At 40.9% G+C, this 140,790-nt stretch overlaps 10 protein-coding genes across 16 annotated transcripts; 7 read left to right on the forward strand and 3 right to left on the reverse strand.

Moving 5' to 3' along the window:
* Positions 1-15,857: 15,857 nt before the first annotated feature.
* LOC129379421 (transmembrane protein 272-like) lies at positions 15,858-16,811 on the forward strand. Its single transcript, XM_055060195.1, has 3 exons — positions 15,858-15,894; positions 15,962-16,150; positions 16,600-16,811. The coding sequence occupies exons 1-3, from the start codon at positions 15,858-15,860 to the stop codon at positions 16,809-16,811; spliced, it is 438 nt and encodes a 145-aa protein (XP_054916170.1).
* Positions 16,812-19,031: 2,220 nt separating this feature from the next.
* On the forward strand, positions 19,032-20,974 carry LOC129379484 (transmembrane protein 272-like). 2 transcript variants are annotated; one of them, XM_055060286.1, is made up of 5 exons: positions 19,032-19,194; positions 19,579-19,671; positions 20,109-20,159; positions 20,248-20,502; positions 20,604-20,974. In XM_055060286.1, exons 1-5 carry the CDS (start codon positions 19,188-19,190, stop codon positions 20,813-20,815), a joined length of 618 nt encoding a protein of 205 aa, XP_054916261.1. In that variant the 5' UTR covers positions 19,032-19,187; the 3' UTR covers positions 20,816-20,974. The 2 variants fall into 2 exon arrangements, with proteins under 2 accessions (XP_054916261.1, XP_054916262.1); XM_055060287.1 differs by having other exon boundaries at positions 20,248-20,451.
* A 347-nt stretch (positions 20,975-21,321) lies between these two features.
* On the forward strand, positions 21,322-23,360 carry zgc:103586. The gene is made up of 5 exons (XM_055060348.1): positions 21,322-21,427; positions 21,539-21,655; positions 22,007-22,118; positions 22,197-22,254; positions 22,841-23,360. Exons 1-5 carry the CDS (start codon positions 21,421-21,423, stop codon positions 22,952-22,954), a joined length of 408 nt encoding a protein of 135 aa, XP_054916323.1. The 5' UTR covers positions 21,322-21,420; the 3' UTR covers positions 22,955-23,360.
* A 410-nt stretch (positions 23,361-23,770) lies between these two features.
* Positions 23,771-27,184, forward strand: fis1 (fission, mitochondrial 1). Its single transcript, XM_055060349.1, has 5 exons — positions 23,771-23,878; positions 24,296-24,428; positions 24,577-24,653; positions 26,369-26,474; positions 26,551-27,184. The coding sequence occupies exons 1-5, from the start codon at positions 23,834-23,836 to the stop codon at positions 26,652-26,654; spliced, it is 465 nt and encodes a 154-aa protein (XP_054916324.1). The 5' UTR covers positions 23,771-23,833; the 3' UTR covers positions 26,655-27,184.
* Positions 27,185-33,877: 6,693 nt separating this feature from the next.
* cldn15a (claudin 15a) lies at positions 33,878-37,616 on the forward strand. Its single transcript, XM_055060380.1, has 5 exons — positions 33,878-34,516; positions 34,751-34,915; positions 35,144-35,225; positions 35,312-35,419; positions 36,933-37,616. Exons 1-5 carry the CDS (start codon positions 34,300-34,302, stop codon positions 37,027-37,029), a joined length of 669 nt encoding a protein of 222 aa, XP_054916355.1. The 5' UTR covers positions 33,878-34,299; the 3' UTR covers positions 37,030-37,616.
* A 536-nt stretch (positions 37,617-38,152) lies between these two features.
* Positions 38,153-45,441, forward strand: dnajc3b (DnaJ (Hsp40) homolog, subfamily C, member 3b). The gene is made up of 12 exons (XM_055060310.1): positions 38,153-38,599; positions 40,009-40,119; positions 40,300-40,424; positions 40,507-40,581; positions 41,259-41,402; positions 41,603-41,784; positions 41,901-42,020; positions 42,350-42,455; positions 42,557-42,677; positions 42,890-43,022; positions 43,142-43,290; positions 44,279-45,441. Exons 1-12 carry the CDS (start codon positions 38,512-38,514, stop codon positions 44,422-44,424), a joined length of 1,500 nt encoding a protein of 499 aa, XP_054916285.1. The 5' UTR covers positions 38,153-38,511; the 3' UTR covers positions 44,425-45,441.
* Positions 45,442-45,519: 78 nt separating this feature from the next.
* naa38 (N-alpha-acetyltransferase 38, NatC auxiliary subunit) lies at positions 45,520-47,682 on the reverse strand. Its single transcript, XM_055060311.1, has 3 exons — positions 47,587-47,682; positions 46,560-46,734; positions 45,520-46,095 (listed from the first exon to the last, which is right to left on the reverse strand). The coding sequence occupies exons 1-3, from the start codon at positions 47,614-47,616 to the stop codon at positions 45,971-45,973; spliced, it is 330 nt and encodes a 109-aa protein (XP_054916286.1). The 5' UTR covers positions 47,617-47,682; the 3' UTR covers positions 45,520-45,970.
* Positions 47,683-53,353: 5,671 nt separating this feature from the next.
* On the forward strand, positions 53,354-107,120 carry chd3 (chromodomain helicase DNA binding protein 3). 6 transcript variants are annotated; one of them, XM_055060172.1, is made up of 40 exons: positions 53,354-53,815; positions 56,726-56,853; positions 56,945-57,133; positions 57,233-57,357; positions 58,885-59,123; positions 59,299-59,432; positions 59,562-59,691; positions 61,237-61,412; positions 62,595-62,864; positions 62,945-63,148; positions 64,421-64,644; positions 64,727-64,858; positions 65,058-65,157; positions 65,925-66,116; positions 66,195-66,392; positions 66,484-66,621; positions 67,352-67,473; positions 67,579-67,752; positions 68,186-68,327; positions 68,820-68,951; positions 69,114-69,231; positions 69,674-69,798; positions 69,884-70,115; positions 70,448-70,632; positions 72,896-73,073; positions 73,350-73,415; positions 73,766-73,851; positions 74,619-74,752; positions 74,861-75,005; positions 76,379-76,541; positions 76,644-76,801; positions 78,030-78,222; positions 78,313-78,423; positions 78,501-78,629; positions 79,397-79,505; positions 80,449-80,581; positions 88,706-88,901; positions 91,011-91,174; positions 91,443-91,569; positions 97,049-97,698. In XM_055060172.1, the coding sequence occupies exons 1-40, from the start codon at positions 53,644-53,646 to the stop codon at positions 97,315-97,317; spliced, it is 6,342 nt and encodes a 2,113-aa protein (XP_054916147.1). In that variant the 5' UTR covers positions 53,354-53,643; the 3' UTR covers positions 97,318-97,698. The 6 variants fall into 6 exon arrangements, with proteins under 6 accessions (XP_054916147.1, XP_054916143.1, XP_054916144.1 ...); XM_055060168.1 differs by having other exon boundaries at positions 53,355-53,815; positions 73,329-73,415; positions 78,498-78,629; XM_055060169.1 differs by having other exon boundaries at positions 53,362-53,815; positions 57,230-57,357; positions 73,329-73,415.
* A 999-nt stretch (positions 107,121-108,119) lies between these two features.
* On the reverse strand, positions 108,120-119,189 carry tnfsf12 (TNF superfamily member 12). Its single transcript, XM_055060186.1, has 6 exons — positions 118,608-119,189; positions 115,459-115,537; positions 113,653-113,709; positions 113,477-113,500; positions 113,245-113,372; positions 108,120-111,142 (listed from the first exon to the last, which is right to left on the reverse strand). Exons 1-6 carry the CDS (start codon positions 118,779-118,781, stop codon positions 110,882-110,884), a joined length of 723 nt encoding a protein of 240 aa, XP_054916161.1. The 5' UTR covers positions 118,782-119,189; the 3' UTR covers positions 108,120-110,881.
* Positions 119,190-122,341: 3,152 nt separating this feature from the next.
* Positions 122,342-129,880, reverse strand: LOC129379414 (thialysine N-epsilon-acetyltransferase-like). The gene is made up of 6 exons (XM_055060188.1): positions 129,568-129,880; positions 129,311-129,362; positions 128,521-128,604; positions 127,363-127,464; positions 127,239-127,279; positions 122,342-127,152 (listed from the first exon to the last, which is right to left on the reverse strand). Exons 1-6 carry the CDS (start codon positions 129,628-129,630, stop codon positions 126,985-126,987), a joined length of 510 nt encoding a protein of 169 aa, XP_054916163.1. The 5' UTR covers positions 129,631-129,880; the 3' UTR covers positions 122,342-126,984.
* Positions 129,881-140,790: the final 10,910 nt, after the last annotated feature.

The raw sequence follows: 140,790 nt of genomic DNA on the forward strand, positions 1-140,790 counted from the left end.
TAATATTGATGTTTCATGGCAAATAGTAAAAGTTTTACACTAAGTCACGCCCACATGCTTTGATGTTAACTACAACTGAGATCTAAATGCAGTGCAACTTTAACGTTATCGTAAAGTGAGTTAGGAAAATGGTAAAGGTTAAAATGTACCAGTTTAATAAACCGTACTGTTCAGTAATAAACCAAGGGCAATGCACATTAATAGAGCACAGTTAACTTTCAGCACATTAGAACAATAGCACAGACTGAATCCCATCCATTAATTAGGTATTAATCACAGGAAGTGCTGCAACTAAATATTACAACCCCAATGGATCGGTAATAAGATACTTAGCATTTTCTCAGAGCTCTTTCAAACGACCATTTAAACAGCTTCTATACATAACAATAAACAAGTCTGAATGTATGAAACTGGATGTATCACACACACTATTCAGTTTATTGAATTAGAAAAGCGCTTCGTTAGCATTAAAAACGTTGCAGAGCTCAGGCATTGGGTTAGAATCGTCCTCAGAATAACTGTTCCAAACATGACGGCTTCCAGAACCAGCAATAAGGAATAAATTACTCACCGCACCGCGAGTTATGAGTTTTTAAACTAATGCAATGGGCTCTTTGCACCTGCCGCGCTGACGTCACAACTGCATACCCAAATGCGGCTCTCTTTTTTCCGCTTTCAGTTACTATGACTGCTATAAAAGACAAAGTCGTACTTAAGACACTAATAAAACAATATGCACTTTGTTTAAGTTTTCATGGATTTCCAAGCGATTCTGAATTAAGACAGCTTGTAAATATTCATCGCCACCAGTTAAAGCTACCAGTTAAAGCTAACGCCGCACAACACAGTTTGCAGCCTTCACTTCACTCCGGATCAGCTTCTTCAGCCTGAAGACGAAGGTAAAAGAGCCGTCCTGTGTTATTTACATTGAATCGCTTCTGTATTCACCCTGAAAGAGCGAGTGTTTGGGAACGAGAGAGCAGAGCTGGACAGCCGAGCCACTGATCAGCATAACACCGCTATAAACACCGTCCTAATGAGCCCTTCACAACAAGCATGCAAAAGTAATAAAACGAAATAACAGAAAACTTAAGCAAACACGGCCATATTTTTCTAAAAGTAATTAATCTGAACCTGAACAGTCAGCTGAACTAGAACTCAGATACAAGAGCTGCTCTATTGTTGAGCTCTGAGCTCGTTGTGCTTCGTCAGGATTCTGAAGCAAAAAGTGAACTGTAATCTGTCCCCCCACCGCGTTTATTATCGTTAACAAAAAACACACGTAATATGCTTGAACATAAGGCACAAACATTGTCCGTTAGAATCGCTGAGAAATGTTTAGATAATTAAATAGCAGATTTTTACAAGAAAAATGTCAGAGAATAATGCCTGCTAGCACAAGCTAAAGCTAAAGTTAGCCACAAAGTTTAAAGAAAGTAAAACTCACCTTCATATCTGTGAATGTATAACGAGGCGAACATCTTAAAACCTTTCTTCGGCTTACTTGTTGGGGCTTCGGATCGACGTACATTATTAATTGTTACCTTGGAAAAACATTTCAGCCGTTTTTCCCGAACGCGGAAGCTGAGGTGCAGAGAGGCTATAAAACTGCTCCAACTCCGGTCAAACAGAGCGTTCTTTCTCACGAGCTTGTTTCGGATTTGCAGCTCCAAAACCCAAGCAAAATGTTGAGCGTAGTCCGGTTCTGTCGCTCCAAAATGTACAGTCCACAGCAGAACACACCGAACCTCGACCATGAACGGCCGCCGGCCGACTGCCAGTAGTACAGTACGTATTAGCAAAGCTACAGTACAGTGCAGTCCATCACAACCAATCAAATTGCTTAAATGTGATTTTACACTTGACTGACCAGTAAGGCAGAGACGACTGGAATTGATGCATTTACTTGCGGTAGTAAATAACAGTTATTAAAAAAACGCTACCAACAAAGATTATCTGAGGGCTTACATATAACATTTCAGGTTAAATGTAACAGCTTTCCTTTTGGAAATCTCACGGCAGACGCGCTCGCAATGTTTTCATGGCCATCCGCCGTCGATCTGTTTGTCATTGGTGGAGTAACACTGACCCCTGCTCGCGCAATACTGGTATTGTTCTTCATCCTGTTTGTCTGCTGTTTCATTCGTGGAGTAAGACTGACCCCTGCTGGCGGAATACTGATATTGTTCGTCATCCTGTTTATCCGCTGTTTCATTCGTGGAGTAAGACTGACCCCAAGGGGCGAATTACTGAAATGGTTTATAAACAGTTTTGCTAAATTACGTTTTCTTTTATTTCTAGCCAAAATTAATTAATATTTGTACTCTCACCCACAAAATAAACTTATATATATAAAAAAACTTATAATACTGTATATTTAAATAATTAATAACATAACATAACCTGTATTTCATGGGCTGCTGTTTTCTAGGGGGCGCTATAGAAAAATTAGGCCACGCCCTACAAATATTGTGATGGATTTCTGTCGGCGAGTGGATGAGGATCCATCCTTGTGAATTTGGAGCAGCTGGGCCCAAAAATGTGGAATTGAGAGCCAAACGTATGGCAATGGCGTTACAGGTCACTTCGCCACGTCGCCACGCCCACCTGCTCTATCATAGCTGGTCGGGGTTGGAATCCTCAATACACCAACATGTCTTCTGTGTCTGGGCACAGTTTCATGTTGATGAGGTCAAAGGGGTCAGATAGCGACCATTGACAGTAAAACTTGACACTTCCTATTCTCAGGGGGCGTGGCCTAAGTGATGTCATCATTCAACCATAGGGTATTGTAGAAGACCCGATGATGATGAATCACAGAAACTTTGGTGCCTCTGTAAGTTTCTGTGTAGGAGATATAGCAGTTTATGTTTTTACGGCGAGTAGGTGAACTTTGACCCCTGCTAAGCCCCCTTCAGCATACTCAAAAACTCACCGTTTAGATAACTTTAGATGAGACATGCCTTATGAACAGACTGACTGAGTTTGAAGCCGATCAATCGAAATCCCCAGGAGGAGATAGATCAAATATGAAGGCTGTAAACGGCAAAAATGGGGTCAAAAACCGAACTTGAATCCAAAATGGCCGACTTCCTGTGGGGTTTAGACCATGGCTCCAAGAGACTTTTTTGTAAGTCCTGACAAGGTACACATGTGTACAAAGTTTTTTGTAGGTTAAAGCATGGCTTGGGGCTGATCATTTAAAGTTTTCTAGGGGGCGCTATAGAGAAATTAGGCCACGCCCACTAAATATTGTGATGGATTCTTGTCGGGGAGTAGATGAGGATCCATCGTTGTGAATTTGGAGCAGCTGGGACCGAAAATGTGGAATTTAGAGCCAAACGTATGGCGATGGCGTTAGAGGTCACTTCGCCACGCCGCCACGCCCACCTCCTCCATCGTAGCTGGTCGGGGTTGGAATCCTCAATACACCAACATGTTTTCTGTGTCTGGGCACAGTTTCATGTTGATGAGGTCAAAGGGGTCAGATAGCAACCCTTCACAGTAAAACATTACACTTCCTGTTCTCAGGGGGTGTGGCCTAAGTGATGTCATCATTCGACCATAGGGTATTGTAGGAGACCCGATGATGATCAACAACAGTAATTTTGGTGCCTCTGTGAGTTTCTGTGTAGGAAATATAACAGTTTATTTTTTACGGCGAGTAGGTGAACTTTGACCCCTGCTAACCCCCCTTCAGCATACTCAAAAACTCACCGTTTAGATAACTTTAGATGAGACATGCCTTATGAACAGACTGACCGAGTTTGAAGCCGATCAATCAAAATCCCTAGGAGGAGATAGATCAAATATGAAGGCTGTAAACGGCAAAAATGGGCTCAAAATCCGAACTTCTATCCAAAATGGCCGACTTCCTGTGATACTTGCACTATGACATTAATTGTGAATTTTGAGCGTCTTGGGGAGCTCTACAAGTGTACCAAATTTCATGTCTCTAGGATAAAGTAAGTGAATAGCAAAGGGTCCTTTGAAAATTTCAAGGTGGCGCTCTTGAGCCGTTTCTTGTGCGATTTTTGCAATGACCTTAAAATACAAAATTTTGAAACTCCCTTTATGCGTCCGCCAAGTTTGGTGAGTTTTTGAATATGATAAAGCCCTCAAAAAGCCAATTCATTTGGGTGGAAGAATAATAAGAATTAAAGCTGCAAGCAGCCTCGAACGGCCCTCGCAGCCAAGCGCCGCTCCGGCCTATTGCCACCGCGGGGTACGAGCAACCGCCGCCTCACGCCAGCCACCACAGAAGCTCTCACGCAGTTTTCAGCGCCTCCGCCCGCACCGCGGAAGCTGTTGCTCAGTTTCCATCAACGCTGCGCACGTGCTAAGACAGAAGTTGTTGCGCAGTTTCCGCGCCCGTCCACCAGGCGGTACGCATCTATGCGTTCGGCGGCTATCCTTCAAGATGCAAAAAAATGTGGTATAGATTCATTGGTTTAGCGAGGAAATACAGCTGGCGGATTAATGTAGGGGCGCAGTGGAGTCAAAATACATTTCAATGCTGTTTTGCTCTTTAGAGGTCAACAAAGGTCATACGTTTTCAATTTGGCGCCAGTCCGATGATCCACGTGTCATTTAGAGCCGATCATATGCACGTGGCGAAGTAATGCATTTCGTCATTTCTACACCCCAATGCGGTTCGGTCAGCAGCCAACATTCAAAGAGTTCATCATGTTATCGTTTTAGTCAGTATTCACATGATGAAACCCATATAAATTATAGAATAACAGTAAAACATACAGCAGAAAAAACATGTGACTGCCTCTTAAAAGTGGGCGGGGCTACAGTGAGGTCATCAAGTGACCATGGAAATGTGTTCAGGCTGTTCTCTAGAAAGACAGAGGAAGTGTGATGCAGCTGTGATCGTGCATTTGGAAGTCATTTAATGTTGATGTTTCATGGTAAATAGTGAAAGTTTTACACTAAGCCACACCCACATGCTTGATGTTAACTACAACTGAGATCTAAATGCAGTGCAACTTTAACGTTATCGTGAGTCAAAATGGTGAAGGTTTAAGATGCATCAGTTTAATAAACCGCACTGTTCAGTAATAAACCAAGGGCAATGCACATTAACAGAGCACAGATAACTTTCAGCACATTAGAACAATAGCACAGGCTGAATCCCACCCATTAATTAGGTATTAATCACAGGAAGTGCTGCAACTAAATATTACAACCCCATTGGATCGGTAAAAAGATACTTAGCATTTTCTCAGAGCTCTTTTAAACGACATTTTAAACATCTTCTATACATAATAACAAACAACTCTGAATGTATGAAACTGGATGTATCAAACACACTATTCAGTTTATTGAATTAGTAAAGCGCTTCGTTAGCATTAAAAACGTTGCAGGCCTCAGGCATTGGGTTAGCATCCTCCTCAGAATAACTGTTCCAAACATGACGGCTTCCAGAACCAGCAGGAAGGAATAAATTACTCACCGCACCGCGAGTTACGACTGTTTAAAAGAACAGCAATGGGCTCTTTGCACCTGCCGCGCTGACGTCACAACTGTATACCCGAATGCGGCTCTTTTTTCCACTTTCAGAAACTATGACTGCTATAAAAGACAAAGTCGTACTTAAGACACAAATAAAACAATACTATGTACTTTGTTTAAGTTTTCATGGATTTCCAAGCCATCCTCAATTAAGACAGCTTGTAAATATTCGTTGCTACAAGTTAAAGCTACCACTTGAAGCTAACGCCGTACACACCGCTCTAAACACCGTCTTAATGAGCCCTTCACAACAAGCATGCAAAAGTAATAAAACGAAATAACACAGAAATCTTAAGCAACACGGCCATATTTTTCTAAAAGTAATAACTCTGAATCTGAACAGTCAGCTGAACTAGAACTCCCATACCAGAGTAAACTCTGTGCTCGTTTTTCTTCGTCATACTTCAAGCAAAAAGTCTTAACTGTAATCTGCCCCCCCACCCCCTCTCCAGTTAACAATAAACACACGTAATATGCTTGAAAATAAGGCACAAACAGTGTCCGTTAGAATGGCTGAGAAATCTTTAGATAATTAAATAGCAGATTTTTACTAGAAAGCTAGCAGGCTTGTGCTAGCAGTTTAAAGAAATAAAACTCACCTTCATATCTGTGAATGTATAACGAGGCGAACATCTTAAAACCTTTCTTTGCCTTACTTGTTGGGGTTTCGGATCGATGTACATTATTAATTGTTACCTTGGAAAAACATTTCAGCCGTGTTTCCCGAACGTGTAAGCTGAGGTGCAAAGAGCCCATTAAACTTCTCCAACTCCGGTCCAACAGAGCCTTCTTGCTCCAAAGCGTGGTTCGTATTTGCAACTCCAAAATCCAAGGAAAATGTTGAGCGTAATCCAGTTCTGTCGCTCCAAAAAGCAAGCAAAATGTTCAGGAAAACTTTGCAGCTCCAGCTGTCGCCAGCTGACTGTTATTACGTAGCGTCGATCTGTTTTCTCATTGATGGAGTACCACTGCCTCCTGCTGTCGCAATACTGGTATTGCACTAGCAGTACCAGTATTCTCCACAAGGTGCCAGTGGTACTCCATCAACACTGACCCCAGTGTGTTCTTACTTCGCTGTCATAAGTTTTGCTGAATGACTTTGTTTCAGCAAAAATGAATGAATGTTTGTACTTTAACCCACAAAATAAACTTATATATATATAAAAAGTTATAATAATGTATATTTAAATAATTAATAACAACATAACCTATGGGCTGCTGTTTTCTAGGTGGCGCTATAGAGAAATTAGGCCACGCCCTACAAATATTGTGATGGATTCCAGTCGGGGAGTGGATAAATATTCATCCTTGTGAGTTTGCAGCAGCTGAGCCCGAAAATGTGGTATTGAGAGCCAAACGTATGGCGATGGCGTTACAGGTAACTTCGCCACGCCGCCATGCCCACCTGCTCTATCGTAGCTGGTCGGGGTTGGAATCCTCAATACACCAACATGTCTTCGGTGTCTGGGCACAGTTTCATGTTGATGAGGTCAAAGGGGTCGGATAGCGAACGTTCACAGTAAAACATTACACTTCCTGTTCTCAGGGGGCGTGGCCTAAGTGATGTCATCATTCGACCATAGGGTAATGTAGGAGACCCGATGATGATCAATCACAGAAACTTTGGTGCCTCTGTGAGTTTCTGTGTAGGAGATATAGCAGTTTATGTTTTTATGGCGAGTAGGTGAACTTTGACCCCTGCTAACCCCCCTTCAGCATACTCAAAAACTCACCGTTTAGATAACTTTAGATGAGACATGCCTTATGAACAGACTGACTGAGTTTGAAGCCGATCAATCGAAATCCCTAGGAGGAGATAGATCAAATACAAAGGCTGTAAACTGCAAAAATGGGGTCAAAAACCGAACTTGAATCCAAAATGGCTGACTTCCTGTGGGGTTTAGACCATGGCTCCAAGAGACTTTTTTGTACGTCCTGACAAGGTACACATGTGTACAAAGTTTCGTATTTGTAGGTTAAAGCATGGCTTGGGGCTGATCATTTAAAGTTTTCTAGGGGGCGCTATAGAGAAATTAGGCTACGCCCACCAAATATTGTGATGGATTCCTGTTGGTGAGTGGATGAGGGTCCATCCTTATGAGTTTGCAGCAGCTGGGCCCGAAAATGTGGAATTGAGAGCCAAACGTATGGCGATGGCGTTACAGGTGACTTCGCCACGCCACCACGCCCACCTGCTCCATCGAAGCTGGTCGGGGTTAGAATCCTTAATACACCAACATGTCTTCTGTGTCTGGGCACAGTTTCATGTTGATGAGGTCAAAGGGGTCAGATAGCGACAGTTCACAGTAAAACATTACACTTCCTGTTCTCAGGGGGCGTGGCCTAAGTGATGTCATCATTCGACCATAGGGTATTGTAGAAGACCCGATGATGATCAATCACAGAAACTTTGATGCTTCTGTGAGTTTCAGTGTAAGAGATATAGCAGTTTATTTTTTTATGGCGAGTAGGTGAACTTTGACCCCTGCTAACCCCCTTCAGCATACTCAAAAACTCACCGTTTAGATAACTTTATGGGACATGCCTTATGAACAGACTGACCGAGTTTGAAGTCGATCAATCAAAATCCCTAGGAGGAGATAGATCAAATACAAAGGCTGTAAACGGCAAAAATTGGCAAAAATGGGGTCAAAATGGGAACTTCAATCAAAAATGGCTGACTTCCTGTGATACTTGCACTATGACATTAATTGTAAATTTTGAGCGTCTTGGGGAGCTCTACAAGTGTACCAAATTTCATGTGTCTACGATAAAGTAAGTGAATAGCAGAGGGTAAAAAAGGGTGTTTTTCCAATTTCTAGGTGGCGCCGTAGAGACATTTCTGTTGCAATTTTTGCTACGACTTTAAAATACGTAAATTTTAAACAGGCTTAAGGCCTCCGCCAAGTTTGGTGAGTTTTTGAATATGATAAAGCCCCCAAAAAGCCAATTCATTTGGGTGGAAGAATAATAATAATTAAAGCTGCAAGCAGCCTCGAACGGCCCTCGCAGCCAAGCGCCCGCTCTGGCCTATTGCCACCGCGGGGTACGAGCAACCGCCGCCTCACGCCAGCCACCACAGAAGCTCTCACGCAGTTTTCAGCGCCTCCCCCGCACCGCGGAAGCTGTTGCTCAGTTTCCATCAACGCTGCGCACGTGCTAAGACAGAAGTTGTTGCGCAGTTTCCGCGCCCGTCCACCAGGCGGTACGCATCTATGCGTTCGGCGGCTATCCTTCAAGATGCAAAAAATGTGGTATAGATTCATTGGTTTAGCGAGGAAATATAGCTGGCGGATTAATGTAGGGGCGCAGTGGAGTCAAAATACATTTCAATGCTGTTTTGCTCTTTAGAGGTCAACAAAGGTCATACGTTTTCAATTTGGCGCCAGTCCAATGATCCACGTGTCATTTAGAGCCGATCATATGCACGTGGCGAAGTAATGCATTTCGTCATTTCTACACCCCAATGCTGTTCGGTCAGCAGCCAGCATTCATAGAGTTCATCATGTTATCGTTTTTAGTCAGTATTCACATGATGAAATCCATATAAATTATAGAATAACAGTAAAACATACAGCAGAAAAAACATGTGACTGCCTCTTAAAAGTGGGCGGGGCTACAGTGAGGTCATCAAGTGACCATGGAAATGTGTTCAGGGCTGTTCTCTAGAAAGACAGAGGAAGTGTGATGCAGCTGTGATCTTGCATTTGGAAGTCATTTAATGTTGATGTTTCATGGTAAATAGTGAAAGTTTTACACTAAGCCACGCCCACATGCTTGATGTTAACTACAACTGAGATCTAAATGCAGTGCAACTTTAACGTTATCGTGAAATGAGTCAGGAAAATGGTGAAGGTTAAGATGTATCAGTTTAATAAACCGCACTGTTCAGTAATAAACAAAGGGCAATGCACAATAACAGAGCACAGTTAACTTTCAGCACTTTAGAACAATAGCACAGACTGAATCCCATCCATTAATTAGGTATTAATCACAGGAAGTGCTGCAACTAAATATTACAACCCCAATGGATCTGTAAAAAGATACTTAGCATTTTCTCAGAGCTCTTTCAAACGACATTTTAAACATCTTCTATACATAATAACAAACAACTCTGAATGTATGAAACTGGATGTATCAAACACACTATTCAGTTTATTGAATTAGTCAAGCGCTTCGTTAGCATTAAAAACGTTGCAGGCTTCAGGCATTGGGTTAGCATCCTCCTCAGAATAACTGTTCCAAACATGACGGCTTCCAGAACCAGCAGGAAGGAATAAATTACTCACCGCACCGCGAGTTACGACTGTTTAAACGAACAGCAATGGGCTCTTTGCACCTGCCGCGCTGACGTCACAACTGTATACCCGAATGCGGCTCTTTTTTCCACTTTCAGAAACTATGACTGCTATAAAAGACAAAGTCGTACTTAAGACACAAATAAAACAATACTATGTACTTTATTTAAGTTTTCATGGATTTCCAAGCCATCCTCAATTAAGACAGCTTGTAAATATTCGTTGCTACAAGTTAAAGCTACCTCTTGAAGCTAACGCCGTACACACCGCTCTAAACACCGTCTTAATGAGCTATTCACAACAAGCATGCAAAAGTAATAAAACGAAATAACACAGAAATCTTAAGCAACACGGCCATATTATTCTAAAAGTAATAACTCTGAATCTGAACAGTCAGCTGAACTAGAACTCCGATACCAGAGTAAGCTCTGTGCTCGTTTTTCTTCGTCATACTTCAAGCAAAAAGTCTGAACTGTAATCTGCCCCCCCACCCCCTCCCCGCTGCTTTATTGTCGTTAACAATAAACACACGTAATATGCTTGAAAATAAGGCACAAACAGTGTCCGTTAGAATGGCTGAGAAATCTTTAGATAATTAAATAGCAGATTTTTACTAGAAAGCTAGCAGGCTTGTCCTAGCAGTTTAAAGAAAATAAAACTCACCTTCATATCTGTGAATGTATAACGAGGCGAACATCTTAAACCTTTCTTTGCCTTACTTGTTGGGGTTTCGGATCGATGTACATTATTAATTGTTACCTTGGAAAAACATTTCAGCCGTGTTTCCCGAACGTGTAAGCTGAGGTGCAAAGAGCCCATTAAACTTCTCCAACTCCGGTCCAACAGAGCCTTCTTGCTCCAAAGCGTGGTTCGTATTTGCAACTCCAAAATCCAAGCAAAATGTTGAGCATAGTCCAGTTCTGTGGCTCCAAAAAGCAAGCAAAATGTTCAGGAAAACTTTGCAGCTCCAGCTGTCGCCGGCTGACTGTTATTACGTAGCGTCGATCTGTTTTCTCATTGATGGAGTACCACTGCCTCCTGCTGTCGCAATACTGGTATTGCACTAGCAGTACCAGTATTTCTCCACAAGGTGCCAGTGGTACTCCATCAACACTGACCCCAGTGTGTTCTTACTTCGCTGTGTCATAAGTTTTGCTGAATGACTTTGTTTGTATTATTTCTAGCAAAAATGAATGAATGTTTGTACTTTAACCCACAAAATAAACTTATATATATATAAAAAGTTATAATAATGTATATTTAAATAATTAATAACAACATAACCTATGGGCTGCTGTTTTCTAGGGGGCGATATAGAGAAATTAGGCCACGCCCTACAAATATTGTGATGGATTCCAGTCGGGGAGTGGATAAATATTCATCCTTGTGAGTTTGCAGCAGCTGAGCCCGAAAATGTGGTATTGAGAGCCAAACGTATGGCGATGGCGTTACAGGTAACTTCGCCACGCCGCCATGCCCACCTGCTCTATCGTAGCTGGTCGGGGTTGGATTCCTCAATATACCAACATGTCTTCGGTGTCTGGGCACAGTTTCATGTTGATGAGGTCAAAGGGGTCGGATAGCGAACGTTGACAGTAAAACATTACACTTCCTGTTCTCAGGGGGCGTGGCCTAAGTGATGTCATCATTCGACCATAGGGTAATGTAGGAGACCCGATGATGATCAATCACAGAAACTTTGGTGCGTCTGTGAGTTTCTGTGTAGGAGATATAGCAGTTTATGTTTTTATGGCGAGTAGGTGAACTTTGACCCCTGCTAACCCCCCTTCAGCATACTCAAAAACTCACCGTTTAGATAACTTTAGATGAGACATGCCTTATGAACAGACTGACCGAGTTTGAAGCCGATCAATCGAAATCCCTAGGAGGAGATAGATCAAATATGAAGGCTGTAAACGGCAAAAATGGGGTCAAAACCGAACTTGAATCCAAAATGGCTGACTTCCTGTGGGGTTTAGACCATGGCTCCAAGAGACTTTTTTGTACGTCCTGACAAGGTACACATGTGTACAAAGTTTCGTATTTGTAGGTTAAAGCATGGCTTGGGGCTGATCATTTAAAGTTTTCTAGGGGGCGCTATAGAGAAATTAGGCTACGCCCACCAAATATTGTAATGGATTCCTGTTGGGGAGTCGATGAGGATCCATCCTTATGAGTTTGCAGCAGCTGGGCCCGAAAATGTGGAATTGAGAGCCAAACGTATGGCGATGGCGTTACAGGTCACTTCGCCACGCCACCACGCCCACCTGCTCCATCGAAGCTGGTCGGGGTTGGAATCCTCAACACACCAACATGTTTTCTGTGTCTGGGCACAGTTTCATGTTGATGAGGTCAAAGGGGTCAGATAGCGAACGTTCACAGTAAAACATTACACTTCCTGTTCTCAGGGGGCGTGGCCTAAGTGATGTCATCATTCGACCATAGGGTATTGTAGGACACCCCATGATGATCAATCACAGAAACTTTGATGCTTCTGTGAGTTTCTGTGTAAGAGATATAGCAGTTTATTTTTTTATGGCGAGTAGGTGAACTTTGACCCCTGCTAACCCCCCTTCAGCATTCTCAAAAACTCACCGTTTAGATAACTTTAGATGGGACATGCCTTATGAACAGACTGATGGAGTTTGAAGTCGATCAATCAAAATCCCTAGGAGGAGATAGATCAAATACAAAGGCTGTAAACGGCAAAAATCGGCAAAATGGGGTCAAAATGGGAACTTCAATCAAAAATGGCTGACTTCCTGTGATACTTGCACTATGACATTAATTGTAAATTTTGAGCATCTTGGGGAGTTCTACAAGTGTACCAAATTTCATGTGTCTACGATAAAGTAAGTGAATAGCAGAGGGTAAAAAAGGGTGTTTTTCCAATTTCTAGGTGGCGCTGTAGAGACATTTCTGTTGCAATTTTTGCTACGACTTTAAAATACGTAAATTTTAAACAGGCTTAAGGCCTCCGCCAAGTTTGGTGAGTTTTTGAATATGATAAAGCCCCCAAAAAGCCAATTCATTTGGGTGGAAGAATAATAATAATAATAATAATAAACAATAGGAAAACAATAGGCCTTCGCAGCGCTTAGCTGCTCGGGCCTAATAATAATAATAAACAATAGGAAAACAATAGGCCTTCGCAGCGCTTAGCTGCTCGGGCCTAATAAGAAACAGTAGGAAAACAATAGGCCTTCGCAGCGCTTAGCTGCTCGGGCCTAATAATAAACAATAGGAAAACAATAGGCCTTCGCAGCGCTTAGCTGCTCGGGCCTAATAAGAAACAGTAGGAAAACAATAGGCCTTCGCAGCGCTTAGCTGCTCGGGCCTAATAATAATAATAATAATAATAAACAGTAGGAAAACAATAGGCCTTCGCAGCGCTTAGCTGCTCGGGCCTAATAAGAAACAGTAGGAAAACAATAGGCCTTCGCAGCGCTTAGCTGCTCGGGCCTAATAAACAGTACAGAAACAATAGGCCTTCGCAGCGCTTAGCTGCTCGGGCCTAATAAACAGTACAGAAACAATAGGCCTTCGCAGCGCTTAGCTGCTCGGGCCTAAAAACAAGCTTTTCAATAAAGAAATGTAAAATATTTCCTTAATGAAGACTTTGGATGGATGCAAACATGTAGTCAGGAAAGCAACAAGGTGATCATTACTGATTTAAAACTTTAAAGGACTTTAAAGGAAGTTGTTAATTGTTGATCAGTGGTTCTGTTGATGTGCTGCTCTAGAAATCAGCTCTATAGTCTGCAGCCACTTATATGATCTTGTGCTATTTTTGCTCTTCAAAAAAGTCAAATCTTCAGCTCTTTTGGGCTATATCACATATTTATGGCTTTTATACCTTTTTAGGATATTAAACTTTTTCTAAATGATACATTTTCCAATAAACATACGTGGAGAATTCGATAGCTTTAGGCCATTTAATGTTTAAAAATTACTTTGTCAGACAAACCAAAATATTAAGTTTTGTGAAAATGTTGGCACTTTAGAGCCCAAAATGAAAATAACTCTTATAAATAACACAATTTCAAAATAACAAAATCAGAAAAAAGACAAAAAAAAAAAAAAATAATCCAAATCAATTTATTTCAATATCAAACTTATGAAACTTGTAACCAAAACTGCAGGCTTATGCCTGTCTGGAGATTTTTTTGGGGTGAAGACATTTTACTCAGGTAAGAACAAGAATCATAAAGTCACTCAAGTAAAAGTAAAAAAATAATACAGCGCAGTAGACATACTCTTTGCACATTTCCCCCCCAAAAGTTTCTGAAGTAAATGTAACTGGTTTCAACCCGACTGCTACTTTCGAAGTGAGAAGCAGTGGCTCCAGGTCCAGAGGAAGCTTTGGCCTCTTGTATCTCTGATATAGAACAGTAAAGCCAACCCCCATATAACTTTAGAAGCTAAGCTGGTCTCTCAATAAATCTCTATTTGCTAATCAGGATGTGTCTGATCTGTGTGAGGCATTTATTTATTCCCCGACCAAAGAAGGCAGTGCCTCCCTTTCCCCCATTGAGGACCATTGCCTTAGACTTGAAGTTGGTGCCAGTATCTACCAGAGACCCTCAATGTAACTAGTTATTATGTCTACAGAGATTTTGAACAGAATTGTCAGAGCTCAAAAGTCACTGAGAATCAATCTCTTATTACCGTAATGCCAGGATGGTGAACCAAACCAAACAGCTTTTTGTTAAGGCCTCAAAGCAGCGAGGTATAACAATACAGTCTATTTGTTTACTTCTTAACGGATGACGTCTGTTCAAATGTTAAACGTCTGTAAAGTTTTCAGTAAATTCTTTTACTTTTACTTTCGCTTTTTTTCCACTTTCATTGTTTGCCAGCCTATCGAAAGCGAAATAAAACCAAAAAACAAACAAACAAAAAAAAAACAGCTGGTGGAGGAAATCCCCATTTATTCTTAACAGCTTTTATGCGAATAACGTAAATCATCTGATCCGTCTGACTCAGAGGAAGGACGTGTTGTCGGAGCAAATGGCAGGTAAGGGAAATATTCAAACATATCGAACAGATATTTAGCCAGGAGGAATCCTGACAGAGGAACCATTCCTTCAGGACTGAGCATGGCCATAGTGGGGTGTTTGATGTGTAAATGTTTCTGAGATAAGGTAAAACTGAGATCTATAGAGAGAGTATTACCGTAGTTTCTGCATTGTTGTGCTGTTTATCGTGTTTCACTTTATTCTGTGTCAGAATGTTGCATTATACTCAAGTACCTGGAAGAAAAATGCAAGTCATGCTATTTAATAAAATCAGGACCCCCTTACAACTGTAAATACGTCCATCCTTAGCGCCATCTAGAGGCCATCCGGTGACAGTAACTGTTGGAACCGCGTGGAGGCTTCAGCTGGTCCGTCCACCACCAACACCTCCAAGACTGTCAGGTGAGCAGAGCATCACAATTTATGAGCCAAGGCTTCATAGACTGTATATATATTCCTATATACATACGTATTTATATATATATAGGAATTCATAAACCCCTTTATGAATTCTGCTTTCATAAGGGGGATTTTTTGGAAACAATTTTCCATTTCTAGTAACCTCCAGTAACCTCTGCATACTCAAAACAATCTGACTATGAACACAAATGAAGCTGCTTTCACTTCACGGAAGGGAGTGCATCCGAAAAAGGTTGAAAATTAGTTTTATTTGACCAAGAAGCCTGTTTAAAAGGCAATTTAACTCAGTTGAAAAACAAGAATGATGTTCACACTCAGAAATGGCACGTTTAAAGTCATTTCTACCTTCCTCGATCTGTGTTTGCATTACTGCCATCAAACTATCCATAGTGACCAGCTTTTTGCATTTCTTGCTGGTATTTTGACAACTCCAAATACGCAAATATTATTCCAGTTCAACAGAAATACCTTATCCAAATTTTTAGATTGCTTGTTCCCATACTTATTTTTCCATTATTTCTGTTATTAACACTATCGTTATAGTTTTATTTCCAACTAAGTGGAAATTAATGTTCTGCCTCTTACAGTTACAGCTGCAGTGATGCAGGTCGTCTTCACCGTGACTCGAGTGACCATCGGTTGGTAAACTCCTTCAGCAGCGTTCAATCTTGACAGTCACTTTCTGAACTCACCATCTGCCCACAGGTCTTGTGTATTTCCAGGACTGTCCTCAGCAGCCGAACATCCCTAAATATCTTTTGGGGATAGCTCTGTTCCCCCTGCTGGCTGCACTTATGACGAAAGATGCTGCCCGACCACAAGAGCATCCCAGTTGCCTCAAGGCCTCTTTGCAGTGCTTCCTGTGCCTGTTCATGTTTGTTTGGCTCATATTAGGTACTGAGAAAAACCATAGAAATGTTTCTTAAACACTTTAGAGTTTGTTTTGCTCTGGGCTGTCATGACACGTTGAGGTCTGGTTGAATGTGGAGTTCCTCAGGGAGCCATATCACCTCCGTCCTGTTCTTATATCGCATGTTGCCCCTTGGAGTCGTTCTGTAGTGAACATCAGATTTAATTTTATGTCTGTACAAATGGCATGCAAATACATCTGGGATTAAAAATGAGTTCTGAAATAAACAAATCAAATTTGTAGTACTTGCTCACTGTGTAGAACATGATCCATCTAATACTATTTGTTTTCTACTTTTGTTTTTGGGGGTTTGGTTTTTTTTTTACTATTCTGGTCCACCTTGTCTGATTTACAAAGGTGTTGTGTGGATTCAATAAACCTGACATGTTACTGGATCTAACGTTCTGGTTTTGTTTCATGTACCCACCTCCAGGTGCCGTGTGGGTTTTCGCCGTCTACCAGCCAAACTACGACCCCTCCGCCGCTGATGGCCTGTACTGTAACAAAACGCTGTACACGTTTGCTTTCTGGAACGCCGTACTGGAGACTTTTGGGTTTGTCGTCATCCTGGCTAAACTCTGCAAAGGACTGGTGTGTTATGTGAACTTGAGTCCAGTGGACGCAGATTTTTACAGGAATGTCTGAGGTTCTGTTAGACCACCTGCAAAGAAACTGGAAAATGTCATTGATATATATATATATATAAAGAAAGAAAGAGTCTAAAATATGCTTAAGTAAAAATGGTTGTATTCAACATCTCAATAAAACTGCAGGCTCAGAGAACATTGTTTTGGTTTTACTTTCTATTTTAATGCCGTCTAAGGTGTTGAAGATACCTCTTCTTTTTATTCGCAAACTGGCTCGTCAAGCTACAAAAATGTTCTTGCTTTTAGTCTTTTGTGATGATCATATCCATCCATCCATCCATCCATCCATCCATCCATCCATCCATCCATCCATCCATCCATCCATCCATCCATCCATCCATCCATCCATCCATCCATCCATCCATCCATCCATCCATCCATCCATCCATCCATCCATCCATCCATCTCTGTCTTGCAACTGATACAATAAGTGATAATTCGTGTTATTACACGAGGCACACTATCCTCTATTAAAATGTTAAGTCATATTCAATATTTTGAATTATTTTAATATTAAATGTTTTCTTCCAAATCATGGCCCTGTTAACTCAAAATCTGTGTGAAATTTTTCTACTGTACAGATGGAGCACACTCATCTTTGTTACATTTGGCCCCTTCTTTATTTTTTAACTAATTTTATATTTTAAAAATATTTTTTTAAAATGTTCATAGAACATGTTACCTCGGATGATCATCACATTTGTTACCTGTAATGTTCAATTGCATAAAATTCTAGGATCTATTTCACTACGTATTCACTTCTTACCTGAAATATGTTAAATTCTGTACAACAAATATTCACTTAAAGTGTGATCTATTTTATAACATTTACCTTTATGTTTTTTACTCTCAAATGTTTAATTGCACATTCAATATTTAAAGTTGGACTCTTGTTTACATTAAATGTTTACTACAAAATGTCTGATTAAATAATTGTTTACTTTAATCACATGAAATGCTAATTTAAAAATATAATCTTTCATTACATATATGTTTATTACCTGAAATATTTTAGATATCAAATTTTTACCTAAAATATGATTAATTTCATCACCTGTTTACCTGCAACTTGAAATGCTTGACTCAAACGTTTCATGAATGTTTACCATATTAAATTATGAAATGAGAGAAAACACACACTTCCACATATTTCAACACAAAATTGTTCGTATTCCTCTTCAGAGTGTGCAGCCTTGCTGAGCTCCTCTGCTGGGGTTTCCTCCTCGGCCTCTTGCTCCTCCTCTGTGTTTTATAATGAAAACACAGTCTCTGTAACTTGCTCCCCCACTTGTTGATCCAACATGGTCTTGCTGCATCGCATCTTTAATTGACGCATGTCGGTTCGATGTTGTGGCGTTTACCTCGCAGTGACCCAGATTCAGCGCTGGAACCTAGTCTGGATTGAGCTAATCCATTTCATACGTCGATTTAGACGTATGAAATGGATTTACATATCGAAACACACATCAGTATTAGTACTGTGAATTTGATGACACCAGTAAAATAGTTTACTTCACAATATTGGAATAAACTCGATGTCCACTGACAAAACTTGGACTATGCTGCATAAAAAATATAAGCCTGGCCTAAACAAGGTAGATCCACTTAAATGAACTCAGCATAACTGAACATGAGTAATCCTGACAAAATCATAGCAAAACATTATGACACAACACCTTCAAAGTGAATTTAGCCATTAACAATGCGTGGAGCAAACTTGTAGATGTCTTGGGATGTTGGACAATGTAATATCAGGACGTCTCACCCAGGACATTCGTCTCCTAGCTTCTGATCCAGATCCGACTCTTTGAATGTTCTTACTACAAATGTGTCTAAATCTAATATAGGCCCTTGTTTCAGTAAAGATTAATGCTGTATGCTTTGCTCAGGTAAAGTGACTCAAATCACTTTAGCAATCAGTTCAAACATGTGGGAGTGTTTCTGGAGACACATATACTAGTTTTCAGAGTATATGTGCCATAAAATATCAAGTAAAACTAAATATTTGTCTACATTCATTTCATGTGGACTATAAAGTTTTAGGTCTGTATGTTTTGTGGAGGAAAATTGTTTTACTAAAAGTGTAAATGAGCTTCCGTACGGTAGCTATTGGCTTTTTAGGAAAGACATCTGAGTAAATATTCAACCTCTCAATAAAACTGCAGGCTCAGAGAGCATTGTTTTGGTTTTACTTTCTATTTTAATGCCGTCTAAGGTGTTGAAGATACCTCTTCTTTTTATTCCCAAACTGGCTCGTCAAGCTACACTAAACAAACACAAGCAGCTCATCGAAGAATTCCCCTTTGGTACTTGACGGGAATCAAGTACCAACTTAAACTTTCTGATTTGGAGAAAGGAAGTCCTCTCCATGTAAATGGCAGGTAAGTGGATCATTTTACAGTTTCGTAAAAATATGTCGTAATGTGAGGCCGGGCAGAAGAAATGCATCTGTAATGGGAGTGGTATTTGGTACAAGCATAGATTAGTAATGTTGTAGTTGTTAGCTTGTACTGTTAAAAATGACACAAGATAGAAATCCAACAATGAACATGTTTGCATAGCTGTCCTGTGCCTAAATGTCAATTATTTTTACACTGGATTCCCACCCAGTTACTAGAATCACTAGAATTGAGTAGCATAGAAAAAAAGCTTAGCTTCACGCTTTATTTATTTGGGTAGAGACAGTGTTCTCTGTACACTTTTTTGATCATTTTTAATTCAACTGAACATTAGTACGAAAAAAAAAACCAACACCTGTTGTTTAGCTCCATCTGCAGGCCGTCCAGTGACAGTGACCGTTGGATCCGTTTGGAAGCTTCAGTTGAACCCGTCACCGCCAACACCCATCAGCCTGACAGGTGATCAATAATCAATTATCAATCCAACCTCCCCAGGGTAGTTCACTACAGCAGCTGCACATTTACACGTCTCTTTTTAAAACAGTAAGCTTGTGACACTGTGTAGTTTCTGTATCCATCAATCAATGTTCAGAGGATACTCATCAATGCAGAGTCCCGGTGGGTGGGGCGCTCCAGTGAACCACCGGGTCTCCAGTGGGTAGTAGATGGTTGTACCTCAGACAGGCGGCCAGTCTGTCATTTGATCTCCACAAAAATCCAAACCTTAAAACTATCATTAACAGAGAAAACCCATCTGCTGACTTAAGTTACACTACTGTCAATATCAACACACTGAACTCATAAACTCTTTTAGTCACAACGTCTTAAGTAGAGCTTATATGGGTGCGTCCTTTCCACAGCTAACTGTGAACCATTCCTTTTTTTGATGATTGCAGTCGGAGCTGTAATCACCTGGACTTGCCTCACTGTGGCTCGAGTGACCTTTGGTTGGTAAACTCCTTTTTTTCTTTTTCCAGCAACATTTTGTCTTGCTGTCTTTGAACAATACATCCTGAACTCGCCATCTGTCGACAGGCGTTGTGTATTTCAGAGACTGCCCTCAGCAGCCGAACATTCCCAACTATCTGCTGGGGTTGGCTTTGATTCCCCTGCTCATGATTCCCTTTGTGACTCTGCCCTGTGAGAGCTACGCCGCTCAGCCAAGAGAACCTCCCAGGGGTTTCAGAGCGTGCGTGCAGGGTGTTATTGGCCTGTTTATCTTCGTGTGGTCTCTGTTAGGTGAGGAGGGAAGAATTGGTGAAAATCCTACCAAATATTGGATCCAAGCAGGTCTTTGTGATTGTGTTGTTGTTCCTCTTAATTACACTGTGCAGGTTTATTTATGAATGAACAAAAAAACTGTCAGTGTTTGTCTCCTGTGTGCTCTCTAGGTGATGTGTGGGTTTTCTCGGTCTATCAACCAAACTACGACCCCTCTGCTGCTGACGGCCTTTACTGTAATAAAACCCTGTACACGTTTGCCTTCTGGAACGCCGTATTTGAGACGTTTGGATTTGGAGTCCTCCTGGCCAAGTTCTGCAAAGGAATGCTGTGCTATGTGCATCTGAGTCCAGTAGACAGAGATTTTTACAGGAATGTCTGAAGTATTGAAAGTATAGTGTACGGTTTTATTTATGTAAAAAAAATAAAATAAAAAGAATCTGGTGACATCGTGTTTTGTATCTGAGAAACTAACATATTTTATCAGCTCTTGATTGTCTATTCAGTAATATAAACATGAATAAAACAAGGTTTTAATGAACTAAGAGGGTGACAAGTACTTGGTGAGAACAAAAGTAGATTACATCGATTTCCAAATAAGTTTGCCAACATGGATAAATGTCACAAATATACACACTGAACACAAATAAAACTGCAAATGTGAGGCTCCCAAATTGGATTTCACAAAGAGTCCGTGGGAGGATTTGATTGTTCCATTGCCAGTCAAAGATGTTTCTACTGAAAAACGTTTCCCGAGGGTAGAACCACCGCTACTGCTTTGGGAACGAGTCCCCCATCTGATCCTATCAGAAACATGCGCTGATCAGCCAATCAGGTGGAAGGCAGCGCAGCCGTGCACATGAAAACCAGCTCAGGTCAGCAACCCAGAAAAAAAAATCTCTAAAACATTAACAGTTCATTCGTCCGTCACGTGGTAGTTCAGTCCAGAACAGTCCATCTAACAAAGTGAGAGACCAATCTGCCACTATGACAGGTACGTCCATCGAGTCTCACCTCTTTAAAAAAAACTTTCTGATTGGCCACGTGGCTCTCTTTAGGTGCAGTATTTGTTTCGTTAAAGGTTAATTCCGTATTTTCCGCTCAGAGAAAGTGACAGAGCTGGTCTCAAAGTGCCTGCAGGCCCGGGACCTGGCTTACTGTCCCTACAGCCGCTTCCCTGTCGGTGCTGCCCTCTTAACAGCAGATGGCGCCATTGTCACAGGTAAGAAGCAAACAGGTGACTCCAGCGGAAAATCGCGCGAATGTAGTGTTCAACCGGCTCTTATGTGGTTATAATAAATTAAATTAAATGAATCACTTGGGCAACAAGAGAGTGGTAAAGTTTGACTGGTGGGGAAAAATTGGCAGATTTGCATTTATACACTAAAAGAAAACTGTTTTTTTCATTATATAAATACAGAAATAACTTTCAGCTTATTTGTACAAATCAGTTCAAATAAACTTAAACTCCAACTGCAGTTTAGTTTATAAAAATCAAACTGGCTCAGGGTAGGTGGGTAGAAATTATGCAGCACTTTAAATAAAACAGCTCTACATGTTTTGTTGTTCCCAGGTTGTAACGTGGAGAACGCCTCCTACGGTCTGACCGTGTGTGCCGAGAGGACGGCCGTCCAGAGGGCTGTAGCTGAGGGACATAGGCGGTTCACCGCCATCGCTGTAACATGGTGAGACACTCAGAACTTCATGCCGGTCAAAATTCAAACAATTGACTCGGTCATTGATTCGTCTGTCTTTCCACCCAGTGATATCAAAGACCGTTTTGTTGGACCGTGTGGAGCATGCAGACAGGTTCTCATGGAGGTGAGGTCATCCTGAGAGCTGTTCTGTGTTTTCATATGTTCTACACAGTTTAAATATCTGCTTGATAGTAGAAGGTGCTTAGAAAAGTTCAATTATTCAAAGGGTCGTGGAGATGATTTGTGAGACAGAATTCACTGGAAATGAGGAAAAAATGTCTCCTTGTTTCGTAAAAGATGCTTATTTTTATTTTTTGTTTGTTTGTTTTATCGTTTCTGGTATTTTTTCCACTAAAATAAAAGATACATTTTTCTTTTCTACTCATCTTTGTGTGGATAAAATAATTTTGGGATGACCTGAACTTCATCAGTGACCCAAAAGTTACGCATTTTTTTGTATTCTGACTCTCATATGTAACGTTGACAATATAGCCGCATGTAATGCTTAACTTATTAGACTTGAAGACGTTTCAGATCAAATAGTGAAACTTCAGAGGGAGTTTGATGTGTCAGAGCACCAGAGGACAATCTGTTCTGATAAGATTCGGGAAATAGTTCCTGAGTCAGTCAGAAATTAAATCGCCCTGTTAATAACGGTGATATCAGTTCTTCTTACGTTGCTGTTTCTCTCCTGTTCTTCCTCCCCACAGTTTGGATCGAACTGGACTGTGTATTTGACGAAGCCGGATGGAACTTACAAAGAAACCGAGCTTCGTGAACTGCTGCCTTTAGCATTTTCCCCTGAACACCTTGCAAAGAACTGAAAATGCTTCCACTGCACCTCTGGATGGCCTTAGGCTCGCTGATTTTATTCTGACTAACCTAGAAAAAACAGTAAATATGAAAGCCTGCTGTAGACCTACTATAAACATGTAACCATGCAGTTGATGTAAGTCTATTGTAGTAAAAACAAAAGAAAAGAAAAAACAACTCTATATCAAATTAGAAGAAAGAAATCAGCAATATCATATAAAATTAATATCAAATATTAACATTATATAATATGCATAACAATGATAATAATAATGTAGAATAACTTAAACAGTGATAAGAACAACAATAATTTGTTAGTAGCTTAACGTACAATAAAAAATTATTATTACTCTATGATTGTTGTTGATGTTGTTATTGTTGTTGTGGTAGTCTCATTAAACGGCTATCTTCTTTTGCTCTTCATTTTGTTTCCATCAGCAGGACAAACATATTTGTCTGTCAGAGGCATAATAAGGAGCAGGAAAGAAATTGTCCTCATCGAATAACAAATTACAAAGATGAACTTACATTAAGTAACTTGAACCAAAATGTTTTTTATTGCCATTTTTGTCGTCAAACCCTTTCATTGTGGTGACCATTTCTAAGAAGCCCCTCTGGTGGCACAGAAGAAGAATAAAATAAATAATGGGTACGACTTAATAACTCGTTTCAACGACTTAGTTAATATGTGGCCACGATTTATTTTATTTTTTTTCATTCATTCATTCATTCATCTATCTCTCACCTCGTGAATGTGACATTTATGTAGAAAGAGTTGGGAGCTGAACGAAGTAGGGAAGAAAGTTCTACGGGGCGAAAACGAAAACATTACGTCAGCGTTGTTGTGTCACGTGATTGCACGTGGGCGTGTCGTCGCTGTTTCCGGAAACATGGAGGCTGTTCTGAGTGATGTTGTCGCTCCTGAGGACCTCAAAGTAAGTTTTACATTATTAACCCTCTTACCTCGTCACACAGCGAACGGAGAGGCCAATTAGTAACCGGCACAGATGTCCTCTTGCCTTCACTTGTCTCGGTAAAAGCGGACATTGTGGGAAAACAGCCCACGTCGACACGTCTGTCGCGTCACGTAGCATGCTAATGCTAATGTCCAACGTTGTGGGTTGACGCTAATAATCTAACTCACGTTAATAACCTGCACCCGGTGCCAACAGTAGTTTTCATTTATATGTGGTCACGTGAAAATTTCATTGATGTAAATGTTTCACAACAGACGCTAAAAGTCGATGCTTTTTACTGACATGTTGAGTGAAACAGAGCGGCTCCTGTTAGATGGATTTGGCATTTTAAGCTCTTTTCGTGAAAACTAATTTGTGTTTTTTTTTGTGCTCCAGAAATTTGAGAAGAAATACCACAACGAGCAGCTCAAGGGATCCGTTTCCAAGGAAACCAAGTTTGAGTATGCTTGGTGTTTAATCAGGAGTAAATACACGGATGATATTAAGAAGGGAGTGTTGCTCCTAGAGGGTAAATAAGTGTTCATTATTTCAATTATTCATGTTATTTTCCTTTGTTTCTTTTAAGCAAACCTGTAGGAAATCAGTCACATTCTTTCTGTGGACCGCTTTAGCACACATGTATGTTTTTTTGTTGTTGTTTTTTTTTTGTCTTGCAGAACTTGTTCACAAGTCGTCAAAGGACGACTCACGGGACTTTCTCTTCTACCTTGCAGTGGCCAACTACAGGCTCAAAGTCAGTCATCTTTCCAAATACGATACGAATCTTGTGTTTTCTTTCAGAACGTGCTCAAAATACTCTCTTCTGTGTGAATGGTCTGAGCTTAACAGGTGTGGTTTCTCCTACCCTCACCTCACTATTTATGAACAGGCTTACTTCTGTTTAGATATATGCAATATCACCATCGCATATTGGGTCATTTCTCTTAGTATTTCAATATTTAATGAACACGTTGGTTTTTTTTAATCGTATGTCGCTGTTAGTGGACTTTGTATTCTCTTTCTATTGCCTGTCGTTCAAACCAAAACAACTCTGAATGACAACATGTAATTTACTGAAGTCATAAATCCACACTTTCTTGTAGCCAAATGTTTGTAAATTATAGAAAATGGATTAGCTAATTTAAGTCACCGATTACAAAATTGTCAAACTGGAAACCACACACTTGGCAGGCATAAAGTAGATTAAAAATGCAAAGTATGAATAAGGTGAAAAAGTAAAGAGAAGCAAGAAAAAGAGAAATGTTTGAATGTTTAATGAATGACTTCATTACCCATAACTCTTAGTCTCTTCCCTTGATACAAACGCAGACGTGTAACTGAGTCACTTCCAGAACAATAAGGCCGTGTCTGCTGATTCAAGCATTGTTACCGGTGATGCAACTAGATGTCACTGTGAGTCTGGAAAGTTAATACTTTGAGATTTTCTTGTGGCATCAGTACATTTAAAATTAAACTATTTTTATATGTATATTTAACCATTATATTTTCACTTTTCCTATTGATTGTTTCAGATTCAGTCACAGATCCATTCTTTTTTGTGTGACTGAGATGAAACGTTACTTCAATTCAAAAATTTTTTTCTTTTCCAGCTGATGATAACCCTTAAGAATTTTGACTTTTGCAATTTCAAATATTTTCACAAATTATTGTAGACTTTCTGTTATGTCTAATTTTCTCAACTTGTATTCCTCACTCATGTTTGGTTAAATTTCTAAACCAAATTTCAGAGGTTTCACCTCAGTTTTGAAGGCGTCAAGGAACGTCTGGTGCAACATTTTATCATTTTGTCATTTCAGTGCCTTCATATCAGTCTGCTTTCTCCATCCTGCAGTCTGTTTAGATGTGTGTCTGAAATCACTGTCCATATTTGAATTTGAGTTTCATCCATCTGGTTGCTGAATTGAAGTAAAATTGGAACAATTCTGAGATGGTCTTAATTTATTTTATCCACTCTGTAAAATGCACAGTGGCTACAAAACATATCCTGAGCATGATGCTGCCTCTCCCTGACTGTAGGTCCAGTGAAGTGCTCACATTCGGTCAAATGTGTGCACGTTCTCCTCTTGTCTTTAGCAATATACATATTAGAGTTTTGGGGAAGATCAGCTGTGGTTTTGTTGAGAAAAGAGGAAAATGTGCAGAGAAAATAATGAGATTGTTTGGTTTTTCAGACAGCTTGTTCTCAGAGTATCTAATATCTGTTTGTGGGGGGGTACCTCACCTGCATTCTGGTACGGCAGTGTGCCTGTCTCTGCTCTGTCCTCTGAAGATAACTAATCAGGGCTTTATGGTCTGCAGGTCAGAATGATCTCTCTCTCTCTGCTTTTAAGCTGTAATCTCTCCAACTATGTGCCTCGTTCACCTCACGTCTGATATACAGCTACTTTGATCGTGGTAGATTTGATTTGTTTTCATAATTTTAGGTGACTTCTCTGTTCTCCCGCCCAGGAATATGAAAAGGCCTTGAAGTACATCCGGACTCTGCTGAGGAACGAGCCAGGGAACAAGCAGGCTCTGGAGCTGGAGAAGCTCATCGACAAGGCTTTGAAGAAAGGTAAGCGCGCAGAGAAACAACGTTCTGAAAACGCTTTCATGAATCCACACTCTCACGCCCGCTTGTCGTTGTCCAGACGGCTTGGTCGGCATGGCGATAGTCGGCGGAATCGGACTGGGCGTGGCCGGCTTGGCGGGTCTGATCGGCTTGGCGGTATCGAAGGGAGCAGCGAAATCCTAACCTGGATGAGAAATGTGTTCTGGACTCGTGCGCTGACCTCCATTGAGAAAAAACAAAACAATAACCAAGTGCTAAAAAGAGGTTGGTTTGAAGTTGAATTTGTGCTGCGACACATTTACAGCACACGATGGTTGGAAAAAAAAAAAGTTTCATACTTTAACAAGGTTGAAAATTACATTTTCTTCTGTTCACATATTAAAGCATGTCAGTTTCTAGCTACTTTCCTTACTTTAATTGAAAGAGTTGCCATTTGCTTTCTGTATGTACTTCTAAGACTGTACAGGCTTGTTTCATTGTTTATGGATAAAGGAAAGTGTTACTGTTGCTGCGTAACATGAAGAGAGACTAGCTTAATGTCTGCAGAGAAGTCCAGCTGAAAGCAGCGAACATTTAATTCAGACATGCTCTTTTTTTGTTTGTTGAGAATAAGAACTTATAGAATTTACACATTTACTCGTGTTAAAAGCTTTCTTGACATTTACTATATTTAATTATTTTACATCTTGGTAAATAAAATGACTACAACAATATTTATGTCACTGTTTTTTGTTGGGTTTTTTTTTTTACTGCAAATTATAAAGACTGATAAATTGAGTTTTAAGACTTGGGGCGACAAAATATTGGTGAAATGGTGAAATTGAACCTTTTTATTGAAATCATCAGTATTTCTTTTTTTTGTGATATTGTAACTGCAGGCTGATTGTGTTTTGGCTTTTATAACAAAGCAGAGCAGCAAAGAACCCTGACAGATGTTCAATCTATTCCTGTGTTAAAGATTTACTTGTTTCAATCTCCATTATGTAAAAATCACAATAATAAAAAAAACTGTTCTCCAGTGTTTCAACATTTAAGCAACAATTGAAGAAAATGCAATTATAAGAACATTTCAAGTTTAGTTGGGTTAAGATTAAAATCTAGATGCTGAATTAACCAAACTATAGTAAATATTCCTTCAAATAATTTAAATATTCTTTAGTGACTGCTGACCAGAGTCAAGGTTTATGGAAACATTATTGTGTCAAAACTTCTTTCAAATATATATATATATATATATATATTTTCAAATAGTTTGTGCTGGTCGAGTCATAATTCACAACAAGCAAAAGTTTCTTACTTTTGATATGTTACATAAAACAACCCGTGTGGAAGAGCAGTAACTTCAACATTTCTGCATGCTCCTAATTTGTACAGCGCCCTCTACAGTTATTGGCACATTATTGCACCACAAATCTGAAGTGTGAAGATTGATCAGCAAAGCTGCTGAAAATTGAAACAAAAATGTTTTCAAAACAGCTCATGAGATTTAATAAAGACATAATGGTTGAGCTGCAGAACCAAATTCGTCAGATCACACTGCGTTAAATAAATTAAATATATTTCAGTTCATTTAAAAAAATTTTTTTTTTAAACTTTTTCTCAGTGGCACCTTCCGTTTCTCCACCAACAATGATCTTGGAAACCAGAATCTGCTGCAAACCTCGATTTCAAAAAGCTGCGTAAAAGGATATTACACATTAACTGGACATGAAATTGGCCTGTAATCCAAATGTGCTGCTCCATTGTGTTGGTGCGTCGGTGTGAAAACAATAAAGTGCTGTTGCACTGGATTACACAATAACCTTAATTACAGCGTGATGGGGGCATGCACATTGATCCGGGTTGGATTTCTACATGTCGATTACACATTAATATCCTGCAGCACTCAAAGATGAACGTTGGCCCGGTAACTCAGACTCACTGGAGCGGATCTGAATTAGCACTGCTCTGATGAATCATTGAGGGTAAAAATGCGTTTTCAGCCCCAGTTTTCCTCTCGTATTTTCCTGTTTCTCTCTCTTTTTCCGTCAAACAGATCACTTTCCCTGACAGGTCTGGAGAGTTTCGGTGTCGTCGGGCGGGTTAATGAGTTACCCCCTTCTGAAGCTGATAACGGCACACACAGCTGACAGCCTTCCTGTTGAATCTTTCTGGAGTTTGAGGCATGTCTGACAGAACGTCCGAGAACCCGGGCAGGGTGTTCATATCCAAACCCGTCTCAGTGAGGCCCTTGAATGCTTCCGGCGGTGTCCGACCGCCTCCCATTTTTTAATTAGGCCAATAAAAGACGTCAATTAGGCTGGAGCTGCGATGGACTTCAGCCTCATTGTGAGTCTAATGGCTGACATTTCGGCGCAATTAATGAGCAGCAGCGGGTTCAAGGTAACTGGAAAATTTTCCGCCCTTCAAAACAGAACAAAGTACCAAGAGCAGGCGCCTGAACTTACGCAAAGTTCAGGTATTTCGTAAATAACAACTCCTCTCATTTACATAACTCGGCTAAAATCGTATTTTCTCACATTAGTTTTCGCAAACATTTTCCAGAGTCATTCACGATTCCTTTAGTAAGGAAGCATGAAAGTCCTTTAAAGATCCATTCTGATGGCGACCAAGAGGCCACATTTTGCTGCTGTTTTTAAACTTCAAAAATCCCACTAATGTCCTCCATGCAAGCTTTTTTGGGGTCAGTCCCAGATGTTTCAGACTTTTTTACAAACATTGCTCTGACAGTAGACAGGAGTTATTTCAGTAAGTAGCCATTTCCTGCTCCAGATCAGCACAGCTCTGCCTTTCCCGTCTCCCCCATTGTGAAGAGTTTTGAATGGGATTTCTTCTTAAAAATTTGATTTAAAAAATAAATAAATAAATTATTGTCAAAAAACTGCAATCTAATAGTCATATCTAAATGAGAGAAGCGTAATGAGTGAAAATCCTGTTCAAAAGAAACAGGCCTGCTGTGTTTCAGTCTGAATGGTAAAGCCTCAACCAACTATGGTGCAAAATAAAAGCAAGAGGATTAAAGAGAATCATTAAATTAACTAGAAACAATTGAATTATGGTCAGCAGAAGCCATTCGAGACGTCGCTGAACGTTTTCTACAAGACAGACAAAAAGACATTTCATCTCATATTTACAGAAAAAGACAGATCATCCCATTCAATAAATTAAAATTTTATTGAAGTAAAGGTTCACGTACTTCAGGAATTTAATTCACTAAATGAAACAGTGAAACACATTTTCAAGCAGTTTCTTTTGCGTGTAAATTCCTGCTAATCGCCAATGTAAACATGACATAAGTTTGAAAGATTTGACTGAAGTTGTCACCAGGAAGTGGCCTTGACTTCCTGCACGCCTCCAGAGCGAATATCATCCAGGCAGCTTTCTCTCGCCTCAGAGATGTGATATACAATCTGTGGAGATGTGGTTCTTATCAGTGGAGAAGCTTCCAGATTTATGTGTTTTACAATAAGTCAGAGATATCATTGAGGAAAAGCTTTTAATAACCAAAACTGAAATGTATTATCTGTGGTTTTATTTATCAAGCTCCCTCTCCTGTGAAACCAGCTGCTTTTGCTCATCATATAGATCAGATGATAGACCAGCCCGCTTAAATACTTAATATTAAGACTTCTAGAAAATTTGTTTCTATAATAAATTTGTTTGATGTTGTTTAAATCAATCGGGGTCAAGTACAGCGTCTGGAAAGTGTCCATCAACTCCAATCCACATTTTGTGGGAGTGGTTGGTCAGAACTGACAATTGCCTGACAGCGGCCTGTCAATTATTGTTGTGTTTTGAATGTTGCTTGAATCTGATTGGTGGAGAGAATGTAGACTCTTTTCTGCTTTGTTTTTTTTTTTTTTTAAATTGGATCCTCCCACTAAAATGAATTGCTTGACATGACACATATAATCTGCCACATCCAAAACTTCTAATGTTTTTATTTTCGATGTTCCTCCACGGCTCCGGTCTATGTCGAATGTTTCGTTGACTTTTAAACATTATGCGTCATTAAAGAAAAGGGATTCTCAAAATGTTTTTCCAGAAAGGTGGTGCAATAATTATTAAGCAGTTCAGAGAAGACTCTGTTTAAACATTTATCTGTGCGCTCTTCCATGATGCGCCTCACCATCGCATGTTCATCCCATGTCCCTTTGCGTGGCCTGTTCCTGGAAAGCCAATTAAAAAACACACAGCCTTTCCAGGTATCACTTCGCAAGTCACATAAAGTATTGTTTTTTCAAAGGTAAAGCCTCAGTGAAATCTGCATTCAAACTTATAAACCCGCAGCAGCGAGTCATGGAGTCGGAGGAGTTGTAAAACACGCTTCGCAAACAGTTTGGTTGTAAAACGGGCCGTTTATGGTGGAGCAGGACCCACATTTTAGAGCGGCTCAGGAGTCGGTGACATGGTGAGGTTGTTTTATTTGTTTGGTTTCAACAAGGATGTACATTTCTAAGTTTGACATGTTGATCAGGATGCAGAGCTACAAGTAATCCCCCATCATTTATACCTGTGACATTCTCCATTGCATTGGTAGGTGTGTTGTTTACTTGCCAGTTTCATACGAAGCCACAGCTTTGTCTTTGTACTCTGAAGCATTATCTTTATCTTTCTCACCTTTCGTCACACTTCCACCACAGCCTCAGTGCATTGTTAATGTGGCTTTATTGCGATGGACCAACATTAAGTAATGCACGATCAGAACGAGGAAGCCAAAGGACAAATGGTTGCCTCGATGTTCCGGTTTGTGCCACCGGCTCTCAAGTTTATGTAGGTCTGGACTTTGACTAGGTCATTCCAAAGCAGCAACATGTTTTGATCTAAAAACGTGACGGCTGTTCGTTAAGGCTCTTTTTTCCTGTTGAGAGGTGAAATCTAATCTCAAATCTTATGTTTGAAAACCTCCATTGTGTGAGGATTTGAGTTTTTCTTCGTGTTTATTTTAGGTTTCTGTGTCTATTGAGTCTCCATGTTGTCCTCTCTACCCCTTGATTGTTCCCAGCTGTGGGAACAATGTAGGGGGGGGGACAGCCCGCCCAGCCTGGTTGGGTTGTTTTTTGTTTTTTTCTGTGGACTCTTGCCCTCCGTCCAGCTCCCCTCTGCCTGCCCTGGTTGGGTTGTATTTTTCGTTTTTTTCTTACATAAGTTCTTCTGACTGTTTCTGCATTCCAGCGATTTCTAAAAGTGACTAAAATGGATGTGAATAATTTCACTATTTAATTTGTAGGCTATAATTTGTACATTTGTATTCAACTTTTAGTTAAGACTTTGGAAAAAACTTATTTTTAAAATACATTCAAAGGCAGTAAATATGTTTCATGCCCAAATGTGAGGGAAAGCTAAAACATCAAGCAAAAAACAAAAAAAAGTATCCATAGAGCAAATCCAGAAAACTCTTGAAACCCATTTGTTTATGAATGCATCTTGAATCTTGAACATCCTGTCAATTTTAAACACAGCTCCAACATTAAGGATCAGTTATACAGAGCCATGTTAATTTGATTGTAAGATTGTTTTCTTCTTTCATAAAAAAAATATATAATAATTAAAAACTGTGTTTTGTGCTTTCCTGTGTTTTCTTAAATTTTGAAATTGGATTGATGGTCTGAAACACAAACATGCAAAATGTTGGGAAATCAAGAAACACTATTCCACGCCACTGTAAATAAATATTAACATCTTTTCACACTGATCTAATTTGGAAGCATACAGATAAAAGCTATTTTGATATGATTTGATTTTGTGACAGGAGAGAATTACTGTGGAGGTAATGTGTACCTCATGACCCAGAGTCCAAATCTTTCTGAAATAGAAACACACACGTGGATGTAGCTTAAAATTGAGTATTTAAACTTTATAAGTAACTATATGTTGCGTCTCTTCTATTTTTTTCTAATAATCTGGAGTTATTTTATTTTAGTTTCAGTATAAACCTTTTATTTTGTGAAACAAACACTATGAAAATCCATATTTAGGGTGCAAATATGGATGGAATTGGAGAAAATATTATGCTTTTAATTTTTGTGTTTTTAAAAACATTTATCACAAAATTTTAATGGAAATTTTTTAAAAAAGAAGAAAAAAAAACACTCCACAAAATTACTTTAACTCAGATGACTGAGGTAAAGTGATTTTAGAGACCTGTGTGTGTTCCTGGCTCTGTGTGTTTTATCTACTCTTTGTTATTCTCTTTTATCTTCTACCTTTTTATTCGGTCCTTGGATTCCCAGAACCTCTTGTCCTGAGCAGGAACGATAATTATCAGACATTTCTAGGAATGGTCAGTTGTTTGATGTTTTTCTTTTTTTAACCACATTGCATTTGTGACTTCAAACATGCTCTGGAGATTTCTAAAAAAAAAATTCTTCCCTGAAATTTGTCCTGGAAAAAGCAAAGCTCCAGTTTATTGTTGGCCTATTTCTAGATCTTTATTGTTGACCTTTAAACAGATGAATTTCCCCCTTTATAAATCTTCTCCCTTCTACCAGATTGACAGCTCAATCTGGTAGAAGGCTAAGATTTATCTACTATTATCAGCTGGGCCAACTTAAAGCATTCAGAGGATTTGTCAGCGCTGACCCAGCGGCCCTCACTGGGGGTTATTAATGAGGTCCAACAAACACAGAAACTTTGAGATAAACTGGAGAACTGTGAACCTTTTGTCTCTGCATGGCTGCTTGTTAACCCTTGAGATTAATCCAGTGCAATGCTGACATTTTCGCCCTGCATTCTGTTTTTTTTTTTTTTTTGGGAGAGATCGTCTCGAATAACCAAGAAAACAGAGTTCAAATCATCAGTTCAAGTTATTAGAGCCAAATAAGTGATAACATTGTTTTAGATCAATAGAGAAATAGTTTACCGTTACATCGCTGGTCCACTGCTATGCGTCCTTAAGGGACGACACAGAATGGCCCCGGACAATGGCTTTTGATTCCTTTTAGCTCCCAGATAAGCTACGCCCAAATGACAGCGTTCCCCTGTGATGCAATTTCCTTACGCGTACATGTGTGCGTGGGTGCATGCGAGCATCAACCGGCTAACAGAGACAGAGGAAAAACACAGAATCATTTATCCATAACAACATTGTTCCAAAGAGCTAGGCGTGACACTTGGTGAACGTGTGTTCATGTCCCGTGGCCTTCAGATGTTCGACTCAAAACAATAAAACCTTCTACCGCAGCTCATCGTGAAACTTGCGTTCGGCCACATTCAGACTCAATAACTGGGATCCTACATGAAGAGAAACCCTCAGCATGTCAACTTCTGATTGTTGGTTCAAATAAATTCTTTGACAAAGTTGTTCAAAATTCTGACCATGTCTTTGAAAAATTGATAATTAATAATCTAAATGTGATGCGTAAAAGTTTTTGAGGCATACGTGAAAAAGCATTAAGGACGACTGATGACCATTGGACCTTGAGAGTGAGCCGATAAACACCTGTTCAGTTTCAGTGTAAAAATAAAAAAAGCAGCTAGTGTGTATGTGGGTGTGCATGTCGGTGTGTGCGTAGGTGTGTGTGCGTGTGTGTGTGTGCGTGTGTGTGTGTGTGTGTGGGACAGAGGGAGAGAGTGAGAATGAGGGTGGTGGGAGGAGAAACTGCCAGTCATATAAATGATTATACATATCTGAGGATCCAGGCACATTTCACAGAGGTCATCGTCAACTCAAAGGAGGGTCTCGCTTCCGGAGCTAATTTCTTTCCAAATTAACTGAAAAGAGAGAGAGAAGGAGAGAGAGAGAGAGAGAGAAAAAAAAACAGACTTGGATCTGGGTATTCTATTATTTTCTTTTTGATTATCTGAGAGTTGGACTGAAGAAACGGTCATGGATCCAATTGTGGAAGTCGTGGCTTTGATTCTGGGGTTCATCGGATGGGTGATGGTCGGGGTCGCGCTGCCGAATCGTTACTGGAAGGTGTCCACCGTGGACGGGAGCGTCATCACCACCTCCACCATCTACGAAAACCTGTGGATGTCCTGCGCCACGGATTCAACCGGGGTCCACAACTGCAGGGAGTTCCCGTCGCTGCTTGCTTTGAATGGTGGGTTTTAAAAAAAAGGATGTGACAACTTTATATATAAATATATATTTACTCTACCAACTCAAATTACCAGTGACTTTACCTTGAAGGATCTATAAAAAAGAGTTTATATAATGAGATGTGGAGGTTAAATGATAAGAAGATTTTATAGGCCTGAGGAGACAGTAAACTTTCCTCCGCCGCCACAGATAAGGGCTTTAATTTGCACTTTTTTTTCCTGGTTTATTCCTCCAGGTTATATCCAGGCCTCCCGTGCCCTGATGATTGCATCCATACTGTTGGGCACCTTCGGCCTGGTGGGGGGCCTGGTCGGGATCCAGTGTTCTAAAGCGGGGGGAGAAAACTATGTTCTTAAAGGGAGGATTGCAGGCACCGCCGGGGTTCTCTTCATCTTGCAAGGTAAGGAAACAGATTCAAGAACGTCCGTCTGGGAGCCTTGCTGATATTTACGACTTGCTGATCCACTGCTCTATAAAAAGATAAAGAAACTTCTCTAAAGGGACAATAAATCAAGCCATGGTTTTATTGCGCATTTAAATCATTCCTCCATAAAGTTTTCACTGGGTTCTTTAAAGAACCGGGCTAAATGGACTGGCAGCTTTCTAGCATTTTTATTTCTATCAAAAGGTCTTTGCACCATGGTCTCGGTGTCGTGGTACGCCTTCAACATCACCCAGGACTTCTTTGACCCCTTCCATCCGGGAACCAAGTAAGATGCCAGCAGCAAAGCTGCTCAAAGTTGCACAGCAGAGCTTTAGGTAAGACGTCAGCTGACCGCTTGTCTCTCCGCACCAGGTATGAAATAGGAGAAGGACTTTACATCGGCTGGTGCTCGGCCGTGCTCGCCATCGCCGGAGGAGTCTGTCTCTCCTGCTCCTGCAAAGCGGGCACAAAGGAAAAATAGTGAGTTCCCATCCATGCTGTGTTTGATATTCAGAGAGCTGCAAAAAGGTGTCTGCCGAATGGACAGTTACAGTTTGACGAGGCCACGTTGTTGATTAACTACAATTAATCAAAGTCTTTAGTATGCCGCACACTGAGAGGCGTGGTTGGGATGGCGGTGAACCGGCTGAAACATAAATACTCCCAAGAGTAAAAACAAAAATGAGATTCAATTAGAGCTACTGGAAACGCTGCGGACTGATTTTGTCTTGAGGTGGAAACACCAGGAGGAGGTCAGGGGTCAGCAACTTGTTTGGTCCAGTCGGGATCAATTTGTAACACTGATTCCATCGGAGCTGCAAATCCTCCTTGACCCTTAAGAAAAAGATCATTAATCTGCCTCTAAAAAAAAAAAAAATTTAAATGTGTTTACTGTTAATAAAAAAAAACCTACACTTTTTATACTAGAACAAAGCTAAATAAATCACGTAGATTTCATCTGAGTGACTTTAAAGGACTTGCCAAAAAACATTTATTTTGACCATTTGTGCCACCTGCAAGGGAAGTTTTACACAAATTATTGAATCAGACACATAGACTGATTAATTTAGCATTTAATGTAACCTCGTTACATTAAACAAGAGGGATAATTTCTTTATAATTTTTGATAAAGTTTGTGAGGTGGAAAAAGAGCCAAGTAGCTCTCGACTCCTGGTTTAGGCGAAAAATGAAGATTCCAGCATGCACTTGGTTTTAAACAGTTCGACTTTAGCGCCACCTAGTGTCGCAATAAAAACAGAGCGACAGCCAGCGTGTATGCATCGCATATAATAAAGTATTTACAAAAACAGCAGCAATGTTTTAGTGTAACCTTAGAAGGCTCACTTTATCAGCATATTGTTATAAATACATTAAAAAGCAGAAATGTTGTCCTAACGTATGAAAAAAATCAACCCTAGGTGGAAAAAACATTGTATTTTACGCTGACTTTTGAATCCAGTTGATGAACTATCTTGTTCACCAACAAGATAGTTAAACAACTAAAGTTTGAAAAATTGTATGTGAATGGAGAGAAGGGAAGTTTGAGCATAGTGCCGCGCACCGTGTTTGCAGAAAACCAGACAGCACATCAGGTCAAAGCCTTATGCAAAGTGTTAGGCACGGTGGTGGAAGAGTGATGACACGGGACATGATGCCAATCTTAGAGTCACTCATGAAATCCACTGTATACCAACCCGTATTTGGAGCTATATATGAGGCAATCCAAAGTTTGGCATTTTGGATTTCTTTCTGGTAAATGAACAATAAATTAGTTTATGTTTGTATTTCCATGAACTTTTATTTTGAAACCCAGAGAAGACCGACTCTTTTACAAGTTAATGCATCAACATATAACATAAAAACTGAGAGTGAACCTTTTTGACGCGACTGTCTCTGATATCAAAAGAGAGAACCAGTGTGTAAATGTATTTTTCTTCCAGTGCATTACTCTCAACTTTCAACTGGGTTTTTTGTTGTTGTTATTGTTTTGCAGTCCCTTGCATTATCATGACAGAGGAACAGCGTACTCTGGAGCTGCACCAAGCAGAAGCGCCGCAACCAGCACTTACGGACGAAACGCTTATGTCTGAGCAAGATGGCGTTTTTCTCAATTTTTATTCTTGTACATAAATCGTTCTGTTATTTTTTTTATTTTTTACTCTTTCTGCTGGTCTTGTTGTCTGTGGCTGTGAACTAGCACCATTTGCTTACTGTTGGAAGGAACTGTAATGTATATAGTCACAATTTCTGATGAATCTCTTGTATAAATCATTACCAAGGCCGATGATATAAACACTGTACAGAGCTGTTTTGCTTTTCTCTCTGCCACAACACAGACTGAGTCGTTTTACCATTTCTGTTTGTGTTTCACTGATGAAATCAACATGTGGGCATTTACCAAAACGATAAATCATGCTGTGATCTTCATAAACAAGGGCAGATATTTATGCGGTCAAAATAGAAATGATTCAGGTTTTATTTGTGTTGTTTTGTACAGTTTTGTAATGTACTGTTAGGAGAGGGTGGAGAACAATTGTTTTGTTTCAATTGTATTTTTTTTTTACTATTGAAGACAATAAAATACGTGTAAAAATGAAAACTGGAGTTTTATTTGATGTTTTTGTAATCACAAAATGTTGCAATTCTAATACTTTTAAAATAAAAATATTTTCCCGTATACTTCCCATCATTGGGATCTGTCCTTAATGCCAAATGTACCAATTCCTGCTTTGATCCAAGCTCACCTGACCTCTGACCTCTTTCTCAGAGAATTTATGGAGTATTGTTAAGAGAATGAAATGAAACACCAAACCAATGGCCTCTTCGGCAGAACACTGCATTCATTCAGTACTTATGTAAAAGGAGCCCTAACCAAGTATTAGTCAGTACTTCCACACACTTTGACAGTAGTTGGACATTTCTGTATTAAATGTCCTTTGTTGGCTGGGTTTTGAAATGCTGAGATAAGTTAACTTTATTTAAATGTATTCAAATTGACCTGTAAGGACACTGGATATTGGGAAAGGGTCATTTTTTCCCATCACTGTCAGGCAGACGTAAGTTTTGTAGGGCGACAGCTCCTCCAGCAGCGGCTTGAGACATACTAGGAGTGCCACCAGTGTTAAAATAGGCTGTCCAATCAGAGCAGCCCACGTCTACAGACGAACCCGGATGGAAGCCATGTGGACCAATCAGAACAATGTGGGCCAGAAAGGGAAAGCGAAGCCGAGAGCAGTCTGAAAGGTGTCGCTTGCAAACTCCACAGAGTGTCAGTGGTTTGATTTCACCGTCCTCTGGTTAGAAGGACGTCATTCACTTGCGAGTAAAGTCTTGTGGCTGTCGGTTGGAGCTGCTGTCAAACGTCTGTCTTCGGCTCAGGAACCTTCCAGAGGCTCTCCTCTGTTCCGCCCGGAGGAGTGTGGGGGACGGGACCGTAAATACACCTCAGGAGCAGTTCCTCGGTTCTGTCAGAACGGGCTCAGTCGTTCTCAATGAGCCAGAGGAGCAGCTTGAGCCCCAGCTGAGCCGCGAAGTCTGTCTGTCCCGGCGTCCCGGTGTGAGCAGACCCAGACATGGAGCGGTGTTGGCGGACAGGAGGAGCCAGCGGGCTGCTATGCTCCCTGTCTCTGCTCTGTGTCCTCTTGGACATCCAGCTGGACGGTAAGACCGCTGTTAGAGCTACAAACAGGTGGATTACTAATAAAAATACAAACACACTGACAGATACAAACACGGTAGGTTTATGTGGGCTTCAGTCTGATTGGCGCATGACAAAGTCAAGTCCCCAAAGTCCACGTCTCTTCCGCAGAGGGACGTTTCGTCCTGACGCTGGAAGACGCTTCCCAATGTTCAGAGGCTTTTAAAAATAATTTTACCACCTGACAGTTGTATTGTGTTGCATCAGATGAAACGTTAGCAGCTCATATTGTGGCAGAGACTCTTTGTCCGGCGGCCGCAAACGCAACAGAGCCTTAAAACGAAACCAAACGACTAAAAAACACAAGGAAATGAAAACCTAACTAATGCGTAACAAGATAAACAGAACTTAAAATAAATGTTTCTAGGATATGATTTGTTGCATAAGCTGATCTAATGATGTATTTTCTCTTTAGCTTTTAATTCAAAACCACAGTTTCTACCAAAAGAACCTGCAGCTCATTATTATGTCTCTTTTGATTCTTTCACTTATTATTTAACAAACAACTGGAATTACTCAGGATCTGTAAAATAAAACACTTTTTGTATTTGAATTAAGGAAAAATCAGTTTGTCTTTATTTTCACAAATTCCCTAAATATTTTGGGTAGAATGAGGATAAAAAATAAACCTCATTCTATAGGCACACTTGTATCAAAATATACCAAGATTATTTTTAGAAAGTTACAATTTGAAAATTGCATGAATTTTCCCTATAGTTCAAAGTTTTCCTTGATGATGTAACAGAGAAAGTGCCTTAGTGGTTAGTAACCAGACTGTGTAGTGCTGCACACTGCCGGTCAGCTGTGTGCAAAGAAGGCTACTGCATGTTTTTCTAACTTACAAGTAAGACACATTTGGATGTTGGATAATAAATCTGTTCATAAAAAAAAAACAAACAAAGAAGTTATGGTTTGAAAACTAAAAAAACACCATCTATTGCTCTTGTTAAGCAAATGCTTTAAATTTAATAGGCGTCTGTAATAACTTTGGTTTAAGTCTGTGTGAAAATAATCACGTTATTTTTACTGCAATAACTGATGGATTGTATAATTTTAGAAATACGTGTTTTGTTTCCGTTTTCAAATACAAGCGGTTGGATCAATAGATTTTTTTTGTATTAAAATTTGGAAATACTGTGAAATGTTTTTCTATTTTGCTAGAAAGTTTACATTTCCAGTTTCAGTTAAGTTATTTGCACCTGGACTGGGAGCCGTGCTGGCTCAACAGGTGGCACTTAGTCACTTAGTCATCAGAGAAGTGTGAGAACAGGTGAAAATCCTCGAAACCAACATATAAAGCGACAACACAAGCAGCCTTCATCTGATTGGCTGTGGTACCAAGTGGGATTTTAAGCTCCGTTTTGTGTTACAGGTGTCCTGGGCGCGAGTCACGCCGAGATAGAGCACCACTTGGAGATGGGTCGCAAACTCCTGGCGGCCGGTCAGCTCGCTGAAGCCTTGTCCCACTACCACTCAGCTGTGGGTAAGGTTATCCCAACACTTTCCCACATTCATCCCTGCATCTGCTTTCTTTTGACCTTGTTTTCTAATGCGAGGTACAAAATCACACGTACAAACTTTTTTTTTTGTGGTTTGAATCTGGCATGACTTTCTAGTCTCACATTTGACCCTGCTGTAAATTAGTTCCCCTGATGTTTTCCAGAGGGAGACTCTGAGAACTACCTGACCTACTATAAGAGGGCTGCTGTGTTCCTGGCCATGGGAAGATCTAAGTCCGCTCTGCCCGATCTGACCCGGGCCATCCAGCTGAAGCCCGATTTCTTGCCAGTAAGTCGTTAATGGACCTCACCGAAGAATTTTAAAATGCCGTTGCACTGTTCTTTCTCCCACCGTCTGACTTCTGCCTCAGGCCCGTTTGCAGCGAGGAAACATCCTGCTGAAGCAGGGCAGCAGTCAAGAGGCCAGGGAGGACTTTAGAATGGTGGTATGTTTAATATTTATGCTCCTATATGGTTCATTTTTAAAAGTAAAAAAGAAAATGTTTCCAGAAACTTATTTCATTTAATCATCTTTTAAGAAAAACATTTAATTTTAAGGGGTGGGGAAAAAACAGTTACTTAATTGGGTGGAATGCTAAAGCTTAAGTTTGACCAAGAATCTAGAAATAAATGGTACGTACACTTTTATTTGGTGCCAGGAATTAGTGAAAATGTTGCACCTATTTTATGCATTTCTGCTATTTAAATCACAAATTGTGGATTCCGCAAATAACTTGCATTACTTTGAACAATATTCTCACTAGGACTGAAACGATTAACCAGATCAGTCGCGATAATTCGATTATAGAAGCAATCATAAACTAATTTGGTAATTGATTAATCGACCCAACCATTTGCTGAAACAACACACTCGGATGGAATTTAAATTGTTTCCTTTTTTATACCGATTAATGGTCAGAATATTTGATTCACTAAAATAATCATCTGTTACCTCCCTACTTCTCTCAAACGTTGGCAAAACAGGAACTCGCATAGCTCAGCTAATGATATTTAGCTTCAATTTGACTTTTTCGGTCAATGTTTATACTAAAACACAACATATTGAATAGTACACTGTGGGAAAATGGAATCCCATTGTAGTTGTTTTTTTTCTTTCCCCCAGCTGCAGCGCTCTGCAGACCACAAAGAAGCCCAGGAGCAGCTGATGAAAGTCAGCGATCTGGAAGACTTCCAGGAAGAAGCCCAATCTGCGTACCACCAGGGCGACTACAGCGGCACCATCAGCGCGTTGGACAGGGTCATAGAGGTACGTTGGACTGCATCGTTCGTCGAACTTCATTGTACGTTGGCGCCAATTCTTGGCAGTGGAAGTCCACATAGAAACAGGCAGCAGTAGCTCCATCAACATCTTTGTCTTTTGAAGAAAAAGAAAAATAGGATTTGAAGTCCTTCAGGTGTTGCGTTTCTTGCTTTTGTCAAAATTGCTAATGTCGGTTTCTGTCTCAGATCTCTCCCTGGGATCCAGAGTCGAGGGAGCTTCGTGCAGATTGTTACTTGCGAATGGGGGATCCTCAGAAAGCCATCCAGGATCTGACTCCCGCAGCCCGGCTTCGCAACGACAACCGCGCAGCCTTCCTGAAGCTCAGCAGGCTGCTGTACAACCTGGGAGAGCATCACGACTCCCTCAAGTGAGCGCTGTGCCGTCTGCCATGCAAACGGAGCAATTTCCTTTTTTTTGGGCTTCTGATAATTCGTTTGGCCTTCCTGTTCCTTCATTCCCATCTGTCGCTTTGATTCTCTCCAGCCACATTAGGGAATGTCTGAAGCTCGACCAGGACGACAAGGAGTGTTTCAGCCACTACAAGCAGGTGAAGAAGCTCAGCAAGCAGCTGGATTCTGCAGAGGAGCTGATCCAGGGGGAAAGGTCAGTGCCTTCGCGATTCCTTTAAAACATTTATGAAACACTATCAACCCTTTGTGGAATATTTAAAAGCTGAAGATTCACACTTGCTTAGAGATTTTCATCTGAGATTTCACGCATTCTTTAAAAGTCTGGAATTTGCTCATGACGTTTTCCAGAACTGGATTTGTGGATACAAGTAAAATTGAGTTTGACAAAAAAATTTTTCCTTCTTCCATTTCCCAAAAGAGGAGAATCTAACTCATAATATCGATTAACCAATATTATTCAGACAGGTTAAGGAAGCAACTGAACTAATATCAGCTCAAGTTCTCTATCTTCTCCACAATCAGGTTTCAAGAAGCGATTGAGAAATATGAATCGGCGATGAAGACGGAGCCGAACATCGCTTTCTACACCAACCTGGCAAAAGAGAGGATCTGCTTCTGTCTTGTGAAGGTGAGAAAGAAAATGCCTCCACACATTTAGGATTGTAATAACTTGAGAGACGGCCAGTTTTTTTTCTCGGTTTTGTCTCAAATTTCTTGTCGCTGTTGTAGCTCCAGCTTGCACCTGAAGCCATAGACGTCTGCTCAGAGGCTCACCAGAGAGACCCTCGAAATGCCAACATCCTCAAAGACCGAGCAGAGGCCTACATCCTCAACCAGGACTACGAGAAAGGTAAACAAGATAACGGCACTGCTGCAGTGGGATGATTCATTTGACTTCATCCACTGTTTCATCTAAAAGAACCTCAAGTGACATCCGGTTCTAGTCAAGCAGGATAATTTCTGCTTGTTCTGTTATTGGTGGAAAACTGCAGCTTTATTTACTGAACCCACTTTGTTTTGTTTTACCTCAGATTAATCTTTTTGTCTTATTTTTAATTTTAGCCGTTGAAGACTACCAGGAGGCGAGGGAGTTCGACGGCGACAGCAGCGCCATCAGAGAGGGTCTGGAACGAGCGCAGAAGCTGCTCAAACTCTCTCGGAAAAGAGATTACTACAAGATCCTGGGAGTTGGCAGGTGACGCTTCCATCTGGATCCGTTCTGCAGTTTTATCCAGCTCTTTTCTTTTCTTGCAATCAAAATTGACTGTACAACTCTTGTAATAAAAACAAACCATCTGTGCTTCCCGTCCTCAGGAACGCTAATAAGCAGGAGATCATCAAGGCGTACAGGAAGTTGGCACAGCAGTGGCACCCTGACAACTTCCAGTCCGAAGCCGACAAGAAAGAGGCGGAGAAGAAGTTTATCGACATCGCCTCGGCTAAAGAAGTCCTTACCGACCCAGGTCAGGAACCCATTTTACACACTCATCACTTGTGTGCGTGTGTGTGTGGTAGTAACAGGAAGCAGCTTGAAATAAGGAGGGAAAAACAGAAACAATCGAGCTAATCCGGTTTCCTTTAAACACTGTACACGGCTTTGTGAAGCAACAATTCGTTTTGTTGTTAATTACATAGCAACAAAAGACAGAGGAGGCTGACTAGTGAAATCCACAGTGAGGAAGGATCTCTAACTGCTGGTTTAATGTCGACACTTGAATCCAGCCGTTCTGTCAAGATCTTCCCTAACAAACGTCTGAGGCCTTCAGAGAACAGCCGGGTTTTACCGAGGTGAATGAACAGCATCAGGCCCAGTTGAGAAGAAGCAGAGAGTTTTTAAAATGATCCTCTTTGTCCACTCTCACTCAACTCCCATCTGTTTTGCAAAGAAAAACGGGCAAAAAACTTACATCTCCACATATGCAAAAAAGAAAACAAATGTCACCTTGAGAAAATTTCCTTCTGTGATTTTACAACTGTGTATTAGGGCCAAACGATAAGAAGTTTTGTTTATATAGTCAGAACTCTGTTAGAGTGAAGATCCAGTTTTACCAGAAGAAAGGTCTGAAAATAAAAAAGTTACTTTAATGAGGAATAAAAGCTAGAATAAATTTTTTTTATTTAGATTTTTTGTGTTGAAATACTCATGAAGTTAAACTTCATTCTCCTAATTCTACGACTTTAAAATGGTAATATTAAGACTTTATTTTCATTTTATTTCAACTGTATCCCTGCAACATCGACTATTTTCTCCAAAAATCCAATCTTCAAAAGCCAAAATGTCATTAGATGATAAAATTGATTTCTTGCGCAGTCCTAAGTTGAGGTGAATATAGTGCAAGCCACACTTTTCAGATTATTTTTTTGGGTGGGGGTGATTAAAAGTCTAGTTTATTTTTCTACTTCTCACTTCTTCTCAGGACTCTTCCTAACTTCATTATGATGTCTTTCCAGAAATGAGGCAGAAGTTCGACGCAGGCGAGGATCCCCTGGACCCGGAGACGCAGCAGGGCGGCGGCGGCGGACAGAGGGCCTGGCCGTTCCACTTTAACCCCTTCGAGTCCGGTGGCAACTTCCACTTCAAGTTCGAGTACAACTAGAGAGCAGGACTCTAGGCAGACGTGTTGTCGGATATTTCACTGGATTTGTACATCAGCCTGGACGCTGTTTATTCAGACATAAACTTGTGTTGTTTTTTCAAAAAGGAACCACAAGAGAACTTAGCTGTGGTTAAAGAAAGTGAAGGCTTTAAAAAAAAAAAAAAAAAAACTCGAATTTTTTTTTGTTGTTTTTTTAAGAAACTGAAAGGTGCTGGGTGAAAGCTGTGGATGTTTCTGCTTCTCTCTCTGTCTTGGTGCCAACCTTTGAACCAGGTGGTGGCGGAGGATGAACGTCAATGTGCCGCTTTTTATTCTGGCTTGCAGTATTCTTCATAGGAATCCCAGCTTTACTAACTCCAGCCAATAATCTTGACTGCAGAAGCATCTCTACACCCGAGAATCAAGACGTTTTGCTAGCTTCTGGAATCAACAGCTTTTCGTTGAGCTCTTGGATTGCGTTTCTCTTTGCCTTTCTGCTTTTTTTCAGTTTTTTTTTATTTATTTTTTTGTGGAGATTTTACGCTCTTTATTTGAGGGAAAAATAACACTCCACAGCCTTTCTTGAAATGTTACTGGTTTGTTTTAGCCTTTCATAGAGAATGCATCTTCAGTGACTGAGAGCCTCATTTATAAAATAGCTGCTGTACAGCTAAAGCTTGAATTTCAGTATCTTAACCAGATTATTTGGATAATATTTATCTAAAACATATAACTAAATTGTTGCAGGAATTGTTTGTATTTAAGGCTCTGGTGTTGCAGCCACAAAAAACGTACTTAGTAGTTTTGCCTTTTTTTTTCTTTTTTTGCACAAACTTAAGTTATTTTCTTACCGACATCTTGAAGACAGAGTGACTGTAACTGCTTATTTTGTGAACCAAAATGTGACGGAGCTCTTTGTATTTAAAGAAAAGAAGGAACATTTTTATTTTTAAGGTTTCTGGTTGTGGCATAACTTTCTCTTCCTGCTGCCAAATTGACTCGGTGGACATGCTGACGTGCATTAAAGGATGAAAACCATCCAGTCTGAACTCGTGATTCCTCCTGCTTTTGGGTACAATTTAGATCTCTGTGGCAAATAAATTTTTGCTCAACCGGTGATTTGCAGACAAACTCAATTTTAGAGCATTTTTTACTTCATACAGCAAAAGTTTGAGCATTATATTTAATCTTTTTTTTTTGCCACTTTCTGCAGAGCTTCTACATTTTTGCATTTCACAAACTGCAGCATTTAGGATCAGAAACAAAAGATCTAATAGATCAATTTACTTTAAAAACACTAACATACATACATAAACTTGAATCCGTATATTTACATGAAACATGTCAGAAACGCGTTCGCCCTGCTTGCTTCTAACGGGTTTCATTCATTCTCAGGGGAAATGGATAAATCCAGAGCGCTGGCACGGAGGTTCCGCTTCAGCCCCAAAAACAGTTAAAACTCTTCCAAGAACAGTCCGATCTTTTCTTTTCCAGACACAGGCCTCGACAGGAAACAGTCACATGAATGTCGAGCAAAGAAAAACAAAAGAAATGGGACAGCTCTTCGTCAGTGGTTGGCTCCAAACCCATCTGCGTCCTCCAGGCTGTCGGCCTCCACTTCGATGGATACCACGTGGTGACCAGGGATCATGGCCAGGCCCAGGACTCTGGGTTCACCCTGGGAGAAAGTGTCTAAAGGCAGAAAACACATATGAAACCAGGACTCGGTTCCATCAAAGCAGGAAAAACTGCAACAATTTTATATTAAAATTCAATTGTTTTGTGTGAAGTTGATCTTTAACTTTTGCAGTTTGCTTTGGGATTTTGAGATTTTTCTGTGTCAAACTTAAACTTCTAAATATGGACCCCTGTTTTACATGAATAGTAGCTCTTCGGAGTGTAAATAACTGTTGAAAGACTAAAAAAAAAATCAGCTTTTTTTTGGATGGGAGAACACAACTGAATGCTGCACAGTATAAAAGTCAAAATAACTGAAGGCTAATTATGTAAAAAAAAAAAAGAATAAATAAAATTCCAGCTACCTTATTAATATTTTATGTCATCATTTCCTATTTCTACATTTTGAAGCAAACTTGTGAATATGAGATGAGGAAATGTGAAGTTGAAACTCAAACATTAAACATTAGCGTCCCTACCTGAGGATTTGAGGAACTCCTGAGCCGAGCCCAGGATCACATTGCAGTCCCGATCCGTGCAGAGGAAGAGACCCACCAGTGTCCGTCCGTCTGTCATGCGGATCCTCATGTTCTTGTTTAGGAGCCCCTCAAGTTTCTGTCTGGCCTGGGAAGAGGAGGACACTTCAGGCTGCTCCTGGAGAAGAGGAGACAAAGGAAGAACTGATTCTGTGTGACATCATTTGAATCCATACAGATGTTCATTTCCCCCTACAGTGATTAAGACAATACAAACCATTTGTATCTCCTCACTGTGACATATCTTGTAACAACAAATCAAAAATAAACAATGCTATCCCATTATTATAAGATACTATTCGCAACGACAGCACCGCAGGATCATAAAGTAATCATTCGATGATATCTACTAGTTATGAATACGGCAAAAAATATATGACACTAATGCATAATTATGACATACTATCATGTTTTTAATTTATTACTTAATTGTGAGACACAGGGTTGTAATTATGGGACCCTTTGTCAGTGGTGCAAGGAAGTTTCCCAAAATTATTAGATAGTTAAGTGGAAAATACACAATACTAGCTCTTCTTTGAGACACTATTACATTCATAATAGTTGATCATAAGTATGGCTTATCATTTATGGTGTACAAAATGTATTTCTTCCATTACAGTGTCAGAAAAGGGCTTTAAACTAAGTTCATAATTAACACAAACAAATTATATATCTTCAGTGTTTACATTCAGCAGGAACATCTCACGATCAGAAATACTTTACATGAATTATTGTAACACTTGGTATATTTTGCTGCTGGACAATTTCAATAAATCTAAACATTAAAAAATATATATATAACTGAGAACACGTAAGCTAACCTGTTAGCCACAAGCTAACATTTAGCTTCACTTCAAGCCCTTATAAAGCTGCATTTATTTAATATAGAAGCTTTAGTCTCTCATTTTACACACCAGCATCAGAAAATAAAACTGTTGAATATTAAAGAAAATGTTCTAGCTATACATACATGTGCCGAAGGACCATTTTCCTCAATCATTGTGTCCGATTTTCCTTACGCTGTTGCTCAGGGAGCAAGTCTGGGGGCGGACAAGCGGAACCGGAAATCGTAGCAGTGTTTAGCTTTTTTTTTTTTCAGATTAAGAGTTTACAAATTCGGTTTTTATGACCGTGTGGTGAGCAATAAAACCTTCAAAAACAAACCCCCCCCCCCCCAAAAAAAAGAAACAAAAATCAAATATGTATCAATTCCACACTTTTCCAGACTCTTAAAGCAAATAGCTTTCAGGTATTTTCTTTAAGAGCAAATACCTGAAAGCAAATAGCTCATTTTAGTATAGGCTACCTGCTAAAAATGAGTTATGATGACAATCAGATTGTTATTTATTCTGTTTGTTTGCACTCGGAATATGCAAACAACTGAACTCATGGTCACACCTGGCTGTTTGACAGGAAATGAAGCTTTGTGAGGAGAGCTGTCAGCTGAAACAACAACATGGATTTACTTTAGGATTAACTCACAGGGAAGTCAAACAAAATCATCACTGTCATTCAGACAGGAAAAACAAGAGGGCTCACAGGGGGAAGTCATTTCCTGTCGTTTCTTAATCACAATTGTATACATAATTCAAAAAGTTTGATACTGAAGTTCAGTTCTTTCAATTAAAAATACATTTGGTTATATACAAACCAAATATATATATATATATATATATATATATATATATATATATATATATATATATATATATATATATATATATATATATATAAGGAGCCACAGCTAAATACCTCCAACGAATAAGGCAAGTCCTGAGAAGCCAGCTCAATGGCAAGAACAAAATCCGTGCGATAAACAGCTATGCCCTGCCAGTAATCAGATACCCTGCTGGAATAATTAGCTGGCCAAAGGAGGAGATAAAAGCCACAGATATTAAGACTAGAAAGCTACTAACCATGCATGGAGGGTTCCACCCCAAATCCAGCACCCTGAGACTGTACACGAGCCGCAAGGACGGAGGCAGAGGACTAGTGAGTGTGAGAACCACTGTCCAGGACGAAACAACTAAGATCCATAAATACATCAGGGACAAAGCCTCAACAGACAATGTGCTCAGTGAATGTCTCAGACAACAGGGAACGGAGGTTGAAGTGCCAGAGATACCATCATGGGAGGACAAGCCGTTACATGGGATGTACCACCAGCAAATAACCCAAGTGGCTGATATCAGTAAATCCTACCAATGACTGGAAAAAGCTGGACTCAAGGACAGCACAGAGGCCCTCATCCTGGCCGCCCAGGAACAGGCCCTAAACACCAGAGCAATAGAGGCCCAGATCTACCACACCAGACAAGACCCAAGGTGTAGGTTGTGCAAGGAGGCCCCTGAGACAGTCCAGCACATCACAGCAGGGTGCAAGATACTGGCAGGGAAAGCGTACATGGAGCGACATAACCAAGTGGCAGGCATAGTGTACAAAATCAGGGCTATTGATTTATTAAAGCAAATCTCTTAGATTTCTTTACAAAAACAAAACGGTATGATGAATATCCCTGTTCCAGAGATTCCTGTAGGGGGCGCACTAATGCAACTAACGCCAGTCAACAATGCTGTGGACCCATATTGAAACATATTGAGTCAGAATGGAGATGGACAAGTTTGTTTTTAAAACCCCGGACATTTTTTTCAGAGTACTAGGCTAAATCAAATCAAATCAAATCAAATTTTATTTGTATAGCACATTTCAGCAATAAGGCATTTCAAAGTGCCTTACATTATAACAAACAATCACAGGCTAAAAACAAAAAACACTGTGGATGTACAAATAATACAAATAAACAACCTTTATTAAAGTTAGACCACTAAGCCTAGAAGTCCTCACTGCAGGAAAATCCTGATTGCACAGTTTGATTCTGCACTGTTTGCACAACAAAAGCTGACAAGTAGAGGTTTCGTTTAAATATCATAGTGTTGCTAAAATGAGTTATGATGACAATCAGATTATTTATTTGGTTTCGAAAAAATATTCCTTAAGTTTAAAGCCATTTCGATCCATAAACATTGCTTTCTCGCAGAAAAATACCATTTACCAGTAACCTCAGTGACATGAAATAAACAAAAGCAAAAATCACTTTGACAAACATCACAAATATCAGTTTGTTTGGAAGTCTTTTTGTATTATTATTATTATTATTACAGTCAAAGTCTAACATTTAATCAGATCAAATATTTTCTGTATAAGGTCAATCAAGAGTAACACAAAATAAATTCTGAATATTTTATGACTCTCTGAAGTAAAAAATTTACATACACTACAAATACTGTCTACCAATGATGATGTAATGGCGATGCAAGCTTCTAATGGAATAATTCAACCTATTTGAGTTCAGTGGAGGAACATTTTGTGAATTCAAATCAGCCTTTGATACAAAAAAAAAAAAAAATCAACAGACATTAGGAAGAGAATTATGGTCCCAAACGAATCTGGTTTGTCTGGATCTCTGAAGGATGGGAATTTCCAGCCATCGGCTCGTGCGTCATAAATATATAAACATGTTTTAAAGTGAAATGCATCAACCCCAGAATAAAAGGACAATATCTTGTAAAAATACAAAGTGAAAGTATTAGTATCCACAAGGAAACGAGTCATGTAACTGCATGAGCTAAAGGGTCACTCAGAGAAAGAAGCCATTATTCCAAAAGCAACATTTAAAAAAAAAATACAGTTTGCAAATGGACTCAGGGACAAATACCATAACATATGGAGAGTTGTCAATTTGTCTAATGACACTGAACATGAAACGTGTCGACTGTGAAGGTGTGACGGCGTCACCGTATGGGGTGTTTGGCTGATGTCTGTATTGCTGGTGTGCGAAGCAGACGGCATGACGGGTAACAAACATCGCATGGAAACATGGCAGCAACATTTCGAGATGCTAACCTGGAAGTTAAAGCCAGGGCACAAACAAATGGAAAGCCAAACAATTACAAAGTAGCTTAAGAACACTGTTTTGAAGCCCATAATTCATAAAGGCCTGATTTCAGTCATTTCGGCAATTTGTGTGCAGAGCTGAAAAGGTGAGCGGCGAGCGAGGCGGCCCACAAACCTGACCCACTTACAGCGGTTCTGACAGCAGGAATGGGCCTCAGTTCTAACACCTGAAATTATTAAACCAAGACCTATGATTCAATATTGTCAAAAAGTAAGGGAAGATATGGTAAGTAAGAAAAAATGATCTAAACAAATGTAATATTTTCAGTTAAAGTTAACGCTGGCACAGTGATAACTTTATCAGTGATAAGGCACAAATCTGTACCACAGAGTGAGGCACAGATTTAATCTCTTCTAAATCTCTTAAAAGACTTGATGAGAGAAAAAAAAACCCCGAACAAACTGGCTATAATTTGGAAGAAGTCCTATTACGTAAACCTTTGCTGAGAGTGGGACTTGCCTCACCGAAACGAATTCAGGCAATAATGGGCTCCTCTCTGGGCTCCTGCTCTGACTTGCTCTGCCTGGCTCTTACTTAAGCTGTTGCAGCTCGCGGGCCCGCCCGGGTTCAGACAGCCAGCTCTGAGCGCGGCACAGGAGCCGGTGTCTTCCTCTGTGTCACACTGCATAAAATCTGGGTTAGCTGGAGCACAGCACCCAGGGGAGGCTACTTTCTCTCTCTTATCCCTGACACGTCTGCCTGCCAAACGGACACGGGAGGCTTTGGGGGAAGAGGAGGAGGGAGGCTACTGGGTAATCTCGGCACAGCAGTCCAAATTCTGTCTGGGAGGCAGGTGGGGTAGGAGGTGGAGGGGGGAGCTTCCTGGCTGGCTTCACCCCCCCTTTTCATCTTGCAGTCACACACAGGGACACACGCACAATTATGACTGCAGATAATGTGGGTGAGGGCGTACAAGCTGCACAGTAAGCGAGGTCGTCTCGCCAGACTCTCAGCCTGTCACCCGCTGACACCTCGGTGGCCAGGGCCTCGGTGTGTGGGGCAGCGGGGAGGGGTGAGGGTGGGCTCCAGACACACGATCTTCCTCGTCGCGCACACACTGCTCTACCAGCGTCTCTCTCGCCATGCACCGTCTCTCGCCGCCTTGGCAGATGTTGGGTTTGGATCGGGGCACTGACAAATTCCTCCTCTCTCACTCGCAGCGGCTCAGGCACCTGTTGCGGCAGACGAGGCTGGAAGTGATCAGCAGGTTGTCCTCTGGGTGTCGGCGCCTCGGCCGCCGACCTGGGAAGAGGAGCGAAGGACGCAAAAAAGGTCACAGACGGGGTCACCGCCTCAGTGTTGTTTTACTCGTTTAGATGAGCTGGCCTCTTCTATTGTGAAGTGTAAATAGCGTGACCCTGAGGTGAACTTTGAAGCCTCCCACTACTGTGATTTTTGTTGTGGAACACTGCAATGAGGTCTAGTCCAAACATTCACCTGGAATACATGATTAATTCAAATTCAGGAAAGATCTCCTGTAGCCACCTGTATCACAGCAAATTTGACGAAGCCCCTGACTGAAGACACAGTTATTGTTTCTCAAGGTTTTTTTTCTACTTTTTTGCTTTCAAAACATCAGAAAAAGCCACCCCGTTTTTCATTCTCGCCTATGCATATTTAGCAGGACTTTGTCATTTACAAGTGGTATACCAACCCCAATTAAATGTACGCCACACTTTTCAAATATTTCTTCGCAAGCGGTTATTTTTTGTTGTAAGGAATGTTTCATTTAATTCCCTTCTTTGTTTTGGTCTCGTAAAATCGCAGCGAAACCCAACGCGCTTCATGTGAGAGGTTAAAGAAACGTTTCACACCCAAATATGCTTTTTGTTTTCATTCTGACTGCACTTGAGTTCACAAAGGCGGTCAAAAATAATCATTTAGTCAAAAAAAAACAAAAAGTGCCCTGAGCAGCAGCAGCAGCAGCAGCAGCAGCCACTGAGGGGGGCTGTCTGGGGAGGGATTCCCATGGCCTTACTGCCATCCGGCTGACACATCCCGCTGCTAATGAGCGCTCAGATTTACAGCTCAGAAACCGTCTCTGCTCCTCTTTCAGACCTCTGCACGGCTTGCACGCTCACGTTCCAGCGCTCTGCCGCGCTCGCTGCGGCCGCGCGTCGGAGTGGAAGCGTAGTTTTGCATTTCACCAAAACACTTCAGTCCCCACCACAAGTAGTTAATTTTTAAGCAATACAATCTGATGTAAGGCTGGGCATGGCTGCGGCAGATTTTTTTCCCCAACCCCCCCCAACACAGCCCCCCCACCCCACTCTTCCTCTCCCGCCCCCCTTTCTCTCTCTCTCTGAATCCCTCCCCAGCACTCACTCACAGACTCGTGAGCGCGCACACGCACAAACACACCGCTGCTCCAAAATATATTTTATTATATCCAGCGGTGATAAGGGGGATGTGGTGGTGGTGATGGTGGGGGGCTCAGGAGAATATACTTGATATATTTGTGTCGGGCTCTGCATTGCAGACGGTGTGTGTGATCTTGGCAGTGACACTGACAGATCCGGATTCGTGACTGATCCGGACTTGGGAGGGAGAAAAAGAGAGGGAGAAAAACTGGGGGGGCTGACGGGGGGAGCAGACCCGAGAAGAAACAAACAAGTAACAATGTAACTTACATGCACTCACACACCCCTTTTTTTCCTTGTAACAATGTGTACGTTTTTAACGAGGGAGGGGGGCGCGCACAGGGAGAGAGACTGAGAGAGAGAAAGAGAGAGGGCGAGAGAGAGAGAGAAAAAGGGAGGGGGTGCGTTCTGAAATAATATAGTCAGCCATTTTTTATGTAAGGGGATTTTTTTTTTCTTATTGGGGGGTTGTTAAAAAATAAATATAAGAGGGCGGCCATCTTTGTTGCTCAGCCTTAGTGTAAAATATTCCAAAACGCCCCCCTACTTTTCTCCCGTGCCGATTTGAATATTAAATAAATAACACTGCATCCGCTGCAAGAATTACAGCTACGTGGTTTTGTGTTGTATTTAATTTTTTAAAAATATTTTTTTATTTTTTTAAAACACTGAACACAAGGACGGAGCCGCCAATGACAGCAGGAATATAATAATGTCCTCTCCTCTCCGCTCCTGCGAGGAAGACGAGGGCATGGTGGTTAATTCCGAGGGAGGAGATTTTGATGAAGAAGACGACGAGGACGACGGAGAGCTGGACGAGAACGCAAGCGACATAAACTCGCCGGCGGCGCCTCGGGAAACTGCAACGCCACCAGTCGCGCCAGGTACGGTAGGCTAGCTGCTAAAAACGAGAAAAGAAGAAGAAGACGAAGCAGAAGAAGAAGAAGAAGAAAAAAGGGAGGAAAAAAAGGACAGGCAGGACAGGTCGCGGTCGGGAACGCGCGAAAAACATCACACGAAATAATAAAACTCACTTTAATGGCTGGAGATAGTTTTTATTATTATTGTTGTTGTTTTATTTACAGAAGTAGCCTTGTTATCTGAGCTATCTCTATCCATGTCCTGGACTGTACAGTAGAGTAGCTCGGGTGCGCGCGCGCACACACACACACACACACACACACACACACAAAAAAAACGCAACATGAAATAGTTTGCAGAATCTAAATGTGAATTGGGGTGCCATGTTTGCAGCTAAATATAAAGTAGAAGGGACGACAAACACCTCCCCCCCGGTCCGCTCCCTCCACTTCCTCCTTCTCACCTCTTCACCTCCCTGCAAAGTTTAGCCAAACTCGCCACAGCGAGCCCGCAGAGCCATCCTCCAGAAAGTTGCAGTTAAATCCCCTCCCCCCACCACCACCACCACCACTTCTTTGCTGTGACTGCAGCTCCCTGAAATGAAAGGGGGACACATGCAAATGAAGACGCCGGGCTGCCGCAGGGCAATAAGGTCGCCCCGAAGGTGTAGAAAAGCTGCTTCAAAAGCAAAACAAACATGGACTCCCCCGCCTGAGGCTACATGTATTTGATACCCGAGGAGCTGGTTTCGCAGTGCAGTCAAACGAGGCAGAAACTGCCCCACAGTATTGGTGTCGTATCGACACAGGTCGGAACGAGGCTTCCTTGTAAATGCCTGTCCGGTTCTGTTTAACACAACTTATCGGCGACTTTATTAGACGTTAGATTGAACGACAGAGTGGCTTTAGCTCCTGTGATTGACTAGCTATACGTGGTTATTCTGGAAGTTTCTCCTGGCTGTGAACTTGCACTTTCGCCGAACGTGAACTAACGGTCGGCCGGCCGGCCAGCCTGTAACGGTAAAGGGAACAAAGATGCATATTTGCTTTAAATAATTAATTAAGGTGAGCTAACTGTTAAACTTCGTATGAAAATGAGTATATGTTCTGTACTAACACGTTGAAAAACGTCTTTTGTTAAAAAAAAAAAAAAAAAGAACAAATGTTGCCGTTTTGGCAAGCTAGGATGGTTCTGATTTCATGAATGAACATAACGGAGCAGTCCTCCATTGCTTTGTCTCTATCGCCGCTGAACCGTGCCAGACGGATAAATGAGTGTTTGTGTCGAGGACTTTACCCCGCTGACGACCTCTCTCAGCGGCCACAGCGGTGGTCTCGGTCCCCTCTGCCCCACCACCGCTACCCCCACATCTCCATTGGGAATGGCAGGAGTCTTTCCAGTTCATTACACTGGTGGGCCTCTTTGAATCACCGAGCCCTGCGTGCGTGCAGCGGCCGCCCCCCGGCGTTTAGTAGGCGGACCGCACTGCTGCACGGCTAGGCGGGAATCACGGAGGCTCCGGAGTGAGGAGGAGGGGGTGGAGGGAGGCTGTTGTTGCCGCTGCGCACTAACAAAGGCGGGCACACAATAAAATCTGACAGACCTAGCTTATCAAGCAGCCAGTATTTTGGCTGCGCTTTAACGCTTTGCTTGTTTCTTTTTTAAGTAGAGGCAGCTATCTCCCCCTGCCTACCTGTGGCTCTCCTCGCTGCAGAAACCCAGGTCAGATTGCAGGTTAAATGGTAACAATGTGAGTGGGAGAACAGTCAGACACAGTCACATCATTTATTCATTGAAAGGGAAACATATTTATTTAGTGCCACCCTGTCTTCACAGTTCTCAAATGATGAGAATTTCCTCCGTTTAAAAGTTTTATGGTTTCCCAGATTTTGTCAGATTTTCTTTTTACCAATCAAATCAATCAATCACATTTTATTTGTATAGCACATTTCAGCAGCAAGGCATTTCAAAGTGCTTTACATCATAAACACAAAAACACAAAGTCATGCAACATAGAATTAACAATAAATTTTCACATCTATAATATTTAAAAGAAATATAAGTCAAACAAACACCAAACAGTGTCTTGCAAAAGTGACTTTAATTTACACTTTGTCATGTTACAACCATGAACTTTACAAGCTTAAATATTTTTAATAGGATTTCATATGGCAGACCAGCATAAAGTATTGCATTGACCTTTTGCTGCAATTCCACCTGCAAATCCTCAGGGTTATCTCCACCAGCTTTTGCACATATCGACTGAATCTTTTGTCGTTCTTCTTTCCAAAATAGCCCAAGCTCAGTCAGAAAATGTTTGTGAACCGCAGTCAGTCTTGGCACAGATGCCTCTTTTGGATTCGACTGAGTTATTCTATCACGTGACTATAATTTGATTTGAATCATTATAATTATTGCACTCCTGAAAACTGAACCTCCACCCAGTCTCATTTTTTGCTGCCTCCCAAAAAATAGCTGTTAAATAAAGGTCAGATGTGCCTGCTTAATGATTAGTTGACTTCTCCAGAAAGTTGAAAATTCACTCAAGAGTTGTATGCTTTTTCTACCACTTTACAATTTCATGTTCTTTTAACTATGTCAATAAAATATATTTAATTGAGTGGTTATGACCTGACAATATCTTCACAAGGCTCTGTCGGTAATTATTGCTAAGTAAACCAATAATCCCTGACTTGTAGTGTCTCGTACCAGTTGTCAGATCTCCTTGGAGCTCCCCAATTGAACTAATTCACCAATTGTCACCGTTCAGATAAGGCCAAAGGTCACTGAGACCTCTGCAGCTTTGTCATTCAGTCTTTTGTCGGGGGCAATTATAATCGGCAGGGATTAGTTGGTTTACTGGGAAGTGTTTTGACAAGATTATTTAGCTCAGTTTGTTAGCCATTGTTCATTCTGTGCTCTCTTGAACCCAGACGAAGACCCAGAGATATCGGACCGAGAGGTCCCATGCAAGAAAAAAGGCCGGCCCAAGAAGAAGAAGGACATAAAGAAGAAAGAGAAAGAGGGGAAACCTGCCAAAACAAAGAAACGCAAGAAGATTGTAAGTTTAGCGGGTTACGTCTGTGGGTTTTGTCACTGTTCACTATTCTAACTTAAAAAAAATAAAAATAAAAATCCCACCTTCCCCTCAGGACAGCGATGTAGAGCGAATCTCAGACAGAGAAAGAGACTATGGTGAACACTCAGACAGCATCGCCAGCGATTATGGCTCTGGCGAGAAAAAGAAAAAGAAGAAACACAAAGAAAGGAAGGAGAAGAAAACCAAGAAAAAGAAAAAAGATGATGGGGACCGAGACAGTAGCCAGGAGGAAACAACGAAAGTAAAGATCCCCGATTGGCTTCTCTTGCATAGTAGCAGTAAACCATCTTGGGAAAAAAAAAGTAATTTTTTTGTTCGGTTGGTGGTTTCTTCTCAGCAGCCAATAGAGCAGAAGACGTCTGCCCAGCTGGCAAAGGAGTGGGGCCTGGAGGATGTTGATCATACCTTCACAGAAGACGACTACAGGGAGCTCACAAATTACAAAGCCTTCAGCCAGTTTATGAGGTATGGATTCTTGTCTGCTTGCCGAGGATTAACATTGAGCTTGTGGTTACTAGTGTGGGCGACATCAAGACCGGTTACTGTGCTTTGAGGAAGTTATACTCGGTATGCTTTCTCAGTCATGTTGGTTGAACAATTAAAATGCTTAAACCTCAACACCTCCAACTGTTAGTCCTAAAAAGCCCTAAACACTCTTGAAAACACGATTGCATTGCTTTCATTGCAAATTCTTGCCTGAATCAGTATCTACATATTTAACAGTTTAGTAATGATGAGTTGTAAATATTTCCTTCAATATTATATTGAATCTTCAGCTCTATTTTAAGCAAAGAAAGACTCAAAAAGCTGATTGGTTCCATTCTTTGAAGGCTAATGCCTTAGTGTCGCCTTCATTTTTAAGACAATGTCAAAAAACTGTATCTCCCTTGTGGTGAATAATGAATTCAGTTACTTGACAGAGTCGAAACTTCCTGCTAAAAAATAAAACTGTAGCAAAACTTTCTGTATTTTTATTGGTGGAAATGTTAGCAAAACATTGTTAGTGATAGAAGAAGGGGACAGAAAATAAATATAAGATAAATGAATATAAACCATGATTTGTGATCGCAATTTAGCCTTTGTAGTGCAGCACAGCCAGCAACAGCAGGAAGTTATAAGCCATTTGCTATTCAACCTGCCATTTGTTAAAAACATGGCTGAATTATGCTATCGTTGGGTCTTATATTTGCGTGTTGGAGTGGGTACATTTTTGGTTTAGCTCACCTGTTTCTAATGCTTTTCAAGCTAACCTTATGCGTGCCATGAAGAAAACAAGTGCATGTGACATTTTATGTTATATATTAGCTTAATTTAACCACTGGATCTACATCTCTCTCTGAAAAAATACATCTTCCAGTGCACCTGTTAATGGGTCACTTTTAGGAACATTGATAACAAAAACGAGAACAAACTCAAAATGGCTGCATTAAACAAGAGTTTGGCTTTAAACACTCCAAATTATGTAAAGACATCGAAAAACCAAACCAAAAACATGCTGTTTACTCACTGCGTCTTGTTTAACTACATCAACTAGTGACTCTGTGTCCCTCGACCTGATAACTTGCTCTCTGTTTAACCAGTTTGGAATGAAATTATAAAAAATTACAGCTTTGCCTCAACAAGCAGTGACAAAAAAGTGTTTAATCTTATTACAAAGCTTTACTGCTCATATGGTGAATTTCTGGTATTTGCTCCTGTCTTCCTGTTAAACTGTATCAGGCCAGCTTGTTGAGTTTGTGGGGCAGCATTAACAACACTGTGTGAAAAACACCCTGAACCTCAGGGTGTGAGTGTCGCTCATACTTGTGTTGACTCTGACAACGTAAATAAGCTGCAGCACCATGTTTACGTTGGGGACTCTTGTAGTCTTTGAGATTTGGTAGTCTTGATTTGACTGAGCCAAAGCCGAGTTTGCCATCACAGCGTAAAACCGCAGAGTCTGCGGATATGGTTTGAGTTCCTGATGACCGTGTGTCTCTCGACTCCTCCCAGGCCGATGATAGCCAAGAAGAACCCGAAGATCCCCATGTCGAAGATGATGACCATCCTGGGGGCCAAGTGGAGGGAGTTCAGCTCCAACAACCCCTTCAAAGGCAACGCCGCTGCTGTCGCAGCCGCCGCCGCTGCCGCCGCCATCGCTGTCGCCGAGCAGGTCTCTGCAGCGACCGCCTCGCCCGAGCCGCCGCCTCAGCCGCCGCCCATCAGAAAGGCCAAGACGAAAGAGGGCAAAGGTCAGTGGCAGCTTTAGATCTTCTGTAGTGTCTGTGTAGTGTTTTTTTTTTTTTGTTGCATAAATATAAAGGATTCATCCAATTTCTGTTACCACTTTGTTGTTGACACTGTCCGCATAGTGGTTGATCAATACATTTCCAGTTCACTTTGGATTTGATCTAATTATCTGCGCAGGTCCAGGATATAAAAAGCGCAGTAAAAGTCCTAGAGTGCCTGACAAGAAGAAAGCCCTATCTAAAGCTAAAAAGATGGCTCCTATCCGTATTAAACTATTACCAATAGCTGGGAAGAGGAAGAAGAGCTGCTCTGTGAGTCCGATGTTTACATTCTGCTTAACCGATGGAGATAATTTGCCTTCCTTTTGTATTTCTGGAGCGCTCGCACCCTCTCGACCTCCCTTCACCCCTGTTGCCTGATCATTTTTTTTCCTCTGACAGAGCGACGACATGGATGAGGAAGAATCTGAGCAGGAGGACTCCAGCGTTCACAGCTCCTCCGTTCGCTCCGACAGCTCTGGCCGAGTGAAAAAGAACAAGCGGGGACGGCCTGCCAAGAAGAAGAAGAAAGGTAAGAGTGAGCCTACTCGTTAAATGAATCCCACATACATTTTTTTTTCTAATAACAATTTATCACTTTTACAGTTTATACCGAATTTAGAGTTTGGAGTTTCTGCATCCAAAATATTTGCCATTGTAATTCTTATTCCAGAGTGTAGAGTATTAAATGCGAGCATCTAAAATTAAGGCCTTCAAATGTCTTCAATTTATTGATAAAAGGTAAGTTGGCCTTAAATACGTTAATCACAAGTCTTAAATTTTATCGTGGCAGGACTATTTAATCTCATATTCTATGTAGCTTTTTTATTCTTCTGAGACTTTTCTGTCATGTTGACTCGTTTCTTCATTACGTTGGTTGAAGTTACTGGTAACTAGCTGCTAATATGCCCTTGCTAGGGAAGCAAGGGCATATTGCTGATATATTAGCAGCTATATCAGCAAGAACTATTGGCTCTGATTCCTGTATTGGAAATAGAGAGGGAAAAAAAAACTAGCTAAAAAATGTTACGAAACTGTCTTTTTTGCGTCTGTTCTGGTTAAATGCAAATTTATCATCAGTTGCCTGGATGACAATTGTTTTTTGCCAACCTGTACGATGTTCCATTCATTCTATGCAAAGAAGCTTGGTAAACAGGTGGCAGTGGAAAGCTTCTGCACTTTGCCAACAAGAAAGAGAAATTCAAGTCTTTGGAAATTAAATTTTCTGTTTCGGAAACTAAAAAAGCGGCAGCCCAACTGTCTTTTTGAGGCGATGTTGGTTTAAAACTGCAATGAGGAAGATAAAAGCAGCATTTCTGTTAAGCAGCAGACTGCAGGCTGGCTACATGAGAAGCCAGACTGACTGCCCAAACTCCTGTTACTCTATACAAATCACAATACTTTCTTGTTTTTTAAATAATGTAGCCATTTGGGTGCTTGTTGAAGGTAGTAGTAACTGTGGTCATGCATCCTCAGCTTTATTCGTCTTTCCATTTTATCTTAGCCATTTGCCCAAGTTCTAAATTAGTTCTAGCTGAAAATACAGGCTCATATTCACTGACCTGGTTAGACCTTCAATGGGTACTTTATTCTGTCATCTGCTAACATTTTTCTACGCTCTTTTTTTCTGTTTTCCTGGCGATTTGTGAACTGTGCCCTCAGTGGCGTATTTTTTTCTAAATGTTTCCATTAAATGAAGTTCTTTTTTCTGTCTTTTGGTTCACATCTAATCTTTATCAAACCCTTGTTTATGTTAGCACTGATTGAGAAGATGTCACACTTATGACCTTGAGATTTAAAGTCAATTCTCAGGAAGTGCTTTATTATGCCTCCTGTTTCTTTTGTACATTTATCTTAAAAAGACCACTGGGAAAGAATTAGTTTTTGGCACATTTTACAAATAAGGTCCATCTTTAGTTATACATGTATAACTAAAGACACAATTACTATGTGGATTTTTTTAGATGATAATATTACTGCTTTTGTTTTAAAGATACCTCACGTCTTTCGTAACATTTCTTTTGTTATCAATGTGTATATTTGTTCATTTTGATATGGTTTGTGGTTCTGTTTCCAGTTCCAGGTGAGGAAGAAGGCGACGGCTATGAGACGGATCACCAGGACTACTGTGAGGTGTGTCAGCAGGGCGGAGAGATCATCCTGTGCGACACCTGTCCTCGAGCGTACCACCTCGTGTGCCTCGAGCCTGAGCTGGACAAGGCCCCCGAGGGCAAGTGGAGCTGCCCGCATTGTGTGAGTGCAGATTGCAGAGAGGATCGTCCGCTCTTATTCTCTTAATCTTTATCCGCTGCTAAGCAACATCACTTCTTAATGAATCCTTGTTTCTAGTGCTCAGTTTCTACTAGATGCCAAATCAAAATTTTCCGCAAAGGGCTGTGAACGGCAACAGGTAGTTTTCTCTTGGACGCACTTCTGACTGTTTGAAAAAATATATGTACTTTATTTTTTGCGGAAATATGGACAAAACAATGACTAAATATCTCTTACAACTTAGATGAAGGCAAAAGTTAACTTAATCTCATGTTACAAGTTCACAAAGTGGTTGAAATAAAATCATTTTGCCAAAAGCTCCTGTCTTCACTCGGGACATTTGACAAACAAAAGACATCCTCCCATTTTGGTTCTAAACTAACTTGTGGAAATTCTGACTCAATTGAAAGAAATTACAATTGCCAAAAAGATCAACTTAAATAGCCACGACAAAGCCAGTTCATTTAAATAACACTACCTAGGAAAGCAGCAATAAACTGCCGCTTAAAAAAAAGTAAGAAAATATTTTTCAGACGATTCAGAGACTCTGTTATTGTTGCTTAAACTAAAGAGCTGCGCATCTTAAATGAAGTTACGCTCAGATCTTTGGTGAAGATGTACAAAAAGATTTTAAAAAGTAATATTTTGTAACAACTCATGATGTTATAGAGTAATAACCTCTACTGTTATAGAGTAGAAGAGTAGCCATATTTCATAATGTCATTACTCAAGCAAAAGTAAACTGTACAGTGTGGTTAGACTAAACTAACATGTGCACTTGCTGCATCGTTTGGTTGTACTCTGAGACATGAACAGGGAAGTGGGTCGCAGGAAGCAGGCGCTACATGACTGTGTCAGACCTTTTTTTCATACGCTTAGCCTCCTGATGGTTTGACATGAAGCGTTGATCTATTTTTCATGAACTCCTCACAGATTCTCCTGAGTCCAACTCTCTGACACCTCATGTCCCACTCACATTCAGACTAAAGAGAACAATGCATCTCAGCTGCAGCCCAGGTTCCTTTTGCCCTAGAGGCTGAACCCTTTGAGCCTATTGCTTTCACTTTCCTACTATCTCTACTGGCAGGTTCAAGTAGCGAGATATAAATGACCCCAACTACCCTTTCTGTCGTTAGTTTTTTTTTTTTTTTGTTCTTCCTGCAGGAAAAAGAGGGAATCCAATGGGAGGCGAAAGACGAAGACTTTGAGGACTTCGAGGAGGACAGCGAGGACAGAGTGATATCCGAGGTCAGCATCGGGGTTCCCACCGGCGCAGAGGAGGAGGAGGACGACCACATGGAATTCTGTCGGGTGTGCAAGGACGGCGGCGAACTGTTGTGCTGCGACACGTGCACGTCCTCCTACCACATTCACTGTCTGAACCCTCCGCTGCCCGAGATCCCCAACGGAGAGTGGCTCTGTCCGCGATGCACGGTCAGTTCACATTGCACGAATGGCTTTTATCTCGAGGAAGAATGTTTGAGATTCGATTTGGACATGTGTCCTTGCTGCAGTGCCCGCCAATCAAAGGAAGGGTCCAGAAGATCCTCCACTGGAGGTGGGGCGAGCCTCCTCCTCCCATTCCTGTCCCGCTGCCCCCCGACGCTCCTCCCGACGCCCCTCCACCGCCGCCCATGAAGGGCAGAGCCGAGAGGGAGTTTTTTGTCAAGCTAACCAGCCAGTCGTACTGGCACTGCACCTGGATCACCGAGCTGCAGGTGGGAACAGTCATAACATTTTGTGTTTTTAGTACAGGGATTCCCAGACATTTCCATCCCATGCCCCCCCCCAAACACCACTAGCTTTTAGGGGAACCCCTTTGCATACCTACAGACAACACTACAAAATATGTAAAGAAACATCAGCTTCAAAATCATGTCAAAATCAGGCTTTCATTGTCTGTTGAATAATTACATTCGATTAACATAAAAATTGCCTCATACTTTCTGATTTTATCTGGCCGTGAATTTTCAGCATTCTTTGCCATGCGAATTGATAAATTCAATAAATTATTTTTTACTTATGTTATATAATAATGATCAAAAAACAGTTACCATTTTCTGATACAAAAATTCAGATTAAAAATGTATGTTTTTTAAAAATTTTTTTAATTGATATAGATTTTTAAAAAAAATTCTCATTTTCCCTCCAGCTTTTGGAGACTCCTTAGTGCCTCCTGGTGGTGTAGCCTAAAACAGCTTTTAAGTCTACAAAATACACAATAAGGCACAAAATAATACCCAAACCCAAAGATGAAAAGGCTGATCTCTGGTGATCATAGTAAACATACATTCGAGGTTAATACTCCTCGACTCTGTATGAGGAGTGCCAGCAAGTTTCACAATTTGCCACATCATTTCAATTCGATGTAGATTTGAACTTTGACTGGGACATTTTAACATCTGCATATGCTTTAAACAACTCTTCTGGTTTAAATTGCAGAAGAGTACGATTGAAACAGTTAATTAATTATCCATCCATCCATTATCTGTTCATCCTCATCCCTTGTGGGGTTGGGGGTTGCTGGTGCCTATCTCCAGCTGCGTTCCGGTCGAGAGGCGGGGTCCACCCTGGACAGGTCGCCAGTCTGTCGCAGGGCAACACAGAAACAAACAAGACAAACAACCATGCACACACACACTCACACCTAGGGAGAATTTGGAAAGACCAATTAACCTGACTGGTCAGGGAGGAAGCCGGAGAGAATCCACGCATGCACAGGGAGAACATGCTAACTCCGTGCAGAAAGACCCCGGCCGGGAAACGAACCCAGGACCTTCTTGCTGCAAGGCAACAGTGCTACCAACTGCGCCACTGTGCAGCCCATTAATTAATTAATCATGATTTAAATAATCGCTGCATAATGTACTAATCAATTAATTATTTACTGGAATATATCATCTCTAAAGCATGCTTGTTACAGAAAGAACAACAAACTCTGAGCGGCGATTAAATCTGGCGTCTTTTTATTACTCACGTTCATCTTTCAGCTGGAGATCTTCCACTCGGTGATGTACAGAAACTACCAGAGGAAGACCGACATGGACGAGCCCCCCAGCCTGGACTACGGATCGGGCGCAGAGGACGAGAACGGAGTGGGCAAGAGCGAGAAGAGGCGGGCCAAAGATCCCCACTACGCCCTACTGGAAGACAAATACTACAAATACGGCATCAAGCCCGAGTGGATGATGATTCACCGCATCATAAACCACAGGTAGGGTTGATTGCACCTCTGAGAGGGTGTGAGACGGGTGTGTGAGACACTGCTCACTGTCCTCCACATGTCCCTCTGCCAGCATGGATAAAAAGGGGATGTACCACTACCTGGTGAAGTGGAAAGATCTGACCTATGACCAGTGCACCTGGGAGAGAGATGACATGGATATACCCGACTTTGAACTCCACAAGGCCAACTACTGGAGACACAGGTTGGTCTGCACAGTCATGCTGAACACACACTGGTTTAGAAGCAAGAATATGCACCAAAGTTGATTTGAAAAGATAAAGGCTTCTTATATTAAGGGATTAATAGTCATTGTTAACTTTGCCCTATGTCACAAACTGTTCTTGATAGAATTAAGACAGCATTAACAGAGTCTCAATGATGTCTTTGTTGTCATTCAACAGGGACAACATCTTGAAGGAAGACCCCGATAAACCCAGGAAAATGACGAGCAAGGAGGGAGACGATGAAGAGGAGGAGTCTTTTCCCTCCCCACTCACAGATGTAGGTTAACAACGGCTGCGGTTCCCTTTAAAAAAAATGTGTCTGTTTCCTGAACTCTTTACATTTTTTCTGCCAAATTTATAGAAGAAAACATTTTCAGAACTGTATTTTGTTATAATTTCTGTCCCACTTTATGTGGACCGACTATTCTGACAAGATTCAGTTCACAGAATTTTGTCATAGTCTACAAGCGTATAGAAACATATGGAAATGGGAATCCTCCAGATGTGGAGTACTATGTTATCAAAATATAGTGTTTCAGACTATATTTTTTAATCACAATTTCTAATTTAGTTTCTTCAATCTTTCTTACTTGTCTGCCTTTCTCTCTTTTTTCCCTTTGCATATTTCATATTTAAAGCCTGTTTGCTATAGAAATATTCTTCATAAATTTATTGTAGTAATTAAAATGAAGATAAATCACTGAGAACTCTGGAAAGCTAAGTCTGAGGAAAGGACGGAAAATACTTATATTCCTTCGTTCCACGTTTAAACCTAAACTCTACTGAACCATCTGTCATAGTGAACCTTTGCGTTCTTGCTTGTTGGAAAATGTGAAAAGAATTTTGGAGAGAACCTGAATTTTTTTCCACATCACTGAACACAGCTGTTATAACTTAACTGTATGAAACCAAGCTTGTTGCAAACTGATTTTTTTTTGTTTTCATGACTAATTGAAGCTTTATGATTTTTGACCGTCGTAATAGCGTAGCGTAGTAGAATGGAGTTACATGGCCTCACTGTTTTCTGGGCTGTCGTTGCTCCAGCCGACCATCAAATACGAGGAACAGCCCGACTTCGTCACGGCGACAGGCGGCAACCTGCACCTCTACCAGCTGGAGGGCCTCAACTGGCTGCGCTTCTCCTGGGCTCAGGGCACCGACACCATCCTGGCAGATGAAATGGGTCTGGGCAAAACCATCCAGACAATCGTCTTTCTCTATTCACTGTTCAAGGAGGTACTGCTGGGATCGTTTCTGCTTGGTCACATTACGGATTCTGTAAGGGGCACCAACACCATCCTGCTTTTCTTTCAGGGCCACACTAAGGGTCCTTTCCTGGTCAGCGCGCCCCTCTCCACTATCATAAACTGGGAGAGGGAGTTCGAGATGTGGGCGCCCGATTTTTACGTGGTGACGTACACGGGAGACAAAGACAGCCGAGCCATCATCAGAGAGAACGAGTTCACGTTCGACGACTCCATCAAAGCCGGAAAGAAGGCCTTCAAACTCAGGGTGAGACGGTGCTAATGATTGCTAACAACTTTTTTTTTTTGTCTAGAAAAGCATCCGTTTATTCTTTTATCTCTTGTTTCCCTTGCCGCAGCGCGAGGCTCCCATTAAATTTCACGTCCTTCTGACCTCCTATGAGTTGGTGACCATCGATCAGACGGCGCTCAAGTCCATCGACTGGGCGTGTCTGGTGGTGGACGAGGCTCACCGCCTCAAAAACAACCAGTCCAAGGTGCCACTGCTTCGTCTGTCACTGTTAATGCTCGGGCTGAAAGGATTAATCGAATTAACAGTGATTAATCGATTATTGAAATAATGGTCAACCAATTTAGTAATAGATTAATCATTAACTAGACTCAAACGAAAGCCAGTTGCTAAACGGCAGCATAGTCATAGCAGTCATTATTTCAAAACTGTACAAAAATTAGATAAATTTGGCTGTAAATGTGTTCCACCTGGAACTCCTCATTTGGTATGCTGTTAGCTGCACCTGGCTCAAATTCTGTAAAAAACTAAATCTCCTATTAAGTGCCTTTTGCTGTCCAATTATTAAATTGGTTGATGCGAAGTTAATCAAACAATCTACAAATGATCAAGCGTGAACTAAACGAATGCTGTGCTATTGCATTTTGGACAAAATATATATTTTTGTATTTAAAAAAGAAACTGAATTCTTTGTTCATTTGCATTTTTAATGTATTTCTAATCTTGCCTAGAGAAGGCTTAAGTGGTTAAATGAAAAATCTGCTGAATGTGCCCACTGTTTTATCTGATTTATCTGAACAATCAATTCCTAAAGTAATTGTTGGATGTCTGTTACAACCAGAACGTGTGATAGAAATGATCTTTCCTAAAGAAACCTGCTGAAAGACTTCTTTTGTTGATGACAATAAGAGTCGGATTTGTCTTTTTCTGCAGTAACATGATCGGTAGAGCTCAGTTCTTTCTTTGTGTATTTGTAGTTCTTCAGGCGTTTAAATGACTACAAAATTGACTACAAGCTGCTGCTGACTGGAACTCCTCTGCAGAACAACCTTGAAGAGTTATTTCACCTGCTCAACTTCCTCACCCCGAATCGCTTCAAGTATGACTCTTTTTGTTCAGCAAATGTTTTCCCTTAATGACCGTCGTTAAAGCTGGATAAGCATTCACATCGAGAATTTCATTTTGAGTCTCCTCTTCTGCGCAGCAACCTGGAGGGCTTCCTGGAGGAGTTTGCCGACATCTCCAAAGAGGACCAGATCAAGAAGCTCCACGACCTGCTGGGGCCTCACATGCTGCGGAGGCTCAAGGCCGACGTGTTTAAGAACATGCCGGCTAAGACCGAGCTGATTGTCAGAGTGGAGCTGAGCCCCATGCAGAAGTAAGCATCACACAAATAAGCAGCTTAACAATTAAATGCAACGGGTGTAGCAGTACGTGTGTGTACCATCAGTTACAGGTGACCATGAATTATTAAGAAGGCGCACACGTGTTTTTATTGAGTTACTGTGTAAGACACACCAAACTAATGAACAAACAGCTAGAAATGATGAAGCGCAGTTGGTTGGAGAGCCACATGTTTGGTTTTTATTTGCTGTGGCATACAAATGATCTTGTAGCTGTGCTCTTACGGCAAGACATTTGTATTTTTTATTCTGTGTCCTTACTACAAAGTGTAATTTTTGCCTTCTAGTTACTGACTTGCCTGTACGTGCTTTGCTTTTTTTTTTTTTCGCGTTGAACAAAGTTTGTTTTGCTTTGCATGATTATTTCTTCCTAATTTCATGGCTTTGTTGTTTTGCTTTGAAAAACAGGAAGTACTACAAGTTGATTTTGACCAAGAACTTCGAGGCTCTGAACTCGAAAGGCGGAGGAAACCAGGTGTCTCTGCTCAACATCATGATGGACCTGAAGAAGTGCTGCAACCACCCGTACCTCTTCCCTGTCGCCTCCATGGTGAGAGCAAAAACATATTTACATGAACATAAGAAAAACATTAATACAAAATTGAAACTCTTTCTAAAAACCTAAAAACTATTTGAATTTTGTTCTTCAAATAACCAACGTTGTTGAGCAAATAACTTGATGTACCTGAACTTGCTGTATGGGGACATCTTGTGGTAAGATGTGGTAGTGCAAGTCACAATACAACAAGATAGAATGTTGACATTTTCGAAAACACATTTATAACCAATGACAAATCTTGATGTCATTCTTTTATTTGATATTCGCAGTGATTTCATAGTCATTTCTTTCTGTATGAGGCTGTGAAATTTTTATTCATGGTGTCTTGTTTCCCTTGTGGCTGACTCACTCACACAAAAAGATCACTGTAAAGACACATCTTGGTATCCTGTTGCTGTTTGAACGTCCCTGCCCTAAATTCAGCTGGCAAACTCAAATGAGCCCCCCAGTGTTAACTCTTTTGTTTTATACATGTTCTTGCAGGAAGCCCAGAAAACACCCAGCGGGGCGTACGAAGGCTCGGCCCTCACCAAGGCCTCTGGGAAGCTGACGCTGCTGCAGAAGATGCTGAGGAAGCTGAAAGATCAGGGGCATCGAGTGCTGGTCTTCTCACAGGTAGAAAACACACACATACCCTGCTTAAACACGGAGAAACACATCCACGTGCACGTTTTCTGAGCGCTTCATGAACAAACTGAAGTTTCAACAGCAGATTGAAATTTCAGCTGTGTGGAGGGATGGTTGATCAAAGATTTCCTCTATCTTTTTTTTTTGTAGATGACTAAAATGCTGGATTTATTAGAAGATTTTCTGGACTATGAGGGTTATAAGTACGAGAGGATTGATGGAGGCATCACAGGTGCACTGAGACAAGAGGCCATCGACAGATTCAACGGTAACACAGGACAGTCATTATTATCATTTTTAGGGCTGTAGTGATGCGTCAAAAGACACGTTATTAGGTTCAGATGTTTTGAAAAATAACAAAGAGATCCCCTTTTTGCGCTTAAATAAAGTCACAATTTGTGCTTATTAAAGGTGTCCAGTAAGTTTCTTAATTCTGTCCACGTTTTGCTTCAGCTTCCTGCATTTTTCAAGCATGTTGAAAAAACATTGAAATTAAAAGATTTTACACCTTGGTGTTTTAATAAACATCCAGACAGTCAGTTGTACAGTCTTGTGTTTATTAGTGTTTAGATTTTAACTTCATACTGTCTTTCTACATTCCACGCCACATTTTATTTCTGTTGATATAATCCCAGTTATGCTGGTATTTAAAGTGCGTTGACTCCACATTTATTTGAGGTTTTTTTTTTTTCTGCCTCTCACACTTGCAGCTCCCGGAGCGTGTCAGTTTTGCTTCTTGCTCTCCACCAGAGCCGGAGGTCTGGGCATAAACCTGGCTACGGCTGACACGGTCATCATCTTTGACTCTGACTGGAACCCTCACAATGACATCCAGGTGCAGTTCAGCTCCTCCATAATACTGGTTTTTGGTATCGCCTTTATTCACGCCTTAACAGATACGGCGCTGTTTTCCCATGCAGGCGTTCAGCAGAGCTCATCGCATCGGGCAAGCCAACAAGGTGATGATCTACCGCTTTGTGACGCGAGCCAGCGTGGAGGAGCGCATCACCCAGGTAGCCAAAAGGAAGATGATGCTCACCCACCTGGTGGTGCGGCCAGGTCTGGGATCCAAGGCTGGCTCCATGACGAAACAGGAGCTGGATGACATCCTCAAGTTTGGGACGGAGGAGCTGTTCAAGGATGAAGGAGAAGGTGAGGAAGTGACACGTGTTGAGATGGAATTATAGTGAAGCTGATCAAAACTATATAAACTGAACCGATTAATCGTGATTAATCAATTGAAATAGCTGTCAACTAATACTTCGATTAATCGCTAACTAAAGTATATAATTAACAATTGTATGTTTTAATGTATTTCTAGTATGCAGAATAAGTTTAAACAGTTAAAATATGCAGAACGTGACAATTTTTGTTTTCTGGTTAACCACCATAAAGATCGATAGAATAACCGATTACTAAAATAATAATTAGCTGCAGCCCTAATGTCAGCAGATCCCGAGCGTTTATGTCTTTGTCTCTGCCAGGTATGAAGAACAACTCTGGGGACAAAGTTGAGGATGAGGGCAGCGTCATTCACTATGACAGCACCGCCATCGAGAGGCTGCTGGATCGCAGCCAAGACGCCACAGACGACTCGGACGTCCAGAACATGAACGAGTACCTGAGCTCCTTTAAGGTTGCCCAGTACATGGTCCGAGAGGAGGACAAGGTGAGATGGAAGCAGGAGCGACACAGATTCACAAAGTGCCACTTTGTGAATCTGACATGTACTGAATGGATTGCTTCCTGGCAGGACTAAAGAGAATTTTGGGGCATGCAATGCTGTACTGTTTGTATCTCGGATGTTAGAGTTAAAACAAATTCTTTCCGTATGCACACACTTGTCACAAACAGCGAAAGTTCTGGTTTAGAGTTTCTTATACAATTTGCATTTCTTACACACACTCAGAAAGATGGAGAGACCAAGAGCTCTCCAGAATCGAGGATGCAGAGCAGAATCATCCAAAATAAACATTTTAATTTATTTGGTCTTCGGCCCAGAAACTGTATGCGCTCCAGGGAGGCTGCTCTGCTGTAGATTAATGGCCACGCAGTCGTTTCCTTTCCAGAGAATATTAGTTAACCTAGAAATTAAACGTTGCCAAGTTTATCCTTTGTATCATTTGACACTATCTCTATATCAGGAGTCGTATTGCAAACTTCTTGGAAACTACAATGAGAAAAAAAGAGAGCTCTTCTTCTTATTAAAAGGCAATGACAATAAAAAAATAAATAAATCTGACAAGTAGCTTGTAAAAGAAAATGACTGTGTCAGAATAAATTGGTACCCTGTCGATGAGGAGCGTTTTTGCCCAGTTTCTAACCCAGCACCAATTTTGCTGCTGAAACAGGAGGAAAGCCTCTTTCAACAGGAGGAGGAGGCGAGCTCATTGGTAACAGCAGCCAATCAAAACATGTGGTACGCCATTAAAAGTCCAGAGGTCAGGGTTGCTTAAAAAAAATTAATAACACAACCGAGTGAAATCACCGTACTTAAGCAAAAAAGATAAAGTTCATTATAACTCAGGCTGGTCTCTTATCTTCACCTGTCAGAGACTTTAAATAGGTCAATATGCTACTTATAGCCGTGCCTAAAGCTTTTCCCTGATTTCATGAATGTTTTTGTTTTCCAGCTGCCGGTGCAGCACCGCTTCGCTTGTTGTTTGTAACAGCATTAATAAACTAAGGCGGTGATATCAGTGCATCTGCTGGCAGGGATACCGGGGCTCCGACATGCTGCAGGGATCAAGAGAACAGCACGAGGCTTGTTTACGTCACTTTTGTCTGACAGAGTTCAGTTAGATTATGTGACAATCTAAATGATAAATCTTCCTCACGGCAGAATAATTATAGAGCGATGCCGGGAGATGATGAATCCAACGAGTTAATTAGACTGCAGGCAGGCCTCGACACATCCAAACGTTTTATAGCTTTTAAATAATGTTTTTAAGGTCGGTGTCTTTGGACCAGAACATCTGAAAACAGCTGTACTTACTGACTTTGGATGGGATTAAATTGACCTCCACCAATGATGTCAGGAACCTTGACACCATCTTTGACCAGATTAAACCTTCAGATTCACTGTTAAGCATGTTGGCTTTTCGTTCCTATTGTATCCAATGCTTAATTGTTTTCAGGTTGTCTAACCGACTCCAGAACATTAGCCGAGTCGTGTAGCAGAATCTCAGTTTGATTTGCAGTTCACTTGAGTCATTGGAACACATTCTAGATACGGTGTTGCATATCTACAATAGATATATCTACAATGGTAGATATATGGTAGATTCTGGATATAGATATTATAGCTATGTATAAGGTTTATCATTTTGTTTGCCAAATTTCTTATTATGACAAGAATTCTGATTGATCATTATTATAATAAATTCTAATTAATGATCTTTAAAACCTCCCACCCCCCAGCATTGTCTTTATTGTCAGAATTTATAGTTTTACTATTTTTTTTCCTCTGTTTGTTCAGTGAACGAATCAAGAAATACCAACAAATATGGAAAGACTGTTACTGTGTGCAGTTTAATGATACAAATTACCCTGGGAATATTTTTCAAAAGCGTTATTTGTATTTCCATGACTATAGTCACGCCCATACGGTTACCTGAAAAAGATGTAATAAATAGTTCTTAAGACCATGTTTATGTTAGCAATTTGTTATTGCTGTCACAATAGTACCACAAAACATCATGATAAAACGTCAAGTCCATATCGCCCACAACTGATATTGAGGGTCGTTGTGTTGGAAGGTGACCTCTCACCCCAGTTTGTTTTAGTCCTCTGCCACAAATTCAGCTGTGCTCTTACCTGACTTGCTTCCTCGCTGACGTGACTTCTGTCAAACCGTCCCCGCTACTGCACATTATAGTACGATGCCTCAGTGAGTTTACATAATCAGCCTCTTTCGATTTGTGTGCTTGTAGATTGAGGAGATCGAGCGGGAGATCATCAAGCAGGAGGAGAACGTGGACCCGGATTACTGGGAGAAGCTGCTACGGCATCACTATGAGCAGCAGCAGGAGGACCTGGCCAGCAAGCTAGGTAAAGGGAAGAGGAACCGCAAACCTGTGAACTACAACGACGCTGCGCAGGAAGACCAAGGTAACGACCGGCTTTGGATCTGGGGAGGCTCACATAAGTTTGGCAAAGTTCTACCAGCTGTTTCATGCTACAGATGCTGTAGGAACAGGATCAAGCTTCTGGTTAAGAAAGAAATATTGTTTAGGACAACACCAAGAATAACGGCAATTTACTGGATTAGTGTTTTACTTGAGAAGTTTGGGGGTTTAAGGCATTATTTGCAGAGTGGAAGGGAATGAGCCTGGCCTATTGACAAAGCACCATGTGCTGTTTCAGAGTGGCATGCTGACATTTCAGATAACCAGTCCGAATACTCCGTGGGCTCCGAGGAGGAGGATGAGGACTTCGACGATCGGCCAGAAGGTAAGGAGCGATAAAACACAGAACGAAATACAGGAGAAGACACGTGAAATCGATAGGAAACTGCTCATGAAAGATTGTCCGACACACTCACAGGTCTGCGTTGAATCACAGTCTGACTTTGATTTAGTCATTGCAGTTTTTTCTGGCAGAACTGCATGAGGTAGACTGCCAAGAATTCTAACCATCTCCTTCAGGAGAGAGATGGAAGAAAAAAACTTTAGTCATATGAGGAGTGTGTTTCTTTTATTCCTTGACTTTCTGTAACATAATGTTAATGGTCTCTCCTCCCTTTCAGCTAATATTCCTCAGTGGCTTGTCACACGGTTTCTGTTGGCTGTTCTCGTTCGCAGGTCGGAGGCAGTCACGTCGTCAGCTGAGGAATGAGAAAGATAAACCTCTGCCTCCTCTTCTGGCCAGAGTGGGAGGCAACCTAGAGGTCTGTCCACCAAACCAACAAGTTCTTCTTCAACTTCTGGGCTGTTTGATCGTGATTATTTTGGAAATGGGTCTAAACCGGCTCTCTGTTTATTTCATAATTAACGTAATAAATCTTGTCTTAAACTAGAGTTCACTGTAAAGCTAATCCATCTCCAAAAAAAAGTGAATTTTCTTGTTTATCCTGATAGTAGTGTAATTATATTGGTGTCCATCGCTCACATCTTTTGGGTTCTGCCTGTAATAACATTGCACTTTGATGGGCTGAAGTTTTTATCAACTAAAAAGTTTGATTTTGATCTCATCTAAGTGGAACATGTGTCCTCCATAGATTTACAGTGTTTATGGTTAAACAGCTGAGACCAGATTTGGTCTCAGCTGGTTTTCCACTTGGATCCGCTTCCTTTGAGGATGTCTCCAACCGGCACTCACTGAGAGTGTCTGTAATCAGAACTGTGACGATGATAATAATAATAATAATAATAATAATAATAATAATAATAATAATAATAATAATAATAATAATAATTATAATGGAGAAACTGGGTTCCTGTCTAAGAAAGAAATTCACCCGAGCTGTGGACATCTGCTATATGCCATAAAGCCTTAGTAAACTATAGTGAAGTTTGCCGTTGTGTGAAAAAACAGAAATAAGTTCAAGAGATTTAGATGCTTTTACAAACTACAGGTGTTTTTTTCAGCTTTTCAGCTGTGCTCAGTGCCACTTTTACTTGTAGAAAAATGAAATGCTTCTTATTCCCTCGATAGGTTCTTGGTTTCAACACACGGCAGCGCAAAGCCTTCCTGAATGCGGTGATGCGTTGGGGTATGCCGTCTCAGGACGCGTTCTCGTCTCAGTGGCTCGTTAGGGACCTCAGGGGAAAAACTGAGAAGGAATTCAAGTAAGTGAAAACAACAAAGCAGCTGGCATCAAGTCTGTTTATCCTCGTCTGACTGAATTTTTTTTTATTTTATTTTTATCAACGTATTGCCTTTTCTTTGTCACGCAGAGCTTACGTGTCTCTCTTCATGCGTCACCTGTGCGAGCCGGTCGCTGACGGGGCCGAGACGTTCGCCGACGGCGTCCCGAGGGAGGGCTTGTGTCGGCAGCTCGTCCTGACGCGTATTGGCGTCATGTCTCTGGTCAAGAAGAAGGTCAGAAAATGAAAGGCGGGGAGAAAAGAGACAGTTGTGACCACATTTAATTCTGTTGATCTGAAACGGGCAGTTTGTCAAAAAGACAAAAGGAGAACATGTCAGGTTTATATATATCAAATGAAGATTTCCTTTGGCTAGTTTTGTTAGCACACAGATTGTCCACGTATCCTTTAAGTCTTAAAAAGTCTCAACTTCATGTGTATAAAAGTGAGGCATTAAATCTCTTAAATTAGTCGGCCTTTGATATGTTAATCACAGATCTTAAATTTTGTCTAGACTGGAGTATTAAATCTTGTATATTCAGTATTTTTGGGAGTTGCTCTCAGACATTTTCATTGGATTCCTCTAAGCTGCTGAGTCTACCGATATCTGACTGCTAACATCCCCTTGCCAGCCAGTTAGCTAGGTAGCATTTTTCTGTCCATCACAATTAATTGCAAATTTATTACCAGTTGGCTGGACAGAATGCATACATTTCTGAGGACATAAGTCTTGCATTCCATTCATAATGGTCGTAAAAAGGTCTTAAATTTGATTTAGTGAGGCCTGCAGAAACTCTATTGTAACTAAAAAACCCAAAGAGACAACATCTCCCTCAAAGAACACACAGTTCTAAACATTCTGACCAGACTTAAAGCCCATTTGATCTTTTCTCTTTTTTTTGCCCAATCTGTTTCCCAATCATCATGTAACACCCTGGGCAGATGTTTAGTCTAACTCTGCCCAAAGAATGAGACTCTCCTGATCACTAGCAGCAGTCTTGAGCTTTTAGAAATGAGTTTTTAAACAAATGTTTCAGACCTAGGGCGACTGCGGCTCGGGCGACAGCGTTGGCTGCAGTGTGTCAAGTGCAAGCACAAAATAAACAATTGTGATCAAAACTAAAATGTCTGTAAATAAGCGCTCTAGAGGTTCCTAAAAATGTCAACTAGTGCAGCCATTTTCCCCGAAACAGAATGATGTTGGATTCCGATATTTAAAATTCAAATCAGTCAGAAAACAACTTTAATAAAACACATGTTAACTGGTTAGAAACATTAATTATTGCAGGTGGATAATAAAAGAATCACACAAATTTCAAACTTCTTTCTTGCAAAGACCTCCAGCGAGTTGTTTTGATTTCTTCAACGTCCACTTTGCCAGTTTATTTTACTTCATTTAAACATCTTCCACCCAGTTTGTGGTCCAACCTGTATAGACCTGCAGCTGTCCCGATCTGCTGTCTGTACCAAGGGGACATGTTCGATAAGCTGCCAAGTCCAAATGGCATGCCTATGGTTTATTTAGGAAAAAAAGCCATTGTAATTGATGAACTATGCACGCTTTTATTCAATTTATTTTCTGCTCAGTTTTGGCTTTCTCGTGTTCAGATCCAAGAGTTTGAGCACATCAACGGACGGTGGAGCCTTCCGGAGCTCAAACCCGAGGTCAGCGTTGACAAATCCTCCTCTCGGGCCTCCTCTCCCGCTGCAAAGACCGCGACTCCCACACCTGATGCAAGCTTCAACAACACTCCATGCACCTCGAAGCCAGGTAGCCTACGTGACCGGGGTGTAGACCCAGCAGGTGGCGCTCTAAACTAACGGCACCCAGAGTGTACTTTACGTTCACGTTCGTTTCTCTGAACACACACAGCGACTCCAGCGCCGTCGGAGAGGCTGGAGAAGAACGGGAAGGAGGGCGGAAAGGAGGAGGAGAAGGGGGAGGCTGATGCCTCCGCGGAAAAGGAAAAAGTGAAGGAGAAGGAGCAACAGAAAGAGGTGAACAGCAACAAGACCGGCGACCCTGAGGAGGTGAGACAATGTCCCTAAAAACCCAAACACATAGCTGGAGAAAGAAGAAAGTCTACATTATGTTCACAATTATAGCATAAACTTTTTTTATATATATATATATATATATATATATATATATATATATATATAATTTATGGGCTAGTGTCAAACAAGGTGAAAGTAAAGCTAGCCTATTTCAACCTCAAATATACAGTAGGCTTTTTAAACAAAAAGCCTTGCATTCCATTCATAATGGAATGCAAGGCTTCTTCTATTCTTTTGTAATAGAAGAAGTCAAAGGTAAAATAAGATGATATATGACACAATACCTCGCAAAAGTAATCACACCCCTGAAACCATTTAACATTTTCCTTCTTTACAAACAAAAACTTGATTTATTGTTTTTTATTTATTCAGTCAACTATTTTTTTCAAAATCCATACTTCAAAACACTGCAACAATGTAAACAACTTGACTGAAACCGTGTAGACAAATGCACAAGGTTCATATTTATACCTGTCCTACACATCAAATGAAACAGAATTAATAAAAACAATCCACAACACATCCATAACAGCTGTAAAGCCATGAAATATTTTCTTTCTCTAATATTTTGTGAAAACTCAATCCTTAGACCAGGCATGTTTTCCAAAAATATTACGTTTATGCAAGAGCTGTAAGGAGTAGTTTGCTGGTAACAGGAAGTGAAGTGTTCCTATTCACAGTTTACCGTAACCCTGATAGGGAACACCGCAAACATGTGGAAATAGGTGACCAGATCAGATCAAAATGAGACAATTTGGCTTGCATGTGACGAGAAACGAACACATCATCAGTCCTATGGTGAAACACGGCGGTGGCTGCATTATGCATTTCTTCAGGAGTGACAGGAAAAAATGTCAGAGTTGATGGGAGGCTGGATGAGGTAAATAGAGGAAAATTAGAAGAAACTGTGTTAGAGGTTGCAGCAGATAAACACAGTTACAGGGTTTAGCTCAAAACATGCTGCGATCTCGAGAGACTTCAGCTGTAATTGTAAATAAAATTCATAAGATGTCGTGTCGGTTTATAACATAAAATCCTAATGAACGCAGACTTCAGTTTGTACTTGTATTCTAATGAAATCTGGAAAGATTTGAGGAAAATTTGGTGAATAAACCATTGAGTTCTACAATCAGATTTGCTCATGTCTTTGTGTAAAATGTTAAAAATATACTAAAAATGATTGTGTCGCTCTTTTTGGCAGCTTTCATCCTCAACAAAAGAATCGTCGCAGAAGGCAGGTGAAAAGATGGACGGCAAAGAAGAGAGCACCGCCAAAGAGGATGACAGGAAGGAATCGACCGAGGCTTTAGCCGCCACATCAGAGGAGAATAAACAACAAGAGGACAGTAAAGAAGAGACTAAACAAAACACAGACGTGACAGAAAAGAAGTCAGGTAAATAACGTTTACGCTGTTCCACATCAGTGGATAAAAATAATAAAAAAAATAAAGATCTGTGTGGCTTAAGAAAGTTTGTACTTGCAGAGGGAGAGAAGCCTGTGGAGAACAAGGAGAAAGAAAAGATGGATGAAATGCGAACATCTTCAGAGGCAACAGAAGCCAGGGAAAAAACCGAGACGTCTGACCCAAAGAGAGGTGCGGTGCGCTGCTTAAAAATGCTAAAATAAGTGTATTATTTTTGTCTAAATGGGTGTCTGTTTTTGTAATAGAAGAAGTCAAAGGTGAAAGGGATGCTGGGAAAGAAATCAAAGCAGCCAAGGAGGAGACGCCAAAAGGTAACGGGAAGCCTCAGACCGAGCGGCCGCGCTTCATGTTCAACATCGCAGACGGCGGCTTCACAGGTCAGCTCTGGTTTTTTTGGCTTTTACAGAAGAATATTTTGTCAGTCACTAAAAAAATATCTGATGATTCAAGTGACGTTGATAAAAAAAATCCCTGAACTTCACAATATAAGGACTTAGAGATACAGACAAGGGCTGCACTGCTGTTGTATTGTAGAAGCATTTTTCTGTGTGGATGTGTGATTTCATATATTTACACATGACATTTGGTGAAAAAAGAGAAGTAAGAATGAAGCAACATCTTTGTAAAAGTAGATTGTGTTATGTGGGATGATATTTCATGGGAAATGCAGTGTCATACTTCCAGTTATTAATGCCTAAAATGTCATTGATTGGGATTACGTACTTAGAAAAACTCCTAAATTTGTAATAACAGCATATTATTTACAGTATACTTAGTAGTTCTCTTTTTAATAGTCATGTTTTTTCAAGAAAACACATTCAACTTCTACTTTAAAAAAATATATATAAAAACATGAGCTCATTTGAAGAGAAAGGCGGAATTCAGGAAATACTTTCAACCGGTTGACTGAAACACGTGTGCAGTTGTCTAAACAACATAAAAAGTGCCACTTATATAAACATAAGAAACATAGGTCCTGCTTTCAGAGGGTTCCAAATAAATATGACCAAGGAGCCAAATTTGCCCTGAGCCTGATCATGAACCTAGAAAAGCTGCGGGTGTGTGGCGGAAAAACACACCTGCTGCAGTCGGGGCTCGGGAAGGCAAGCGATCTGAAAGCGACCTCGTTGTTTTCCTCCTGCAGAGCTGCACACTCTCTGGCAGAACGAGGAGCGGGCTGCCATCTCCTCGGGTAAGATGAACGAGATCTGGCACCGTCGACACGACTTCTGGCTGCTGGCGGGAATCGTGGTGTATCCTTGACAGCGGTTGCCCGGGTGATGACCCCGCTGTGTTTGTTTATGGGTTGTTTTTTTTTCTAGTGCAAGTCAGAAAGGCAGCTTAATAAGTCAACAAGCCAGAAAGAGCTTTGTAAACGGCAATATGTGTCTGCAAGAAGTTGATGTTGTTCTGTACAGGCAGTTTTTGGATTAAACCTTTTGGATTAAGCTAGTACCAGAGTGTCTGCGCATCCCTAAAAAGTCTTAAAGTTGCGTATCTAAAATTAAGGTCTAAAAAATGTCTTAAATTCAATTAAGAAAAGTATGTTTCACGAGATAAACATTAATCACAGATCTTAAATTTTGTCATGGCAGGGCTATTTAATATATTATATATTATAATTCTATCTGGGGGGAGTTTTTTTTCTTGCAGAACTTTTCTGTGAGGCAAAAGTTTGAGTTGCTCACAGATCTTTTCACTTCATAGTGTTCTGTGACTCGAGGTGGTTGAGGCAACCCTTAACTAGCTGCTAATATAAGCCTATTGCTTATTCCAGCTTAAATTAGCAAGCATAAGCTAATATAAGCCAACTTTAGCTTTTATAGGCTTATATTAGCTTATATATATTATCATTTGCACAAATTTATCATATGTGCCAATAATAAATTTGCACTTATCATGATTAAGTGCATATTTATCAACAGTTGGATGGACTAAGTTTGTACATTTCTGAGGAGATACACGTCTTAAATTCTATTCATATGTCTTAACACTATTTGCTAGCTGTAACCTAATAATATGAGTTAATAACATATATAATACACATTTCTGCTGTGATTTGTTGGTACAATAAGCTATCGTCGATAAATACTAAGGCAAAATCAGAAATTGGGATATTCGCTTTTGTTGAAATTTCCAAAACAGGAGCTCCTTCTCTGACTCAGACAGTTTAATAACCCTTGACCTGTTCACCAGACATGGCTACGCTCGTTGGCAGGACATCCAGAACGATCCACAGTTCGCAATCGTCAATGAGCCGTTCAAGTCACAGGCAAACAAAGGAAACTTCTTGGAAATGAAGAACAAGTTTTTGGCTCGGCGTTTTAAGGTAGGACTCTTTTTTTGCGTTTGATGTCTGATATTAGAGACATCCCATCTGTTATTTTTTTCTTTTCTTCACATTTTCACTTCACAAAAAGAAATGGTTTCTAATGCTAAAAAAAAATTTTAAAAAATGTCTGGAATGTCTCAGCATCTTCCGTCACCTGACTGCATCCAGTGGTTGTATGACGGATGCCCCTAGACCCACATATTGACTGAGTGGTACTGCTGACCGCTGCACTTCTGGAAGGGCTCTCTTCCTGTTTTTGAGCGGTTTGCATGTTTCAGATCCTTCACTCAACATCCTCATTTACTGTATCTCCCCCTGCTACTGCTTCTTGACATCTCCGTTTTCCAAATTCTTCAGGTTTTTCTTAAATCTGGTGACAACAGTGGACACACACACACACACTGAAACAAAAAACCTGCAACGTTTTTCATAAATTTCCTCCAGGAATCCGTCAGCTGTGATTGGTTGTGTAATACGACTCCCTGTTTTGGAACAGTGCTATATATAGCCAGGTTTTCCTGGACTCACTAATAATTCACAGTTTGTCTGAAGTAGTCATGAAATGCCTACAATACGGTTGTGAACAAGAGTGGATTTGCTGATAAATATGACATGAAGTCTATATTTTTTGACTCAGGCTCCTAGGTTTTCTTTTATTTATGTTTGACGTATTCACATTTTTTAAAACTGTTTGCCAAATAATCAGCGCAACGAGAATATTTCTGAGAAAACTTGCATTTTATCGAAGGTACCGACTGTGTCCGTTGAATGTGGAAGCTTTCATATTCAGTCGATGGCTGTTCACTGTTATTACAAGCCTTAAATTCATCAAATGCATCTTGAAGTTACACAAGGTGTTCAGAAATGACATTTGGTTCTGCATCGACTGAAACCTTGAAACAATTCGATCGGATTTGCCTTACAACTTCAAATGTAAAGAAAATGAGATGTATATTCCTCATATTTTTCTTTCTTTTTTTTTTTTTGTCAGCATAAATAGACTCATTCTGTTCCTGAACACTGAATCCCTTGTTGAAAATAAACTTGTAATCAAATTCCTTGCTCCATCTTTTATGACCCATGTGTTGTCCTGATAGAATCACAGATGGTGAATAGTGATTGGTAGTTGCACACAGGATACAGAGTTTCAGGTTACAGGAGAGGAATGTCAACAAGACGTGCTTTTACTGTGGAAAATGGAGCATGAGCGAAAATATACCCAATTTGGACACTACAAGTGTCTTTTTTTAACTTCTATTATTATTATTATTTGTCTCCTACAGAGTGTGTTTTCTGTTTTGCTTATGTGATAAAAGAAAAAAAAATCAACTTGCTACAAGACACACCATTAGAAGATGAAGGTTTACAATGTCACTAAATACTTCAAATTTAAGATTGAAATTTTGTGCGCATCGTTGGACATTAGAATACTCCTGCACAAGCACATTCAAAACTAAAGCAGATTAGGACGCCAGCACCACTTACCACATTGAGAAAATAATTTTAGTTTATAAATCAATAATATAATCTGAAATTTTCAATACTAAAATTTTGCTTCGCCAATTAATTCCTAGAGTTTTGTCTCTCTCCCTGGTAGTAAATAAACTTGTGCCAGTGCAGAAACTTTTTACATAAAATATGGAGCACTGTGTATAAAAAAAACAACAAAAAAAACTAAACTTTTTAAAATCCAATTTCCAGCTCCAGAAACTGTTAACTGTAACAGCGCACCGTTATTGTGAGGTAGAGCTGTGTTTCAGTTGGTCTGGAATGTCAAAGCTGGCATCTGGGAATGACGTGGAAAACTACTGTGAGCAATCCAAGCTGACCTCAGCGCGTCCGTCCATCTATCCATCCTGACCCCACATCCTTCCAGCTGTGCAGCCAATAGGAGTGGAATTGTGCTTATTTTACGTTTTCAAACAATAAAAGCATTTTCACAATTACAGATCGTACAGTACTGTGTGTCCTTTATTTATGACTGAGGAGTGTGTAAAAGCAGTTTATTTTTGCAACTTTTGTACCCGTGCCATCCACATTACATGTTGAACTCGGGGTGACACAGGAACCTTCATCTTTCCTATTTGATTGGTTGTTTATCTTTGATTTTCAGACTCAGAAAATGAAAAAAAACGTTACTTTTTAATACTTCGGTCAAACGACAACAAGGTCAAAGTACCCTTTTATGGCATTTTCTCATGATTTTATAGTTTTCTTCTAGGGAATCAGAGTTTTTAATCATTTAATCAATCATTTAATGTTTTCTTTAATTTACCCTGAAGGTCTTACCAAAATGTTTCCTGGGATATTGGTTAAGATGTTTTTATTACGTCAAATCTTTATGGACTTTGTTGCATCCAGCTTGAAGAACACATACTGCTATAATGATACAACGTAAGATTTGACAAGACCTACAGATCTGGAAAACACCGCTAACTGGTAAACAATTACAAGAGAGTGACCAAATTTATAGACCACATCATAATTTCCTTTATACTCAGGTTTTTTTAAGGTTTCAGTGACTAAAGTTGGTATTAATTTTAGGAACTTCTGCTTTTTTGTGAATTATCTAATCAAACAGTGACATGTCTTTAGTGTTTTTATTTAGTTAACAGTTTATCAAGAAACATAAAGCGTTGTTTCGCAAGTCTTACATTACTTTTTTTTTCTGGTTTTAGATGCATCACCTGGCAACATTTCAATAAACTGTTAATAAATAAGTTAGTTGGTCGTCTGAGATTCTCCGACCAAACAAAGTTCTAGAGAAAAAAAAAAATGTGTTGCCACCCCATTTCCAAGGAACAGTGAAACCAGGATGACTTGACATTATAGTTAAGTGGACAAAAAAAAATGAGGAAGAAAGATTTTCTGTATGGAAGAAGTGACATATTTTCCTCCAACTCTTGTTCTCCCACTCAGTAAATAGAAATTTGTTAATACTTTCAAACCTGAAACAAAAGTTATGACTGTAGCTACGGTTCTATGAATCCCGAATGACCGCCCGTGGCGGTGCTTAAAGCACTGAATGATCACTCTTGCGCATGCACAGGTCGAGAATCTTATACCAACATGGTCACCTGTGACACCAGTAAGTCTATATAGTCACATGACAAAAACAGATCAGTCCCTTAATCTTCTTGCGAAGATGTTTGGAAAGGGCCCCTAGCGGGGTCCTGCGTAGCAAACAAACAGACTATCAGACTGCCACAGAGAAGCTGTGAGTCTGACATATGCTTCCAGTGCCCAAACAGGGCAGAGAGGCTCATCTGACCCATCTCCGTCAAAGCGAGCAAGCTGGAGGGGCACAGAGTGGCTCACAGATGAGGCCACCTTAGGGAGAAACGCAACATCAGACCAAAGAGTAACGACAGAACCAGCTGGGTTCCGATGGCAACAGGACTCTTGCACGGACGACGTATGGAGTTCACCCACTAGCTTTGCTGAAGCCATGGCGAGGAGAAAAGATATCTTTTTTGACCAACACTCGAGGCTCGCCTCTGCCAACGGTTCAAATGAAGGAGATTACAGGGCAGTGAGGACGAGAGAGAGGTCCCATACAGGCTCAACAGGGTGTGTGGGAGGATGCACATGTCAGGCACCTCTCAGAAACAAAGAAACATCCTTGTTACGCCCTATCGTCTCTCCACCTACCACTGTATGCCAGCAAGAGATGGTAGCAACATAAACTTTCAGAGTGGATGGAAACCAACCCTGAGAAAGCAGTGCTTGAAGGAAGGTTAAAATAACAGAAATAGAACAGTGTACAGGGTCCTCATGTCTAGCATGACATCCTTCCACTTATGGGTATACACCAGTCATGTGGAAGCGGCCCTGGCATTAGACATTGTATGTCTGGTGTCTCCGTCATACTCTGAGAAGGAAACACCGGGCCGTGTAGTGGCCAAATCCAAAGTTGGAGGCAACTGGGATTGGGATGCAGGATGGTTTCCCCTTAGCTGTGACAGAAGGTCCTTCCTGTGGGGAAGAGGCTTTGGAGAGCTGCAACAGAGACTGTGCAGCAGTGGAAACCAGGTTCTCCCCGGCTACAGGGGGGCCACTAGAAGGACCTGATGCCCCTCCTGACGAATCCTCAAGAGTGTCGGGCCTATCAGGGAAAGCGGCAGAAGGCATAGAACAGCACTTTAGGGCAGTCGTGTGCCAGTGCGTCCTGACCCAGGGGACTCGCACTTTCTGCCAGGGAGAACCAAAGGGGGCAATGTGTCATCTCTTGGGAGGCAAATAGGTCCACAGCTGCATTGCTGTACTTCTCCCAAATGACCCTCACTACCTCCGGGTGGAGCCTCCACTCCCCTTGTGGTGGTTGTTCCCGAGCCAGCTGGTGTCATGCTATTGTTACATAGCAGCGATTTTCGGGCTTGCTTTTTGTTACATTGTGCAGCCGTGTTCGGCTTGCCTATTTTTTTTGTTACATATCGGGCATTTTCGGGTTTGCTTTTGTTACATTGTGCAGCTGTGTTTGGCTTGCTTATATATTTTATCAATTGCAGCTGTTTCGGGTTTGCTTTTGTTACATTGTGCAGCCATGTTTGGCTTGCCTATTTTTTTGATACATAGCTGTGGTTTTTGGGCTTGCTTTTTGTTACATTCTGCATCCATGTTCGGCTTACCTATTTTTTGTTACATATCGGCCGTTTTTGGGCTTGCTTTTTGTTACATTCTGCATCCGTGTTCGGCTTACCTATTTTTGGTTACATAGCGGCCGTTTTTGGGCTTGCTTTTTGTTACATTCTGCATCCGTGTTCGGCTTACCTATTTTTTGTTACATAGCGGCCGTTTTTGGGCTTGCTTTTTGTTACATTCTGCATCCGTGTTCAGCTTACCTATTTTTTGTTACATAGCGACCGTTTTGGGCTTGCTTTTTGTTACATTCTGCATCCGTGTTCGGCTTACCTATTTTTTGTTACATAGCGGCCGTTTTTGGGCTTGCTTTTTGTTACATTCTGCATCCGTGTTCGGCTTACCTATTTTTTGTTACATAGCGGCCGTTTTTGGGCTTGCTTTTTGTTACATTCTGCATCCGTGTTCGGCTTGCCCATTTTTTTTGATACATAGCGACCGTTTTGGGCTTGTTTTTTGTTACATTCTGCATCCGTGTTCAGCTTGCCTCATTAAGTGTTGACCTTTTTTAGCTACTTTTTCTGTAGCTACAGTGCTTGTAGTGCTCCTTGCAGCTTTTTTCCACTGCTGGGGCAACCCTGGTGGCATTTTCTGCTCAACCAGGTTCACTGGCCTATTTGCTCATCGGCTTATGTGTCGATAGATTTCAGCTTGACCTGACATAGTCCTGTGAGCGTGAGATGCTGAACGTGCCGTACTGCAGAACTTGTTTGGCCCCTCTCGAGTTGGAGGATGGGCATGATCTATGTCCCTCTTGTTTGGGGGCAGATCACCTAAGATAAGCCTTGACTGATGCAGCCTGCTCTAATTGTTCTGTCCTGCCCTTGTCCCTGCGTACTGCTCATTTGGCTGACTTTCAAGATGCCAGCCAGCCTGTGAAGCATATGGTTCCTGAGGCTATAGGGCCTCCGCAGAAGTGGACCAAGAAGAGCTCCAGGGATTCAGAGGGCCTATCTGGCAGATGGCTCATCTCACTTCTGAGCTGCTGGGGATGAAAGTGCTGCTCGAGTTCCTTAGGGATGGGTGTGGTGCTGGTCTGACTCAGGACCCTGACCCAGTGCAGAGCATGGGTTTAGGACTCTTTGCTTTAGAAGACGATGGTATATCCCTGGCACCATCTGACACTGATTTTCAAGATCAGTTTGACTCTGGCTCACATCTGTCTGCAGCCAGTTCGCGTATCTCTTCCTGCTCGGAAGAGGATGGTTTGATAGCTGGATGCTTCACAAAACCAACCTGCTGCTTCCAATGCTTTCTTTTGATGTCCTACTACTAGGTCGTCCTTAATGGTTCCCCCATCTGCCTAATATGTGAAGGAAGTTCATGCCTGTTGGGCAGACACTAAGGCCTTCTTATGGCCTACTTCTGATGGCAGGGCCCTGGTGCCCATACAAGATGCGCCCAAGTTTGGCTTGGGCCATATGCCTTCTGGCATCCCTCATTGTGGCGCCAGATGAGGCTTTGAGAGCTAATGCCAGGTGTCCTCATCCTCAATGTCGTGTGACAGATGATCTGCTTTCTAGACCCTATGACTCAGGGTCTCATTTGGGGTGACTTGGTAACTCATTGTCGCATTTATTACTGGGTCTCTCAGCCTCTTTGGATGGCTTTGCAATTGATGTGCCTCCTCGGGTTGATGGACACATCTCTTCATGGATTTGCTTTTTTATTAAGGGAAATTGGCCGTGTCCTGTCTACCCTTGTCCAGACACCCCACCAGGTTTGGCTGGCACAGTCTCCTCTGACCAAAGCCTGTAGAAGGACCCTGATGAGTCTTCCAGTGGTTCCAGGGGAGTTTTTGGCTCTGCTGCGCTTGCAGCCGCGGAGCGGTCGGCCCAGGCTTCAGTGCATCCCCCTTTATTGCTTATCTTCGTCTGTTGGGCAAGCTGACTGCTGCCGCTATGGTAATATCCCTGGGACTGTTGTCTCTGCGACCACTGCAGATGTGGCTCAACAGCAGGGGTGGGCATTCCTGGTCTTCGAGGGCTGGTGTCCTGCAACTCTTGGTTGTCTCCCTGATCCAACACACCTGAATCCAATAGCTGAATCACCTCCTAAATGCAATCAAGTTCTCCAGAGACCTGCTAATGACCTCATTATTTGACTCAGGTGTGTTGAAGTAGAGATACATCTAAAAGTTGCAGGAGACCGGCCCTCGAGGACCTGGAGTGCCCACCCCTGCTCAGCAGCCTAGGGCTGGACTCATCCTGTGCTCTGCACTGTCGCAGGAAACTGCTGGTGTCCCCTCATTGCCTCGCATCACTGGCTCAGTGGCGAGATGCAGTGTTCATGATGAAGGGAGTTCCCCTGAGCTCACTGCCGTCCTGTCTCTACCAACGCATCCACCACAGGATAGGGGGCGTCATGGCAGCAACAGATTGCCCGGGGGACATGGTCTCTGCAGGACAAACTGCAGCACATCAACACCTTGTAGTTGGAGGCTGTTCACCGGACATTACAACACTTCCGAGGGGGATGGAGGCTCCAGCCAGAGGTAGTGAGGGTCATTTGAGAGGCAATGTACAATGTAACAAAAAGCAAGCCTGAAAACGGCCGCTATGTAACAAAAAAAAAAAATAGGCAAGCCGAACACAGCTGCACAATATAACAAAAGCAAACCCAAAACGGCCGCTATGTAACAAAAAGCAAGCCCAAAACGGCCGCTATGTAACAAAAAGCAAGCCCAAAACGGTCGCTATGTAACAAAAAAATAGGCAAGCCATACACGGCTGCACAATATAACAAAAGCAAGCCCGAAGCGGCTACAATAATAAAATAAAGACAAACTAGAGATGGCGGCACAATATAAGAAAAAAGCAATCCTGAAAATGGTTGCAATACAACAAACTAAAGGCAATTTGAATGCAGCTGCCAGCTACAAATACAAGCCAATACGGCCAAGCAAACAAACTGGTCAGAATCGGCCAACGCCGTACCACCAGCGACTGTAGTATCGAGGCTACCAGCGACAAGCAAATAATCAAGTGTCTTACCACCTGTTCAACCTGCATGCGAGAAGATCAAAAGGGATTAGATGTCATTGTCACGTGACGATATAAACTTACCAGTGTCACCGGGGGCCACACATGACCATGCTGGTATAAATTCTTGACCTGTGCATGTGCAAGAGAGATCATTCAGTGCTTTATGCACCACCACTGGCGGTCAGTAGGGATGAAATAGAACTAGAATTTCCCTTGTTTTGAAGTTGCCTGATATCTAAGCAGAAGTATTTCCCATAGAAATACCATAGGAACTTGCAGAATCAGTTAAATATTTAGTGTCAGTTTAATAATCAATGTCAGATTATCAATTCTTCATGTAATATAAACATGTATTTTATTAGGTTTCTAAGTTTTATGTCTTCAGTCCAGATTTCCTCCTTTATGACATAATTTCATCTGAGCTTAGATGCATATATTGAACCCCAGGACTGGTGTTTCTCAATATGTAACGAGTCGTTTCCTTACTGGCCCCCTGCAGCTGCTGGAGCAGGCGCTGGTGATCGAGGAGCAGTTGCGGCGGGCAGCTTACCTAAACATGACCCAGGACCCGAGCCACCCGGCCATGGCGCTCAACGCTCGCTTCGCTGAGGTGGAGTGCCTGGCGGAGTCGCACCAGCACCTCAGCAAGGAGTCGCTGGCAGGGAACAAGCCAGCCAACGCTGTTCTGCACAAAGGTCAGTGACAACACCGTCAATACGGGATACAGTTGTGATCAGAACTTTAGATGCACATCTTGGGGATGGATTTTGTGTTCGTTTTGGTATTTTATCTCTGATTTAAGCATGTTTTTCTTTTTCCAGGATGTATAGGGCAATATTGTGGTGATATTACAATAATGATGGGAATTATTTTAAAAAATATAGATGTAGATAACTGTGAAGCTATGTCTGCATGGCACATCCTTCATAGTGCCACAAACACAAATACTCTTCTTGAAAAACGTTCTTATTTGAAACATTTTTCAAAAGGACTCCAGTCACTTAAAGAAGTGTGATTTATAACACCAAGCTGCACACAGTTACTGCATTTAACCATATTTTGGAATTCACTGATTCACTGAGAATTTGGAATTCTCTTGTGGAAGACAAAAGAAATAATTTCCCATAATAATGTACATTTTTACAAAACAAATTTCATAATAAATAGTACAGGAATAAATATTTGCCCTTAGTTGTACAACAGGCAACTTCAATTATTTTTGAAAACAAGAATTTGCTGCTGACATTTTAATATACTGTGGGTTTTCTCGTAAATATGGACATAAATAGACAAAGTTTAAATCGTCTGACCCCAAACACTCACCCTCTGATGAAAGAAAATTGATGGGAGTGTTTTAAGAAGAATCTATTCCCACTCTCAGCTTGAGGTTTTGTTCTTCTGTTCCTCCAAAAGAACAAAACAAGATACATCCAGAGCTACAGTAGAATGGTCTAGATCAAAGGATATTTATTAGTTAACATCTTGTGGAAAAAGAAAGTACGATGTCCAAAAAATACTTCCCCCTAAAATCGACAGCTAGAATCCACCTTTAGCCCTTTTAAAAAATTTATGGAGTATGACTTTAAGTCGAGTCTGGACAAGGAAAATCCACCAGTCTAACTCTGTTGCAGTTCTTAGATTTACGACCTTTCAAACAGCTCTCCAATATACTGCCATGGCGCTGAGATGAAGAAGTTTCTGTTTTTTTATGGAAATCTGTGGAGCATTTTTGGGCAGGAAGGTGTACTTACTAAAAATATGAATGGAGTCAAATCAGTTTTGTTGCTAATTTTTGACTCATCCTGGGCTATAATCGCCATCTTCCATCTTATTATTTTCCGGAAAATAATACATTTTTTGAGTTTGTTGGGGTTTTATTTTTTTTGGAATGAATAACAAAAGAAAAGAAATTAAAGTGGCATCTTAAAGGATAAAATCTTGAAAGTGAGTGAGTTTTTAAAACCCCCCAAAAACAAACAAGATTACCAAAACAGGCAGAATCATGACCAGAACTTTAAAGATGACTGCAAAAAGTGTGTGGCTTTTCTGCCACACGCAAAGGCCCACTTATCTTAACATCATGTGACCCCGTGTGAATTAAATAAACTTTTTCTGATTTCAGTTTTTAGGCTAGTCTTGATTTCGCTCTGGAAAAAGAACAACTCAACTAGATCATCCAAAGACTAAAATGTCTCCCATTAGTACAATCCCATATTGTCAGAAACCTTGTCACTTTTTGGGATGGGAACTGACTTTAATTTCCATTTATAATTGACGGCGAGAAGCTCGGCCAAGGATAGTTAGGCAACCGCATTCAGGGAAAAGTTGAAGGAAAAAAAAATTGGCAGACAGATAATCACAGGCAAACAATAAAAGAGATTCAGATCAACCCGTCTGTCGTGCAATCTTTCCTGCTGTGTCGACCACACGGCTTCGCCCCGAGAAAGCTTCAGTCATGTAGAGAAGATAAGCTTTCACTGTGTTAAGTGATGGCTCCAAACACTTCCTCTCTGGCTCCCAAGTGAACCCAGCCATGTTTGTTCCAGTATTCATCCTCGTTTGTATCTGAGCTTGTGATCAAAGATTAACTTAATGTAAGGATGTGATAAAAGAGAGATGAAGAAAATAAACTCTCATATCTTAGAAATATGATTCCATCTAAAAGTCAGTGTCAAGAGAAAAAAAATTAAATTAAAAAATTTCTCGTTGGGTGGTCAGAATAAGAAATATTGATTTGTTCGGAAAACCGTCCAGCATCGTTTGAAAGCTGTTATATAACAGCTTCTTGCTTCTTGTCGCTGCAGTGTTGAACCAGCTGGAGGAGCTGCTGAGCGACATGAAGGCCGACGTGACCCGGCTGCCCGCCACGCTGTCCCGAGTCCCGCCCATCGCCGCCCGCCTGCAGATGTCGGAGCGGAGCATCCTCAGCCGGCTCGCCAGCAAGGGCACCGAGACGCACACGCCTCCGGTCAGCGGCCCAAACACACCTCAACACACTTTGACACACGGGTTCACTCACAAGCTGAAACCTGCTCCGTCCGCCAGTGGAAAAGCAATAGATGGAGGGCATCCAATGAAAACACATTGCCTTTTTATTCTGTCACCCATCTGCTCTTCTTGACTCCACAATCACTTATTCAGCATTTCTTTTTCAGCTTGCATAACATCCAGTCAAGGTGTCTCTTTTGTTTTTGTTGAATTTTTTTAATAACACAATTTTCTCCGCCTTCGCGCAGCCCATACCGCCGGGACCTTATGCCACCCCTCAGAACTACGGCGCACCGTTCACCCCGGCCCCGCCAAGCGCCCTGCACATGGGAGGAGCCAACTACAGCCAGATGCCACCAGGATCCTTCATATCAGGTCAGTGTTTACAGGTTGTGGTTTGTCCAAAGCGGTGATTCGTAACACACACGTGTGAGTGAGCGGAAAAAGAGATGAGTTCAAAGAAAAGACGAACAAGGAAAAAAGCGTGATTTTCTGAGGCTTTGATAATTACAGCAATCAGAGATAATTTAGTGAAGCAAAATCCCACTGGGCTTGATCTGTGCAACAGTTTGGCAAGTTGATGATTTAAGAGGGATTTGTGTGTCTTGGCGGGGAGGGGGACGTTTGAAGATTGAGCTGTTGCTGCCTCGGGTAAAGGAACCGATTAGATCTCAGCGCGGAGTTCGCGCTGGTGTTTGTCATAAACCTTCTGCAATAGCAGTCATGAATACGTTTTATCTTCTGTTACATTTGACTTCATGATAAGGTAGCAAATTGACCTGTGGTTGCAACAGAAAACTGATTTATTGCTCTAAAAACATGGAGACTTTCCCGAAAGAAGCCCACAAACCTACATAATGTGTGATGTGACTGCAGAGGGGAAACGTTAAAAACATAAAAAATGCTACATTCAGTTTATTGCTGACGTATTCAACTTTTTCACATTTTGTCATATCATCACCACAAACTTCAGCGTATTTTGTTAATATTTTAAGATGCATTAAAGTCATCATGGTGAAATGGAGACAAGAGGACACATGCTCTTCAAGTTTTGTTTTTTACATTTAAAAAGTGTTCATGTGACTTCAGCGACTCAGGAAGTTGAATACAATTGTACTCCACACTTTTCGGATTATCCCATATAAAAAAAAGAAACATTGAAGACATAATTTTCCTCCTGCTTTCAGACGATTCACTGCTTTGTGTTGGTCCACTGAAATCCCAGCAAAATCCACCAAAGTTTGTAGCTGGAGCATGTCATCATGTGAAAAGGTTAAAGAACTGTGAATAGTTTTGCAAGTCTCTGTTATCTCTACGCTCACAGTTCTTCTGCAGCCCCAGTGGTGAAACATTTGACATCAGTGGGTTTTGAAGAAGCGCTGATCCCGATAAAGGTCGAGACTTGATTAGCTGGTAACATGAGCAGCTTATGCTCAATAAAGCAAAGTATAAAAATGGGCCAAAATGGGCTCCAATCATAACAGAAATGTCAGGAATTTTGTCTTTGTATGGTGCTGTCGCTGTGGGAAAAACATAGCAAAGGGAGTTGGGGAAAAACCCCCAAAAACAAACATGTTCAGGCCTCCTAAGAAAACCATAAATCTTAGTTTGTATTCTCTTTACTTAGTGTAATAGAATTATTTAGGTTTTAAATTAGTGGCATTGAGAACTACTTTTCTCTAGAAGGACTGTTTTTAAGTCTGCAGCACTTTATCACCTTGAGCAGTTTGAGTTGTAAAAAAACAAAAAAAAAGGGGGTGGGGGAAAGAGAAGTTCATATCTAGGGAAAAAAACATCTGTGGCAGCGTTTCTGATGTGGCTGCCAGAAAGACACCTGAAATAGACATTACCAAAAAAAATCAATAAAAAAATCAAACACAAACGTGTTGCACTTCTATATTAAGGCATTCTCAAAACCTCAATAGCCAGCTCAGCATTTATAGGACCTATTTGTGCAACAATAAAGCTCAGTCTGGCCAGGCAGGCATTGTTTCTCCTGAAAAGTTTGATTATTACCAACTTAAGAACTTTTGAATTAAAATAGCAGAATGACTAAAACATTATTATTATTTTTTAATCTATCCCACCACTCTTGCCTGCATTCTGTCACAACTCACTGTCAGCAGGGTGAATTTATTTTCCCATAATTAGTTCGGCAACAGCATGTGCTCTCCAGACGCACTCTCTGCCCTGCATGTGCTTTCGTGTTCGGAGATGTTTAGATAGCTGAGATGTGGCAGAGATAACCAGTAGAACCTGATACTCCCCCAGTAGCTTTCCTGCAGAAGAAACCACAACACCCAGCACTCTCACTCTCTCTTTCTTTCTGACTCTCTCTCTCCCGTTTGGTGTATCTTAAGTTTTTTGTAATTGCAGACCGAGACATCTGTCAAAGGCATTGCATTTCAGCGAGCCAGGGGCCTATCGCTGAAAATGTCATTATGCTCGGCCCGTCTGAGACGGAGTGTGCCAAGAAAACATTCTGACTTTGTACCAAGGTATTTTCAGTGGGACGCAGACCGCAGCAGGCCTGGTTGTGTAAACGTTGTGTTGTGACTTGTGAACGAGCGGAGGGCTGGGCCCGGCGTTTGGTCGCTCAGAAATAGTTGTGTTTCTCCGTGGTTTTTTGACTCACCGGGGCCCTCGCCGCCGTAAGCTGGACTGAGCCGAGCCGAGCCGCGTGCAGTCCGAGACCTCTGGCAGGTTATGAGACCACATTTACAGGCTTGATTGGGGTCATGCTGCTTCCTGACCTTTTATGATTCAGGCAGCGAGAGGGGAAACCAGCAGAAGCAGGCTGGGTGGACCGGAGCTAAAATAACAATTCTCAGATTTTTTGCCACCTTGTAACTTCCCTACATTAATGGGAATTTACTGAAAGAAGGTCCCACACTCGGGTAAACAAAATACCTCCAAAAATATTCTTACCTAAGTCCACATCTGCTGTTTCAGCTGCATTTTCTAAATGTAATTCTGCACCAGTTGCTCCAAGTTACATATGTGGATGCAAAAGTAATCATGCCCCTAAAGTCTTTCATATTCTGTCACATTAGAGTCACAAACTATTACCTATTTTACTTGGCTTTGTCTGCAGGGCTGACACAAACCAAGGCACAACAATATGGTAAATGTTTTTTTTACAACTGGCCTCCAGAGTCAATGCTCCGAGCCACATTTTGCTACAATCACAGCTGTAGGTGTTTCGGGGTATGTCTCTACCAGCTTTGCACATCCACAGTCGGAAATCTTTTCCCGTTCTTCTCTGCAAAATAGTTCAGTGTCTGTGAACATCAATTTTCATAACTTAACAAAAATTGTCAGCTGGATTTATGTCTGGACTTTAAGTGGGCTATTCCTGCACATGAACATGTTCTGATCTAAGTTATTCCATGCTGGCTCTGAATCTTTAGGATTGTTGCTTTGATTGAAGGTGAATCCTTGTCCCTGTCTCAACTCTTCTCCAGCCTCCAACAAATGTTCTTAAAGTTTTGGCCTGTATCTATCTTCATCCATTTTTCCACCAACTATCTCCAGCTTCCCTATCACTGAAGAAAATATTTCTGACTTTCTTTAACAATGATTTTTTCCCCCTCCTTGCCACTCCTCCAGAAAGGCTAGATTTGTGAGGTGCACAAGTTGACACCCACATACTTCATCTGAAGCTGAACAGTTGATGCACAGTCACGTGGTTTCTGGTTGTTAGCAGTTGCACACACCTTTCATACAATGATACACACCTCCTTTGGTACATCACATATTATGCCCCATACCTGCGGTTTCCTCCTACTTTCCTGCATCTTCTGTTTCGCTTTTACAATAGAGAGTGTCACACTTTTCTGCAGACAGCCTCTTCCGTGAACGACGATGTTGTAATTTTCATCCAGGGGAGTTCAGCATTTGACAAAATTATTATTATAGTAGTTATTTGATTGAAGAATCATACAAATGCACATAATCCCTCATTTCACAAAAGTATTGTTTTCTTGCATATTCAAAAACCAGATGCTTGAAGTTCTTGAAGCAAAATATCTACATTGTTGTCCAAGTGTATAAAACATGACAAAAAAATTCTGTTCTGAGACTAGGGTCAGTAACTTGACCCTGGTTTAAACTTCTCCTTACATTTCTCCTTGAGCTCTGTCCGCTGTGTTCTTTGGTCTTCATGAGACTCTTTGTTCACTAATGTTCTCCAACAAGCCTCTGAACCATTTTGTTAAGACCTGAGATGCGTCCCGGGTTCAAATCCCGGACAAGCACCCAGTTGACATGACATCACCTGTCATTCAATCCACTGTGTTTGTCAACAACTGACAATTCAGGAGTCACAGTTTTTCTTGCAGTAAACCAAAATTGCCTGGGTTTATCATTAATGAATGCCCTGTGGTGATAGAGGTTTGGTGAAATAAATGTTAAACATTGTCATTGGGGAACATGCACATAAGACATGCTTTACCCAGAGTACTTAGAGGGTGGAATAGAGTTTACTCCATTCCCAAAACCCAAATGGAGTCTGGAAAAATGCAAAAGATGGATGTGACCAACCTCATGAGCAGCTGAACTCAACAGTGATCGACGGTATTACTACCACATGCTTGTCTGTTCGAAGATAGCTCCAAGTAAATTTCCCATTTTTTTCATCATTACATCGTATGCTTAATGGTTAAATCAAAGATTAATGTGTCAAGCTGGATCCAAATCAATAAATGTGAGTTGTGGCTACAAATCTGTTTTCATTACAGTTTCTTTGTAAAGCAGTAACTTTTCACGCATGTGGTACACAGCCTGACATTAGTGATCAAAACATAGTTCAGATTTTCACAAGCAAGTCCAAAATGACACAAAACGCTGTTGATCAAATATTTGGAAGATTTAAAATAATTATAGAAAAAATAAATAAATAACAAATATCCTCCAGCAATTCCAATTTTGAGCAGCAGGACAACCTAATATTTCCATCATCACCAGGTAAAAATCCAAGCTCCTAATACGACGTGTGAAAGTGAAATCAGTACGGTGTGCCTGAGTGGAGGATGTATGTGAAAGTGCTGCTATGTGAAATCAAAATGATCTATAGCAGATGCGAGTTAGTCGGTGGTCTGGGGTTTAAAAAGCTGATGGCCTTTCCAAGTCCTCAGGTGTCCTGTATCAGTAATCAGTGTTGCGTGTCACAGATAAATGCCCAGCCTAACCACAGCATTCCTGCAGATGTTGTCTACACCTTCATAGAACAGCTGTGTACGCAATGGGATTAAATTAAATTGATCTCATGTCTGACAATTTTTATGTGACTTCTGAAGATAATTGTTTGCTTTGAGTTTACTTAGAGGTTTTGAAGTAGATGAAAACTACATTAAAGTCATGTATCAGTTTCCTTCATCTTCGCATTTCACAAGTTACCTGGTATTTCTTTTGGTATGTCTCATAAAAATTGAAAGAACTTTTATTGAAGTTTGTAATCAGAACAAGTCAAAATGGGGAAATGTGTTTTTGTTTTTTTAACTAATTTTGCAAGGCACTGTATATCGGCAACATCTGGAGCTGAATTTTTTGGAAATTCTGTTTTTGCCATCAGGAAGCTATGCAGCTCTGCTAACGGACTCACATTCTAAACAAAGCTTCATATTCTGACGCGTATAAATTAAAGTGATAGAGCAGAGCACATGGGAGCACCTGCCCTGCTGATATCTCCACCCTCCCACCAGCTCCAGTAGCTCCATCTCTGACCTCTGACCTCTGCAGAGGAAGGAGGGAAGTTAAAGACAAGTCCCTTTGGGGATGTGTAAAGTGTCACATTATCCTGCTCCCCCTCTCTCCAAGCCTCCACTACAAGTCTGCCGCTTGTCTGCCCCCACAGAAGCCGCCGCTGCTGCTGGGGCCACCGGGGGTGCCGCTGGTGGAGCCACAGGGGGGTCAACTGCCGCTGGGGTTTTCCAGAAGACCAAGGAGCACGACGTGATGCAGCGGCAGCGAGTGGTGGACCTCTGGAAAGACGGCAAGTCAGAGGGAGCTATCGGGCTGGAGCTGAGGATGCCCAAGTCCACGGTTCACAGCATCATTGTCAAGTATCGACTTAGCAACACGGTGGAGAACCTGCCGCGTAACGGGCGACCAAAAAAGCCCTGACACAAGGCAAGGGAGAGGATCCTGGAATGTAGCAAAACTGATGAAACAGAAAAAAAAACCCTGGATTTTAAAACCAAGAACAAATAAGACGGAGCTCCAAAGAATACCTGATGACAAAGCACTTAGGCACTGCTGGAATGTGAGGTATATAAAGATGGAAGAACAATCTCAAAACGCAGAAACTGAAGGTTTGAAACGCAAAATAAAAAGCAGTGGCAGCACTTTGACCCACAAAAGAAAGCAGGCAATCGACTGCTTAAAGAGTGGACCAAAAATAAGCAGGGAGAAATGAAGGGTGCTGCTGAGAGAAAAAAAAAAGCTTAAAAAAAATCTGTCTGGAATGAATGCAGGAGGACAAAAAAGGAGAGAATGTTAATGCAATCAAAGGGTTTTTTTTTTTTTTTTAGAAAAATGCAGCAAAAAGTTTTTTTTTTTTTTAGATCTTCTCATACAGATTTCTTGAGACTTCTTTTTCTGTTTTTCCCTTTGAGCCAAAAGATTTCCCTCCGGATCCATCCTTCATCTGCAGGCTGACTGAACAAGCCGGTTCCCTCGATCTGACCCTGTACTCCCTCATTCCTCTACAGTCCTCTCGTCCTCCACACTCACATGCACACATAAAAATACAAACACTTTGGATATCTGAAAACCTGCAAAGAACTTTGTTAATCTCTTTGAATGCAGGAAGATGAAAACTCAAAATAGAGAACGAAAAACTGGGCCAAGTTCTTCCTGCAGCGAAAGTTCAAAAAGAAAACAAGACGGAGAAAAGGTTGTTAAGTTTAAATCACTTCTCCGCGTGGATCGTCTTGTTTTAGGATCCCTAAAGTCAACCAAGCATAAATCCAAAAGCCACAGATTTGGAGAGCTGATTTGTTGTCTTTTTAACAGAATCAGGAGCAGCTACCCTAACCTGACAGACTGCCAACAAAATATGTACTGTAACGCAAGTGGAACAATATTACTTGCTCATGCACCTTTTTTTTTTATTTTTATGGGAGATTGTCTCTTAGCTGGGGATACCACTCTGTCAAAGTATCCACATTTCCTGTTTTTAGACCTCATGACTACAGAAAGCACTATTTATGAGCCGCTCTTCCTCATAGATGAAGTCTGTAATCTGTCACTGAAAGAAAAAGGGAGACTCGCTTTGAAGCCCAAAGAGACATTTTTGTTCCTCGAGCCGCTTTATTGTGACAGCGTGATGGATTCCACGCGGTGGAAAATGTCCCCTGATCCCAGAGAAAATAAAACACTCCTGTCTGCATTATCGCTTTTTCCGAGCGCAGTGTGTGTGCAGCAAAGCTGGGCCTAACGTCTTATCATGAGAACAGCACTATTCCTCTGCTGTGTTTCTAGATGGAGCAAAATTCAAATTTTGGTTAAGAGCTGTGTGACTGTTATGACGCTAAATTTGAGTGGTATTTCACTTTAATTTTAAAGGTTTGTGTCTGGCCTGCAATGAGTATACATGGCATTTCTTCACATTTGTAAATGTGCGCTTTTGTGCATGGTAATTTAGAGATTTTTTTTTTTAACTCCAGTTCGCCTTTATATTTTTAAATCACGGTGCCAAGGAATCTTTCCCATTTTATATTTTTCTGTAAAATACTCTTCCAGTGTTAAGTTTTTCTTTTTCCCACATCAGATTTAGCCAAAGAAATATATTTACCACACCAAATTGGGATAAGAGATAATGGATAATGGGGATAAGTACAAAAAAGCATTTAAAACAGAGGTAAAAGGAAAGAATGTTGCATGGTAGCTTTGTGGAGTGAATTAATATATAATCAACCCTTAGTAAATGAAAACAAGCTGTAACTTAGAGCTTCAACATTAAACCAGCGATGGTTATAATGACTATCCTCCTTCTTCTCATTAGCTGACCAGAAACCAGAACTGCTGTCGCTTGAAAATGCTAGCCAGAAATTGTTAACTAAGGTTGTTTATGATATTGACCCCACTTCACAGTGAATGAAAATGGAAAATTTTCTATTGCTTTTGTGCCAAAAAAAGGGACTTATATATCTAAAGTATATTTGAATAAACTTTATATAGACTCGAGCAACGCATTGACATCTTTTGCTTCTCTCCTCTCAGTTTTATCCAGTTAAATTTGAACAAAACCAAACTGACTTAAAACATTAATTGAATAAGCAAAATCTTAAAACATTAAAACTGACTTCAAAGACATCATTTGATGAGTAATAAACAGCAGTGAGTGCTGTTTTGATATGTCATATCTGGATGATCAAACACAGTAACTATAATTATTAAGAAAACCTTTGGCTACATCATGATATAATCTGGATTAGTGCTGCACAACATGGTTTGAAGTTATTGTAATGATAGATAGATAGATAGATAGATAGATAGATAGATAGATAGATAGATAGATAGATAGATAGATAGATAGATAGATAGATAGATAGATAGATAGATAGATAGATAGATAGATAGATAGATAGATAGATGATAGATAGATAGATAGATAGATAGATAGATAGATAGATAGATAGATAGATAGATAGATAGATAGATAGATAGATAGATAGATAGATAGATAGTAGATAGATAGATAGATAGATAGATAGATAGATAGATAGATAGATAGATAGATAGATAGATAGATAGATAGATAGATAGATAGATAGATAGATAGATAGATAGATAGATAGATAGATAGATAGATAGATAGATAGATAGATAGATTACTCATCATCTGGGGTACACATTTGCTACGAACAAAACAACAAAAAAATATCCACGATTAAGGGTGGTGAAAAGCGAAAGCAATAATTCTTTATTTTCCCTTTCATTCTGGTTTTCAGATCTAAGCTGTTACAGTTTGGTGATGTTCAGGACCAGATAAAATAAAAGATATGTACATCAACTTACAATGAACGACTGCCTTGAACGACTGCCTGCTTTTACCCGCAACCCCTCGACATCTTGGAAAAATGCTAAGCTGTTTCTAGCCGAGGATTTGTTGATGTGCTTTTTCTTTTCTGTTGGACATTCTTTCTGAAACCAGCAACAGAGTGCTTTAAAATAGCTGATAGGTTGACATTTTCAAGATATATGTTTGTTCCTGATTAAAGGTTTTGCCTCAGATGCACTCTTGCAAGGCTTTATTGAAGTAAATATAGTGCATTTCCTGTCAAGAAGGCAGCATTCCCTCGATCAGATAATTTGCAGGATCAACAGGGGAGAGACGCACCAAGACTTTGGCCAGGCTTCTTTTTTTTTTAATAGCTGTTTTGAACTTTAGATGATACATCAAAAGTAGTTTAGAGTTTCGGGTCTTTGAGAATTGACTAATGGCTGTGCTTGGAGTTTAAAAGCTCTTAGAGATGTGTTCTCTTTTTTAATGTTGGGTTTGTCTTACCTTCACTCTCACTGCCAACTTAATTTGGGGTAAGAAAACAATAACCTGCTGCTACAAGAAAGCTAAAATACAGGAGGACCATGCTAATATTAACCAAACAGCAGTTGTATACCTTGAAGTCACAAGGGGAATCTGCTTTGTTTCATTTTCATAACTTGTTTGCGTTTGGTGACCTGAGTATGGCGACCATGACAATGACAAAACTGGGGTTTTGTGCACCCATTGTGCTTCTGTATTTATACACATCTTTCACACACAGAGACGCCCCGCCTGCTTCAGTATAAGTAGATAGCCATTTGTAAGTATTTTGTAAAGAATATTACAAATGTAGGTAATTCCATCAGCATAAATACTCCTAATAATAAACAATCCTCTAATAAACACTCCTCAGATACAAAAACTGGCTAGTGGAAGCGAGAACATTTCTGAATAAAACATGCCCACAGCCTTCTGCCCAATCACAACACATCGCACAAAGTCATGAGCGAAGTAGCTTGGTCTTTGCCCGATGTCCAGAAGGGGGAGGTTGACACAATTTTTGTCTCGCGACTAAGTCATTGAGAGCTAATTTTGGCACTTTGTATTTGAGATTATTTAATCAGATTATGCTCTGCCTTCATCTAAAGTCCTGTGTTGGTATTACTGATCGTTTGCTCTCATACACTGTAACAGGAATGATTGTTCTCACCCTAAAACAAGAAGCCTAGTGGTTCAAATGAGTTGTGGTGTGCCACAGGCATCAGTCCTTGGTCCCCTTCTGTTTTTTTCCAGTTGTACGCTACCTCTTGAATACTGTTTTTTGAGTCCTAACCACAAAGTTCTTACCTATCTAAATATATACCGGCGCTTTTAGTGATAAATTATACCGTTGACTTCTATTTTAACAATGTTAAGATAGAACAATTTTATTATCTGTCTGAAATCCTTCTGTGGATAGACAATCTTAATCGCTTTTTGAGCGTTCCTGATTTCTTGACTGATCTGTTTTCAGTTAAGTATCAGTTTTTCCTCTTTGTTCTACATTTTTATTGTCTCTTTGTTCCACATCTCTGGCTCTAAAGCGATTTTTCCTTTTGTGCGCCCCTTGTTATTTTCCCAGTCTTTACCTTGATTTTTTTTTAGTCTCTTATCAGATTTTGCCCGCTCCTACCATACTCTCACACACAGATATTTCTCTCTGTCTCCTCTTTTGGCCTCTGCTGGAAAAATGCCAGTACGTTTTCCCATAACTGCTCCCCTCTCACAGTTTCACCTTTTTTTTCTTCCCTCCAACATCATCAGCCCAATACGCAGCTTATCGCATCTTTGATCAGCAAGCCAGTGTTACGACTGTTTATCTTTCCCCGTGGTGCAAGTGAAAGTCGTCCTGCGCTGGTCTATTCCTGGCTTTTTGTTTTGAAACGAGCTCTAAAAAGGCCTTCAGAACGTTTTTATGAAAACCCACCAGTGTGGGAACCGCAGACCCTATGCTGGTCAGGTGTGTGTCATGCAGAAAGGTGTTAGTTTTCATCTGTGTGTTTCAGTATCCTTATGTGCCTGCGCAGAAAACAAAGATGTTTACTCATTGCTGGCCTCGCTTTCTTTCAGTCAACAGTTACGCCTTTCTCGGTTTTGCCCTTATTGCAAACATGAATCATGATACTGTATATATTATTGATGTACTGTAATATGCAAGTTTTCTGAATAAAAACCATAGTAATGTACCCTTGGAATGCTGCTTGTTGTTGCAAAAGCCATGTGATTACCATGTTTAAGTGCACTTATTGTCATATTTTCAAACATAATGTCTCGGTAGAGTTAAAATCTGTAAACACAGCGAAGACGGAGATTGTTGAAAAGTGCTTCCAGCTCGGGCCACATTTACCACAAGCCATGTTCTTCAAAATGCAATATTTGCATCTTGCTCAACTACAAATGTTTTTGTTCGCCCGGATAAACATCTCGGAACAGATTGCTGTTTTTTTTCTTCAGTGATTAAGGCTGATTTGCTGATTTTTATTTTTGAAAATAGAAAACAAGCACACTGGTTTAAATGTATTCCTTCTCCTATGCTCCCAATAGTTCAGACATTTAAATAAGACATTCATTGTCAAGCTAAGCCTCAAGTTCCCCCAACTTAGGAAACTTAAATTGTTGATACTTTTGAGCGAGTGTGAGGCTTTTTTTGTTTGTCCTTTTAGCCGTGGTCTTACTCAATATGAATGTTATGTTTGCAGTGGCTCTATAAGTATTCACCCCTTTGCTGTTTTACCAATTTTATTGCTTTGATAAAATAACATTTTTATGTCTTTTATCCAAAATTTTACACTCAAATGCCTTTTTTTTTCTTTTAAACCAATCGAGCCATGATATAAATTTTCTTCAGCAGTATCTTTCTCATCGCCGCTCTCCCATAAAGCCTTGACCGGTGAAGAACCCAAACAGTTCAGTAGTTGTTGTATTCAGAGTCTTTCCACCTTGTAACTCCTTCAGCGTAGCAGAGGTGTCATGGCGTCCTCTTTCGTAAGTCTCCTTCTTACATTGTCACTCAGTGTGTGAGGACGCCCTGATCTAGACAGATTTAGACATGGGCCATGCTCCTTTCACTTCTTGGTGATGGATTTAAGTGAACTCCAGGGGATGTTCAGGGCCTTGAAGATGTTTTTGTATCCGTCCCGTGACTTATGGGGATCTTAGTGTTCTTTTTGTCTTCATGCCGTAGTGGTAGCCAGGAATCCTGATTAACCAGTGAATGGACGTTCCAGACGCAGGTGTCTTTACATTACGACCACCGGAGACACTGTCACTGCACTCTGGTGATCTCCATCCTCTCATTGTGAGACTACTAGCACCAACTAGATGGACCTCTGCTGAATTAAGTTAGTCACTTAAACTGAGTGAGCCGCTGGATAATTTTATACTGAATGTTTTTATCTAATTGTGACGGTTCTGTAGAGAACGGTTTTATATCAGTTTTAACTTTTACCAGAAAAACAAAATTTTGTTGATCAATACAGGTTTACAACAGCAATAAAAAGGGTAAAATGTCCAAGGGGGTGAATAATACTTGCAGTTGGGTTAGCGTCAGCTTGACTGGTACAAGTGGGTATTATGTGTAGAGCTGTGATTCATCTCAGGATAATGGTAGCTGCATCGGTTCAGTGACAGGATCAGAAACAGTGTCTTTAAGTCAAAAATCCCTTTCACAGAACTTCAAATAAGCCAGAGTCAATGCTTATTCCTCATCCAGTTACCCAAATGGTAGACTGAATATTTACTTTGGATCCAGTTTATACAAAGACGAAAGATGGGGAAATGTGCTTTCCCCAGTGTAGCTCTGGTAGACTATTGGACAAATGGACAGGAAGAGGACATGGAGGCCGGTTTTGTTAACCAGGCCATGTGATCACGCTGTGACGCTCCTGGTCTTCTTCCTAGAAACTAGAGGGTTAATGCAGTGCATTCTGGGATGAACAGTTTTTATACTAGTCTTTTTTGCTCCCTGTATGTAGTTCAGTCCTTCATGGCCAAACAACAAGGGCTTTCCATCCTAACAACTCACCATTCGCTAGATATTTTCTCTTTCTTTGGATCATTCTCTATGAACCTGAAAATGGTTATTCATGAAAATCCCAGTAGATCGTCAGTTTCTAAAATAGTGAGACGATTCCTTCTGGCTCCAACATAAACATTCAAAGTCACTCGAATCCTCCATCTTCCCCATTCAGCCACTCACTTTGAACAAAAGCAATTTGTCTCCTTCATGTCTGGAAGGAGACAAATTGATGATTCATGTGATGGACGGATTCATGACAATCAACAACTTTGGTTGTCACGAAATGGTCATTTCCATTAAATCTGGGTCATTACGGAATCAGGGCATTGTTGAAAAATGTGCGTGAAAATGACATTGATCACAAAAAAGCTTAATTAAATCAGCACTCTTGTCGTCTTTTAGGTTGACAAGAGCGCGACTGAAATAAAACATCCCTGTTGCTTGATTAAAACAAAATCTTTGGCTACAAACACCAGCTTTATAAGTGTGTTATAAAGCTGGACTTTGCCGAGTCTCTCAGTGATGCCTTTTAAAGAATAACACACATTGATAATATATATGAAAATATACATATGACTTCTGGTCTAGTAATTCAAGAAACAGTGCTGGCCTTCATCTGATCTGATGGATTTTTCTTTTTTCTTTTGGTGCTCCGTCTGTGGAAGGACAGAAAGCAAAGACGTACTGAACCGGCTGACCCGAGCTTGTGTTTCTGTTTCCCCCCCTGCAGTCTTGAACGGGCCTCCCATGTCTGTAAAGAAGGAACGGGAAGCAGAACTGCTGGTGAACCGACGGGAGCAGCGCAGCGGAGAGGTCATCTGTATCGACGACTAGACGACACACACGCACACTCGCGCTTGCACACCTGAAACCCATTTCCTGCTAGAAAGACACCTTCGATTACTCCTCTGCAGAGGAATGTTTTTTGTTTTGTTTTTTTTCCGCAGGAGAAAACAGCACCACTGAACCGCGCTCGCAGTATTACAACTAACTAACTGACTGTCTGAAGGCAAATGTACCCAAACAATAGTGATTGTAATTGCTTCGTTTGAAACAAACATAACTTCAGCCGCACACATAGCAGCACTCTCATCGTCGCAGACAGTCCAGCCTGCCTCCAACTTTTTGTGACCATTTTACAACTGCCTCAAACCATTATACTCCTCAACAACGGCCTCCTCAAGTGGGCCTCCTCCTCCTTGAGGTGCTTCAGACCTCACCTATCCACACACACACACACATGCACACAAACATAACGAAACACTAAACCCAACCTTACCCAGAAACCTCCTAGATCTGTCAGTAGTTCAAATCCCCTTCCTCCTCTTCCTAAGATTCTCTCAGAAAGTTGCATGTGAAACTATACTCATTTCTCCCATGGCGCTCCATCCCCTGAAGCATGCTCTTATCACAACAACGCTGTCATGTGGAATCAGAAAGAAAGGAAAAATGTTATCAAGCTGTGCCTAAACTCGTTTTAATACTATTTCTAATGCTCAGAGAGAGGCTGATTCTCCGGTGTCTGAGTTTAAGCAGCTCCAAGCACAGCTCCAGCTATTCATTTTTTTCATTTACCTTTATTTTGCTCTTTTTTTTCTTTTTTTTTTTTTTTTTGGTTGTTTTTGTAACGGTACGTGTTCAGATAAAACTCATGTGCAAAAGTATGATATAAATATATTCAGGACTTGTTTGACCATAAAGTATTTTCCAGCATCTTTTATCTGCTTTTCCTGGTTTGGGTTTATGTACAGAGCTTCGAGGAATTTTGAAGGGGGTTCGTTTTACAAAAGGCCTCGAAATGTTGCTATTTTTAGGATTCCCTTACGAATGTTTATAACCTTTCATAAACGAATCAGTGTTATTGAAACCTATCGACAACCCTCTGCACTGCTCTTTCTTTTACTTACCAGCGCTTCAAATCAAGAACTTTTTTTGTCTCCTTTTTTTATTATTATTATTATGTTTCCTTCTGCAAAATCCTGTGATATACTTTGCATATTTAAGCAGCTCATTCGTGTTCTGTATTTTTACTCTCCCAGTTACAAGCATTGTTGTTGTTGATGTTGCTGTTGTTCTCGCCGTTGCTATTCAAGAGAGAGCTTCTACCAAAAGAGACATATCTTTGTAACTATAAAACGTAAAAAAAACAAACAAAACCCCCCCACACACACACACACAGCAGTACGCGTGCCACACAGTACACAGTTCGTCATGTTCGTCCCATCGTTGCAAGAGAACACAAACGAAGAAGTTGAGCTAACTTCAGAAGTGCGTATGTAATACGAAGGAAGCAAACTTTCCCTTTTAGTTTTGGGGCTTAATTATGTACGTCTGTAGAAATTAGGTCATATGTAACCCCCAATGCTTCTACCAAGGTCTTAGTCCATTTCAGCTCTACTAAAAGTGCTCGAGCGTTATCCAGAGAATCAGAGAGGGGACTTTTATATATCGCGTCATTTAAAAGCGCCTTAATAAACATAGCTGAACACATGTAAAGTCAGTGAAATACATTTAGAAACTGATGTCAACCTGTAAATTCCAGTATCTTCTGTTTCACTGAAAAGATGGCATAGCTCTAAAAACAATGTAGCTCATTGACCTTTCCCCAGGATTCATACAAATGTCTGTTACTTTAAAACTAATATTCAACAACCCCCAAACTAAGATGTTGAGTCAAGAACAACAAATTGTTGCTTTGTCCACTCTTATTTTGTCCTCGTTCCAGGATTTTTGGTTGATTTCTGGGTATCTTGTGTCACTGTGTATGTGGTGGTGTCGATGAACTTGACGAGTGGAAGTAAAAACACGTCAATAATGACACTTCTCCTTATTTTCTCTTTTTTTGTTTGTAATAAAACTGAAAGAAATGATGGAAATACCCACGTGTGTGTTTTTTTTTTAAATTTGTCGATTCATCTCTTGCTAGCTTATCCTGGCTAAGCTAGGAAGGATAGCTTAGCCAGCAAGCTACTGCTAGCTTGCTCACTATAACTACTAATCAGATGAGATGTGAACATTTAGATTTGACTATATCGAAGGAATCATACTTTTTTTTATGTAAAATTATGTTCAGTTTTTATCACCAGCATCTTAAAAACACAGAGTTGTTTTCAGCTGAGAATCAAGCTAACAGCTAGTTAGAGTGTAACTACTTTAAAGGCCAATTTCAGCCATCTTAAAATAAAAACTATGGCTCACGGTTCATCAAACTTTACTTCATTTTCTCAGTTTTCTTCAGTGTACTGGCTTTTATTGACACAAAAGCAATTTGTTCTTGAGAACACATTTGAGTTACTGACGAGCAACATAAACTTCACTATTTTCTAATTTTGAAACTATTTTAATAACTTTTACAGTTTTACAGTTTCTCAGCTCAAAGTGGTTTCACGTTGTTCTGTTTTGCAATACTTTATTAAAATTATTGTTAAAACGCTCCAAACCAATATATCCAAATCAAAAGAAATCTCTAATTGATAGAAATTTTGGAGACTTTCGGACAGAGTGGGTCAATTTCGCGTAGTAAAAATGTCTGACTTTGACAGACTCCAGCCAAATAAGATTGTATGCTGAAATTGAAACAAAAGGTGATTTAGCAACGTTTCATGAGTTATGCAACATACTGCCTTCTAAGGAAGTTGTTTTTCAAGTTAAATGTCATACAAGTTTTAAAATACTTCGTTGTGGCCTTAATTACTAAAAGTTTTGAAGTGTCTTAAATCATCATGGACAAAAATTGTCTTCTCGTCTTTCGAAGTTGAGTTCTTTCAGGTGAAAAATCTGACCCTGATTTTCTTTTTTTCTTTTTCTTAATTTTCAGGTGAAGAAAAGAACAGTAAGGAATGTTTCTTCGACATTCTCAAGGAATGAGCTCAGACAGGGTATGCATCCATCATTTATTTTTACAAATCTGATCACAAGACATTCAGGGGTGTTAAATGAAAAAGAAAAAAAAAACCTTAACAAATTATTCTAGGCAGGGATGTGTGTTAAACTGTGTGTGGTGATGGGGGAGGGACGAGGCATGTTTTTCCTCAATTACGTGGTTCAGATTCAGATGTAGGAAGTGAAAATTTAGATCACCATTGCTGTGTGTGCGTGTGTTATGATGAATGCTGACAGGGAAATGTGATGTCCACATGGACGTAGAGAGGGTGTGGGCGGAGGCGGGGGTTACACAGATGACAAAAAAAAAAAAAAGGAAAGGAAAGAGGAAGTACAAGGGATTTATTGTCTAAATTTAAAAAAAAAATTCCATTTGAAAACATCAACGTTTGAGTCCAATTAGGAACACAACAATCGCTGCCGTAAAGTGCTGAGGAGAAACCAATGCGGTCCGGCCACAAAACTCCTTATAAACAAGAGTGGGAGTGCTGAATCCCAATGCTAGAAATACACCCTGAAATATAACAGGGAATATTACACAAAGCCGCAGCTTAGGAGACACAGGAGGAAGTTCCATTTACTAAAATATATATTTTCAAAAGTAACAGAAAAGCGATCTGGTTAAGGCAGGAAGATATTTGAATGATTTTTGCTCAATGGTAAAAATATGAAACCTCGCATTCAAGGTTCAGTTTTGTCATTTTTGCCAGAACTATCCTTTTTTTTTTCAAAACCACAAAAGTAGAATTTTAGTTATTTTTGTTTAGTTAGACATAAACACTAACTTTATTACAGCTGATCATAACTTAAGTTACACAAAGAAGACAACATTCAGTCATTTTTTTTTTTTTTTTCACTTTCCAAGTCAGTGGAGGTTCTAGGATGATTGGGAGCCTGGTTGATTCCCTCCTTCTGATGATCCACACGCACCCAAAGACAAACTCGCTCTCCTTATCGAGCCCATTTATGAAACAGAACGACTTTTGATGACGTGTCGTATCTGAAATATAGAATAAGTGAATCTCAATTTGCTGTTCATTGTAGAAGAAAACAGAAAAGGTCTGAGAAGTCTGAAGGCCTTGTTGCGCTGCAGGGTTCATATCTGGGTTCTGCGTCCAGCCTTCTGCTCCATGGAAACACAACCATCAGTATGCAACTATTTCCCTTGTGCTATGCCGCACTGGGCAAAAAATACCAAAAACCACCACTGACCCCATGACATAAAGCTTGAAATAGCTTCTGATTGTGCCAACACCGTGCTATTGCTAACATTTGGAGCTATTCTGCAATGAGTTAGCAAGCTAGAAAATGAAAATCTGTGCTTTTAGTTCTCTATAAACTTTACAAACCTCATGGACTGATGTCAGGCTGCTGCATATCAGCCCATACAAACAAAGAGAAGTTTATGGGAGGAATCTGTGACATAAATGATCAATACGATAGTCAGTGAAGTCTTACATTTAAATACAGATATTAAGATAATTAAGTGTTACTCTTAAGCTAATAAAGAAAAAATGCAATAGTGTCCAACTACTGTAGTGAAAGCGTCTTGATCTACGCTTGTGTGAGCCCTTCATTGTGTTTAACAAAAAATATAATTATGCAAATCTGAAATGGCAACGAAATAGTTTTCGTTTGCGAGAAATCCTGACATTTCAATGGCTACACTCGAGAATCTGTACGGAACCGCCAACAGAGTTCTTACAGCTACTTGTGCTGAAATTCAATGCCAGAACACATTTTGACTCTTGCATAGTTGCATCACTTGAATCAGCCTTTTTTAGCGCTGCTTTGGCTTATAAAAAGTTACAAAAAGTGTATGAGTAATAGCCATTGCATCATCAAACAGAGGAGGAACACCCTGAACACACAAAAAAAGCAGATAAAGCAGAATATACAGCGGTGTGCTTTGCTTGCAATGATTTGAACCTTGACTTTTAAACTATACAATCATTTCTCCATAGAAAAAAAAGAAAACAAGAAGTAGAAGAAATTCACATCCGCGTTATTCCAAAAATGTTCCCCCTTTTCTCTGCCAACTCAGGACTTCATGCACGTTCTGCAAAATAAATGACTTATATACAAAACATTTGAATTTGAAAAAAAAAAAAAAAGATCAACTTCACACAGACGCCTCGGATCGACGAGATCATAAAATCAGCACAAAGTTTTTGATTCATCAGGGTTCATTCACACAAAGGCAGCATTATTTAAACAGTCAATGCCAACTGGAGAAAGCGTTTATAGAGTCAGACTCTCGCAGATGTGCTCTCATCTGTGGAAGGTGCACATCTTTAATGTGAGCTTAGTGAGAGTTCAGGCGCACTTTATCGCGTTATACGGGGGCTAAGATGGACCTCCAAAGGAATTTTCTTATTCTGTGAAGCTCTTTAATCCACAGACCGGCCTCCGTCACATCTGTTCTCTCGGCAGAAGTTCATCAAGGTTTTTTTTTGTTGTTTTTTTTTTTGTGTTCACTGTAGGTCTTGGTTTTAATCCAAAACTGAATTCCAAAACAGGCTGCAGTCCAGAGGAAGAAAAACAAAAAAGAAAAATCCTCTACAGCTTCCACAAATGTCCGCTTTGTCTCATGTGAGCACATGTGGGAAGTAGCTGAAGCCTTTTGTTTGGCCTTGTAGGAGAAAAAAAAATTATATTATCCATTTTTTTCAATGCAAAGAATTACATTCTGCAGGAGTCCTGCTGGATTTGCGTTACACGTGAATAGTTTGCGACTCAGATCAGACGAGCGGCGATCCTCAGTTGACTTTGAAGATGCTAAAGACGTGATTGGCCACCGGGTGGAGGCTGAAGGACGGGCCCGTCTTGGCCTGGAGTTCTGTGCCCCTCTCCAGCCGCAGGAGGCCGGACACCTGGCAGGGCTTCACGAAGTGGAAGGGGTGCGGCCCCGCGGAGGGCGTGGTCCCGTAGCCCTCCATGCACTGCAGCTTCTGGGGCCGGGGCCCGTTGGTCACCACGTCCAGCTTCACGTATTGAGACTGCTGTTCGTTGAACAACACCTGAGGAGGGCGGAAAGACGACGGGTGCATTAGCAACAGAGTTCTGCGGAAATACGAAGAGATAGTTCTGCGAATAATCAGGAATATTAATCACAACACGCAAATTTCAAGCTTTTGAATATATTTTTTTTATTGAGATTTTTGTAAATGTTTAAGTCATAACTTTAAACAAAATGAAGTACATTATCCTGAACTCTTGACCGATGAGGGGTTGTTCAAACTAACCTTTTTGAGAATTCCTTTAGTGTTGATGATGAACCACCACTGAATGTTCATAACTTGTCAAAACACCCGACAGCTTCATTAAGCGTGATTAGAAACGTTTTGTTCCAGAGTGAACGTCGGTATTAAAATTAAAGACGGAAGATCAAGAATAGCTTAATGTTGGCAAGATCTGAACCATTTCCCTGCCAGGACAGACCCTTATCTCTGACTGTTTCTGCTTTGCTGCACCCTTCACTGTAAACACTGAAGGTCAGTGTCTTTACCAACGACACAGAAATCTGATGCTGATTGTAGCTGTGCATTCTGTCAGGAGCCTGCTCTTGGCAGGGATTCAATCCATACGTCTTCTCTCTCGCATCAAAAGAAACCAAAGAAAGGAAACAGACATATAGAAGTTTGAACGACTCTTTCACTACTAGGCAGTTAAGTATAACCACAATAAGAGCATGTTACTTTTTATCTCTGTTTTTCTGGTTTTAATCTTTCCGAAAGGCAATCAAAATCCTTCTAACCCGGCTATTAGCATGCTGACAGCAGCTCTTAATTTCTGTTCCATGCGGTTGAAGCTTTAAAAATATTTAATGAGAAAATCAGCATTTTTTCTCATTAAAATTCAGAATCTCCTCTGAATACACTTTCATGTTTGTTTTTTTGGGTGCCTCTTGTCGTCTACAAAAACGTGCTATTAGCAAAGTTAGCATGATGATTCTCAATACAAAAAAAAAAAAAAAGTACATTTATATCTGTGGTCAGTAATCATTTACCTGTAGATTTAGCGTCTGTTTTTGGATTGAAGTGTCTTTTCTTACTGAGTTTTGGCAGATTTGATACAACTTGTAATGATTTAGGGTTAAGGTTAGGGTTAGGTGGTTATGTTGACCTTATTGAACTTCGGAGCTGATTTTAATTACAATGAAGCCACAATTCCATAACTCTTCTCTTTTTTTTTTAATTATAGCACATTCAGCTAACTTAACCACTGCGTACATAGATCGGGTGCAGCCTATAAGGACAGTTAAAGCCAATCCAACCGGCCAGTTTTTTAAATCAGTCTGCATTAATCCATAAAACACAACCACCGAGTCCAGATAGTCTTTTGCAAAGGCTATATTTTGATAACATTTGTGACTTGAGGCATAATGCAGCTCTAGTTTGGATATTCTAAAGTTCAATTGTGTTGTGAATTCACAAACTTTAGCTAGTTTATATCCTGATTAGAGGGGCATCATACGACTTTATCCGTGCGCCGTTTCACACGACCGAATGTTGGGTCTTTTCGTGGCTATTTTTTGGGGGTAAAGACAGTAGTTGTCTGCCACTGAACATTTTGTACCAACCCTGCATAACTCCGTACCTGCCTTGGGGACGTCTTGTACCAACTTTAACGATCAACAGATTCAAAGAAATGCTCGGAAACCTACTGATACTCTGCTGCAGATCTGGTCCAAAATAAAGAACAAACGGAAAAAAAAGCTAAACAATTAAATTGCATTTTAACCAGAGTTTGAGCTCTTGCATGCTTTTCCTTTTTACCAACCGTAATTCGCCAAAACACTCTAAATTATGGTTTCTTTGAGTGTACAATAGAAGCAATTAGATACACTTTTAGTGTCCCGTTCACAGCCTTTCCAACGAGTTTACTGTTCAAACTGGACACAAAATCAATGTTAATAACCATAAATTGGTCACAAGTGAGAAGTTGAGCTTCACTCAGACAGAAAGGCTCCAAAATATGTTTCTCTGCTCAATTATTACAAATGCTTACTCTTTTTCAAGTTTGGTAGTCACCTAAGGAATGCTGAGACGTTGAGGCGTCAAGAGGTATTGGTACCGTTTCAAATGAAATATTTAAGGTTCGCGGACTTTGTGAAGCTCACCTGACAGAACAGGAAGTAGACGCCGGCTCTCTCCACCGTGAAGGTGCCTTCCTCCTGGTTGTACCTCACCGCTTTACTCATATTGAGCGTCCTCTCCTCCCAGCCTCTTATCACGCCCCTTTCTCCGACTGAAAGCAACACAAATCTCAGTGCCCTTTCTTTTGCTCGCTCGCAAAGTGTTAAGAAACATTTTATTTAAAAAAAAAAATGAAAACATCTCAAGGACTCGTACCTTGCTGAGAGGAGAGCTTGGTTACTGGTGGAAAGTTCGGAGACAATGATGGAGACAGAAAAAAAGGGAAAGTCAATTAAGATTTTACGAGTGCAACCGTATAGGGGTATTTGATTCGAAACCACTTCAGCAGATGCTACACGAGACCGTAAGAGGGGATCTGCCAAGCCACTTACTCTCAAAATGAGACGCCGCTTTCCTTCCATTCCCTTTTCTCCCTTGCACCGAGCCCCCTTCAGACACAGAGACAGGCAGAATGTGAGTTTCAAATCAGAAAATTACTTCGGCTGACTTTTTTTTTTTCTTTTTGTTTTTTTTTCTTCCTTTCTTCCTTTGATAAAACAATCACTACCATCTGCATCGCGCTAATAATACGGTGGGTTAATTTGGTGCAGCTTATATTCGGCCCGGCCGGTTTTTTAACGCGGTTAGCAGATGGGCTTCCCTTTCACGTCTTTCAATATATTTCCTCAAACTGTTATTGTAAGTCAGAAAAGTGCATGTCTCTTTTTATTTTCCTTCTAGGCCCGCTGTGGGCTAATTTTAGTGCCAGCTGGTCGCAGTCATCTCGAAAGATAGAGACCAGAGAGAAAGGATGGAGGACGGTGGGGTTTGTGTGTCTGGAGGGAGCGTGAAGGGGGGAGGCAATAAAAACAAGATGGACAGTGGAAAAGTGAATAAGAAAGCATTTAAGACAGGCATTCAGAGGCGCAGCTAAGGGGCTCGGAGGCTAAATGAGAAAAATGAAGCACTGGAAAAAGAGAGTCGAAAAGGTCTTTGGCTGCTCTGTGACCCAAAACAGTAGATTAAGAACAGAGTTTAGCAACAGCTAGCGGCCGCCTCTCCAGACAAATATGACAAATAAAGCAACAACGCAGCTGAGGAGCCTTGCTTCTCGCTGCTCAGCGAAGGTTTATTTCAGCCTGAGGGGATTTCAAACACCGATACAACCTGAACGGTGTTTGGAAGACGTAGTTTATGTTTCAGGAGGGAGCAGCCAGCCCACCTGACTGCTGCCATTATTCAGAAATACTACAACCCATTGCTAAAGTAACTCTCAGGTGGGCGACCCTGAAAGATTTTAGGATTTTTTGCGAAAGGGGGGGGAGCCGAGCGTAAAGCCCTCAGGGTGGCCAGGCTTTCCTGACTCGCGCTGTCAGTCACAAGGAAAGAACATTACAGCAGTGTCTTTCCAAAAAAGCTGGACGGCTGCGGTCAAGTTTCCATAAACTGGAAAAAGCTGTTTGGGCATATTCCCCCCCCCCCCCCCCCCCCCTCTCTATTGATATCCATGAAATTCTGCACGGTACCTCTAGCATCTCACGCATAGGGTAAATTTGAGCTGGACACGCTGTTCTTCAAATAATGTTTTGTCACATTTGGATAGAGAATCCCCCCCCAAAAAAAGAAAAAAAAAAAAAAAAAAAAGACCTACAGTTTACTCTCGGACAGAAACAGCAGCAGTCCCATGATGGTGATGCAAGCAGATGCTATAAATACAGCAATGAAAGCTCATCAAATATCATCGCTTTCACAACAAAATCGTAGCTGCGTTGGACGTCTGCTCGAGGAGAAGGTGGGGAGGGGAGGGAGCGAAATCTATTTCACTGAACCAAAAGCGTGCAGCGAGACCTCTCTCTCTCCACCCTCCGCCCCTCTCACCCCTCGCCAGCTGGTTTTCTGGGCTTCGAGACCGCTCCGGTCAGACCTGTAATTTCTGAGAGGGTAATCCAGCTGCCTACTTCTTCCTGTGTCAACTTTTAGCAGCGGTAGCTCATGCGGCCTGCAGGGCCTGACCAAAGTGGCATGTGGGTCCAGGCTGGCCAGCGTTTGTGTTAAATGCTCTTCCTAAAAAAACAAGCGAGTTCGCCTGGTATGTGTGTGTTGTGTCTGTCTGTGGCGATCGGAGCGACTGAAAAGCTGCAGTTGGGGGAGGAGGGCGCCCAAGTTGAGACAAAGCAGCTCTGGCAGGTTTGTGTTACCGTCTCGCTTCACTCGCTCCAGCAGCAGCTCTCGCTTCTCCAGAATGAGCTGAACAATCGCCTTCCTCTGCGTGTTGACCTGTCCAAAAAAGAAGAAACAAAAACAGAGAAAGAGCGCAATTAAAAAAATCTCCAATTAGTCTGTGAAGGCCTTAATCTGGGTTAATATTCAGCATTAATACTCCAGATTTGGAGCCGGGCTCGCCAAAGTGGACTTTAAATGCCTCGAAGTTTTTCGGTCTCAAAATTGTCATGCAGGAAATGGCGGTAGGAGGCGGTGCGCCGCCAATGATCTTCCTGCGTGAAACACGTGCTGAGAAAAGAAGCAGATGTTTCCCTCCTTTCAGAGAGGTTTTCCAGTTACAAACATTACAAAAGTCACGGAGTAGAGTTAATTTAAACTGCCATGAATATTGTTTCCCAAACTTTTTTTTTGTTGTTGTTGTTAGACAGCAGTGGTGGGTTTTGTTTGTAGTCTGATTTTCTATCATACAAACTTGGTATCCTGAAGACTCAATTTAGCATCTTTACATAAACAAAAACAAAAACATATATAATAAAGTATTTATTAACACTTCTGAGTTTTGGTGGAGATATGCAGTCATACAATATGTATAATTGTTTAGTCTTTTAATGCGCTAACAGTAGCTGCAACCAGGCGTCCAACTTGTAACAAGCACACAATCCACTGATTGGCTCCACTGGCGACGGTGGAGCCAATCAGCACCAAGGAAAAATGACTGACTCCCAACAAACCAGCCAGTGGTGTGTTAAATTTTGCATTATTAGTGTTAATGGCCCAGCAGTGTAAACAACCAGATATGTAGTCTTTTTTTTTTAAAACTGGAGTTGTTTTAGTATTCTGTTAGTTCGCTTCGGTTTCACATTAGAAACTTAGGCCCAATAGAAGCACAGACGTCTCTCCCAGCCCCCACAAATTCAGTATCAATCATTTTTAAAATGCATTAAACTTCTTCATATTTAACCCCCTTTTATGATCTCAAGGCCTAGTTCAAGTTCTGTCAAATACGATTATTTGTGTCGACATGAGTTTGGCCAACGTGCCATAAGAAGACAGCGAGAGCGCAGGTCAAAACGCGGACCGCTTCCAGTCTCATAACAGAACCGCACGTTCAAAATCCCGAACTGGCCCTTTAAGAGCACGTCCCTGCCAGAGAAATGCCTCGGCTCTTGCCATCTTTGCTTTGGAGCGCCCACTTCCTCGAGGAACGATTGCGACACCTAACGCGTGTTTTCACTCCTTTAAATTCCTCAAATGTCTGGAAGAAAACGATTTGCAAGCCAGCAGACTTTCTAAATCCTCGACCGAGGCCCCCCGCTGGAGCCTCGGAGGAGAGGCCCCCACAGCAGAGACGTCGAGGAGCTGCTGCACAGAGGGGGGAAGAGGGGGGGTAGAAACGAGTGTTTAAATTTACTGCTACTGTTGAAATGGAGGCAGAGAGTCACACTTCTCTCTCCAGACGCTCGCTCGCTGGCTGGCTCTCATCTGGAGTTGGCAAACAGTCTAACGGACCGAATGGGGCCCCATGGGGAAGGGCTCCAGCATCAACGCTCCACGTGTCCAATCTGCGTGCGTGCGCGTGCGTGTGCAGGTTTAGTAAACATGCAACATAGTGAATTTCACCCCCTCCCCCCTCCCGCCGATATGAAATCCAGCGGTTTTGTAAAAGCTCTGAACTCGAAACCAGAAGAATTTATCATCGGCTCCGGTTCTGGCTCGCCTCTTCGCCAATAAATTGTGTTGCACACAACAAAGAGAGCGAAAAAGAAAAAAAAAAGCAAAGTTAAAATAAAAATATTTACTGCTGTTTCTGCAAGTGTACCTCAAATATCGGCTCACGCTGACCCCACGCTGCGCGACGCGGGCTGCGGATGATTTACACTTGCTGCGCCTGCAGCAGCCAGTCAGTCCGCGGCGGCATCTCTGCTCACTTGCCAAGTCGCTGAGGCTTTCCAGTAAATTGAGATAAAACTAGAGCGCAACTGGCACCAGGGCGATTAAACAAGTCGGTGGGGGGGTGAGAGAAAAAGGGGGGTGAAATAAATAAAAAGAAACAAAAAATTTAAGAAAATGAGCAAAGATTCTGCATTAACTCTGCTTTGCTTTCTGGATGGAAACTGGATCTAATCCGGTCACCACTGCAACTGCATGTTCTGGGATTTGTGCGTAATGCAGGTGCACCTTCATGAGAATATCAGATCAAATATGTTATTATTATTATTATTATTATTATTATTATTATTATTATTATTATTATTATTATTATTATTATATTAGTCACATTGTCCCTTTCTCTTCTTCCAGACTTTCGGATCTAGATTTCAAGATGAAAAGCGAAATTGGCTGGAATCTGAAAAGAGCTTTTTTTTTCCTAGCCAAAGTAAGACACCTTGGACGCTGTCCTTAACCCTGGAACAGCGTCCAAACCCTTCACAGTCACCGGTTTGATTGAGACAATCCTCTCCAGGCTGCAGTCCTATGACAACTTTTTCCTTCCACTCAACTTTCCAATGATATTCTTGGATAGACTACTCCACATTCGGCGAGTCTACCCCCATTGGAATTTGGCTCGCGATCCTCTCTGAAAGGTGCGACTATCCCACGTGTCGCACTTTGTCCTTCCACTAAACTTCCCAGCTGCCAGTTTTGGTCGTTGTTTTTGTTTTGTTTGTCAGCAATGACCTCGGCTCCCTTTCCCTGCTTCGTGAGGGTGTCGATGACTTCCAGCTGGACAAGTCATCAGTCCTCCCCGACCCTCCAACCCACATTTTGTGTGTGAATTGCTTTGCATTTTATGACGTCGCCTTTTGCATTCAAAGAATTTTAACTCGGTCGAGGTGAAGCAAAGGAAGCACATGCATTCATATACCTGACTTCTGTTATTTGTGTGTTGCAGAGTTTAATCCAACTCTGGGAAGCGCTACACGATCAAATCAGACACAAATCAGCATCAGAGCAGGAAGGCACTGGAGTTAAGTGTTTGATTAGCCAAAGTCCCAAGACAAATCTTACACAACCCGTGAAAAATGCCTGTCAAAGTTGCAGCCCATCGCTCTGCAAAAGCGCAAACGCCTGCATGCACCGCGTGCACTGCCTGGTTTACTTTCAAAAAGTGAGACAACCGAACCTGCTCGAGTCGGTCCTGCAGGATCTGGAAGGACTGGGACAGGTCCCGCGTCTGTCGCCAAGTCCACGCCGTGAACAGCGCGCTGCAGGCGGCCAGAGACAGAGCCACCATGGCCAGGGAAGCCCAGACGACCCGCAGCTTGCGCACTCGCCTCCTCTGCAGAACCCGCTGCATGTTTGCTGCTCCCCGCTCGGCAAGATCGCTCACTCGCCGCAGCAGACCGTCTGAAATGCACGCATTAACTCCATTCCGGCAGAGCGTGGAAGTCCACTCGAATGGGTTTCAGTCCAACACGTCCCATTAATTTGTAGAGAGCGCGGCGCTTGCTCTCTCTCTCTCTCTCTCTTTTTTTTTTGTCACTGCGTTGTGGAGGAACAAATATGCAGTTTTCTTATTTTTTTCTTTAAAAAAAAGCAAACAAACAAAAAGAAAAGAAAATCAATCTAAGACTGGAGCCTTTCCCCCTGACGGATCACAGCCACCATCCTCCCTGCGCAGCGCGTCTCCAAAACGCGAGGAAAAACTCTGCACATTTATGCGCACATCAACTGTTGCATCCTTCTGCTCGCGATTCGTTGACTCAGCGCTCTTGCGTTCCCTTTATACGGCTCGCTGGGGGGTCAGTCTATTAGACAGACAGCCAGACTGACTGATCACGCACACACACGCCGCTGTGTCGGATGGGGGGAGGGGGGGTGGGTTGCGTGACACCATCAGAGGCGTGCGCGTAAAGACAAAAAAAAAAAAAAAAAAAAAAAAAAAACAACGCACAGGAGCTTCCGCTGCCCGTCAAATCACTTTCATCAAGGGACTTGCCTTATTTATGTGTGCCAGTCGTGTCGGCAGGCAGTGCCGCTTGTGGCCGCCAGGCGGCTGTAGAGGCGCTGTGCGGCCTGCACTTTGTCAACAGGTGAAAAAAAGTCCTGAAGGATAGATGCGTCTAAAATACTTGTGTTTATTTTGAATCCACGTTCTAACATAGAGTTGTGTTTCAGGATTTGGGGAAGTATGCAGGTGACGTTATAACCAAAAAATTTTTTGTTTTTGCTTTGGTTTTTTTTGGTTTTTCCCCTTGGGACTTTCTGAGGCATAAAAATAAAAAGCCCCAATTAGCTAATGTAAGTCTGTTAACTACCCACAGATAAGAAGACTCGTTTTAGTTACAAGTCTAATTTGCATTTTTGCCAATTCCTCTTTGAAAAAAGAAGGGAAAAAAAAGCTTTTCGCAAGATTTTCCTGTGTTTTAGCTCCCATCTCGCACATCATAACACTGCCACCACCGTGTTTCACAGTGCTGATGGTGCACAGTATGTTTTCCTCCACATATCATATACGACGCCTCTGGCGAACTGCAATCGAACTTTCAATTTGATTCTTTTTGTTATATAAACATCTGGTAAATAATTTCAGTACGCCAGTGGAAAACACATACAGATACAAACCCATAACAGATATGAAATAAAATAAGTGTAATAAGTTATATGGTCTTATTGATACGTCCCTGAGAAGCTTCATGATTCGCCTCTAACTAAGAGAAAAAGACAAACCAAACACCGGTTCGTTTTCTGACTGCAGAAGTAGAATTTGATTCCTCAGCATCGGATTCACAGTGAAACCACTAAAATTGGAAAAACTTGTGCAGTCACCATGAATTACCTTCACCTTTTTCTCCCCCCTACCCAAAAATATCCTGCAGTTTCAGGTTTTTTTTTTATCCTTTGCATTTTTCCTCCCTTCCTGCGTTGGCTCATTTTCTTTTCTTTTTTTTTTTGGGTCATGTTTCAGATACAAACAGTTGATTAATATCAGAAACAGTAAGAGCAGATTCAAGCAAGCTTCCTTTGAAAAACGTTTAGTTTGAGGCCCTCTGGTTTTATTTTGACGGGGCAATATTCAATTCGTAACGGCTTCAGATACAAGCCGTCTTTGATTTGATTTTCTTTCTTTCATTTGAGCGAGATCAAACAGACGGAAAGAAGAATCTCTACTCTAAGCACGCATCTGAGGAAAGATCCAAAAGTGTCACAAAATCACTTGAATTGAAAAACAACCTTTGGGGACTGACTTGTGTGTTATTTGTTGCCAACTCTACTATTTTCCTTTAACATCCTCAGTCTTCCATGACATTTTAATAGGTTGGAGCTGAAAAAGAAACATAAATGTTTAATAATCCCGCCAAGCAAATTCTCTTGCATTTGTTTTGGCCATTCGTTCTCGTCCGTTAAGCTGTCGTTTACATTTTTCTGGCTAATGATGGCACTAGATTTTCATTCAGATAAACTTGTTCAGGGATTTAAACGATAAGGACTCTGACAGGGTTACCAGTGTGTTTGGAAAAGAAACAGCCCCACAGCATCACAGATCCTCCACCGTGCTTCACAGTAGAAATAAGTCGTTTTTCGCCCCACATCTTCATCCCGACGTACCTGAAGTTAGTTGCAGAAAAGGTCGGCCTTAGGGTTACAGACTGAAGCCATCTGTTCCGGTTTCAGTCCCAGTCCATCCACACGTTACGCGGTTTTCCTGCCGTGATTCCAAGAAACGGCTCTTTGACTGTCTGAAGTTTTCTAACTTGTGAGGTAAACCTGGGTCCTGGTCCTGGTCCGGCCATGTTTATCACAATTCAAGCAGTATTGTTTCAGTTACGAGGCCGTCTAGGTAATTAAGCTTCGTTCAAACAGCAAATTTTGATTCTCAGTTCCGATTTGGGTTTTTGTTTGGCTTAAATCCGACTTTCTTTTTGCGTGGTCTTTCACACTGCTAAGTAAATCCAGCTTCTGTTTGCTACTCCAAAGTGACACGCATGTGCACAGCGGCTCCCTGCAGATCGATTGTTGCAGTTGAGCAACGGGAACCAACAGTATCGTCACAGTATCTGAACAAGGCGAAGGACGCCAAGACAAAAAGCAGCTGAGTGTCGACACTGCTTGGTTTTGCCATCATTTACACCTGGATTTACAACATCTGGCTTCTTCTTTTTCAGAATTATGATGCACGTCTCACGTCAACGATACACAGTTCAGACTGCAGATGATTTGGAAGCTTTTGGGCACATTTTCAATTTAGTTCCTCATGCAGAAGTGGCCCAAATTGGATTTATTGGGATGGGGTTAAAAAAAGTATATAGGAATTAGGTTGTTCAAAGTCGGACATTTGTCGCATTTGCCTGCAGTGTGAACGTTGTTTAAGATTTTTTTGTAGTCGCTTCTTGACCTTTGAAGATCATTTAACTGTTTTTGGCTTTCCCATTTTGAAGAATGCGTCTGTCACATGACATTTAAAACAAAAGGTCACTGACTAAAAATTAAGATTTAACAAACAATGTCACACGACTGACCATAGTGTGTCGCACAGAAATTGTGTTAATTGCCAAAAAGTGAAAACAAAATTGTGTCAACAATTCTTTCTAAACATTTTTTCCCCACACTGAATAACTGAATTCAAATTGATCTCAAACTGGATTTTTTTCTGAAGTTTTGAGATTGTAACGCTGTTCTAAAATAATATTAACATTCCTGTATGCAAACTAATAATCTTGGCAATCAAAGCTGAGGAACACAACATGAGGTTTGAAGGAACTGACGGTGTTAGTGTGCCCTCTGTAGGTCGAATGTGATTAATGTTTATTAAGATTTGCTTTCTTCACTTACTGGACGTTTTAATAAAAACATTCTCAAAATGAGAAAATCACCTACTCAAAAAAAAAAAAAAAAAAAACACACAAAGTGAGCAACTATAAGCACACGCAGCCCGAGGTGCTGTGTGTAACATTTTTATTTCTTTGATCACTGAGCAGAGACGTCCAACACACACAGGAAATAAACACACAGACTGATCACAAGACCCGTTCATCACGCAAAATTATCACTTCTGAAACAAACATTTTTTTTCTCACATAACTGAATACAATGTAGTGTTTTTTGTAAAATCACAACAGTTTGATGGCTCAGGAGAAAAAATATACATATATAGATATATATATGTGTGTGTTCAGTTTTTTATGCTCTGTGTTTCACACCAGGACGTATCCTAAAACAAAAACCCAGTCAAGACTCAGTTCAAGCCTGAACGCCGCACGGTCAGCTTTAGTCACACGTTCCCACCAACCCTCCCTTTAAGCTATTATTAAATCAAACGTATGTTAAAATGATTTTGCACGCAGTAAATTACATGTAGAGGACGCTTTGACACCGAATTTGGAGCGGCGGTACAACGCGCCGGCGTCCTTTCTGAACGCCGAAACACACAAACACAGACGTTTCATCCACTTATTCTGACAGATACACTGCATAGTTATTACTCAAACACACGGCTACACAACGTAAACCTGAACACACACCGGGAAACTTTCCACCTCGATGATTTATTGCAGGTGTATTAGGAAGAAACGGTGATTTTTAAATTGGGCTGGATTTTTTTTTCTTTTTTATGTATTTGTATAATTTGCACTCTCGTTGACGGGAAGTTGCACGCTGTAAAAGAATCCAAATCTCTCGCGCTCGCTCGGTCTTTGCGCCTTGCAGTTTGCAGCAGCAGAATAATGGCCTATGAAACGCATTCCAGGACACATTTCCATGCCAAAATGCAAACGTTGCAAAGAAGGGTCAGTGGTTTTTACTTGTCTGAGTGGAACAGAAACAATGCAAATAAAACTTAGCATATTTTCATTAAACTGCAGAAGACCTGACAAAAAAGAAAAGAGAGAAAAACTCGTGGTTCAGACCAGAATAATGCCACTTTCATTTAAACATGACAAGCTTAAAGTTGTGCAACCAGCCCACTTTTCAAGCTTTATGGGTTTTTTTTTTTTTTTTTTTTGCAGCACCCCTTTCCCCCACTCCAAATTCCACTGAGTGGATTGTTTTGGTTTGAATTTGGGCTTCATCCATTTCCCTGAAAGCTGCACCCCGAGTTTGGCTGCATAGGAGAAGCTTTGAGCTCTAAACGATTCCTTCAGTGCACAAAGAACGCGACGGAGTGAGCACACAATATCGACTGTGGTCAAACAGTAGACCCATCATCCTCTGGCTTAGCAGCAGATGAGTTAAGAGGTGTGTAACACATACACACCTCTGTAGGAACTGGCGTCCTGTTTTTGGACTTTCCTCCCCCCAAATCCCACCTTGATTGGGAAGAGTTATCTGCAGGATTCATCACGAGGCTTAGAATACCGTAAAACCAAATCTATGTTAATAAGACCGATGGGTGGTCTAGTTTGGACAACATAACTAAACAACATTTTTACGACTGGAAATATTGCCAAGCAGCCAAATTAGTGCGGTGAGCAATGGAAGCGTGAAGCAGCCGTCTTTTGGCCAGCCGACGGACAGAAGGAGGTTCGGCGCTCCTTCAGAAAGCCTAATTTAAAAAAAAAAGCCTCTGATCTCGCTCGGTTTTTATCCAATCAGGACCGAGTCGAACGACAGCAGAGGCAGGATGGAAAACTTTAGCTGTCAGCCAGAGCTTAATACCCAAGTAGTCGTAGTTTTCAGGCATTTGACCGTCTTTGGTCGGCAAAGTAGTCGCTTTATAGCGGCAGCCAACAACGGAGAGTTTGTGTACAGCAGGGAAAACCGCAGAGAAAGAGAAAGTTTCCACCTGCATCAAAGTCGAGACGCCTTTCATCTCGGTTTTCCTTGACGTCTCAAGGAAAACTGAGATATCCAGACAAACTACAAACACTGAAGACTCTGGATCGCTGAAAGAGGCTGAGTCTTTCTCAGAGCTCCACTTCGGCGTTCAGAGAATTCAAAGATACGTTATTGATCCCAAAGGGAAATGAAATATTTCCTCGTATTTAAATTTCTCATGTTTCAACGCTGCCAGGCTGTCAGTTTTTAAAAGTACATTTAATCTGGATGAGGGGTGCAAGATAGCCAAAAAAAAATCCCCACATAACTATGTCAATATTACTGAAAATTATAATGTCGGTTATCTCACTTTTGCCTTTTATTATAATTACACAAAATCTCCGCCATTATGTGAATTTTAGCATCGCTGCCATTTAAAATCTTCGCCAGGTGAGCCAATTAAGCATCTTCAGCTTTTCCAGGTGTCACTTTAGCCGGTTAATTTTTGGTGCGTCTCCAACACATACGATTTATTTACAGTAGCATTGATCTGGCACATTAATGTCGCGCCCTAAAACGACCGCGTACTTTTTCAATCACCAACACGTAAACGAGTAAAAGATTAAAGGAGCTAACATTAGCAGCAAACCATAAACTCAGTAAACAAGCTTCATGGCATAAAACTGTACCTATATAAACACTTCATCAAAACATTTTAGTACAAAAAATAAAAGCCTAAACAATAATAATAATAATAATAATAAAAAAACATAAACTGCATTTACACTAAACGGCAAGGTTTTTTTTTTGCACAGGAATCCTTTAAATGCTCCCTCCAGACCTCTGTTTGTGTTGATTTGTGGATCTGAAAGCTGAATTTTGAGAGGATGGCTGGAGGGCAGATTAGTGCTGTTTGTTGTTTTGCCCTTCAGGTGAGGGTTTTCCAGCAGCTCTGCTGCCAAGTGACAACTATGAACACCAACACTGCCAATTACCGGCCCACAACAACAGCAGTGGGCAACTATTAAGGAGTTCAACCGAGGAAATGGCAGTAATGGTTCACCATAATGACTTTACGGTCTATTAACACATAAAAACGCAGCACAGTTATTTTAGAGCAGCTTTTTTAAACATTTTTTTTATTTCTAAAACGTTCGGCTCTCTCGTTTGAGGTGACATAGTGTTTGACAAAATGAGCAGTGGCTCTCTGCAAAGTCTTTGTGCTTTTATATTCATGCATAATTTAATCATTTTAATAAGTAATGCGGTGCTAAATGGTTGCTCTAAAATCAATCCCATTTAGCTTGAGTACATTTCTAAAGCAGAGGGATTTAGATTTATGGTGATTAATCCAGATGTTGGGACAATAGCGAAGGATAAAATCTCTTTCAGGATGTGTTGAACGCTTTTGGATTTTTAGTTAAATTCATTTTAGTTGACACAGTGTGCATACAAGGAGGAGGCGAGATGTAATCGGCTAGTAAGCTGATGTTAAATCCACTAGCTTGTCAGGTGGAGACAAAAAAATCAGAAGCCTTCAAAACAGTCATGAAAAACTAAGTACTGTATTTTTTGGATTAAAAGCCGCTACTTTTTTCCCACATGGCTAATAACCCGGTGCGGCTTTGCTGTAGATTTTTCCTCAACCACCAGGGGGCTCTTCAGCAGGAAGTGAATCATTGGAAGTCAATTGGAAATCTAAGAAGAAACTGGGTGATTTTCATTTAGAACCAGCACATGCTAGCAGCAGGCAGGACGGAGAAATGTTTTCCTCATCATAGAAACAAAAAATGAGGGGGTATCGATCTGTACTACCAGATCAAAACTCCTTTTAAGTTGAGGAGTATCGATCTGGTAGTACAGGAGCCTCTGCTCGTAAACTCGGCGTCAACGAAACAATGTACTTAGTTTTTATTCTCCATCACTGTACTCAAGGACAAGGATACCTTTCTCCGTATCACTGTATTTGCTGGGGTGTGCATGAGACTGACATGACAGTGTCATAAACACGATATAACATCTGTTATGAATATGAAGAAGTCTTCATGAATGCTTACGACTGTTGTCATGAAGTGTCAATTGGTAAATAATGACGCCTTTAATGCAAAGTTGCTTTACAAGTTGTATTAAAAGTCCGTTAAATTGGTCAACTTTGCATCAAAGGTGTCATTAATTACCAAACAACACTTCATGACAACAGTCATAAGCATTCATGACGACTCCTTCATGTTCGTAACACATGTTATGAACATGCCAATCTCATGCACACTCCATCAAATGAAGTCTTACCTTTTCTTCCCGTGGCATTAAATGTGATTTTGCATCTAGAAACCTTGTTTTTTTTGTGCATATAAGCGTTCACCCACACTTTTCAATGAAACTGATTTTACATCAAATCTATTGTATTGGTTTGTGATGGATTATTCTGCCAATAACTTCCAAGTATTGCTGTGTAGCTTTAAGAGCGTATAATGTGGAGAACACAGATTTTCTACCTAAAACTACCGTAAAAATATAGTTGTGGGATGAAATCTTTAAAATGGCTACCCTGATTTCTATTGTTATCAATACAAAATAATGAAAAAACTTCATTTGGATCATTTTTGCATAATTTTCACGGGTAAACCGAGCGGTAAAATGGCTTTAAGGTCCGACGGACAAATAATTAATAACTTAAGGTTCAAAAGGTTTGGCAAGAAAAAGTCACCGATTTATAAACCATCATGACATTTTAAACAATCGGCCGTAAAGTGGAGCTCTGCATTGCCTGGACTGACTTCCAGGTTTTCAAAGGTCGCAGCGTCAGGTTAAGGTTGAGCCAGGCGCTCCAGAGCCTCACCCTCGCAGCGCATGCAGTGGTAGCCCATTTTATCCGTGACATCGAAGCAGCCCTGGCTGAGGTAAAAGTCCATGGACGACTTGTTCCAGTCCAGAACCGTGAAGTTGAGCTGGTTGCATCCAGCGGCCAGACCCAGCTGTTGGACACCAAAAGACATCAGCTAAACATTAGCGCCTTTTTTTTACATGTTTATTTTTTTAACGATGCGCCGATGTTGCTCACCTGTGCTACCTTGCTCATAAGTGCTTTTCCAATTCCCTTTCCTGAACAGACAAAGATCAAAATTAAGATATATCGATGCACATGACTATATTAACAACAACAGTCAATGAAGAAAATTATTTACCTCGAAAATCTGGCATCACGTACAAGTCCTCCATGTAAACGGCTCTTCCTGTCCAGGAGCTGTAGGAGTAGAAGTAAAGTGCATAGCCGATCTTCGTATGTCCTGAAAGCGAAACGGTGACCGTTAGACGTGTTCAGGAATTTATTTACATTCACACTCTGCTCTCTTATTTCCCCTTATTCTTAATTAACCAAGCCCCCGATATCGAGCTTTATATCAACCCCTTTCTGCTTCCAGCTATCCTTATAAGAGGATTTCTTGAGATTTCCATGAAAAATTCAAAATTCAACAACACAGCAGATTTCTGCTGTGTTGCAGAGATGTTTGTAAAATCACATTCACTAACCCACTGTCAATAGGGGTTAGTACATGTCTAGTGTTTTGGGTGGATACACTAAGTCTTTTACAAGCATTTCCATTTTGGCGTCATCTCTGTTTAATAAGAACATCAGATCATTTTAATAACCCAGTATAATCTGCTATGTCTAGATTATACATGAACAGGATCTGAGTTGCTATTTGTTTGTGAACTTTTGCAGCATTTAGTTTGTAAATCAATAAAATGCCAAAATAAATAAATAAAATAATAAGAAAGCAAAGATGAATGCTTTGTGTGGAACCTATTCTAAAAAGACTTTGTCAGTAAAACGTTTTCTGCCTTGGACCAAACATGCACCGTTCTTTAATTGTACATCGGTGACCTGGGGGCCCACTAAAATCTGTCCACAAATGGCCCCCGGGCCGCATTTTGAACATCCCTGGTGTCGATCCTTCACACGTTAAAACGTCAGGGTCAAACAGAGGGCGTACTTTCTTCTTCCAAGGACTGTATGTGTGTTCAACAGTGTCTGTGTTGGGAGTCTTGCAGAACCATGACGCCGCTCCTGACTGTGCAGTCAGACGTCTGAGTCCAGCGGAGGGAGATCAGAGGTGACTGCGTGGAAAAAGGTCGAGCTGAGCAACGGAGCATGTACTAACGAGCTGATTACTGCACACGGAGGAAGCAGTGCATCAGCTTTATTACGTAAGAGGTGAATGAAGGGAGAGGACGCATCAGCAGCATCCTGCTACATTAGGCAACACGTGACCACTAACAAACACTGACATGAGGAGTGCCGAGAAAATGGGGCTCTGCGATTCGCCGACACTTGTTCTCACCTTCTTTGGTTCTGTGCTGTTCCGGCACCTCGGCAACGATGCCGTGAAAGAACGGGTTCTTGGAGAAGCCGTCTTGCTCCAAGTCTGGGAAAAGTTGACAAAGAGAAGCCTGAATGTGAGGAATCTGCGATTGTGCTTTCTCAAACGAAGGGCATTAAATCCTGCTGCTTTTCGCCACTATTTTAAATATCCAGCGTTGCTGTCGTGAGATAAAAAAGGACGCAGCACCTTGAAAACGTGTTCATGCCGTTTATACAGTTTGTCACGTTCCAATCAGAAACTTTGTATGAAACTCATAAAGTAGAAGGGAAATTATAACTCACTTCCCTGTTTTATTGGTTTTTAGCATATATTTTTATTTACATGCTAAATAAAAATGCAGATAAAGCCTCTGTTTACATAGAGTTCACCAAGATGGACGATGGGTTTGTAACAGATCAGTTTTATGGCTTTCCATCAGTCATTTCCTTCACTGCTAAATACTCCAGCTGCTCATAATATTAATACTCCACATTAATATTGACAGCAGACAGTTCAGTCATTTCCACTAGATGGAGAAACACCACGTGACCTGTGACAGCAAACAATGTCAGTATCTGGATGAATAATTCTCTTATTTTGATCAATTATAACTTTGCGTGTATTCTCTTCTTATTGGTTGATAACTAGACATTCACAGGAGTCTTTTTTTTAAATTAAATTATTTTTGATTTAACGAGGGACACTCTTTCATGCACCAATTATGTAAAAAAAAAAAAAAGATGGCTGTCAGTTTAATTGATATAATTACCTCTCTGTGTGACTTTAATCTGATCGGCCACCTTCTCGTACTCTGCCAGCTCCTGGGAAGGGGAAACAAATGTTTGCGTCAGTTTACGTCACCACGCGCGCCTTTTTTTCGGGTCTTTCGCGTGAAGCCTGCTGGCAACAAAACCCCACAGTTCCAAAGAGAAAAGCATCCACGAGCTTCATAAAAGCAACATCACCGGCTTTCTCTGACGTAAGCCCGGAGTAATCACGCCGCACGTGCGCACGTGTCTCGCTCACCCGGATCATCCGCGCGATGTCCTTGCAGTCCTCCACGTTCGCCGCTCTGATGGAGAAGTCCATGTCCGCAAGACGGATGATGAAGCTGCTGCTGCTGCTGCTGCTCAGGAGGGATTCAACTGGGAAGAGTTTGACTGTGAGCCGCAGTCCACCGCTCGACCTCCCAGAACAGGCTGGAGACTGAACCGGTAGCGCCCTCCCCGCCCCCCGTGGAAGGAGGAAGAAGCAGCCGCTGCTTTCACACTAAAAGATGCTCGTACCTCGTCAGAACTAGATCTACTTCTTCTTCTTCTTCTTCTTCTTCTTCTTCTTCTTCTTCTACATTAATGAAACAACACGCAGTGGGTCCCTGCTCCTGCTTCAACCTTTATTATCAGGCGGTTCATTTGTCCTAAAGTAAAACAGTAAAGGAAATAGTTTCAAGGGCAACAACAACAACAACAACAACAACATAATAATAATAATAATAATAATAATAATAATAATAATAATAATAATAATAATTAATGAAACCACCTCAATACCAATTTCTCTTGCAGTGCTCACGTTGATCCTCTAGGTGGTGCTGCGGCCCGGTTTAACTCATCGAAGAAAAAAGAAAAGAGGTTTCATATTTTCTCGAGTCAGAGTATGCTATTTTTAATAACTGTCCAGTATTATGTCATAAACTTGCTCTTCCTGTCGTCTGTTGTTCTTAGTCTCTGTTTTTATATGTATTTTTTTTTTATCACGCTGCTGGTTCTCTTGAGTTTCCTCCACTTGGAAACGGTTTACAGCTTAACTCAGGTCACATTCAGTTGACCCCAGTAGCATCCCCACACCTGGCAGACATAGACTGAAAACTGTATGTGGCAAACATCTCTCAAAAGAATATTGAAGCATGTAAAACAATCATTAACGTCAAAAAAAATTTTTTTGTACATTTTATTGAAGATTGCATGTCAAAATATTCATGGTAATTAGTAGCATTACACCAGGCAATCCCTTCATTATGTATATTTTTTTCTTTCAAATTTCAGGTATTTTGAGAATAGATGATGATGTCAAATATCTGAGGCTGAAAGATCTCGTTCCCATCATCCTAATCTACAGGTCTCTCCAGATTCCCTGTCAGATTAAAGCCGTACTCGGATTAGAAAGTTAGCTTCATCTGACAGATCCAGTTAATCCAGATTTACACTGGATGAAGACACCAGAGGAGTTATACGCTGCAGGCGAGGTGCTAACTCAAAGAACTCATAGAACCTCATTTTACCTCTAATTTAAGTCTTTACTGTCTCTGTAAGGACAGTAACGTTTATTGCCTTTAGGGGGCGCAGTGGCCAAATCTAGTGTTGACAACAGCAGCTTGTTTTCTGAGGCAATATGATGACAGAGACCTTTGTTGAGAATTAGGCCCTAATTATAAATATAAATATATGTTAAAGATGATATTTTTTTGCATTTTCATCAACAACAATACAGTAAAAACAAATATAGCACTGAGTTTGAGACATTGACTCATTGTTTAACAAATTCCTTTGAGTTTCTCTGTATTTCACAGTGAATAAATTCAAGCATCGCTCATACTTTGCTTTTTTTAATCCACCATGCGTTACTGTATGAATGTTTTAGAAAAGGTCTAATCACAAGTGAGGTCCTATTTTGGTGAAACCGGCAGGAATGATGACGAACATTGTGGGTATGTCATCAAACTGTGAATCCCCAGAACCAGAAATAAGGATGATCTCATTATTTTACACAATTGCAGACAAATCCAAGAGCAGCACCAGGAGCGACTCCAGAGACACGCTAGAGGAACTGTGAGCCGTCTGCTGCTTGAACGAAAACATTTTGTCCACTTAGTTCATGCTATAATGTTTATAGTTTATAGGTCTTGACTTTTCGTGGCGGGTTCTTCACCACACAGGGACAGAATGAGGATGTTGTTCCAATGTTGTTTTCTTTCCCCAGAAATCGGTCATGTGAATTTAGATGATTGAAAAAACTGTGATCATTCACGGATAGAGTTTTCCATCAACATGAACATTCATGACTTTCTTCCATGAGATCCAAAGTCAGAAAATGTTTGTCAGTCATTACTTGTTGACCAATTCATCAGCATAGGATTAAAATACGGTTCTGTTCACATCAGAAACGAGTCAACTTACAACTAAGAGGGAACTTGACTCCCCTTTTTCAGATTTTAGTGTTTTTGTCAGTCAGCTTTGATGACAAGTTTAAGTTTGAGCTGAGGGATAAAGAAATACATGTTTTATTGCATGAACTCAAAGAAAGATCATGTTCTAATTTATGAAACTGAATGTGTTGCATGCTTGTCTCAATAATTGTACAGAACAGCTTGGTACTGTTCCTTTTTTTTTAAGTGTGTTTTTAACAAGTAACATGCGAGTCATTTTTTTTTTTTTACAATTTTGTAGCTATCTTATGTAATCACTGAAACAAACTCTGTATCCTCCATTCTTCATCAAAGGTTGACCTTATCTGTAATATTACGCAAGTTTGCTCATGGAAAACAAAAATAAACATCATTTCTATACCATCTGAAATGTAACTATACATCACTGATTAAAAAGTAAGATGACACGATTTGGTTTAATTTTAAAAAACAGCAATCTAAACAACCAATGAACTGTGTTTTCTTTCTAAATTGTAATTTTTTGTTCATTGAAACACCAAAGCTCACTTTCCCTGTGTGATTATTCCATCAAAGTGTGGTGTGAAATCTCGGAGAAGGCAGACATTTTACAGAGAAAGCAGACTCTGGTGTGTGAAATCTGCTGCAGCCAAATCATTAAAAGCTGATTCACAGTTCGGATACGTCTGACGCCATCAGGCCTGCTAACCTGGTTGCGGTTCAGTGCACTAACTGTCTCACTAACATGTCTACCTCACTGCTTTCCCTCGCGATGTGCCGATTCTGGGCACATGTTGGAGCATAAATAGGAGGCTCTGGACGCCTGAAGCTAAAAATAACCCCAGTGAGCTATTTGTCACAGTCCACGGCTTTCTGCAGAGTCCAGGGCGGGGAGGAAATGAGCAGAGAGAGGGGGAATTTTGTTTTTTTTATTTTGTATTTTTTTTCTGGGCTCACCTCAAAATGCTTGGTGGTCAGCTTTCAACGTAGAAAAAAAAAAAAAGAAAAAGAGAGCCTGTGTGGCTATCAATAGCCCCAGAGGTGTGTCTCTTTAAGACTGACTAATGGTTCCTTTCATGCAGAAAAAGCAGAACGTTGCCACCCTTTTCATCAGCGGCCTCTCTGGCTCCGCTGATGACGTGCGTGAGACGCCCCTGACTGTTTTTACAGACGCAGACGGGGGCCTCGGAGGCGGCTCGGAGCGGAGACACTGTGGCCAATATTAGTCAGTGGAGTGTGAGCAAGAATCAGCGGGGTCTTTTACCGGCCTACACACAGTGTGACAATGCTAGAAATCTCAGAGAAAACGATCGCTTGCGTCCAAACGCAGCGTAATTTCCAGCGTCTCCTCATTCCCTCGTTGCCTCCATTAACGTTGGAGGAAAGCGTTGCATCCGTAAACCTCTGGAATACTTTTGCTTTTCTGAAACTGAGATTACGTGGTGACGCTTTGGGTTTGCTGTAGATGGCTCCAGATCAAGTTAGCTGGAGATTATGCTTTCTCGTACGTTACCCACTGATCAAGTTGTTCATGTGCCACTAGTGAGCTTTTGAGGAGGCGTCGAGCCGAGGCCTTTTGTGACTTTTCTGACATAAGCATGAGGAACGTCCCGTTTTGTGGGGTTGAACACATGTTGGTGTTTGCGGCCTTGTCAGTGCTGTTCTGTTCTGCTGCCTCTTCTTGTCCACTTGTCCCTCTGAAGAGTTGCATCAGAACGAGAAACATAACAGAAAGCTCTGGGTCAATTTCTTTCAAATCCAGTTGCTTCGAAGCTCTGCTCTGAACAGCCTCAATTTTCTAATTATTAAAAGAACATTTTGTACGTTGACACATAACCACAGAGTATCAGTGTACGCTTCTTGGTCGTTTAAGTGTTTTGATACATTTCTGAGAAGGACATGTATCAAAGCGCCTAATGTTTCGTGGCTAAGTAACTTAGCTGTGGTTCTGATGTGTTGGAGTCACGGAGCCACGTTTCCACGAGTAAAAAGGCCAAAAACGTCCAAACCGGAGCCTCTTCAGCGTCACAGAGCAGAAGTGGAGCTCAGCCTCTGCGACCTGAATACAGTCTGTTCTCACTTGTGGGTTTTTATTTTTGGTTTATTTTCCGTTATCTTTGTCCATCTTTGAGTTTCCCATTATTCTCCCAGTGTAAGTCCTCATTGTTTTCGACCCTGTTTTGTTCTTTGGCTTTTGGATGTGCGCCCACCGCCCGCAGCGTTTGGATAAGTTTGTTTGTTTTCTCAAACTAACTTCCCAATCTGTGGAATGCCTGAAAGGATTTTGTCTCCAATCCCAACTTGGACTTTTGTCCCCAACTCTTTCTTCCAATCCGCGTCTCTGCTCTGTCTAGAGATCTTACGTAGGAGTCAAACATTTTGCTCTTCTTCTTCCGCCTTCCCACAGTCAAGAACAGAAAACAGTTCAGAACATGAATAGATTCATATTCGCAAAGTGTGACATGGAGAAGGAAACTTTCTTAAGATTGCAGGAAAGGGTGTTAAAGACTGTTCTGAATTGATCCAATTGTAAGTTGCAGGTTTCTAACATGAACTTTATCACCATGTTGCTAAACGCCTCATTTATCCTGACACACTCAGAATAATCCGAACGCTATAAATGGAGAGCAATTGTGAAGCAATGGAAACAGATCCACCTACAGTCAGCGGGGGTTTCCTGACTCAGCGGAGTCAGTCATGCATTATAAGTGTGAATTTTATCTCATTAATTTTCGTTTTCAAGTCTGCAGAGGCTTTAAAATAATTTAAAAAAATGTAATAGTATGCTCATCCTCATGCTTTCTTGTCAGCGTTTGATGTATTTTTTTTTTTTACAACACAACTATAAACAGATCAGTTTCTGATAAGATGCACCGTAAAAAAAAAAAAAAAAAAAAAAAATATATATATATATATATATATATATATATATATATATATATATATATATATATATATATAAATTGTCAGGATCCAGACTTGTGTTTGGCTGTTTGTGGTTCGGTGGGTGGAGAGGGCAAAATTGGGGGTCTGGCCCCAGGTACTCGTCATGCACCAAACACCACTGTTGACAAATTGCAGTGATTACAAATGCACTGAGGGTCCTGGGTTTGAATCCTGCCCTGGAGTCTTTTTCTAAAGACTTTGCATGTTCTGTAAAAACTTGGCGCATGTCACAAGGCATTTGTCTACTTAATATGACTAATTGAAGAACGAGCAATTTGATTCGTCGAAATAAAAAAAATCCAAAAAGTCAGACGCTGAATCTTTGGAAGCAGAATTGTGTACATGCAGATGTACGGTTGATACAAAACAAGAAATAAAGCAACACCATTATGCATTATGCAATAGAAAAACAAAATACCCAAATCTCAGAGTGACTCCAAGAGGCCAACCTTAGCATCCAAAGTTGCCTCGTTCCTGCTAAAATGCATGAACAGATCTGTTATTACATAACCCGGCATTGGTCACACCTCAGGGTACATGGCTTCCTCTGTGCCAGCTTTAAAAGGTCAGTTTGGAAAAAGCCGCGCAGCCAACTCCCGTTGGTTTCACTAACACAGCCTGGTGTGTTTCTCGGTGAGCTCCACCTACTAAACCCGGGTTCTCCAGGCCGGTCGAGGTTCTGGTGGAAACTCTTCTAATTATTACAGCCTTTCCAGTAAGAAATGTACGTACCTCTATTATGAATAAAAAACAATTCGTTCATTTGAGGGTATTAAGGGTCTATTTGGACGGTTTAGATTCAATTTTGTTTGCGTTCAGCTGGAGTAAGTAATAGTAACTGATCAGATTATATGCTATAACCTGATCTAGCAGTAGCATTCAGATATCCAGTGTGAATCTAAATCCATTCCTGCAAATAGTCGGTTTGCAAAACTGCTTGCTTTTTGTAATTCCAATCAGATTTTGGTCAAATCCGTTTAGTTTGGCTTGTTTCCTGACCCAGTTTTCTTGTTCTTATGTGTCTTGTTGAGAGTATGGATAAAATCCCATATATTTTACTGTATTTATAGTTACACTGCAGGTACAATATATATAAAATAGCATAATTAAGCAACTCTGCTTAATTAAAGCAAAGCTAGCCAAAGAGAATCAGGCCCTGAACATAAAACAAGAGCAGAGCTGCAACAAGTTTTCCATTCTAAATGCAAAAACAAAATGAGAAGGAGGCAGCTAATCATACCAAACAATATTATCTGCTTTGCTGTGCAACAGAAAACAGATGATGATTAATTCTAGTTTCAGCGACAGACATCACAGGGAAAAGTGACATTTTTAACCACTTTGGACATTTAGAGTTGCAAGTGATGATGTGTAGTACTCTGGAAACAACACACAACTCATTTGACCCTTTTTTAATGTTTTCAAGCTTTACTTTTGTGCTGAAACTGTTTATCATTAATATAATTAATTTGAAAAATCTAGGAGTTACACTCGTTAGCGATGTTTAACAATTTTCTTGTCCCATGTCCTGCCAATTTTACTCCAGGCAGATAATTTCTCAGATGTATAAATCCATTTTTTTAATATATCCTATAAATGATTCGGTCCAGACCAGCCCAGTTTGGACCAAACCAGGTATTTGTTTGCATGTTGAACTATTAGATTGAAGTCTATCAATAAATGTGCAGCTCCAAACAGGACATTATGTCTCTTTTTTTATTTATTTTTAACCATCTTCAGTTTCATATCTGCCGGGCAGACTTTCCGTAACTTTAAGCTTCTCAGAAATGCTTGTAACCCATCTGTGAGGCCCTGGTTGGATCCTGAGTCGGCAGAGCTATAGTTTCGGGGAAAGTGGGTCCAGCACACTCGGTGCCTGGATGCAGCGTGCCTCAAAAGGGCCTTACAGGAAGCCACATCATCTTCCTGTTTAGTCTGAGCTCTGATTGGCCCCTGAGCGGGAGAGCATGGGAACAAGAAAGAAGTTAGCATTTCATTTGTCAACTTTTTTTTTTTTTAAATTACCAAAATAAAAACAGTCAAAACACAACAGGGAGTCACCTTCACCTCCTTAAATCACCTTTTTAGGACACTTTCTTTAGCTTTCCATCCACGATATAAAATACAAGACATCTGTTTATAAATTACTCCATATTTTTTAGTTGATTTTGGTTCCATCTATACCAGATACTTTTAATATATAAATCCAAGTCAATTAACATGTGCGTGTCGAATTGTTTTCACATTTTGCAAATAAACGAGGATCTTCCCTCCTGCCCGTCCGCTTGTTCAAGCTCACAGAGATGAGTGAGAGAAAAAAAAGGGAAATTATCTCATCTGCAGACTGATGCAACTCTCAAGTCAAGATAACTGATGGCGAGGGAAGCAGACATGGTGTCATTCCCTCTGCTCCCATTAACATGCCTTATTAGGACATCTGCAGCTGCGCGCGTGTTGTGGTGCTAGTCATACGGCAGATGTTGATTTTTGGTTTTCCCCCTCTACTCTGACCCCTCCCCCCACCAGACAGCCTGAGTCATGTGACTCCCCTGAAGGTCGGGTCACCCTGTGAGGCTCCTGCCGAGGAGGAAGCTGGCAGGAGAAAATTGAACAATAGCTCTGCAGGTACATTTTCGGGAAAGGATAAATAGACAACCGAGTTCTGCGTCCTGGCGCGGCTCCACTGCGGTGTCCACTTTAAACGCTGTTGTGTAAGGTTCCAGTGGAGGGTTTTGTAATCCTTCGACAAACATCAAATCTGTGCTATCAGTGGGGGCTAAATTACAGCATTCATAAACTCCTCAAACACACACACACACACACACACACACACACACACACACACACACACACACACACACACACACACACACACACACACACACACACACACACACACAAAGAGACTCATTTATAAGCGTCGTATTTCTGCTCTGGTCATAACAGCTATGTAAACCAAGCAGCTTCCCTTTCTGGGTCCAGATCTGTTGCCTGCAGAAAACCCACATTTCCTGTTCCACTTTAAGGCATGAAGGAAGGGTCAAAACTGAGGTCGCGCCAACCATTTACTGACAAACAACAAGTGACGTGGTGAGTCTGACTCAACAGCAAACAAGGATCCGATATCCAGGACGTTTTCACCTGGATAATGTTTTAACGTTTTAATGTTATCGAGGCCAGCAGAGCTGCGAAAACGTCTCCACTCATCCACCACTTCCTCAAACTGTCCAAGGAGTCTGACGTCGGCCTAAAGGGTTGACTGATTTTAATTAATTTTTCAGTCCGTCTGACCCATTTTTGTGTATTTTTCTTATATGACCGATTTATAACGCCAGACTTTGAGTTGCTCTGACATAAAACGCTCTGAATTTACATTCTACAAACAAGCATTGCATCTAATCTTTCTCTGACGGTGCTTCATTTGATGCTTTTGAATGCAACTATATTCATAAAACGTGTTGGCATTTCCTTTTTGCACATCTGATTTATGTGATTTCCAGATGAGCCACTGTCTTTTCCAACATTTTTAAATATTGTTGGTTTATGTAATTGCTGGGCTGGTAAAATGAAACATTTCACATTCAAATATTTGTTACTTTTAAAAATAAAAAAATAAATCACCAAATTAACTCCTGATTAGACTTGCAACTCATAAGTGTTATGTTTGTTATGTTTTCTTGTGGAATAGTCACTCCCTACTTTTTTTATTTTTTTATTTTTTTGAGTCATTTGAGAATTTCACTTCCTGTCTAAAATGTCTCCCAAGAGTTTAACTGGACTTTAATCTAGTGTTAGATAAGAAAGCCATTAGTTTTGCTACCCTTTATTGCATAAACCAACACAAGGAGGCAACAATACAAATGATAAAAAAAGTCAAAATGAAAAATAAGACAAAAAGTGTGAATTCCTGCAGCCACTTTGATATTAATTTAATCTTTTACTGCCATCAGAAAGAACCCAAAGTGATAAAAATTTATGATGTTTGTCCTGAATCCTATCAAGTTTGTTTATATAAGCACCACAAGGCAATTCAAACTGCTTTACGTCAAAAGGAGAGACAAAAAAATAAAAATAAAAAACATAAAACCATTGCATGAAAGAAACAAACATTTCTAAAAATTCATTAGTCAAATACTTGGATCAAAAACTGCTGCACTCAAAAATGCTTTCAGTCCTGATTTAAATGAACCAATAGTATCTCATGTTTTCAATTACTTCATTAGAGAGTTGAAGAGCAGAGGGACTAAATGCTGCTTCACTTTGTTTACTTCTGGTCCTGGGGAGACGTAAGCAGGAAACATGGATCTACATGGTTTGTATGAGACAAGTAACTCAGGAATATATTTCGGTCCAAGGCCCTTTAATTCCTAAAGACCGGTAGCAAGAATGAGAGTCAGACAAACGGGAAGCCAAAGCAGTGAGTTACAAGTAACGTGATTCGTTTTCCTGGAGTTGGTCAGGACTCTGGCAGCAGCGTTTAGAGGAGCTGCAGCAACCAGATTGATTAAAGTAAAGACAAGGTGGAAGAAACGTAATCTTCTGCAGAAATAAAACTTGAAATACTATCGAATGTTTTGTATGTACCTTCCTAGGATCCTTACGTTTTCCTAACTACAATGCGGCTTCACATACGTTCTAATATAGAAATGACAGAAAAAGACGAAACATCTGCATTTCATGTCAGCGGTCACGAAGAGGTTATTTTTATTTTTGTATTTTCAGGCCTCATGAACTCTTTCTAATTTGAAATACGCTTTTATAACTACAATGCTTGGTCTGACTTTCTACAAAGAAGAAACACGTAATCCCACTTGATCTGTAGCTATGTGTAAAAATCACTGGTTCACGTAAACATGAAATTACCAGTAACAGGAGCAGCAGAACCTGCAGCTTGAGTAACGCGCGTAGTGTTTTTAAAAGCTGCAAACGTACAATAACACATGCGCTGCTGCAGAAACATCCTGAGGAAACGGAGAGGAGGCATCAAAGCCTGGGACAGAGCCAAAACCTGGGACGTGCTCAGATGAGGCCGCTAAAGCCCAAACACCCGTCAGATAATGAAGTCAATATTTGCCATGTAGTTTTTCAATTCCCAGGCTGTATATGCATGTATAAAAAAACAGAATTTGACACTTATCTTTTTGATTTATTTCGCCCGTATCTGATTCATTTTAATTTCAATAAGTAACAGGAAAAGCTTTCCGTTACTCTAGGACTTCCGAGAAAACAGTTTTCCTCGATGAAACAGAACGACAGCTGATCTTTCTCAGAACGATCAGAGAGTACATGAGTGAAAAGCCCAGGATTTATGCTACCAGCTTATTTAGTTTGATACTAAATAAGCATGCAGATAGGCGCAGGGGTCGGGGAACGTTTTGTACCAAACAGTTAATAGCCGCCTTGGTGACATTTTATTCCTAATTCAATCATAATCACACTCTTTTAATGTAATTCCTTTTTCTTTTTTTTACCCAGCAGATCCCTTTTACCATTTCATTTTTAATGTTTTTGGAAAGTAAAGAAGTCTTCTTCCATGAGATACCTCGTACTAAACAAAAATTAATTCGCACCCTCCTCCAGGAAGAAGCTACCAGTCAGTTCACGTCCGTCTTGGAGACGTTTGTAACCAACTTATATGTCACTTCACACCTGCCCTAGGGACAATCCACTTACATTACATCATACAAAAAGTCAAAAAATGTCTGGGAATAATGTCTTGTTCTTGCTAGTAGAAGAACTAATTTCTTTGTTTTTCTGGAGCATGTTACAAGCCTTTTGTACCAGCTTTGACAAAGAATGATCTGAAGTTCTTTTTCTGTTTTGACAAGGATCAGTAGTCATTTACTACAATCTACTCATGTTTAGCTTAATAGTTATGTCATTATGTGACTCTACATAACGTCTAGGAGCCGGGTTCACTGCCGAGTTCTGTCATATCTCAGAAGAGCTGGCCGGTCTAGTTGAAGTACAATCAGTGGAAATGTGGAGTTGAAACAATCCTCATTCACTAACATCATTGCATTGAGTCCTATGTGAGATTTAAGCATTTTAGGGATCTTTCACAACAATCAGTGGATACAAAAAGGGGAATGGGCTCAGATCTGGAGCAGAGTTACTTTCACATTCGCTCATATTTCATA

This window comes from Poeciliopsis prolifica, unplaced genomic scaffold (genome assembly GCF_027474105.1).
Source record: "Poeciliopsis prolifica strain line A6 unplaced genomic scaffold, Auburn_PproV2 SCAFFOLD058, whole genome shotgun sequence".
NCBI lineage: Eukaryota > Metazoa > Chordata > Actinopteri > Cyprinodontiformes > Poeciliidae > Poeciliopsis > Poeciliopsis prolifica.

What these genes read in the sequence shown, in the direction of transcription:
- LOC129379421 (XM_055060195.1), top strand. Translation starts at nt 15,858, where the DNA reads ATGCAGGTCGTCTTCACCGTGACTCGAGTGACCATCG. An exon ending in CGTGACTCGAGTGACCATCG is followed by an intron (nt 15,895 to 15,961) that starts GTTGGTAAACTC and finishes ATCTGCCCACAG; the next exon opens with GTCTTGTGTATTTCCAGGAC. An exon ending in GTTTGTTTGGCTCATATTAG is followed by an intron (nt 16,151 to 16,599) that starts GTACTGAGAAAA and finishes ACCCACCTCCAG; the next exon opens with GTGCCGTGTGGGTTTTCGCC.
- LOC129379484 (XM_055060286.1), top strand. An exon ending in AACACCCATCAGCCTGACAG is followed by an intron (nt 19,672 to 20,108) that starts GTGATCAATAAT and finishes TGATGATTGCAG; the next exon opens with TCGGAGCTGTAATCACCTGG. An exon ending in TGTGGCTCGAGTGACCTTTG is followed by an intron (nt 20,160 to 20,247) that starts GTTGGTAAACTC and finishes ATCTGTCGACAG; the next exon opens with GCGTTGTGTATTTCAGAGAC.
- zgc:103586 (XM_055060348.1), top strand. An exon ending in ACCGCCATCGCTGTAACATG is followed by an intron (nt 22,119 to 22,196) that starts GTGAGACACTCA and finishes CTTTCCACCCAG; the next exon opens with TGATATCAAAGACCGTTTTG. An exon ending in GCAGACAGGTTCTCATGGAG is followed by an intron (nt 22,255 to 22,840) that starts GTGAGGTCATCC and finishes TCCTCCCCACAG; the next exon opens with TTTGGATCGAACTGGACTGT.
- fis1 (XM_055060349.1), top strand. Translation starts at nt 23,834, where the DNA reads ATGGAGGCTGTTCTGAGTGATGTTGTCGCTCCTGAGGACCTCAAA. An exon ending in GGGAGTGTTGCTCCTAGAGG is followed by an intron (nt 24,429 to 24,576) that starts GTAAATAAGTGT and finishes TTTGTCTTGCAG; the next exon opens with AACTTGTTCACAAGTCGTCA. An exon ending in TGGCCAACTACAGGCTCAAA is followed by an intron (nt 24,654 to 26,368) that starts GTCAGTCATCTT and finishes TCTCCCGCCCAG; the next exon opens with GAATATGAAAAGGCCTTGAA.
- cldn15a (XM_055060380.1), top strand. Translation starts at nt 34,300, where the DNA reads ATGGATCCAATTGTGGAAGTCGTGGCTTTGATTCTGGGGTTCATCGGA. An exon ending in GTCGCTGCTTGCTTTGAATG is followed by an intron (nt 34,517 to 34,750) that starts GTGGGTTTTAAA and finishes TTATTCCTCCAG; the next exon opens with GTTATATCCAGGCCTCCCGT. An exon ending in GCGGGCACAAAGGAAAAATA is followed by an intron (nt 35,420 to 36,932) that starts GTGAGTTCCCAT and finishes ATTGTTTTGCAG; the next exon opens with TCCCTTGCATTATCATGACA.
- dnajc3b (XM_055060310.1), top strand. Translation starts at nt 38,512, where the DNA reads ATGGAGCGGTGTTGGCGGACAGGAGGAGCCAGCGGGCTGCTATGCTCC. An exon ending in GGGAGGACTTTAGAATGGTG is followed by an intron (nt 40,582 to 41,258) that starts GTATGTTTAATA and finishes TCTTTCCCCCAG; the next exon opens with CTGCAGCGCTCTGCAGACCA. An exon ending in CGTTGGACAGGGTCATAGAG is followed by an intron (nt 41,403 to 41,602) that starts GTACGTTGGACT and finishes TTTCTGTCTCAG; the next exon opens with ATCTCTCCCTGGGATCCAGA.
- naa38 (XM_055060311.1), bottom strand. Translation starts at nt 47,616, where the DNA reads ATGATTGAGGAAAATGGTCCTTCGGCACAT. An exon ending in AAAATGGTCCTTCGGCACAT is followed by an intron (nt 46,735 to 47,586) that starts GTATGTATAGCT and finishes CCTCTTCTCCAG; the next exon opens with GAGCAGCCTGAAGTGTCCTC. An exon ending in GGAGTTCCTCAAATCCTCAG is followed by an intron (nt 46,096 to 46,559) that starts GTAGGGACGCTA and finishes TTCTGCCTTTAG; the next exon opens with ACACTTTCTCCCAGGGTGAA.
- chd3 (XM_055060167.1), top strand. Translation starts at nt 53,644, where the DNA reads ATGTCCTCTCCTCTCCGCTCCTGCGAGGAAGACGAGGGCATGGTGGTT. An exon ending in CCTGGATCACCGAGCTGCAG is followed by an intron (nt 63,149 to 64,420) that starts GTGGGAACAGTC and finishes TTCATCTTTCAG; the next exon opens with CTGGAGATCTTCCACTCGGT. An exon ending in CAACGCTGTTCTGCACAAAG is followed by an intron (nt 88,902 to 91,010) that starts GTCAGTGACAAC and finishes TTGTCGCTGCAG; the next exon opens with TGTTGAACCAGCTGGAGGAG.
- tnfsf12 (XM_055060186.1), bottom strand. Translation starts at nt 118,781, where the DNA reads ATGCAGCGGGTTCTGCAGAGGAGGCGAGTGCGCAAGCTGCGGGTCGTC. An exon ending in TGCAGGACCGACTCGAGCAG is followed by an intron (nt 115,538 to 118,607) that starts GTTCGGTTGTCT and finishes TTTTTTGGACAG; the next exon opens with GTCAACACGCAGAGGAAGGC. An exon ending in TCTACTTCCTGTTCTGTCAG is followed by an intron (nt 111,143 to 113,244) that starts GTGAGCTTCACA and finishes CGCCCTCCTCAG; the next exon opens with GTGTTGTTCAACGAACAGCA.
- LOC129379414 (XM_055060188.1), bottom strand. Translation starts at nt 129,630, where the DNA reads ATGGACTTCTCCATCAGAGCGGCGAACGTGGAGGACTGCAAGGACATC. An exon ending in ACATCGCGCGGATGATCCGG is followed by an intron (nt 129,363 to 129,567) that starts GTGAGCGAGACA and finishes TCCCCTTCCCAG; the next exon opens with GAGCTGGCAGAGTACGAGAA. An exon ending in GATTAAAGTCACACAGAGAG is followed by an intron (nt 128,605 to 129,310) that starts GTAATTATATCA and finishes AACTTTTCCCAG; the next exon opens with ACTTGGAGCAAGACGGCTTC.